Raw genomic sequence first — 125,234 nt, forward strand, 5'->3', positions numbered from 1 at the left:
ATTATATCGAACACAGGTCTACAAAATATATCTGACGCACGCGATTTCAAATTAGGGTGAATTAAACTCCTAAGCGTGTTGTACTATACTGTCTACTCCGATTGCAAGAACGGGACTATTACCTGCCGACAACGGAGCATATCCATATCGAAAGTTTGGCCATCCAGCATCGGTAATTTGTGGCCAAGGTTTTGTCGACGCTTATGTTTTGGCACCGTGTTTTATCAGGCGTTTGTTGGCCAAAACTTTACGTCTTCATGTGCCCCGACGCATAAGGGTTTGGCCCCGAAATGAATGAGTCTCATAGACCCGAACTCGCTCGTTGCACATCGCTAGTCCGTACACTAGCTCATCCCTTATCGGTCTTCGACCATGTTTTCCAGAAAAACCAGTCCGACAAATCTTATCATGAATTCTCATGATAAAGCCATATTTTCTGCGTGTATCGCTTATTGGCTGCAGTACCCAACACCGTGACCTTGGGTTTGTAAAAACTATCGCAGGATTTCTTGCAATAAATTCAACAAATATTACATACATATTAGCAGATAGCCCTGGCACTATACTCGTGCCTCGCACTAATCGAACAGTTATTACGAGAATATGATGACTGTTTAGCGAAAGAAAGCAGAAAGTCAATTTGACGTCATTTTTCAGCCTGTCACTTGCTCAGACGGGCTGATATGCTGTAAGTCTGCCACTACACAAGCTTCCAAACCAGGCTTTTGGTTACGCAATAATCATATACTGCGAAAATATTAATTCACTATGGCGTGTGAGAGATACGATTAGTGGTGGGTCGCAAGTTGAACAAGTTTTTATAATTGCGTCGCAACAACAAAAGTTACACTGCCCTTGAATTTTTTATTAGGTTTATTTGAATTATTCCAGGTCTGAAAAATTTACAATTATGATTCACGATTTTCATTCGCACTCATCCGGGATTTTCATTCGCACCGTTTGCACCACCTCCGTCATTCGCACTCATCCGGGATTTTCATTCGCACCGTTCGCAACACCTCCGTCATTCGCACTGCAATTTTTTTCATTCGCACAAGTGCGAACCGTCACACAGGTTGAAAAGCACTGCACTAAAGTATCCCAACGGTCTTCGACGGTGTTTACCAGAGAAACCAATGTCGGACAAATTATATCATGAATTCAAACTATATTCTTTATCATCACCCAAAGGTCGCACATTTTCATGATCAAGCCATACTGCAGTAAAGCCTGTGTGCGTTTCTTGCTTATTGGCTACAGTAGCAGCACAGTGACCTCGGATATGCATAAGGAAATCACGCAAAGAATTTTTTCGTTGCAAGAATTTCACGATCGCTCTATGCCTATGGTGCCGTCGCGGCCCAAAATTATACCCTGCGCGACCCATGTTTGGGTCGTGACCCATGCTTTAGGAACCCCCGTCCTATACAGCCTAAAGGACTGCTGCATTAGATATCAAAGCGAGGCCTGATATATAGATGCCTGAACCATAGTACGAACTGTAAGAATAAGCAAATCTATAATGCATAGTTAAGTCTCGACGTAACAGGGCCTCGCATGTGTTGTCAACTGATATCGCCGATGCTGGACTACATCGCCGTTTCGAGTTGTGAGATAGTAGAAACAACCTATTGGGCTTCAAAGAAAAAGTTGTTGAGCTTTGCGGAGCATCATTCATGCTCCAACAAATTAGAATTGAATTCATTACATAATAACCACATTGATGTCCTTTTCTGATGGTGATGCGATCGTCAATGTAAACCGCCACTTTTTCATTTTATGATACGGCGTCGTATTTCTTTTTAATATTCATATTCAGATGCTGTAGGCTGCATTTCACTAGATCAGAGTCCCCAATCCATTGCTCTCTGCGGATCGCATCGCGTGTGAAGATTATGTCGCGGTCCAGCTGCCCTTGAAAAGTTCGTTGTGAATATGAGCCTGTAGCGTCACGTGGTGGTATATTGGCTTTTATTTAAAGCAGAACGGGTAAATTCTCACACAATCCGGAGAGCAACCTACTAACCTACCAAGTACCAACCGCTTGCCCTAATCCAGTGGTTACCAACGGACCTTTCGGCCGATAGTTGAGTCGAAATCAACCCTAAGAGATACAGCCTGCTGGTGACTATAGTTTACTTTTCCCGCGCAATCGCCTTTTTGACTGAACATTTGAACAATAACACAAGCGCCGCGGCTTTAAAGCTCTGTAGGGAAGACATGCCCAAACGATTTCAAATGTGAACCGCATTGCACTTTGGTAGGTACCGCTCGCCACTTTAGTATCAAAAATTTATCATTAGGTGTGTTGTTGTCCAAAAGCGTGACCAGGATTTCAATTTTTATTGATTTATTCCTTTATTTATTATTGTTTTGGGGGAATGGGAGGATTTGATGAGTTGAAGGAAACTGCATAGCCATAGAACACTTTGTCAGCTCTGAAAACGATAGTCTTGGGCCTCCACCCAGACTTCCATGGGGATTTTCGTCAGTATATTAAAATTTGAGCGCGTCCGATATCGGACTTTTGAGCCGATACCGATAAAACTGAGATCTATCAACGTTACTGATAATACCGACATATTCACCGACATTAAAAAAATAGGGCATCTAGCCCAAGACGCATTTCCAAAACTCCAGAGCATGTTCCAGAGCACTCGAGTAGTTTTTGTGTTCTTGCATTAAATACTCGAGTGGTTATGGTTTTAGAATCTACACTTCTACTAGACGTAAAGTGAAATCGATGAGTACGATGACTACTTTGATCACTCCAGCCTGTAAGCTGGTATATATTCCTATTGTGTAACAGTCACAGATTTTATTAGTTCTCGACCCTACTACCGCGTGTTGCATCGTGATGAAAATTGCCGCTATATTGCGATTGGCCGATACCGATATTTATTCCAAATCTTGATATCGATAAAATTGGCAAACCAATAATAATCGGCCGGACTCTAATATTGATACATACAATTCGCAGACATACAAACACACCATTTCCGTAGCGAACCAAATACGGCATTACGCTATTGACGCAATACTTAACACGCAATGCAATTAATTTACTGTATAGTTGCCCCAAGCGCCAAGAATTTTCAAAGTTAATGAACGATTTTGGTCAATAATGTTGTTACTTGGATAATGGATATAGGCTATTGCTTATACGTGATGGTCAGATATACTGTCTGTTTGTTTGTTACTAGGGTATTCATGGTGTTTGTCGACTACTATGGTCGTTTACACCAGGCCGATATTCTTCTTATTTTCCGTAACTGTCGACTTATAGCACAGCCCTCCTCTAGACTTTTTTAAGACACCGCTGACGCGGAGGAGGTGGCGAGGAGGAGCCTCGGAATTAGGAAGTCGACCTCGCTCGGACTCGAACCCGTACCCATTGGTGTTGCAGCCGCGGATTATACCACTGCGCTATCTCGCCACGTCAGACTTACTGGTTATAGAAAGGGCGTCTCTGAAAATTTAAGGCACTCATGCCACATGACTAAGAGTATTATTTATGAAGCTCTCGCGAGTTAGCTTCGGGTGGCTGCATTGCTATCTATTTCTTTGCTGAAGCATGTTGTTATTTCGTGACATCCGGTAAAGATTGCCGCTACATGAAAGATATTGGAATCGGTTACAGTACCAGACGTAATTCTAACTAAAAGAAAAACGCCTTTGGTGAGACACGTGCAATTCTAAACTCGCATTTCTTCACCAGGTGCATTTGTGCCGAGGACATCAGATTTTAGGGGTGCCATGACTAATCGGTGCGGCCATTTTGGTGCTGTCAGAAGATATCAATATCCCAATACGTCGGTGATTTTGGGGTCAAGGTTTTATCGCTATCGATCTTTCCGGAAGTGCAATTCGTGGAGCCGCCGGTTTGTCGAAACCTTGATATGTCTTGAATTCTTGATACGTGCAGGAGTGGAAATACATGTGCCTGATGTTCTCGCACCAGCGGGCTACGCGCCTCTAGAGTGAAGGGTCCATATGGCTTCCATTGATACTAAGAATATCTCATAATTACGAATACGGTTTGCCCCAATTTCTGTAACATGCATATTTTTAAATTTTTATAGTTTTCTGGTCAAAAGTAATATTAAAAGCAAGAAATCTAGTGACACTAAATCGCGCAAACGGCGCGGAAACTTTTCAAGTTGATTAAACAGTGAAAATTTATAAAAAAAAAAAAAATTGGAATTGGGCATAGCCCTTCTGTCCCATGACTGCGCCAGTGGTATTATCTAAGCAACATGAATAAATTAAAATAATATAGGTTGTCCCTTTGCATTGCGGCTACATGCTCTACCTTTGGCATGTTTTTCTCGGTTGGGTAGCTGTGGATTATATATAAATTAAGTGACTTTGACTTGGATCGAAGAATTTGGTGTATTTTTTCATGTGACTTGAAAAACGGTAAACGCCTTCACAGCGTCCTCGTCGTGATGGATTCAGCATGACTTTTCCCCACCGAGAAGCAATATCATCGAGAGAGGTTATCGCCACACTTAGCGAATCTGAACTTGTTTTTCAAAAATCACGGGGATTTTCGTACGAAAAGGGAAATTTCAAATAGCATGAAACGTGCTTCTAGATAAAAATTAGCGAAATAGAACGCACGCTTGGAAGCAACTAGTTTGATACTGCAAAATTTCGGCATCAACGATTTAAAAGATTTGGTGAATCCAGGCTAGGTGTAGGCTACCTTCCTTTTACTATCCTTAGATAATATCACCCCCTAAAAATTTCAAAATTCAACCACGATGCTGCAATTGCATGGCGCACAAGGATTACAAATAAACCCCCGAGAAAGAACCGAGATTGAACACCGTTCAGTTCAGTCAATTTTGAACAACTCAACTTTCCAAAAATATACGTTAGATGGCGATATAAAGCTATTGACGTATCATACAACTCATACATTTGTGAGGGCGATGCCCTTCCTATGAAAAAATAAATATCACAAATGATAATCATAATAAAATTTACCGTTCAACTGTATCCACTCGCACAAAAGTATTAATGATCTTTCGCCTATCTTTGGTTTGACACTTCCCCGCTTTTGCCATTCTCTGCCCTGTATTCGTCCTTCGTCGGGTCTTTTCTGGCCTGTTTGCGAAGAACAGGGCCAAGGGAAAGAGGAGCCCGCCTCCCCAGACACTTCGTTTTACAGCCGCGATCATAACCGATGGATGGGAATTAATCGACGGCACGAACTCAGTCTCAATTAGCGATGGGAAAAATCGAATCACAGCTGATTTGGATGCGATGATCAAAATTTTGCTCGAATAGGATCACCAGTTTTCAATGTTTTATTCACAGTAGTTTACAGTGGGACAGTATAGTCAATAAAACCAAAAGTTGGATGGATTACCATTTCACTATTGCATAACGAAATAAAAAATAATAATCGTGGATCCTAACCGTCGTAAAGCGTCACAGTCAAAAATGGAATCATACGGCTAGGAAAATGATTTGAATATAGTGCCCATCCCAAGTCACAGCCACATTTGTTGTACCGCGGAGTGGTGATATCAAAGCCAATTTAGGTTGGTACCAAATTTATCTCGTCTCGCAATATTTCAGATTATTATTTCGTGGCGTCATCATTTTCGGACATCACAATGAACCATGACTTCATTACGTTTCGCATGAACCCCTTTACAGACACGTTTCGGATATGCGGTATTTACAATTAGTTATGTAATTTGACAACAACATCACTATTGTGCCAATTTCGAGTGAGCAATGAAATTGTCAGAACAAACTGAATTCGGCTATATTCGGCAATACTAGTTCGAATGAATAGTAAATACCTCTACCCAACAAAGAGCGCAGTCGCAACTCACAACTGAGTCCAACGACTCGCTAAACGTTTTACTCTAATCGTCATTGAAGTATCTGAAATGATTTGTTTCCCAGCTATGGGTAAATATTGCAGACAAAAGCAACTAATAAATTATTATCACCTTTGTGTTTAGCCTTGTGTTCATGACACAAAACGAAGCTTGTGTATATTGAGTGGTGGATATCAGAATGTCGTGAGTTATATGTCAAGCTGCGGGTGTATTCCAATCAATTCAGTAGAAGACAAGGACAGAACCTTTGTAAGTTTACGCGACGACAATATTTCCATATTGCTCAATAACAATCCTATACGGCAATGTCATGCAGTACTAGATCATCAGTTATACCTTGTACAATGTACATTGTATGCCTATAAGGAGCGTGAGAATGCCCCGCAGCAATGCATGCATTACCCATCTAAAAATCGAAATGTCGGGAAGACTAATTAATATATAGTCACATGTGTAGTGTGTACTACAGTGGTGCAACATTTTGAAAATGGCGTGATACAATTTCTTCAAAGTAAGCAATCCATGTTTGTCCTCTCTCATTGATATCATATGGTTTTTGTTACAACTTAGCAAACAAGCTGTTGCTTGCGTGAGATTTGTAGTCATTTACACCGGGATCCTGAATCAGGCGTACCGCTACAAACGAAATATCCATCCGATGACGGTGGGGGCCGCAGACCAGTGATTTACAAACTGTGGCCTTTCAGACGGCCGAGAACTACTTCAGCGTACGTGCATATGTCCTGCATATTTGTGAACTTTGTAACTTGAAATAGAAAAAAATGCAATAAATGTCCAAGTCTTTCCGTCAAGTAAGAATATCTCCAGAAAGAAACTATTCTGTTTAAACAAGGTTCATGACCCAAAAGTTGCTTAACCTTTTCAATGCATACAGATATGTGCAATAATCGAATTTTTGTGTACACCCAGTAAGAAAGCATCGATAACCGCCACCTGCGCGACGCTGCACATTGATAAACTCTATTCACTTGTCGCGTTAAAATAAATTCCGTATAGAAAGCTTGTTGAGTGCGTTGGAAAAGAATTCGTATTTTAAGCAATGCAAAGTCAGTTTGAGCTACGAACATTAAAATGTGCTATTTCTCTTATGCCCGAAAGACCTTGCGTCGGGTTCAGGGCACCATGAAAAAATGAGCTTTAGCACTACATGAAAATGCACGATTAAATATGCTGGTACATTGGACCTTTCGATTCGAATGCAATTTTTAATGATCTAAATTCTCGTTGAGAATAAATTAATTTTCAATCCGCAACACATGTGACAAAAGCAATCTATAGAAATTGCAAAAATGTGCCATTCCGAGAGCGAATACAATCGCACAATTTTTTTCCAATGACGAGAAACAACCAGCGGGACCTGTGTGGCGAGCAAAACAGTTGAGAGCGCAGCCAATTCCTGGACAACATGTGGCGAAATTTATCAAAATTGTTAAGGAATTTTAGAATGCAAATTTGAATTTAAAAAATGAGATTCGATCCCCATCACGCAATACTGTCAGCTGGAAATATTCGGGTTTATTTCAATACGAATTATTTAATAATATCCAGATACGATGGATGTGAACGGCTTATATGCTCATTATAGCATACAATCAGGTATTATTATTATTCCAGACTACACAAAAGTCAGGTATCACTGCTATAGATAATTCGGTCACGTTCAATGTACCTGACAGGCATGTGAATGAAATTGAATTCAAATACTATTTATCCCGGCGAAAGTGTCAATAAGCCTTTCTCAGTGCGGTGCAATTACATAATAGGCGTATCTCATCTTCGCTGAAACGTTCGGGTCTGTTTCACGAAGGTTGACAAATATAACGTGTGGGCGTTTCCACTATTTATACGTCTTTCCCGACCTTTCAACGTATATAATCTCACCTGTAATCGCTCGAAAATGAAATCTTTGACCGCTGCAAAGAGTACAGGTTGATGTTGCTCATTTGCAGAGGCGATCGAAGTTGTTTGGGATGTTACGTTGGTACGTATCGGTAGAAGTAAAAGTTGTGATGTTATATGTTATTGAATTACAATAAATCAGTCCAATACTTTTTTTTACGAATTTCAACCATCAATAGCCCAAATTGTCATATGAATATTTGCATTTGGTTACGGCTGCCGACGGCTAGTTCTACAATAAGGATGAAAACGTTATAAACTTCACTGCACTTCGTTGTAGACTGTGGAGAAAGCAAAATTCCCCGTGCTTATATTGTGACTGCCCTTACAAATAGAACATGATTCTTTTTATATTGGAAAATTGCCTTCGAAAACGGTTCAAACAGAAATGGACCTATCAGAAGTATGAAATCACTCTCTTAGCGCAAAGAAGCATCCTATACTTAGTAAATCAGCTTATGTACTTTGTTACCAATCATCCCCATGCGATTAGTTTAATGTAGCTTTTCTGTAAATAACTATTGCCGTACGTAGCATTACTTCATAGGGATGTAATCACATTTGTTTTGCTCTTTAGCTTATCAAATGTGACTCGAGCAAACACACCAATCTGTTTGGTTCTTGTACACACGAACATAAGACTGGGGACATTTGGTGAAAAGATGAAAAGATTCGAATAATTTTATACCACCAATTTTCCATAGGCGAAATATCTTTATGGTATTTGAAAGGCTTGTTTTGGTGGGCGTCAGCTAGGTATAACTTAGGTTGAGCAGGTTGATCCGTAGTAACATTGGCCATGTTGCACACGCCTTGTGCCAACAACTCTTACTCGCCTCGTGTGAAAGGTCATGGTTTGATAGACGCTTGTGCGTAAAAAGAACGTACGACAGCAATGTTTTATTGACTCTAGTACGTGGCATGTTTACTGCCAAAGGATAAATTGTTGCAATAGCGTAACCTCAATCTTGAGGACGGGTGTTCTTAAATAGATAAGCCGCATAGCACAACGCTCTCGAAATCTTCACATTCGGAAGAAGTTGATGTGAGATTTTTCTTGAACTTGTAGGAATAACGATTATTTTGCAGAAAAGGTCAAAACGCACGCAGGAATCAAAAAATCACGCGAATTCAAAATGACCTACCGATTACACCGGTCTAAAACAAAGTGTAAACAGAGCGTGTGAAAACATTAAAATCGGGAATTAAAACGATACGGAATAAATGATAATGTAAGGAGGAGAGGTCTCCAGAGTGTACGTGTTTTTTTTTATAGAATGTTGATTGAGAATTGACCTTGAACAATTGATGTTATATTACTGGTACAACTGCAGGACACGACGCGTTCATAAATCCGAATTACATCGACAAAATAAGCATTTAAGCGTAAAAGTACATCCACTCATCACATTGCAGTATTGGAAGTTGAAGACTATCACCAAAGCCCACCGTGACTATGGTGACTACGTGACTATTTTGTCACGCTGTGGCAGTTAGCTGATATTGTGAACGAGATGGGTAATATTACGATATACGGCTCTCACTTGCAATTTTGATATACGGATTATTGTATGCGATATTTGTCGGAACTGCTGCAAGTAAATTTCCACCGGTGATATATTTTTATATGCCATTGGCTGAAAATGCAATAAAATCGTTCGAATTCTGAATAATATTGTGTACTTGCGGGCAACTATACCAATGAAATGAAAGGTCTTTCAATAATAGCATACACATCTAGGGAAGGATGAGACCCATTGGTACAGAAACTAATAGTCAATTAGCGATTCTGAGGAATCATTGGTCTCAGAGTAAAACTTATTAGGTTATAATATCTCTTCCTTTCTGAATCTATTTGATGGTGACAAATTACTGTTTGGCGGTTCGAGACGCTATTATAATAGGAGATTATCTCGGTACGGGCGATTATTTTTACTTTTCGTTACTTTGTAATAGTTTAACAGCGTGTAATTATGAAGTAATTTCATCAGCAAATTGCCCATTGAGGTAAATTTTATAATCTGTATCGATGATTCTATCAGTCATTACATGCGCGACATATGTTTCACAGTCGCGACATCGTGTAGCGACGGACCATTACGCTTTTCGCACCTGATCTACTCACAGAAACGCTGAAGTGCCAGGAGCATGGGCTGAAGTGCGGCACGTGGGATTTGAAAGTATTTTGCTGTAAAGTCGATATTACGCTGTCTATGATCTTGAGATGGTGGCAAATCTCCTCAACTTACGCTCTTCTTAATGGAGAAGCAATTGAAAAAAGTAATAATGAAATTCGCTAACATGACGATATATATCCACTCCAAATAATGACAGTTGCTTTCAATCTGCATGAGTATATCACCACTTCTATTGTAACCAAGATATCGTTTGGTCGCAGAATATTTAGATTCAGTGTTACTGAATTAGTACCGGTTGGAATGAATTCAAATTTGCTGTCCTTCGTTTTTTGAGGCATGCATCCTGACGATTTAATCACGTAGCCAGCAATATTCAGGAAAAAAGTTTTTTTGAACAGCCCTAACATAACATGCATCTGTACAAAGTTATTGTCCTGTGGAATGACGACCCAGGTGAATCTGAGGACGATAGCTACAGAGAAAAACAAATTGATCTTGGCATTGGCATATATATATATATACACATACCAGTTAAAGATGCTGACCATTCCGTGGGCCACTTATATCCCCACTCATATACTATTCCCATGTGCTTTTTTGTTACTCAATCAATTACCACAAACCATATCAAAAAATAGGCATCGATGTATCGAAGACTATGGTCTGCCGGTATAATAACGACTTGGTAAATATGTCAAGATGGGTACCATAGGAATTATTACAATAACAGCAATTTTGGGTATGTTTAACGTCATCTGTCAATCCTGTTGATTCGGTATTTACGAAATGGCCGACGGGGACTTTTTATCCATCAAACGTTTGTTTTTCTGAGCATGAGTATATGGGACTATCTTTATCTGCAATTTCCCACTTCCCTCGTCATGTTTGGATTTGTGACACAATCAAGACGTGACTTTGTGGGGTACATGTTGACTTTTGAGCATATAGGCTCAGTCACTCACACGTTGGGCCAAAAGAAAGACCTACAAGGGACATTAGGAGCTTTCCTGCGTATATTGCCAAGCGTAAAAGTTAGAGTGGGTGTGGTGGCCATCTGACCATCAAATAACATGCTGCCAACCATAAACGGGAATCTGTTGTGTAGGCCTATTCAATTCGCGGTATGAGATTTTGAACTTTTGCCGGTGTAGCTCATTTGAATTTGAGAAGTAATCTCATCATGCCCAGCGCTCTCAAGACGTCATTTTGAATAAACAACAACGTCCAGGTTGTTGCAGGCGTCATTTTAGCATGGAATTCGAAATCGGAAAAGCGCTAACATACAATTATTACTCATTGTGTCTGCTCGACAATGTAGTTTCGAATAAATTGTCTACTTCTGCCGAGAATTAGCCGCTTTAGCAAACAGAATTTAACTTGTCCACATAAATGTCAATATTGTGCTGACGTATTGGGAGATTTCCAGAGCAATCGAGTCGATTCGACGATAATGATATTTATAATGATTTCTTGACGCGCTTGCGGCATCAATATTTTCCTACTGTTTTACACTATCCATCAGCCTAAAATATACTTCAATATTTCAGGGAGAAAGATGTCATATACAAATATTCAAGTTGGTTTACAATTATAGGACGCATATATCTTGAACGTATACATTCAAAAGATGATAAATAACTTTCCACTGTGGTATGCCCATATAGGTGACATATTTTAAACTTGCAATTGATTTGTATACTGTATACAGAAATGGGGATTGTAAGACAATAATAGAATATAATCGACACAACTTAGAAATCTATACAGACCACACGAATGTGTGGGCGTGAGTGTGTGTGTAGTAATAAATGTTGAAGATTAGGACTGTTACTTTTATTAATGGATTATATCTATACACTTTATGCTTTATATACTTGACACTGGATCGCATAAGGCAAATCATTACCCAAGGCTCTTAACAGACAGTTCATTTCTCCTATATAATTGCATTGGATCTGTTGTCGGAGTCTTATCGCCAATGTCCTAGAATAACAGGGGAAGAATAGCAAACTTTGCAGCTGCGCCGATATAGTCCCACGCATACGTTTTCAAGACGGCGACATAAGTATAGGAACGCTGCAGTTTGCCACCAGCTCCTGATTGAGCCTGAATTTTTGATTTGCAAAGTTTCGCTTTCTGGAACGGTGTATCATAAGTGTGACAGTGTGCAGCTGTGCAGTCACTGGGTCTTCACTAGGGTTGCATTTCAAACAAATGATGTTTTAAAACAATGCCCTTCAAATAAGAAAGTTTTTTCTTCATCAAAAGTCGTACAATTTTGCCATAATTTCCAAAAACATGTGGTATGCGCCCATGGACGATTTGCGTCCAATATAGTCGACGGACGTATACGACAAGGCATGGTTGGAACCCTCGAAATCGTCGTCCGTTCAACAGCCATACCGCGTAGATATCGATATGGAATGGGTGTTCTGATGATGATGACCGCCGACCTTAAAAAATGCTGCATAACGATGTGCCTCTCCTATTTCGTCAAAGGAGCCGTAATTAACCTACATCTTCAATTGTCAATGTAAAACATCATGACAACACAATTCAATATTCGTGACTTCATGGCTAAACAACAAAAAACATGTTTTAAACAATGAACATGTTTTAAACATGCTTGTTTTAAATCGATTTTTGTTTTGAATGCAACCCTATAGTCTTCACTTCAATGTTCATAGTCATACTGCGACATGCGAGCATAACTTGTGTTCATACAAGGTGTTTCTGACCGATGATTATATTCTGGAAATGCGGACAATGAATTCTTACTCTCTCATGTCTGCATCACAGATGGTATTCACTAAAAAATCAATTTAGTATGACTTATGGCCAGTGCCATCCAGTGCGAGTAGAGTATAAGTAGTTACCTATACGTCTGCACAATAAATCCGCTTATGTGACTATACGTAACCTATAACAATTAAATATATTAGAAGTTATACAATGTTTACACCAACGTTGGGCATTGTTTCACCCTGACTTGAATCGCCGAGTTGACTACATTGCTGTATGCATCTTTGTATCGGTTTCCAAAGCATTCTGTATACATAGCCTACGCGCTTTTCTCAAATCCTTTCGCAGATCCTGACACATAGAAAGTGGAGATATCATCTTTAACCGTAAATAATTGTACGAATCTTCCGCACTCTTCGCTCTTAGCACACTAAATTATTTGTAAAACTTTAGAAGATAACTCGAGCATTTGTACCATTTTCTATGTATATTGTATCGACGATTAGAAATACAATGATAGTGAGCCAATTCGAGAAAGTTTTGTGTTCTAAGTGTCCATGTCCAATGTCCATACTGTCATTTGCGATATAAGTGCAACCATTTGCCAATATGAGTTATATTGTTATAATCATTTCGTGAATTAGCGAGAATTAAGACTCCAAAATCCTTTCCCCCCTTAATAGGTCTGAGTATAGTGAATGTTAAAAATATTTCTAAACGTTTACATGTTTTTGAACGTTAGCTGTAACGGCGATAATTAATTTAGACTCTAAATCAGGGGTCACCAACCCTTTTGCAACCAAGGGCTACTTTTGGGTACTGATTGAAGCGGTGTGCTACCATTTACTCCCGCCGTTTACCCGTATCAGACACAATTTCCGCTTTGGTATTCATAGCATTGGGCAGGTATCGCATAGCGGTAAGACTTCTAAGATGTTCTTTTAAATCAAAACATCTCATTTCAACCAACTAGCCACTAAGACTTTTTAAGAAATCACGAATTACTTCGCACCGTGTTTATATAAATTATATAACAGCTCAGATTTTGAAATAAATCTCGTCACACGTTAGACTGGACAATTGAGCATTCAAAACTGTACTTTTCCGTGTCAACAAGGCACCAAAAGTTTGCTGCAGCCTTGCGGGCTTTGAGGTGGGGGTGATTTTGCAGTGGTACAATTTCAATCTCTAATTGTGCAGCATTTAGACATGACAGATTTCATTATACCTGACAGCAGCATCGATTACAGAAAGTTAGAAACATGGTACTATAAATTGCGTTGAGTGTAAGAGAGACAAGCTGTGTCAAAAGATGCAATACACATTGGACATACTGCATCTGCTAGTACGTCACCGCCATTTGCTACCGGATAGTAATGTTGTTTACTACTTTGGCATTGTGCGGTACGACGAGCTACCATAACAGAACCCCCCACCCTTTCAAGATGACCGTGGATGGCATGCCGTCATATCGCCTGCATGTGCAGTACTCCGTTGGCCTGTTATATGTCTTCGATATCTTGTTATTCTACTACATGTTGGTATATTACTAATTGTAATTGGGTATATTTGATATCATCATTTTAAGTGGTTTATATATATGTATTGTCATTTCTAAGTCACAAGTTATAGTGTGATTTAAACAACAATAGCTAAATCACTCAATTTATATATTTCTGACGAATATTGGCAAATGCTGCTATTCGATCTATTTTTAGAACAGGATCGCCCCTCGCGGGCCACTCATCTGGTCCTCGCGGGCACCAGGTTGGTGACCCCTGCTCTAAATGGTGCTTCCTCATTGTGTGGTAGGATGAGACTGGCTTCGTATAGAATATAGTTTATGGAATATTATTCGAGAGTCACACGCAGATACTCGCTTCATATTATCAAGTTCCTTCTATTTGAACTATAGTAAAACTAAAACAATGATTTAACGTGTATATTCAATCTACTAATACCCCGCGTATAAATCAAGTATAGTTAACTGACTTTGTCGTTGTTATTGGTGTGGCCTTGTAGCCCGACGGCCTTTTGCACCACGGGCAACGAGAATGCTCACTGCATACAGTTTAAAACACGAAATGAGGTCATATACAATAACATATACAGTATACACGCAACGCTAACACCGTGCAATGTAGTTATCGTAGAAAGACGTATATATGCCACGTTTCATCTTTGATGTTTACCATCTATCAAGGTTGGACGGATCGGAAGTCGCTAATTCAAGACTAGACACGATGTTTAAAGCTCCGTGCTCTAAGTCAGCTTGACACCACGCGTTTAGTGCTAAGATATCTAACATAAATCCTTGAGAAAACAATTAGTCGACAGTCGCATTAAATAATATGACGACACGACTTTTTAAATTTAGAACTACACTGCAATCCAAGAGATAGATAAATACACACATATATGTCAAATGGGATAATTTATAGGGATTAGCGTGACGGTGCTTAAACCATTTACGTACTGTATACTCTTTAATGCTACATCTCATATAAATGCCAGAAATGTAAACCTTTTCGATCGATGTGATCAGGGGTAAGTCGTGTACCGTTAAGAAATCCAGGCATACATTGATCGGCATTCAACAGTCTACGTATACGTAATCCAGCCCTTGGGCTGTGAATTACACACTATATAGTGCCGGAAGTATTTGTCGGTGGATGCGGACGTAGGGCGTGTAAAATTTAAATATTTGTAGTATACCAAAGACCAAGCCATAGCAAAATTGCATGTATTAAAATTCAAAAATCTGACGTGTATCGGGTACAAAATAAAATAATGCCAAATATGAAATTCATCCATATGCAATGCAACCCTGGATACTTATATTCACTTGGACATCGTTGGGGAAAGAGGCATTATACTTTTCAGACTTGGTGTAACTATAATAATTATACGCTGTTGGAACCAATGTATCAGACATTGAGAATGTGATTGTGTCAAACATGCGATCGTGACATCTGGTTCCATGTTACCACGTCATTTAAAAAAATCCATCACCCGTTAATTATGATCCGACCCTCCTAAGTTTTCATCCTGGCTAGGCTAGGGACGCCAATGTTCTGTAACACAGATGCATTGTAGCCTCTCGTCTTTTGTCAAATGCATGAATTCAATCAAATCAATTCAGTTTTCCTTTCGTTTTGTTTATACTGGCAATAACCTTTTAAAAATTTTGGAAACGAATGCTGTTTAGATTACAGAGAGTCCCGAACGCACCGGCAATAAGCAATAGGTAGCTATAGCAATGCGGTCGTAATATTTACATTGCACTGGTGATAACTTTACTCTGATAACTACGAAACGGGGAGTGTATCGTGGTGTAAACGCAAGACCACCTATCTTATGAGGATGGGGAATGTAAATATCGCAACAAAAACATGGAGCTCTGAATAACCTCCGTCAATCAAGTTGCAAAATTGAAATTCCACGCCAGCTATCTTTGCAAATCTCACCTGTTAGAGATGTCAATCAATTCGACACGCCTGTCTACAAGTGGCATGTTTATTCCTACACATCACATACGTATATAAGGATATTACAACATAGCGTTAACTCATGTAAGAACTATTTTGTCATCGTTTTTTGGCTATCAGATTCATTGAATTATTCTCTTTTTGTCTATATGAAGGGCAAATGCAGTAGTGATGATCATATCCGCACGTTTCACAACGTCACAAATCACGTATACTTTGTCAAAATTGATTTAATCGATTGTTGCAGATACTTTGAACGATTATGATTGATGATCAAGTTGCTCCGATGTCAAGAGTCAACTAGTTTGATATGTTTACAATCCTGATATTGATCCGGTGTCGGGTAATTAAATATGTGTACGACAACGATAATGCATATGCGCTTCACGAATTTGGCAGTGGTCTGATTGATCACAGATAAACAACGCGCTCGGGGTCCATCATGTTTGTTTGTGTCTGTGTGTGTGCAGTGCAGTTATTGTAGGCCCCGGACTATCTTGTAGGCCCCGGACTATCTGTATGTAACCACGAATTGAGTATATATTGTAATAACGAAACTGCGATGCAACATGTGAAAATTTACGTATCAGCGTATCTGTCCTTCTGATGATAACGCGTAATTACAAAAGCAGCATAACGCAGCAACAATAGTGGTTGAGGGATTATACAGTTTCGATCCAAATGCGCGCCTGACAATGCAATTCAACTTATATGGAGGGCTGCTTAATACTTATCTTTCATGGCGTACTGATGGGTTTTGTGACTGTTCAACAGTCGTAAGTGTGGTCAAATGAAGTCACGGGTTTCAAAGAAATTGATACAACCAATAAATGCATTTCCCGTGGATCGCGCTTGTTGGCTCAAGAAAATTAGCGGGTGTCTTCGTTAAAATGAAGGCTTTTTATTTTTCATATCATTCCCCTCCTCGAACCACAGTCTTTATGTTTTTTGTGATCTCATTGTTTTCATAACGTATAGTCGTATACCATCTAAATGAATTGTCATTTCTGCTCTGACCTAGAATAGTGCCATAAAATAATACCAATCTCCATGGACCTATATTTGAGATGTGCTATAAAAATCTGCATATTTCTATTATGAGTGAGTTAGAGTCCAATATGACACATCTGTAGACGAGATAGTGATGTCAAAGATGATATAAATATTTAGTAATTGTTAATTGACTATCATGTCTCGACATGTGTGTCTATTTGCTCAGCGCAGATATCGATATTCATGTGTCATTGTGACAAACTCCTTCATATGGAACTCTGGCACTCTATAGGTTCGAATCTTGAAGAATTATTTGATCAATCAAGCGATCACTATACGTCATTTGCGAGGGTATTTTGCGCTCTCCAGATGAAGAGCCATTGTCTCGACAGAGAGTGTCATGTGACTAGTTGTGTTTTGCAGCTCCGCAAATATAGTCTTAGGGATTACGTCATAGCCCTGCCATGTCGGAATTCCGCTTCTTGATGTTTGCCCGGCGCGTGTATATGTTGTATAAATGTATAGTATATATATGCACATCAGCCAACATCATCACCTGCTGAGAATTAAATTTAAAAATGTTTTTGGTATTCCTTGGAATTATTTAAATATTAAATTCTGTTCTTTGCCCTACGGGATTGCTCTCGAGAAACAAAAACTTGAAAGTGTGGTATATATCACATGAATATGACTCCATACCATATGCGAATCGTTCTAATATTGTATTTCTAATGATCCTTAGCTAACATTCGAATAGCTCCCGATATTGTGCTACGAATCAGCACTCAGCAGCTATATTCGTTTTAACATACTAACTTAAGTGACCATGTATTACTGCATCATTGACACACATCGTCGTCTCGTTTATACGATAGAGTGTAATGACTTAAACACATAGAAGCTATATTCTATTTACCCTGGTACTATATTTGTCAGACTTTGAATATCATGTCGTCATCAGGATAATCTTAGGAGGGTACAGTCAGTGGTTATGGTGCCCAGAAATCCCCAATTGTAGCATAGCATGTAACCAACATGTGCTGAGCCCGGTATATGCCATACTTTCCTATTAAACGTAGGGTTACTCTGGCATATGCGAACCGAAACTGTATTCCAGGCAATACAACTGCACATACAACTGTAGATTTCCCTTACGTCAGAATACCTAGTCAATTGCAGCTATATACACTGAATTTTGGTCCGTATTTCACGTTATTTTACCAAGTTATATTTGAGATACAACAGCACATTTTCGGCGCTAGCATTTTCGGAACGATGGGGTTTGATATTATCAGAGCTGCTCTCAAATGGGCAAAGCCATCGTTTGCACGTTTTCGCGTCAAGTTCGTCTATCCATTTAATAACTTTTGACATGGAGAATATAGGCCTCAGTGCCGTATACGCGAGTGCTTTTTCAGCCATCCACCTTTTGCACATCCCAACTCACGATTATATAACAACGAGGTTTCAGCTGTGTCCATTGTCTTGTGAAGCAGTGATTTATGCGCCAGAACAATTTATAACTCGTGCTCAACTGCTCAATGCTCATGCCCAGCTAAATACCAATGTCATGGGCGTCAAAAGAGCATTCATGATGTGAACCATCCAGTCCATCCCTGACGTCGCGTATGACACGATATTCCTCTCACGACTACCAAAGATTACCACAACTCCCAAATCATTCAAATTTCAGCAACGTCGTTCTGACGATGGAATGAGAATAAGGTGGGTCGGCGCCTTACCGCCATATTATTGTGAAATTCCAATCAATCGGGGATTGGTTCCACAGTTCTGGTCCCTATTTGGTGAAATTTCGAAACATCGACTTCAGTTGCGCTCATCATATCTGACAGTTGATAAGATAGTTATGGGTTAGCTGGAGATTGGAGGAGGGCTTTTTTCAGAATTCATAGGATTTCAACTAATTTCAACTTTAATTGTTGGCGTTGTCACTTGCGTGATTGCGTCACTGAAGTTTTCCTTGCGCACCGAGACACGACACCAACACCTCGACAGAGTGAAAGATAATCTGAGAGGGATCGTAATTTCAATAACCTATGGATGCATTGTGCGATTATGCAATCCATCGGTGCCTAGAATACTAACCGTGTGTTGAAGATTGTCCAATTGCGACCGCATAACATTCTTGAAAATGCTTGGTTATTCAAGTAATCCTCTCGCAAAATCTCCTACAATTAGAATACGAATGCATGCGAACCGAGCGCACATATTTCCTCTCTAGACGACACCGGTCGGGATACGTTTACACCGATATTTGCGTGAAGCAAATCGAAATTCCACGACCACGGATAGCTTCCGAGTGAAGCATACGAGAAACGACCCGCCGTGAGAACTCTCGCAGTCGACCTGGTGAATAACGGTTGCGTATTACGTCGACGACCTCACCTTTGCGCGTCGTCGCTAATCTAGCTCAACAATCACGAACCCGTTTCTTCGTGAGAAAATCACTTTTTTATTTTCACGAACTTCGACACAAGTTCGCTACCGGACATTTGGCAATCTTCGGTGAAATAAATAAGTTGAAAACGGACGGAAGCGTACAGTATAAAATGATCACTTTGAAATACCAAGAAAGAAGCAGCTTTGAACATAAATAAACGACAGAAAATATATAATTTAAACGAGGCAGAAAATCGCGAGCACAAACCAAGACAATAAATAGAGAATATATCATTGAACCTGGAAAAGAATGGAAGGTGTATTAACTACAGAAAGTAGAGAGCAATGTTTTGCAGGTGGTAGCGTCAAACCGTGCGTGTACCATGACGAAATAAATAGTTCTTATTACGGCGCTACATACAGTCAAATGAGTCGGCAAAGGGTGTCCAATCCCATTTCGGTCTTCATTATTCATAGGTTAGCTAAATCAAGTTGAATCATCAATAAGTACAATCGATTGGCGGATTCGTGAGTCACAATGGAAAAGGGGATGGAAAGCATGGCGAAGTGAGTAGTTTGTATTATTTCCCACACTATCTCAAACCCCCTCGAGAATGACTCCGTTAATAATAAGTTAATTGCGTTCCAGAGATGATGACATGCTCTGTCGTTGCGGTGGCCCGACGATCGATGTACACAAAAGGATACATATTCGGATCGTGGAGTCATCACTTTTACAAACAAAATATTAGCTCGGCTACTGCACGGCAACCATGTTGACGCGGGTGTCTGGATATTCGAGACACAGTTCCACGTCGGAAGAGTCTTGGAAGATGTTACAAAACGGGTGCGAGACGCATTCCAGCTCCCCGAAAAGGTAGTGGAATTCTTCGTGAACCTGGCGAAGTCGCAATCGAAGTTCTTCGCTTTTTATGTTCAAAATCTCGCTTCCGGTGAAAACAGATGTTTCTTTTTTCTGAAAAATGAGCGAAAGGTCACACATATGCCAACGGCGTCATGAATTATGATACATATCCTCCAAGGACCACGTGGAATGCGGACAGTCAATCGACCGTAACACCTTAATGGGGAAATTGAAGTACAGCCCAATGGTGATAGATAAAATCAACCTTCATTTTAATGGCTGTATTAGAAAATACACCTCAAAGATTGGAAAAAGAAAATTTACAGGTATTGTACTACTTACAGTTGGCTACTTTCTGCTTATACGCGATGCAATCATTACAGAAACAACATACACACCTTGCCGACGTAGGACACGATCATTGAAGACTTGTTGTGAATGTTCGACACGTTTACTTTGGAATGGTCGTCGCTGAAGTTGACTTGGAGCGTGCCGTTCGAGAGGTACATCACGACGTGATTGTTCGTCCTGCTCCACGTCAGCATCCTCACGGTGGATTGAAACTGCGTCGTCGAATCAGACGCGTTGGATTGGGCCTCCAGGTTCTGGTCCATATAGTTTATGAACAGCCTCAAGATGTTGACAGTACGTAAACAACCGGACGGCGGGGAACTAATGGAAAATACTTTTGCGTCTTCCGGAGTTTTCCAATCGGCTTCTAGCAACTCGACGGTGCTGTAAATCGATAAGAAACCGGTTTAGATATTTGAAACATTGAACATCTGTTTTGGTGCTGTTGATATTTACCTCCCATCTCTGAGAAGCATGATGTGTGAGCCGTCATTGAAGAGAACGCCGATATCGCCAGTCGCGAGCTGATACCCGAACCCGTATTTGTTAGAGTAATCAACCCATTTTGCAATCCACGTATTACGGACCGTCATACATCCGTTCGGGTTAGCTGGCGTGATTGCAGGCGCTGAAGAGAGAGAGAACGTTAAATAAAAGTGTTACATTCTTGAGATAAAAACTCTTGGCATAGAAAAATATACAGTTCAAGCCACGCAAGTATAACTATTTGGCAACGAGTGATATGATCTAACGCTTACAAGAAAAGCATTTTAAAACATCGTTAAAATGTATTATTACCTTGGACGGTCTCCGGAACCGTTTTCGTCTTCGGCGCGGTCGCTTTTATGCATCTTCTCGGCGAAGGGATCTTCATTTTTTGCAGTTTGCTAGCGATCAGTTTCATCGGGCTCATTTTATGATGCTTCTTCGGAATTTCCGGGGCATTTTCCAATTTTCCAGATTGGTTATTATTCTCCTCCACCCGAGTTTCTTCGGCGTGGTCGACAGTGTTCAAATGCGATTGATCGGCTTGCGTTTGAGCGACGGATGATTCAGTGTCCAGGGATGGCACGCGTTGCGCCGCGGCAGATTCGGCTTGTCGTTTGTCAACTGACGGATTGGACGCGGATGATTGTTGGCTTTCGTTGAACTTAGCAGAAGATGTGACCAAGCACGGGTCGGACAGACAGTTGCCGTGTCGCAGCTGGCAGCTTTGCGTCGCGTAAGACCCGCTAGCCGACAACTGTCCTTGCATTTTCAGTTGCGGGAGAGCGGACCTTCTGCGTAGAGGAATCACAGGCGCTGATACGATCTCTCGGTGCGGGTGTTCTCTCTCTAGCTCTTCGACTCCGGGAAATCGAGAGGCCGTCTCGTTCTGAACGAAATAGCCGCCGATTAACGATCGCCCGTTTAAATTTAGGCGCAAAGTGGCGACAGAGTATATTTTCATTGCGCGTCACTCGCGAATATCGGTAACCGCAATTAGCGCGATGATTTCGAGGAATCGTTGCAGTAAACGCCAATTTCTTGATGCTATCGGCGGTCGCTTTAAAATTATCCCGGGCAAATGCCGCACGAAGTAGCAAAATAAGATTATTTACCTTATCGAAGAAGGAGTGGTTTAAGACTTCGTTTAACGTCGGCCTTGCTTGCGGTTTGGATTGTAGCAATTGACGAATTAGATCAGATGCCTCGGCCGATACGAAAGACGGAATTTGGTAGCTGTTCTTCAAGATACATTTGTAGGTGTCCTAAAATAGAAACGACGGTTTTATGAGCACAAACTCGATTTTAACAATGCCGGCAATCGCAAATAGATTGGATGCTTACTTTCATGCTACTGCTGTCAAAAGGCGGTTTTCCGACTAGGAGAGTGAACAGTATGCAGCCAACGGCCCATAAATCAGCTTCCGGCCCGTGTCCATGTCGGTTCAATACTTCCGGAGCTATGAAGTTCGGCGTTCCGCATATTGTCCTAGCGAGATAAAAGTCAGTTAGCGATCACCGAGACCAAATCTACAAGACGAGAGATTCCTTACCTTCGCTTACCCCACGATGTCCTCGTGGCTAATCCGAAGTCGGCGATTTTGATTCGATCGTCGTCCGATAGCAGAATATTGCCTAATTTGAGGTCTCTGTGGATGAGCCCGCACCCGTGGATGTGCGTCAATCCGCTGACGATCTGCCAGATGATGTCGCTGACCTCTGCCTCGCGCAGAAATTCTTTTCGGCGAAGATACTGTGCCAAACTCTGTAACGGTAGCGATTTCATTTTAGACTCCGTAACAATCACAGGGGGCTAATCCTCACTCACCCTTTTCGAGCACAATTCCAAAACCAAGCAGATAATTTTAGAATTCTCAAACGTCCCCTCGAACTTGGCGACGTTCGGGTGGTCCGATTCGGAAGCTGCGGCGTGAAGATCTATTTCGGCATCGACCTTTTCTCGTTGAGACGGCATCGAGACCTTTGTTTTGTCGATGATTTTCAATGCGTATTTTTTTCCGGTGCTGACTTCGACGCCTTCATATACTTTGGCAAACCCGCCCTGAATAGGATACGAAACGTTTACGACGTGAAATCGTCAGGTGGAATAGGCAATAAAAAAGCGTCCGGGCAACGTCTCCAAATAAAAACCACACGTTACGTCGTTATTTACTTGGTGCGTGGTTACGTACACGCCCGTAACGTAGGCGGGACAGGAATGCCAAAAGGCAATATTTGCACAGCGCTGTGCTAACCCACAAGATCAATCAGGACAAATATCGCGCGTTCGAAATTACCGGGGCCTGTCGAATGGGTTTTTGCCGCAGGTAATGTTGCTAGCAACAACAGTTAAAGATTATAATCTCATCACGAACCATAAGCTTTCAAACATACATGCATCAGATCATCCTACGAGACTGCCATGATTTATGAGCAATGAAATGATCACATGTCGGCATCAGCTATAAAATCGAGGCTTACCTTTCCCAAAAGCTTCCCCCTTTTGTAGATTCTCTCCGTCAGTGGGTCTCGCAACACTGCGCTGTCTGGACCCGGCGTGGCCGCTGAATGTGCAGACATTGAACGTTGAGTTTTGCGGGTAGGTTTCCAGCTTCCGGATGGTTTAGGCTTCTGTTGTTCGCATTTTGGGGACGGGGAGCAACTCGTAAGTCCCATTGATTTGCGTGCAGTTATATTCTCTTTCGCATAAAGGTTATCCGCGCTCGCCCGCGAGCAGCATTTAGCTGTGGTGGTATTATTGTAGCTAGAGTTCGATAATCCTTTTTGAGAGACGTTGGATATATTCCTGCAGCATCGCTCGCTAAAGTTCGGAGGTATGACGGATCCTACTTTTCGTCTTCTAGATCCATTGCTTACGTGATCGGTGGAATCCATTTCGAATGCAGCTGTTGTACGGTGCGCTAATGTTCACAAAACACTGGCTATCATACCAGCCAAACTGATCAAATGTATCTCAATGTATGTACTCCTGAACCTGGTTTCGGCTTGGCGTTTGTCGCTTTACTAATCGGCGAGACGCTGTCTTGTCACTTATATACAACAGGGAAAAAATGACGCCGAGAGACGTACGTTGCGCACACGATGCGCAATCGATACCAAAGCGCTCTCGTTTTCGGCGCGTCATGGCGACGCATTCTTATCATCAACAGACCGGGCTAGACTCGGCAGAAATTCTCGAATCTCGAATCTCTAGAGCTTCGTTAGGTTGGTGAATGGTGATAAGCATGATAGCTGATAGCTATTAGCTACCGGTACACTGAGGAATGGTTGCAGTTGCAGTCACTAGAGAATACAACAACCGCTTTATATCGTGACTTTGTGACTACTGCACAGAATGATTGTATAATTCAAATTGCTTGATCAGTTTATTTTTTACATAACGCGAGTTCTGGACAGGGCAAGATATCGCCACTATTATTTACGCCCTCATGGTAATATCCACCGATACGTTCGAACATCAGTCTTCTCTACAAAAAACATGAACGTGAACATTACTTTGCAAAATGGTCTTCACGAGTGCATATTGCAGACCTATTCGAATTGTCTTACAAATGTTTTTGAACTTCTCTTGCCTCGTTTCAAAAGAACCTCACACAGAAACGTATTTTGACTTCTGCACTGATTCTGAAACATGGTGCAGGAATTGCTGTTCAGGTAATTGCGCATGATGAGGTTCCACGACAGTGATAACTTTCCCCGTGTGCCATTCACCCGTGCGTGAACCAATTAGCGGCAACAATCGCACAATGGTTAAACATTACAGACCATTCAGTAATTTCTGTTTCGATATTTATAAAGCTGTCCTCGTGTGTTCATACAAATAAAGGCATTCTTTGGATCTTCGCTGCGCGAGCGTGGTCATGTGCAGGGTAGGTGGTATTGCAACATCATATCCTAACTGGGTATCAAATTGTAGCAAGCGTATATCCTCTCTGCTACCATTATGATATATTAATATTTACATTGGCGAATTTCACAATACCTTACGAGGATGTTCAACGACTGTAGATTGGGAAATTTCAAATCCCAATTTGATCTGGCACACAGCCTATACAAACGGATTACTCGTTACCGTTTGACATGTGATCACCGGAACGGGATCACGCATTCGCTGAGTGGATGATTGCTATGAATGATGGCGTAATACGGGATACCTGTTACATATTACCTTACCAATTTGATATCATGACTCAAACAATTCATTGTGACGATTGGTCTTCGATATAGGTACATATATGCGGCGATCTTGGGATTGCATTTTCTCAAATATCCATATGTCAGTACATGACATGTGGAGAAAATGACACGGTTGTGAGTCGCGGGCATGTTTGAAACACGTTGCGTTACGTAACGGAATGGCGTTGACCAACAAAATTTGGACCATAAAAAAAAACAAGCTTACTTTGGTAACAAATGTTGTTGCCGTGATTGCATCGTACTGTAAAAGTGGTGTCCTTTTTCTAATCGGAATCAATGCTGAACATTATCCTTGGACTGCGGTGTATAACTTTTGTATAAACGTTAGAAGTGTGTACCATTGTGAATGTTGACAAGCGCTGTCGCAGATAATACGTTGGTCAAATGTCAGTGAGTGTACTCACCGTGTCTAGTGAACAGTCAACATTTGCAATTCATAGCGTAACAGAATAGATTAGTTTACGATACATCTTCGTGGTAGATAGTACTTCCAAGACGCAGCAATCATACCTGTTCAAATTGGTCGGTTTTTCGTGTTAAAAGCTTTTCAGATTCTTGAATTGCAGCGAAACCGTCAACCGTCAGGGTATTCTACTCACTCACTGCTCACGCGACATTGCCATTTACTGTGAAGCGTCTAAACACTTTTGAAATAGTCATCAGAACCACAAACGAGCCATCAAGAATTACCGTTCATTTCACGGAATTTACAAGGGGGCTCATTAGGTTAAATTTAGAACGAACCTATTAACGTCCTTCGAGATTACAATCTCAATTTTGCAGTGGGTTGAACCAATCCAACTGAGAAACCGCGGAATTACGAGTCGTTATTCAAGTAGACCAATCACTGTTCTGATGTACCGTGGCCGGTCATGTACCAGGCAGCTGAAAATACTTTTATTTATTGATTCTCGATAAAGTACTATACTGCGTAATATACTGCCATAGTCCCTTATAGTCTACTATACGCTGCGCTTAGTGCACATTGTTTCCGTCCCGTCACTCAAATATATGTCTCCAGCACCACCAAGGGTGCTGCCAAGCCTGCTAGAGCGAGGATCAGGACCAGCCCCGAAATTTTGTTGAATCGTGCATCGTAAATTATTCGAAGGCACAAAATATAGAATTAATTAGAAAAAATAGCGAACTGATGCGGACGAAAGAAAATAGCATGAGACAGGAAATCATATCAAGGAAAATACGCTACTAAATTACCTATATAAAACGAGTGTATGCATACATTACACTGGGGAATAGGGATGCTGCGAACTCCTAAAATGTTCTGGCTCGTGTGAACCTATATGACGTCACATCTCTATATGCTTATTTAGATTGATGGATCTTACACTTTTGGTCCCGCTTATCGTAAGTAGCAAAACTCATAGTTGAATAGTTAGGAATTTTGGTTGGATAGTAGTTGTATTAGAAATTTCTTTTGCCACTACCTGTATCAGATATATCTGCAGTAGTTATGGTTAATCAGAGCAAGCAAAGTGCAATGTCATTCATGATGGCGTGACTTCAACGAATTGCTTTATTACAGGACTTTATGACACGTTGCTAATATTAAAATATATCTTAGGCCTATTTGTGCCTGCAAGGGCCCCGCGCTACGCACTACGCACCCACTATTGTGTGTGAGCACAGATACTATTTCGCACCACTGATCCAAAATACCATTTCCTGTATCATCAGACATTGATAACTCTGTCATTGTACGTGAACGTAGGCATAACACGTTTAGCAGTGACCGACCTAGCGAACTATTTTATTATTCGCAACCAGTATGTAGCGTTATGAATCAAGCAGGATTCTCATAATCGGTATAATTCACGTCAAAATGTTACTTTTAATTTCGCGTTTTCCTTTTTTTGCTGTCATCGAGATGCAGCGAATGATAGTAAGCTGAAATCCAAGAAAGTTTCGTCATAGCTGTTAAGATTTATTGAAATATATTTTTTTAAAATTTCACAAAAAGGTTCACAGGGTCGAACCAATATTAAGTATGGTTTGCAAAGGGTAACTTTAAATTATCAAGATTCCCATACCGAACGTACGCAGGATCTCAATGCATTTTCATTCCTGTTTTACATTTGATATATCAGATTCAGAACTATCATATACAGATACATATATGTACCATGTCGGTCAAAATCATATGCTGTAGTGTCTTATACATCATAGTCGTGCTGGATTATAGCACGGTGTTGTGGATACTGCACAGTGCACACGATGGTAAAATTGCTGATCTGATAGCCTTTACTGGATAGTGAAGTAGCAGTCAAGGCGTGGTTATTACTGCAGAAATTTGTAACCGAATACATTGATGAAGTGGAGTGGCCACTTGCCAATATAGCCATATGTCAGCCACTGTGTGATTTTAGCCACGGCCAAGTGCTTCGGCCACGGCGTTTCTGCTTCATGAAAGGCGAAACAAAATTGGCGCGTCACCTGTCAAATACTGTACTTCTCATCGGGTTATTTCCGAATGCAGACGCCTTCTCGACGCGCTGTTGAGATACACGTTTAACATTTTCGCTGGAAGTGCCTTTATAGGATAACGCAATGTGAAATAATACGAAAACAATCACAAAACTTATAAACGTGACATCATACACAAGTTTTTTGGATTTTGTCAATTCCTAAAAATAGTTCCGGTAGTTATCGATAAAAGATAGATACCGCAATAGTGTTTGTATCAATAACCTCATTCTTTCGCGGTATAGTTACAAAGCCGTCGGCGACGATGGCTACCTTCGATTAGGGCTTTTAAAGTCTACGTTGGTAATCCCTTGCATGAAATATTACGTGAAGCAGTTCTATTGTACTCGATCGACGGATGTTTTTTATAGTCGGTTAAGTCTACGGTCGAGAACTTCGCTGTCTGAAGCATTATGATGGTCAATTTCCGGTGTGCTGTCGGGTCCTAAAAACAGCATTGACTCTAATTCGACCGACCATCTGTAGACAAGGCTCGAAGATAAGTAGCCTTTGTCAATGCTGACACGCAGCGCGATTCTGATTATAATATTATGCGTTTGTAGACGTAACATAAGAGTAAACGCAATCAATGTGAAGTGCAATGCGCATTTTTGTGACCGTACTTTTGTACTGTAGATTTCCTCATATAGCCGCGGGAAGTCAAACGTGATATTATGGGGTGTGACCTGGATGATGCCAATGTCCGAGTGTCATGAATTCTTATCAACGGACGTTAGCAAAGTATTCAACGGATTCTATACATCTCGACCAACAATTATTCACCCTGAGCCTTCGAAATTTCCCATCATGATACACACCTCGCGCGTCTACACCTATTTGCCCCACAACAAAAGACAGGCCAAATAAATTCGACGTGAAGACTGGGTTACTAATGTAACGGGAAGACACTGACTCACAGGAGTCATTAGCTATAATCGAATACCAAAGTGTGCCGTTACCATTTCGAGAAAAGTTAGATTCTGAAACACATTCCATTTCATGTACCAACAACGCAAAGTAGAATGCGATCTCAAGTCGTGTTGTTTTTGTAGCTCGCCACAATTAGCAAAGTGAACTCAATATGACGGATAGCGCTAAAAATCGGTTCTGTTGTACATGGTCACTTATATTACGCACAATTCATGCCCTGATACGGTATCCCGTCGTTCTACATTTTACAGCCTTCTTAGAGTGGATCATATTGACAGAAGTGGATGATGTGTCTGACACAAGAGAAATCCCTTTTGCCCTTACATATCACGTATCAGACAATCGAAAATGACACTACGTTTTCCCATCAAAATAAATATGTTTCTGACCGCCCTGGTCTATTATAAGAAATTATGACATCATCACGCAGACCTGTGATTCCCACCCTACTTTAAATTGATGATCTTTTTGCAGAAAATCGAAAGCGCGTTATCGCTACAGCGTAGACAGACACGATAGACGTGTGTACATAAAGTGTTGGAACTGACGAAACTTAGGAGAGTTAACTTCATAGAACTATTAAGATAATTCACATGGTACTTACATCACTTCTCGTTATTTTACCGAAATTCCCAGATTTACGAGGACACGTCATATTAGACATTTTTGGAATGTTAGTAGCCGACGTTGAAAACTGTACACTTTGGTCTACGCCGTGCGGAATTAAGAAACTTTGGTGACTTGTTCAATCGATAAATTATTATATTGGTCCTTCACTCAGTACTGTATGCAGAATGATGCGTACATATGTTCGTTGCGAATCATCAGACTATGTGCGCAATCCTTAATCCCGATCGTAATTTTGTTTGCAAGCGACGCTTTGCGAATACGACGAGAGATATGCAGAGCCACAATAATTCTAGACATTCACTCAAATTCCAATGGTAATGACAAATAGATCAAATTGACACCGGGATAAAAACACCGGAGTGCACTGCTATTAACTTTTGAGGTATTACTTTTTAGTTCTCACCTGAAGAGCTTTTTGGCGGTACAGGACTTTAATGCATGAAAGTATATTCATATTGAAATGAACCCAAATATTTTCGGCTGACACTCATCGGGGGTAATCGTCAGCAACTATAGTAAAGAATTTGAAAAACTCATTTCACCTCGCGAATACATATTTACGGATTCTGTCATACCACCGAAGGCCGCTCAAATTCAAAATACCGCAGGTTTGTTTGCTGCATTGTCACGTACGTAGGCGTAGGCTGGCGACAACGAAGGTTCCTGTCACAGTAAAGAGATAATAATGACGACTCTTAATTTCATTCATAATATTTATGTGTCCAGAATTTCGAGGAATCGATCACCGTCTGCGAGACACTATATTTTTAAAAAGCAGTTAGTTCGATTCGGTGTAGTGCACGCATGTTTCTGTGACTTTCCCTTCCTATTTACGAGCGTGTAAAATATTAAAGGATATCGTTAAAACAAATACACTCGGCAATGGCCAGCGGTACGCCAATACAGAATAAAAGATGCCTTGATTGCTTTAGCCTTTGCTACGCTATACGATATAGTTCTTGGAAAGCGTCGTCGTTACAGATACAAACAATAAATATAGAACGAAAGATATTTATGTCACAAATTTACGCAACCTAAATATAATCGCCAATTTAAGTTTTTCAAATTGAAAGGATGTCCTGAAATAAATGGTGAAATCTCTTCTAGACATGAAGTATTAGCGTCTGCCAAATGTCGAATAATTTCCCGAAATTGATTCGTACATATAATTGCATATACCATTCTTGCAATTTCTTTGGCAACATACAAAAATGCTGGGTTTGCATTTAAATTAAAGATACACGTCGAAACCTATGGATTTAATACCTTGATCTTATTTATTTGAAAAGTATTCACATTTAAAATGTGCATGTTGCATTTGAAGACGGTACGAAAAGTAACTCATATAATATCTCATTCGGGCAATATGTCTGCGGGAGAGTATACACTGCCAAGTTTACGATGTTGGCGTGGTCTGCCTGGTAACATTCGTCAATAATGATTATATCAAGTCCAATTGAGGACACATATACTAGCTTTAATTTGCGGATTATTGAGGGTGACAATCAGCGCGAATCTTCGACACCCGAATCCCATCGAAATTTCCTAAACATTTAAGATTGTGTAAAAAGCCGCGGCTAGCCAGCTTCCTCGCTAAGTCCGAAAAGGAATGATTATTGAAATTGTTGGAATTTACACCGACGGATACATAGCCCCTGCGAAGCGTTTATAGCCTATTTTCAGTAGCAGAAATTATTTGACGGAGACATTGCTATCTTTGTATACTGGCCGTTTCGAGATTAATTGTTCTGATCCCGGTTGTCGCGCCGTGTAATTACAGTACTAATTTCCATGAATGATACGATTTTTAGTAATTCTGTATTAGGTTGTGGAACAGAGTAACACGCAACACACAACGTGGTCGAATTTTGGTCGTATAGCGAAACGATATGATTTATCTTCAACCTGTGCGGTTTTAACATTACTTGCGGTCGATATGATGAAGGGTATGATTATAACTTGCATTTGAAGCGTTTTATTTGAAGAATTCATGTAAGTAGAGCGACAAAAAGTTTCAATCATGCAGGATTAATATACCGTAGTGTTGTTATCGGGTCATTTGAGATCAAGTGGTCTGGTCATGGTAAAGTTTTCCAGGTTGTTATTGTTATTTGTTGTTGCTGTGTTCATGGTGTTTTTTTCGACTGCTATGGACAATGGACATTTACACTAGGCCACTGTTCCTTATATGGTTTCTGATTCAGTGATTTGCCGACTTGCAACAGGTAAACGATAATTACGGATTTATTCATTTTCTTCTTATGTTAGCCTATTAACACTAATTCTATTTCCAATTTATCGATCACCACTGGCGTATCTGCCTTATTGCACGAAAACAATATATACTCGCGTAATGGACGGGGTCGTTACTATATGTGTACTGCTCCCATGTTAGGAGTTTCTTGGGCTACATAATGGTGCGTGTATGGTGTAATTCTATTGAGATATCATATTTTGGTGCACTGCCGCGTACGTCATCATTTTACCTTCTGAACTCACATTCCAGCTAGATTCGTTCATGATTACGCCATCAGTGACGTCACTCCTTCGCAAGACTTTGAATGGAAATACCCAATTCAAAACGCCGTCAATGCATGATTGGGTCACATTTAGCGTTCCATAATATCACCTATGTGCATTTGATCACTGACTGAGGTAATATGAACTGAGTTGAGAGTCTGCGACAATGGGAAACGTACACCCATACAACCTCGCATCTTTTGAGACAAACCTTAAAACGGCCCCTTGTCATGCCCTCGTGATTTTGCTGCAGGGATATCTAGATATCTATAGATATCCCTGTTTTGTTGATACTAAAGACCCATTCAGGACAGCTTTCTCATTGGTCGCTACTGACTTTGCATTATCAGTGAGATTCTGTTTTACCTCGTATAGGTTACGTGCCTATACTCTGTGAATAATGCAGCGTCACTCAACGTGAGGCATCGGTTCTTCTATTTCTAGTGATGCATACATTACGTACTCGAATATTCAGCTCAGCTTCTATATGCGTTATTGTTTTCAAGAAACATACGGTTTGATTACTACATATTAGGGATTACGGAGGTGAACATACCAGTTATTGTTGATACTCAAGTACGAGTACGAGTAGCGTTTTTCAAAACATGTCAAATCTACTTCAAGTGGAAAATGTAAGGTTCGAGAAGTACTCAAGTATAATTCGTTTGAAAAGGTTGATTGGGATGCTAGTTACTACCTAAAACAATTTCAAAGGTAGTAGTAGCAGTAGTAGTAGTTTGGCTTGATTGCTATACTGAAGTAGATGTAGAAATAGTCTTAATCTGTAGTCATTTCAGTAAATAGTGGAAACAGAGACGTAATATTAGACAAAATCCACTTGAGTACTTCGAAAAGTGCGGAGGACAACCTGAATGTTGCACGTAAGCTGTTCGATGGGTTATGAAAGTCGGCTGAGACATTTCACTTAAGTGCACAACAATTAGACCGTTCTGCGTCAGCAATGTTTTCGAAGACACAAGACGTCATTATCAGCGAAGCTCAATTTGTGAACCTTGGTAGCATCGGCAATTTGCGTTCTTGCATCGTGGAAATTTTGCAAAACACAGCAAATGAGCCTTAATGAGCGGGTGTCATGATAAACAAGAGAAGAAATGGATTCGATCGAAGCAAAACACGAGATTTCTTTCCCGAGTCGTGTAAGCAATTTGTCGAAATGATCATCGCCCAAAGCGTTACACGATTGCAGTATTATTGAGCGCATAACCGAAATGGAACCATTCGTTTGTCTATCTCTATGACATCGTATTGGCCCATGTCATGTTCGGGGAATCTTAAGGATTGTTCAAGCGAAAACAGTTAGTTATGCGAGTCGTAATAATTGGTAACGTTATTTTTCAACGACACTACGTGTATGTAAATACGATCAACTCGTTAGTCAGACGCCGTTTGCCAAGTCGGGCGAAAACCTAAGTCCTAAATAGATGGAATATCATTATGCAGTGCCTATGATAATGCACACCATCTCCTATATACGTTCGAAGACCCAACCAATGCTCACATCGCTGAAAATGTTAAGTGTTCGTCCGCATTCAATTGGCCTTCGAAACATGAGCCCAGGTTGCGTGGGCAGCAATTCAAATCTTGCTACTGAAACCAGCAATTTACGGGCGGGTGATGACGTAACTGGGTTCTATTCATCATCAAAATTATTCAAAATGATGGCGCGGCCACACGCACGGGACATATTAGGAAAAGTAAGTACGGTATATATTATCTTGGAATGCAATTCAACTTTTATGCATTCCAATGAGTAGCAGCTAACCTTAGGTCAATAAGAGGCGATGTTTTATTAATACGAAAGCTATATAAAGCTGTGGGCTTAACTTTCACGCCTTGATCATAATAAATGACGTCGAATTGCGTTGCGTGACAACAATAAAAGGCGCCAACGGTTAAGTTGTTCAATTCGACGTCGACAACGTCTCTGGAGCTTACACGAGGAGGACTTGTATGTCAGTTTGGTACATTTAAAGTGTTTCCCAGTCGAAACTACTCCGCAGATACGCGGGACTCTACCATAGCGTATCGGTTGCATATCAAGTCACTGGCTCCGTCCGTGCCCCATTTTGCTTTTACACTCACTCCAATGGATATAAACGAGTCGATTACACACAAAACCTTATGGAGATATATCCCAAGTGTGTAGTGGGTTATGTAGACGTGTAACGCAGGAAACGGGTGTGAAAGCAAAAGTTTGCACCTGAAAATGCTGATGATTTTTTTACACATTTCGGGAGGGTGGGAATTGGTAGTTTACACCATTTTCGTTCAGACAGTAGAATCTGTATGAATTAACATAAAGTGATATTAACAACTTGATTACCTTACAACTAATCTAAGTCTGCTTATGTCAATTACTTCAAAGTCAATCAAATTCCCTTGTATCGGTTGTCATTGCCGATTTCGAATATTGTCTATGACGAAATAATGAGCAAAGCTCGATCCCCTCCACTATTGGTCGACTTTCCAGACCAGGGGTGGGCAATTATTTTCCTCCGCGGGCCAAATAACAAAAATAAATACGTTGGCGGGCCGAGTGAAAAAATTTCGCTATATTCACCAGCGTATTTTAATTTTATGTCTAAATTACATTCTTATGAAATGCTGCTCAGTGTATGTGTTGATATTAGGTATTTTGAAAGTGACAGTTAATTAAAAAAATATCTATTTGCTGTCATGATTCGAAACAATGTTAAACATAATGTATTTTTGCTCTTTTAAAACCCCTATCCACGTTCTTCCATTAGGACTTTGAAGCAGTGGTTCTCAAACTTTTTTAAGCACGCCTCCCTTTATGATAGTGAACAATTTCGCGCCCCCTTATCATATATCACAAAATATTAAAAAGTGCAACCGGAATGCCAGTAATCCCAACGGATAGTTTGATAGCATGGAAGATTATGACTATTAATGATATAATTGTAAAATATATATATTCGGACAATACACAAAGCAACAACTACAAGTTGGGTGTATATCGCGCGGAGCGCGAAAATTTTTTTCAATAAACTTCGGCTTCGCGCCATCCTTCTGTTGCTTTCACGTCTCCCAGTTTGAGAACCACTGCACTGAAATGTATATGCAATAGTTCAAAGCTCATTTTCATGATCGCTGCCTTCCGAGCAGTGTGCATGTGCACTTGTGCAGCCTAAATATATTTTCGGTTGAGCGAAGCTTGCAGTTTTTCTGAACTTCGCCCTCCCTTGACCAAGTGTTTCGTGTTTTTGTCATAAAACCGACTTTAATTAAAATTCCTAATCTCGGCGACATGCTCGGCAAAAGCTAAAAGGACGGGTTTACCCCTGACTTCAGTATAGTGTATTTAATGCACTAAATTCTAAACCTAACCCTTCTTTGAATTTCAGTTTTCGGCTTTCTTTTTTGGGCGTGCCCGGTAATCCTTTATGGGTGATAAATATGATGAGCCATATAGTAATCGCAAGCACTGATTGACTTGTTTTACGAATTAGGGATTTGGAAACATATCACGTAACAAATTGAAACTCATACCGTGTATATTGCGTAATTTGACAATGGCAACTAGGAAGGTTTGAACTAAACTATATGGAAAGAGTGATTTCTTGTGTCTTTAATTGCTACTCGTACTTTTGCCACATTGCCTTCGTTGTGGATCTGGATTTCGCACGCATGTCAGGTACGTAGGCAGCGTTATCGTGGCATATTAATGAACAGGCTTCAAAGTAAACGAATTTCCTGTTCATTTGATACAGCCAGTATTAGTCATTCAAAAAGCAAGCTTTATGTTTTGAATTCCAAGCACCCTTTCGCGGGCCGCACAAAGTAGCTTCGCGGGCCGCATGTGGCCCGCGGGCCGCACTTTGCCCAGGTCTGTTCCAGACCCTCACTAAGCCCAACGGCAAAGAAATTCGATTGTAGATATTGAATGTCAAGGCAGTCCTGCGACTCGAAACCGTCTCATAGTTTCATCACGAGATACAGATACGTGTCGGTGTTTTCTCCATCATGATTGCCTTGTATTGGCCCTATTTCTCCCACGAATTGGAACATCTTCGGAAGGCTAAAACTGTTTGAATTGGCAACTATCTCATGGGATTAGATGAAGCATTGCATTTCTCTTTGGACGTTTAAGATAAAGTGGTACTGAAATATTTTAGAAGCGCTCATCGGGATACGATCTGAGTGTCCATTCCCAGTAAATTGCGAGGAAAATCCTATATATTGTTTACACCCGTTTGTGTGCCACGTGCCTGTGATCATCTCCAATCATTCGAAGGGCGTGTTGAGTGATTTCGCTTTACTCGGCTCTCATTTGCGTTAGGAGTAGAAAAATCGGTAAGCTCTGTTTTGAGATAAGTACGACTGGGTGAACACTTTCATTTCTGAGTTCGCATATAATCGTCCAGTCGATTGGCTTATTGTTACATTCGGCACAATTAAATGGATTGTTATAATCTTGGAATCGCTGGATATTTACTTCCATTGGAGGATAGGCTGAAGTTGGGATTTTTTGTTTCGGCTTATAATTGAAATGTTTTGTTTGATACCGAGCCACATTGCTCTTTCATGTCCGAATCGAGTATTCATCGTAATGATTCGAGAGACAATTTTTGACTACTGAATTATACGTACTTTTCCACGAGAATCTTATAGTTTCGATACTCCCTTTCCCTGTGGAAGCCTTAAAACTTGGATGGGTCTTACCAAAAACTAAAACATGTAGCAAAAGTCTACGCAAGGTCGTGGAAATGGCATATCGTAGAAGTCATGGTCAACCATGGCCAACTGTATCACAATAACCCGAATATATTTGTATGGTGTCATTAGTCCTTTTGCGTTAGTTGAGAGGATGCATACCGTCTCGTACTTCGAAAGTAGCCTATATACGCACCTGCCAAGGTAATTGGAACCCTCGACCAGGTACACTTTTTGAAATAACGCACAAGGTTGCATTTAAAACAAACGGAGTTTTAAAACACTTAATTTAAAACACTTTGTTTAAAACATGTTTTCAATATCGTTTTAAACAAATGCCTTTTATTTTTTTGTTCAAACGTTGTATAATCATGCCATAATTGTTTAAATACTTTCGGAAAACAAATGTTATAAGTCTACGGACGACTTGCAACTAATATCATCGACGTATACGACATGGAGTGGCTGGAACCCTCGAAATCGTCGTTCGTTCAACAGTCATAGCAAATAGATATAGATCATTGGTACGAAATGGGTGTTCTGATGATGATTAATGCGGCGGCCGACTATAAAAATCCTGCATAGCGATGCAGTCCTTGTCAAAGATATTTTTGATCTGTTTATGATAGTGTTTAGAGGCCCTTTTCGCCGAAGAAGCCATATAAGCCTTATATTTTTAATTGTCAATGTCAATTCATTTTGACGTCACAATTCAAGATTATTGACGTCATGGCTAAGAAAACAAAAAAAGGCAATAAAAAACATGTTTTAAACTAGGGCCATATTTTAGACATGTTTGTTTTAAATTGGTGTTTATATGCAACTTGCGTAATTTTCTTTCCTTCACTTTGAATACTATATTCATATTGAAATGAACCCGAATATTTTCGACTGACACTCGTCATTGTTCTTTCCAATTCTCTACTAGTTGCTGACGATTACCTCTGACGAGTTTCAGACGAAAATATTCGGGTTCATTTTAATATGAATATAATATTCAATTGTATATTGAAGTTCTGTACCTCCAATAAGCTCTTCAAATACCTTCATTTTGTACTTCCAATGGAAATAATTCACACATGTTTGGTTTACAAAATTGCTACTACTGCTTCTAATTGAGTAGAAACTTATAGCATTACTGCTATTTCCACTGAAGTACCAACTTTAACTACTTTGACCAGCATGCTAAACAAGACAAAGAAAAAGATCCACGATAGATGCGTGTATCATACACCGTAGCAATAACCAGCTGTAAGAGTCCCAGTCAAGACAATAAGGTAGTCTAGCCTACCAGCATTTAATCTGTACGCTCGATAGAATACATTGAACGCGTTTGATGTCCGCTATCGAATCGACTTGATTGCTTACCCAGAAGCGACCGCACCTCTCCTTGTGCATTTGCCACAATCAAAAAATCTCTAACCTGTTTATTTAACTTATCACGAGATTCACGCCGATAAATATAATTGGAGCCAGACAGATCATGCTACACCAAAGAAAACAACCAGCAATCACACGAAAACGCCGAAACGGTGACCGGCACACCCTTGGCGCCGTTACGTGTTTCGGATTTTCACCTCTGTAATTGTACAGCGGCTTGGGATCATGGGCCCTTAATGGATGTAGGACTGTAGGTCAATATCAGGCATGCTATTTAAAAACAATGTACTCGGCTACCAGGCTACGCCTTACGGATGTTAGCGAACAGATATACCGGTAGATATGTCAACGGGTTTGGATAGCTATACAATATTCATTATACATACATGCCGCCTGTTCCCATCGTCAATGTTTTCATAATCGCTAATAGTAACAATTTACGTCACAGACCAAACAAGATATGAGGAAGTCACTCAAAACTTACCCACAAAGCGAGAAAGGCTTGGTCGTTCAATATTACGTTATCAGCCAATCGTAATTCTAGCAATGTGATGGAATGCTCTAACACGCTGACTCACTGAAATCTAAAGTTCGCCACGTCATGGTGTGTACGAAACGTACGGAATCTCATGTAATCGAACGAATATTTCTGACGTGATGCGTAGCCCTCCTGAGGAAGAGTGAAAATGGGCATAAATGACGCTAAACAGGAAATTCGTGGTTCCAACGGAAGCGACGATCGTTTTTTAGTCAACCAACGGAAAATGTGAAAGAAAAACTTTACCCCGAGAGTTGAGCCGGAAAGTTTTTTTTAGTCAATCAACCACATTGTCGTGGTAAATTTACCATTTTTTTTGGATTTTACTCCAGTATTCTAAGTCTGAAAATTTTTAAAAAGTGTCCTGCTTTCCCGATTCGAAAGTATGGCAATCCTACTATATACAAATTGAACAAATGTACATTACAAATTGTACATTGTACAATGCACAATGCACAATTGTTCACAGATATATCTATAGATAAATCATTTATTGATAGGGAAAACCGGATACGTTATGATGAGTTACGCATCAGGGATCGAGACATGGACTTGAACAACTGGTCAGACAATACAAAAACAAAATTAATATTATCAGTAAACACCGTATAGCAAATACGTTAACAAGGAAGAGTGCTTCAGAATAGCAAAAGTAGGCGTATGTAGCAAAACACACAAGAATCATGGATTAATAAATTTGTAACGTAGCAAAAGCAATAAATAAATAAATATTTTAATTGGCAAAAGCTATATACTCTATATTTAAGATGATATATCAAATAGAAGTCGTTTACCAAAATATAAATATCTCATTATATGTATATGGTGGGGACAATCCGGGTCAGAGAGTTCAATACAATGCATTCCTATTCTAGGACCCGTTGTTATCACACGCCGTAGGAATGTACGTACAGTCGCGCACCCGTCTATCCGCAGCCATCGCCCAATTCCAATTCAGAATCGCGACATACCGACACCACGTTAGTCGAAATCATTGCTTTGAAGCCATCAGACAAAAGAGCCATATACAGGTGAAAGTTAGTATTCGATCGGTTACCACGACAAACAATACAATCCGCTTTCAAAAGTACACCCAGTACTCTATTAACATTCCTGTTGTATAAACGCAATTATACGGGCTAATTTAGTAACGAATCACGTGATAGAGGGATATTGACGAAACTACAGTGAGTGATGCCTACTCGTAGAGATATTTATATCATACGCATCATTTTTGAAGTCTGTTGAGACTATCGCTAAGTGGTAATTCAAGTTGTAAAAGCTCACAGCGTGGCTGCAGGGAGTGCGGAATGTGAAATATGCCTAAATCAAATATGGTCTTACTTATCTTTAGATCGTCCGTAATTAGCCAAAACCCCGACGGGTGTAACGGGGACACAACGGCGGGTTTAATTCGTGGATACACACCATATATGAGAACAACGAGGTGCAAAAAACGCGTTTTTACTGGATCCGGATCCGATACCATAAATTGGGATCCTGATACGATTGACACCCTGTTGTTTTCATCTCCAAATTCGCAATCAGGATCCTATATGGCTTATGCAGATACTGTATCGTCGAAGGCGTATTGATGTGATGAACCGTGTCCGTATAATCGCTTACTTATTCCGTCACGGTGGGGTAAACCAAGGGTGTGCACAACCTGCGGCCCGCGAGCCAAATGAGGCCCGCAGAGCAAGCGGCTCTCGACGAAGTCACAATTTTCAAGTGTGTGCGGTACGCGAAATGGATTTATTTTAGCTTAGTCTTGAACGTTTGAGTCAAGTTCAATTGGCAACTAAAGTAAAATATGAACAAAATAACGCTATATGCTAACTTTGCACAGGAATGTTTCGACAAAACTTATTGAATACCCAGAATGCTGTAGTGAGATTGAGTATATATCGCCATCATCGTCGGCAATGAGGTGGCGGTACTCCAGCCTACAACTATACTGACTATCTTGCGTGGCCCGCTGTTTCACGGCGGAATTTACATTTGGGCGATTGTCGAAAAGGCTGCACAGTCCTTGGTAATGCGATTCCTTCCAAAATTCCCAAATAAGATAAAAATAACCTTAGTGAACTTGACATTTCGAAACTGCCAATATATACGTCATTTGCAAGGGCGAAGGAGTTAGTGGACGAAACAAGCATTTGTGGAATGTGACAATTGATCCATCCCCTGTCCTAATGTTTCTCCCGGTGATTCCCTGCCATTCGCTGTGTATTTTCTGTGTTTGTAAATCCGCGTACAAATGTTTACCGCATTTTTCGTGGTCTGGAAACATTTTCTCCGAACCGGATTGAGCCCGCATAATCGATGCATGTATTTTAATCGTGAGTGCTCGAACAACTTTTCTAATGACAACGCGAGCGAATCTATCGGAATGTTATCTGTTCTAAAAGATATTTTGTTCGCCGCGTGGTACTGTTCAAACATCAAATCCTCGAATGTATGAATTTTGGACACGCCACCGCGCAGGGTAGCGCGTTACTTGAACATTTACGATACCTGTACCTTCTTCCTCCTTTCGTATGGAATATAATTATCAACACAATTGCGATGGGTATACTCGGAAGCACCATTGCGGCAGACTATATCATTTCATTATTTCAAAATTAACTTGACTCTCCTCTTTGGCAAGGATAAATGTGAAATTAAACCCGGTGGTATCATGCGTGTTTGGTAATTTGCATGTGCATATACAATGGATCGATCGGAATGATAACACCCCTCACAAATCAGGATAGCAATGCTGGGTCCAGGGTTCATTCCGAAAATTTGAATGTATGCTTTGGTATGTGGACAATGTACAATGTACATACGTCCACGCCGGCCACACCTGACCCTGTGATCATTCTGAAAAGCGTGGGCCGATATCGCATTTCTCTAAAAAAAATTTTTTTTGCTAGTTGTCCATCGTTCTGGAATTTCGACATTTGAGCGCGCATACGAAGTCATCAAGGTCACGGCGACGACTGTATTATTAGATGGTAGGGCCTTTGTTTGAATCCATGGCTACCAGTGGCCGTGATACAAAGTTCAAGGGTAATTTTCTGATGTCACTAGATTTGTGACGCACTTTCAGAATTGGAAAAACTTGACCCTTCGTGAAAAGTCTTGTATCGGTTTATTCAATTCATTGCGTTGACATTACGGGGAAATTTTGATCGCGCGCCGTTGTCATGCAACGCGAATGAGATAATGAGACTTAGATTTACCGCCGTTAAATGAGTTAAGTTGAGTTAATTGAATACCATGCATAATGTCAATTAAGATTTTAACTTAAATTCCTATCATTCATAGTTCCATTTCCGTTGGAATATTCAGTAAAGATAAAAGGCATGCTAGCGTATACGTGCGCCGGTTGTGCGTCACGTTTATGCCCGTATTTAAAGCCCTTCTTCAACTGAATTGCTGTTGAATCGATCCAGAAATAAGGTGTAACAAACCCCCTAGGGATGGTAATGGTGGGTATATCAAGTAATATTATCGATATTGCAAACAGTCTTTTATGGCGCGGCCAACTTTTGAATCCATGCCGATTAGCTTTCGCATCGGTAAACGGGGTGCTTACAGTCTCACCAGCGGAAATTCAATAGCTCATTTCCTGATAGTTTATCCGGTACAAATTAATCCAAATCAAAGTTTCGATCCGGTATAGGGCGTCCTGAGTGATGTTATCTTTGATGCGAGCATAGTGACATTACTCACAGACGCATATTTTCGCAACGAAACACAGAACTCTTGATGTTACGATTCATGAATCCAACATATAAAGTCATCGCCGCGTAAGATAAGACCCGCATCGCCTCGGCTATCAAATCCGCGAATGATTCATAGGTAAATAAACTTCAGTTCACAGGCGGCGTACGGTCGGAATACATATGTGAGGCTACGGTCTGCACACGCCGACAATACGCCCAGCACAGATTCGTCAGTCATAAGTCCGGGTGTATACGTACACATTTCCTAATGGTGATGTAATCAACATGCCCAAATATGGATGACACCGGAGCACGAGCATATACATTATACAGGTACTATACAGGACACGCGTTATAATTCATCAGGAATTTATGGTGTACTGTACAAGCGGTTCCATTAGCGACGCTACAGAGTTGAGCTCCAGCGATGCAATTGGAGATGGAGTTCTTTTGTTCGTGTTTTATTGTGACGGGCTCGGAAAGGAATCTCATGAATGAATGTGTGACTGTGTGTGCGTCCTCAAATTCGGGTACACCGACCGTTAGGAGTAGGAATTGTATTTCTCTTCCGGTAATAATAACAAATGTAAGTGTTTGCTGACCTCAGTCAATGGACAACACCCTCTGATACCCTATCTAACCGATTCCCCGCGTACAAGAATCGGTATTTCAAGTACCCTCACTTCAAAGAACTCAACAGACTTTGTGACATAACTGAATTCGATGATTTTGCGGCAGGTGACATTCTATCGTACGGTTACATCGCGAATAAAGAGAAATAAGTCTACTTGTTTTATCATTATTCCATATGATAAGAAATCGTGTGTTCGTGTGATTTTTAGAGTTAGAGAGGCCAGGGCGGTGACCGAGAAAACTAATTCAAACACAAACGAGCAACGGAAGAAAGGTTTATAAACCGCCAGGCGTCAGCGCATTGCATGACGTTATATACTCGTAAGACTTTTGCAATCGGGTGAATGAATAGACAGAGGAAGCAAGCATGCAACAAATCATATCACAAAACGAAGTCATCCAACCAATTAAAAAAATATAGACATCCGTGTACTGCACACTGTGCACGGGGCGCCGCAATATTTCAGACTTTCATACTTACTCCAGTGGGTATGCTGGGCCTACGCCATACATAGCTTTTATTTGTTATCGACTTGATTTTATACAAAAAGATGTATTGTGGTGCAAACCCGAGGAGTTTGTATATAGATATACCTTTGCACGAGAACCTGTAATACTTATATCCGATATCGCCTTAGAAGTTTGCTAAAGAGGTCTAAACTTGTCGATATGAGCCTATCGGGCGATATGATTGGATTGCCGTTAGCTATCCCAACTACCAGATATTCAAATCTATGAAAACAACACATTTTCCGAAGCGGGTATTTGATGGTCAACGAAAAACGATTTAAATTGGTGAAAATCATACTTCAACCATTCTTAGAACAATGGATTGTATCGGGAGGGATAACTAACGCTCAATTAAATTAGCTGTAATGATGTGTCATAATGAGTAATTAGATTGGAATGGTCATAGAACCCTCAAAATTGGAAAGCGAATGAAGATAAATCGTCACGTGTATGAACATAAACATTAAACGCACCCGTTCCAATGATGTAATGTATCAATTCGAACTTATTTCCATCATTTAATATTTGCATACATACCCCCGCCTGCTCCATTTATATTTCCCCGAATAATAATTCGCAACTTTAGCTGCCTATATTTTCCGAACGACTCAACTCAATTTATATGCTTTCTATCAATAAATGGTGATCAGAGAAAACTCGGCGCATTCTGTCGAAATCCAGCCCACGCAATTTTGCAGTCATGATAAAAAAAGGGAGATGTCTTTTTAGATCAGCTCTTCTCGACCGTGAGACGATGCTGTAGGCGTGTGGCGGTGTATTCAGTATCTAAAGAGCATGTGCTTCTCCCTGTACTAAAGAAGACGTTTTCGAATTTGAACGTTGCTAGAATACTGTGCGTTTTTGACGTTTGGTAGCACGTGCATTAGTAGACAGGTGTTATTAGCAATACCCTGTAATACAATCGATCTCTTCTTGACAAAAGAACCAGATAAAATTATAATTGGCTGGATAATGTTACCATTAGGGATGGTGTGAACGTGAGGTTCACGTTCGTGTTCTGTGTGTGAACCTCGGAAATTTAGATGTTCGCGTTCACAACAGAACCTTGGTAGGTTCTGCACTGTGAACCTTTTTGGTAAATTGTAATTTGCACTTCATTATAAGATCTTTGGTTCAAGTTTATTGCATTTCAACTGTGAGTCACTCTATGCATGGCGCTGGCAGCATAAAAAATCAACACTAAACGAGCATGCACCATGACAACCTTAAAAGTTTTACTTGCATTTTTGTTACCAAAAATTTCTTGAAATATCCAGCTTTCCGTTTGTGAATATTTAGTGACTCTCCGCCGTGAGCTTGACCCGCAATCACACAACATCACGAGCGATATACGTACTCAGCGAATGATGCTTATTCAACCAATCAATGACATTGATATCGTTTTCTGATGTAAAAAATCGAGCGGGCGTATGGGGTCAATCTCGACTTCATATCTTTACTGTATCATTAAAACCAAAGCCGTGCGATTAAGGTGCTGGCTACTGCTATATAACTTGTTGTTTATGGTATCGGTAGCGAGTATAGAAACCCGTTTTACACTCTGCTCAATATCAATGTAGCAATACTCAGATTCCGAACACATTGTCCGGTCTGGCTAAAACCATTAAGGCGTAAGCTTATATTTCCTGGTAAGTCCTCGTCGAAATTGTTGGCAAAACGACGAATGTATTGACGTTATGAGATTATTATATCCTTTGATAAAGGCGGTTGATACATTGATCGACGTTTAAAACGCCAATATGTACTTCAGCAATGCGACATTATGTGGCCTGAGTCTTCGCTAGGTATCGTGTACAATAATATAGGCTATCACTTCATTGAAAGATAGGGTTGGAATTAGCAATATGACGTCACGTTCGTGTTCACACAGAACCTTTCAAAAAGGTTCGCGTTCACACGAACCCGAACCTTTCAGAGGCTCACACCATCCCTACACTGTAAACCAAATAAGTGTAGTTTCGGGGTATCACACCCCACTTATCCACGTGAAGGGGTGGATTTGCAGTCGATACACGTTTTGGGTGTAACTTTTCGCAATTTCACCTTGAAATATCAGGTGATAATTGCCAGAATACACCCATAAACGGAAAAGGATCGCATCGGGTGTAGGGCCACACCCCACGGGGTGTATATTATCACCTGTATGGAGGAGGTGTGCTTCGTCAAAAAACACCCGACTACGTTAGACACGAGTGGTCGGGAACCTTTTTTGTCCGAAGAGCCATATTGGACCTATTTTTTCATTTCAACTCTAAAAGAGCCATACATGTCAATCAACTGTTACGTCAAAATTTAAATCCGTGGCATATGGTTGCACTTATTCGAACTCACTACATGGGATTCGTCGTGTGCGCCACATTTCCTGTAAAAACTCGTACTAATCATGCTGGTTGCCTTATTGCATTGTGTGTGCGTGCGTCGAGCTGATAAAAATATGGTCTGACGATTGATTGAATAATTGATTGATTGGCATATAAACGAGCGCTGATGTCGCACGAGCCATGTACTTCATTTTGATTCTACTTACACTGTCAATATTAATCGAATCTAACCATAGCAATTTACAGCTACGCTGTAAATTGCTATGATCTAACTGTCGGACTGATTCCGAAAATCTACAAACTGATCGAATTCTCCGTTCTCAAAGTATTCGGCGGTAATAGATGACGTTGCGTTACACGCCTATTACAGTGTTTGTGATTCGAGTTTGTAATTGTGAATGTAACGCTCACGGCAGTTCATTTCGCGCCGTAGATCATGATGATTATGTGTATTTAAAATGCGTTGTCATATGAGCGCCTTCATGTCTGCTATTCTCCTTGATCAATTCAATACAAAAATAAGTATTTGGAAAAGAGCCATTATATGATAAAAACTGGTAGATAAATTGGTACATATTATATCGCGTGACGGGCACATCGCGATTGAAACCTGAGATGTGATGAAGTCGAGTTTATTTTCAGTTATTGAGACGTTGCAGATAAATTTGCACCCGAAATTGTAAATTGCTCTACATCTACACAGTCTACAGTCATTCATATTTAATGAGATGGGTTTATTTTCTACGTGCCCAAGCCGAATGCTTATGGTACCATATCAGTACCCGCATCCTATAATAGAGTATATCGAATAGTAGGAATATTACCTGTACCTGTACCAGATATGTAGAAGGGAACATGATTATTACGTGAATGTGGAAATTGTCCCAAGAAACCATCCAATCAGGATTTCAAGTCAGCATTTGGCAATGCCTCAATATTTAGTTCAGGTCGATCGTGTCGGACATCCTATTTTATTCAAATACCGTTCGTGTGGCTGTGGGCTTATGGCTCCATTATCTGTTAAACGAACTTGCGCACGCATTTGATAAGGGAAAAAGGCTGTCTGACACCGATGTTACGTCACAATGCTAACCCGTGCGCGCATGCGCACTATCCAAGCTCTGAGCGAATAGCTATCGCGTAGATTGTTGCGTTACTTCTGTTTGGAAACTCCGCCGTCGCCATTGCTGAACGAATAAATGCGAAGATATTCTCGAGCTTTTCTGATCGGCTAGTATAGGTAAGTGGCTCGATTAGTTTTTTATTCTTGATTCATATTCTATTCAACGAAAGTACCGGTACGAGTGCTACTGGAAGCCACGGAGTAAGGTGGCCATGTTGAATGCATGTTGTATCCTGAAGATTATGTCAGTTCAATGATCATGGTGCAGTTCTTAGGGCGGAGATGATGAAGTTAGCTGATCCGGGAGTATGCTAATCATGTGATTAAAAACTGCTAATCGCGACGCATTTTGGGCGTGGTTAATGAAGTTAGCTGGTCCGGAAGAATGCTAATCGTGTGATTAAATACTGCTAAACGCGACGCATAATGTAGGAAAACGGTATGCGCGATGATTAGTCAAGATGTCCCGAGTTATCAATCAGGTGGCGTTATCTGCGAAAACGCGTTATTGGCTGTCAGTTGCAGACTTGGACAACAAGATAATTCTAGTAGTCTAATTTCACTAAATTAGAATGAAATGCCAGTAATCTAATTTTAATCTAATTTGCATTTTGAACTTTAATATAGAATTGGAGCTGGTTTATTGATAATCCAATACCTGGCGACCGCAGCCAAAAAAATGAAGAAAAAGGTCTGTGTGTCTGACTGTGTCACTGACTACCTATGCATTGTTTTTACTAACCAGAGCGTGACAACACAATGACCATCACAATTGCCTATTACGGCAGTCCAATTGTTTCAACAATGCCTGAGCTGATTAGAATTTATATTTTCGGAATCGGCAAGACAGTAGCATTCGGTTGAGGAGACCAGTTTCATTAATTTTTGTGCCAGGTTCGCCAGCTATAAGATTACCAATTTATTTTCTTAGCACTATGTAGCAGTAAATGGAAATCTGGCATCAGCCAAGCAGAATGAACCATAAGAAAGGGTCTTTGCGATTCCATGCCTACATTCAATTGTTACATTCCTCTCTGGGCATTTTCCCTACTGACTCTAGATCTAATGCATTTCAGACCGGACGCTGAAGGAATCGAAGTGGTAATGGGGTGCATAATCTGTCCTGTCATTGACTGTGAGAAGAAATATTTGAGTAAAGAAAACTTGTATGTGCACGTGAAACGTCAACACCGATTTTCCTCAACCTATCAGTGCCGAATTGGAAACTGTATGTCTCATCTTACTACATTTCAAAGTGACCGAGTACATGTAATCCGAAGCCACGGTTTGCGTACTGCCGGTACTGATGTGACTTCCAGATTCAATCACACTATGGAGTTGCCATCAACATCCCGTAAGCAAATTGACATAACAGATTCCGAAAATCTATCTGCTATGTATCCATTAGTAAGTGAAGTTGGTTCTAAACGAATCAGCAATAGCAAAATTCAGTTGATGTACATGAATTTAAGAGAAGGATATTTCTTGCCAATAGTTACATGCAATAATATTATGGAATCTTTTCTCAATACTATTGAATACTATATGTCACCACCACAAGACGATGTTATGCTGAAATCATGGCACACTATGAAAACTGAGACAGGGTATAGACAAAGAAAGATTATCTACCTACACTAAACATTCTATTTTTGTAGATAGCCAGGTTCGTCCGGCTACGATAATTTATGCAAGAAACTGGTGCAGAAATATCCAGTCTTAATGGACAAGGGTCATAGTGTCGCTGCTCATTCTGGATATGTAAGTGTTCTTCACTAAATAATGCTGCTTCGCTCAGAATGCCGATTTCCATGCTTCCATTTATATCATTTTCCATTATACAGCAATCATAGAAGTCCTTCTTGAGGGACCGCTATAAAGAGCTGCGTAGGCGTACGGATTCTCCTGGACAGCAGGATGCAATGCGCGAAAAGTATGGCCATCCGAATAACTCTAAAAGGAAGTCAACTGCAGAACATTTAGAGCCCTGTAAGCAGCCACGCGTATCCGAAGTAAGATGATGAAGCACATTCTCATTCTGCCTATGTGACTAGAAATGCAATTCTTCAGGATAGTACGATTTTGAAGGAGGACGGAGAAGATGACTTCAGCATCAATTCTCATCTGAGGATGTTAAACATCGAAGCAAAAAAAAAAATCCGTCTGCACAAATTATAGGCGACAGACTGGCGAGGACGTTTCGGCACCGAAAAAAAAATATTTTGCGCGGCGCCAACACTGGAAGCATCTTGGCAGAATGTCCAGTTCTATCTGAGTCCTGCTGGGTAAGAGATGTTTGATGAAAACTTGTTTTCCAAATAGAGAATGAAAATAAGATTTGGGCAAAGTAGTTCCAGTGAATTTCAAAGCATGCTAAATCTAGCAAGATATCTTACGCACGTTCACCTTGAATTTGAAACCTCATTTTGTGGCTCTTCAATGATTGTATCCGCTTCTGAAAACTGAGAGATGCGTCTTAACCATTACCACATACGAACAATGGCCCATTCTCCCATATTAGATGCGGTTTTTAAGAGCTGCTTGCAAAACTCCCACAATCGTAATTTCAAAATATTGCCTGCATGACCAATACATACGATTTCAAATTGCACCCTATAATACTGATCTCTGTCAGCAGTATGTATCTGATATTTTTATGATTATTGAATTTACTTTAATTTCTAGATCCTTGAAGATATGAAGCATCTTGTTGGGTGTGACATCACACAAACGCTTCAAGTTTACAAGGAAAGCGGCAAACTTGAAAAAATTAAACGCCTTGTAATATCAAAATGGACAAAGTTACCCGATGACATAAAATTGTTACTTGGTGAGTGAGAATTATCCTCCTTTCGTTTGGCTCTAGACTAAATGTAGAATTCGTTGGTTTGCAGGCAAAGATGTTGTTTCGTGGCTAATCGGGATGGTACCGTTGCTCAAAGGCACTGATCTAGTTGTACTTCAGGTAACAAAAGAAGTTAGCCTGTCTCCTAAATTTTCATTCAATAGCAAGCTAAATGATAGTCTATTTAATGAAAAGTCCAATGTAACTACCAGTATAGTTCATACGATATTAGCCCACTGCAAAATGACATTTGCAATCACTTTTCGAAATTAGGGATTGCGATGCATGGGTCACAGACAGTAGTACCAAATTACATTGGTTTCTAGTTTATAGCATGATGTATCACAGGGGCGGGCAACATACGACCCGCGGGCCGTATCCGGCTCGCGGACAGATTTCCGTCTTACATGATAATGTGGCCCGCCGCCCCAGTCTGTCGGGAATCCCCACTACTTGCTTACTACGTCAAATTTTAGTGACTGTATGTTATTATAACGTGTATGCGAGAGTGGAGCTGACGCGTAAGTTTGTCGGAGCGAGAAGACTTGCATTATCGGCATTTACGATGCACTCTACCCTAATGACGTCTGTGGTAATTATGATTTTTGTCGACTACAATGGTCATTTACACCAGGCTGATATTTCTTATGTTTGATTCCGTAACCGCTGACATGTTGCACGGCACACTTCTAGGCTTTTGTAAGGCAACGCTTATGCCAGGGGTCGCCAACTCAAAACGGGTAGCAGGCCGCTTTTTAAATTTCGTAGAGCACGCGGCCCACATGAATTCAATGTCGAAATTAATTAGGCCACACAGTTGAGCAACGACGCTATCTCGTCACCTACTCAACCCTAATGAATTGAGATCTTGGCAAATAAGGGTTACCGCTACCGGGCTTATCGAACGCCTTGAAATCTTAATTAAGGAATGCACTTGTGTTGATTGATCAGAGAGAAGCAGACATGGTGGCGCCTGTATGACAATGTTATTCTCAAATCCACATTGTCTTCGCCATTATCGGCGAGAAATGGCTTTGAAGTGACATTGCTGTCGTTGAAATACATTCATTAAATACGATTTATTCCTCGTATATGTGGATAAATGGGCGAATAATGTATCGATTCAGCAATCCGGCCCGCAAAGTACTTAATTTTCCTATATCCGGCCCGCCGACGGGAGAAGTTGCCCTCCCCTGATGTATCATATAATGCAGAGATTATTTCCTTTGGTTGGAATTGATGCTAATATACATTACTTTACAGGAAAAGGCAACTACGCCAAACCCGACGTTACTCTGCTGCAGTGGGGTGAAGGTGTCGTTTGATGGAATTGTCATCCCCTGCAGTGACTTGCTGCAGGCTGTTGCTCTATTGGTGGCCATTTATTTGGTTTTCAATATTTCATTTTCCCCGCTCAACAATTGCTTCATTCAATTTTTGTGCGGGCATGTGCTTAAATTTCCCACCATAAAGGTACCCTTGAGAGCGATTAAGCTTCTTAATGTCGCTTGATTTGAGGTGATCAAACTAGTCTCGATTAGTACTAAAGTAGAAGCAGCGACGTAGATTTTCACTGAAGTAGAAGTAGCGATTCAAAAGTTAGTATTTTAGGCCTAGTTTTGCCTGACAAACTGAAAAGTATCAAGTAGAAGTAGAGTTTGATCTCTATTCACCAGTATAGTAGTATAAGTCGCATTTTCAAATGAGTGAAAAAAATATGGGCCTAGTTTAGCTTAACAAACCGTAAACTAACAAGTAGCAGTAGTTTTTCAAGTAAGTGAAAAGTATCGACTATAAAGGTACCCTTGAGAGCGATAAAGCTTCTTAATGTAACTTGATTTGAGGTGATCAAACTAGTCTCGATTAGTACTAAAGTAGAAGCAGCCACATAGATTTTCAATGAAGTAGAAGTAGCGATTCCAAAGTTGGTATTTTAGCCCTAGTTTTGCATGACAAACTGAAAACTATCAAGTAGAAGTAGAGTTTGATCTCTATTCACCAGTATGGTAGTATAAGTTGCATTTTCAAATGAGTGAAAAAAATATAGGCCTAGTTTATCTTAACAAACCGTAACTATAACAAGTAGCAGTAGTTTTTCAAGTAAGTGAAAAGTATCAACCTAGCGGTGCTTAACAATCCAAGAAGTAGAAGCAGTCTAAATTCAAAACAATTGATGTAGCAGGCATAATCTGATTGGAGTCCTTCATTACTGCCACTTCTGTTAAGCTATATAGAGTTATTTCCGTTTATTTATTTATTGCCAAAATTCAATCGTTGCTGTAATAATATATGATTGAAAACAGCCAATTTTGTGGAATCTGTAGGGTCTAGCAAAGGTGAGATAGCTAAAAATACACCCATATAGGCGGCGATGCTAAGGGAGGTAAAGGCGTCTTGGTCACCTTAGAATGTAGGTGAGTTATGTTGAAAATCACCCCAAGGGTGGTATGGGGTGTTTTTGCTTGTACCACCTCTGGAGGTGTGGAGGTACACCTTTTTTATTTACAGTGTAGTAACCATCACAAAATTTGAAGGAAACTATTGAAATTCTGTTTCAATTCTCACAACATATTTGTGCAAACAAAGTTTTTCATCTTTGCTATTACTCATGATGATTAAATGAAAATGAATGATCGCCTATAAATGATAATGACGGAGAACTTGGACTTGCTCTTTTGGCCACTGAGCCAAACGTACAGAGATCATACTCGTTAAAACAAAGACAAATATGTTACTGAAATAATAAATCATAATATGCATTTTGTACTGCCTTATTCCTACTTGCATCTTTAGATGGGGTATATCGATGAATTAACAATCTTTACAGTGTGTCGCTCGAGACAAAAGGCGTATAAAGTATATATCCTATTTAGGCTGGTAGTGGACAGTGCAGCAAATAAATCCTTAGATAAACCGTTTGTCGAATAGAAAAGGCAATTGTATGTTTCTTCAAATATTTCCGTAAGCGGTACAGTGAAAGTCGGTTGCAATTGTATGTACGCACGACGGCGATTGGTAAAACTTATTGTCACAACGTTTCAATCTACAGCTTAATCACGGTTTTGTTAGATCAGAAAAGATATAACGAATGTAAACATGCTTGTATATTTAATCAGCCTATACTTTCGTACAGACATAATTCATGCGGGATTGCAATTACCGACGATAACGCGGCGTTGTCCATAATAAAGTATTGTTGATGCCTGATAAGATCTGAAATTGATAGCAATCACAATGTGACTGTCTGCTGTTCAACACTGACATCGCCCACGATTGTGCCATATCGACGTATATTGGCTGCATCTCTGCCCACCTACGTTAGCTCAAGTATTATTGTCAGCATTTATTTATTATTGAGAGTAAACTGGGAAGAAAGTGAACACACATTCACAAAATCCAGATAGCAACCTGCCTAGTCCCAAAGAAAATGGCAGATCGGGATCAGAACACGCTCCGGTTAGCGTCGCGGCGATGGCGTATAACCAACATCCAACAGCGCCGATCGCTTTACTAGTCCAAGGATATTGTTGCCTAGACAAAATATAAACAAAGTCGAAAAGCTTGCGACAAGTTAGCGGCTTGTAAATTGATAAAACGATGTGATTTTGCGGTTGGATTATTGCCTTTCTCACTATATTCACTCACGATTCGATGTTTCTTCCGTTTCGAATGCCTGCCGAGTAAATAGCGATCAGCATATTTTTCTTGTCGATCATGCTTACGATATTGGCCGAAAAGTTATCGCCAATGTACAAGTGCATATTTGAGCGTATTCAATAATGTTTTTCCAGTCATTTTCTAGTCCACGGCAGAAAACCGTGATTGAGAACAGGCTGTGAGTGAGACCTCATTGAGGTTTCGCAGTACAAAGATGCGCAGTGGGCATGTTGTTTATGATTAGCATTAGATATGGTACAACGAACATCCCATTTGACGCGGTAACAGCATATCTACATAAGCAGTTATACACACACATGCGGAGGAATATCAGTGTGCAAGAAATTTATAGCCCACAAGGGCCATCATGTCATTAGAAGCCATCGGGTTGTTTGTCTGTTTCTGAAAATTACCAAGGGTTTGTCACGGCATTACATGTCCACAGCCTCTCCTAAGTAATTGTGGTGATGCAGTATCAGATTCAAAAGCGACATGTCTGAGGTTATAGTCTCCAGAATCCCTACCTAAGTGTTGGAGGTTTATTTAAGCTGCTCCTCGTCGTCTCTTCCGCGCAAGTGGTGTCTTACAAAAAGCCTAGAAGTGGGCCGTGCTACAAGTCGGCAGATAAGGAATCAAAAATAAGAAATATCAGTCTGGTGTAAATGACCATAGTAGTCGATAAACACTATGAATACCACAAGCAACAACAGCTTTTGAAAGTTGTCGATGGGTTCAGCACGTAAATCATAGTAACTTTGAGAATAAGCTTCACGATGAACGGTAGAAACCTTTGACCGGTAAGGTCCACTGCTATGTTGTGATCTGTGACTAATGCATGATACGCAAGGTTCGGTTTCGGAAGGTCTACACGTGGGACCGGTTTCGACATCTGCTCCGTAGCAGCTACATAAATCATCTCTAAACCGTAATTGCTACCGATGATTAATTTGGTAAGATAGTTGTTCGAAACAAACGCATCTAATGGCATATTCGCGCAAAACAACAATCTATATATAAATTAATGTTATTTTTAGACGCCCGAAGACAAGAATTGCTTTCCGATATTGATCAACGTCTAGCCATACATAGTTGCTCGCCCAGTACAAATAACCTTATACCTTCAACATCTATAGTGCTTCATCCATTATTGTGTATAGTATGCGGTTGTATACGCATGTCTGTAGTATTATAATCAGGGCTGAGCACAATGATTCGAGTACCCATATCCGAATCTAGTGGTAATTGTAATTATTCGATTCGAATAGTGAGAGAATATTTTTTCAAGTTCTGAAGTTATACAACCCTTATCACAAGGAGATGTACTATCAACGAAAAGTATCGTTTCGACACTGTCTTCCCACTATATGCATAACTTCGATGATCGTATCACAACACCCAAAACATGTAGCACAAAGCTACGCAAAGAGCGGAAACGACATTTCTGCGAACTAGTGATCAACTTCCACAGCATAGTCAGTGGTCATAAAGTGCAATGAAATAGGTTTGGTCGAAAAAATACGAAATTATCTCTATTTTGGTGTATATTTGGCACTATTGTCTTTGTGGTCGCATGATTAAAATATACGCATTTGAACTTTCAAAATCATCTATATTGTTACGCGTAGGGTTGCATTTAAAACAATGTTTTAAACAAAGGCTTTTTAAACTTTTAAACTTGTTTCTTAAACTTGTAAAATTATGCCATCATTGTGAAAATACTTTCCGAAAAAACATGTCCTATGAGCCTACGGACAATTACCACCCGATATAGCCGACGTATATATCGATATGGGATGGTTGGAACCCTCAAAATAGTCGGTTCAACAGCTATAGAACAGATATTTCGTCAAAGGAGCTATATTTACCCTATATTTTCCATTGTCAATGTCAATCCACTATGACGTCACAATTGAATATTCGTGACGTCGTGGCTTAAATAAAATAGAAGCGTCCATTAAACAAGGGCATTGTTTTAAACATGTTTGTTTTAAATTTATTTTTGTTCGTCATAGTAAGTGATAATAATAATAATCGAATTCTATTCGGAATCGAATTACTCATGCACTTGATTTTGCCCAACCACAATCGTAATACAGCGGTGTGGGTTTACCAATTCGCGGTTGTGCCGTTCCTGTTTGTACCACGTGCGACCGAACATGACCGACAACACGCCCGTTCTGTGATTAATCTCAAAAATCGACTAACGAGTTTGGATGCTGGCAAGCGCGTGTTTACTGCTATTCACAACACACAGATACGTGCGCAGAATTCTTCACGAAAGGAGCATATTCTCGGGATGAATCTGGTATGCAATTCGTCACGGAGTCAGAAGCAAAGTGATTATCGCTTCGAGTACACATGGACGCAGATCTTTCGAATTATGACGGTGCAATTTCATTTCCTTTTCATTGTTGCAATCTGTCTGACTGAGGTCAACACATCTTCGTTCAGGGTTGGTGTATATTTACTTGTATACAGTATGGGATTTCTGCTGATTGGTGATGCATATCCTATATGTGAGTAGGATGCCCATCGCTGTTCTAAGGCTACGGTGCGGTATAGGTCGCGGGTGGAATTGCGTGCCATGAACGTGTAGGCGTGTGAAAATAATTTGCACACATGTTAAGAATTAGGAAGACATGGTTGCATGGTGGTTGCTGTGAATTTCGTGAACAGTTTTACACCAACGCGCCGCGGTCTCTGACTCCGAACAAATTGTCCAAACTATCGTGCATAATTCGAATCAAACAATGGATGGCCTTTCATGTATTTTACATTCGCACGTGAGTGTCAGTCACGTACTACATTGGACGTGCCCACTGCCCATCTGAGATCATAAAGCGCCACTCAGTGGTCACACGCGCCATGGGAATCGTTGATATGCGTCATAAATACTATCACATCGGTAGTAAAACTTACTCCTAAAGAAGTGATCAACCTCCGAACGGGAGACACAACCGTGACTGTCAATTGGGCTAATGGTGAACAATATCATCGAAAAGATTGATTTATACCTGGAAGTTGGACCCTGCCTGCATGAAGAGGAGTGCATGGAAGCAGCGGATTCATTTTATTATCGGAACACATTCTGCCAATTATCTGGATTCTCAACTCAGCGGTTCTCGGCCATAAATAGCGCGTGGTCTTATTGTGCTACTTCGCTAAAATTTGTATCCCTTGATTATTCCAACCAGGCCGAAATGCATATGAATTCCCAAAAATTACACCCATGTCGGGCATGAAGAAGGGTAGATGTTCGAATGATATATTATCATTTTTCACGGAGATAGTTGCTCCAATCGATTTCAAATCACAGATCTCATCTGTCTCTGTGGCGACACCTGAGGATAGTATGCTCATTGCTTAACGAGTATAAGGTATCGTAAATTGACCGCGGCCGTAAATTAATTGCTTAAAGGGGCACTGCACTCAAAAAATGATGTGGTCTCAAATTGAAAAGCAGAACGAAAAAAAAATTTTGGCCGCAGCCGTTTTCTTCAGAACGCCACCGTAATGGAGCTGCAATTTATTGAAATTTCCAGAGTTGCAGCAGTCGCGGCTCCGGATAATCTCTTAACCCGTTACATGGCACGATGACTTCATCGTCGCACTTGGTCGACGCGATTACGCAGAGGACGAACTTTAGATAGTTGTCAGTCGATGTTATGAATGACTCATGTCTTGCACACCAAGGCGGCGCTCAACGTACGGTGTTAGGTCAGGAGGATTTGTGTCTGGAGCTTGTCACGACTCTATAGTATTTGCCAGTTGAATGATACTGAGATGCCGTTACAGTTGTATATTGATGCAGATACAGCTGTCATTTTCAAGATGTATTATTGACTGCACAGTGCACAACCTTTGGAGTAGTGGTCTTGCGGAAGATACAGACACATGATATTTGTTAGACATATTTGCTTCAGAACATCGGCTGACAACTATCTGAAGCTCGTCCTCTGCGTGACTGCGTAATCGCGTCGAGCAAGTGCGACGATGAAGTCATCGTGCCATGTAACGGGTTAAGAGATTATCCGGAGCCGCGACTGCTGCAACTCTGGAAATTTCAATAAATTGCAGCTCCATTACGGTGGCGTTCTGAAGAAAACGGCTGCGGCCAAAATTTTTTTTTCGTTCTGCTTTTCAATTTGAGACCACATCATTTTTTGAGTGCAGTGCCCCTTTAATCAGATATGCTACCCTGTGTCGTGCATGTAATCTAACTTTTCATTATCAAACGTGTGTCGACATCGCTCTGGCGCGGAAGTGGATGTCATAAGTGATCAACGAGAATGAACCTGTCGATCTATATATAATATATATATATATATAGGCCAACTTAATTTGGACAACGCGTAACCAAACAAATCCCCAGGGCATGTTTCAGGAGTGTTTTCTTATTTGCCTCACTTCACGTGATCACACTCAATCGCGGATTAGGCCGTAACGCGATGTTATATGTTTGCCGCACGGACTTCTCGCGGTACACGGTACTGTATGTGTGCTTGCGCAGTACAAATCTGTATGGAATAATGGATGATTAATTTGGACAAAAGAAAGCTAAGTTCATTTGCGCCGAATGATAGTTCAATTTGTTGACGATATCCCGATCTTCAGTCGATATTTCTGAGCGGGAATCTACAGCCTATATCTACAACCCTTTCCAACTATATCTTATCCTTGATCATTTATCAATGATCATTTGATCATATATCTTATCCGTTATACTTGATCAGGCACACATGCTGCATTTCCACCCCTCAAATTCTATACCGTAACGATGCAAGGAACAAAGAAGCACTATTTACCACAAATTACGGGCTGTGACCATGGAGTCTTGATTTAGTTGCATATTTACTTAATATACGTCTCAACCGCAGACACGATTTTTGTTTTGCGGTCCGAGTTTTACGTCAGAACGCTTGGGTACACTTGAATCAAGACTGGGTATAAAATGCATGAATGTCATCTTGTTTGCTCACGGAGATATCTGGTTACAAAAGAAAAGACAGTCGTACGTGCTTTCAGTAATACATGGAGCCATGGACCTACAAAATAATATTGACCGTAGTGCATAGGTGATTAATATGTTTACGAGATTACTTTGGCTCGTCTGTGAATCCTAAGTAAACCATGGGCTTCCGCTACGAGCGAAAATCCCCGCCATTTAAACGTTTACTGATAACAATCCACCATATATCTATGACGAAACGCAATCGACTACGATCATGTTCGAACTCAAATTGATTGCGGCGTGGAGACAATCCGCCGAAGGGATAAACTTGAACTTCCAGACAAAGGTCATGTCTCAGATGACTGACACTTGGCCGATATTGTATATGAGATCAGTCTGTCGCGACCTTCAAGAATTCACTCCAGGCCCAAGCAGAATTGGAATTTCTCATAGACAAAATTATTCGTGTGGAGGTAGACGGCCTAATTTCCTAAACTTTCTTATATAGTGTCATATTGGAAGTGGGCAAACCCCCTTACCGTAATATCACAAAATGCAACCAGAATGCTAGCAATCCCAACGGATAGTTTGATGGCATGGAAGGTTATGACTGTTGATGAGAGAATTCTCCAATATGAAATATTCGGACTGTACAGAGAGCGAAAATCATCAATTAGAGGTAAATCGCGAGGAGCGGAAAACATTTTTTCAGTTAACCGCAGCTTCGTGACCCTTTTAGATGTTTCCATGCCCCTCAGCTTGAGAACCACTGGCCTAGGGCTTAGTCGAAGTAAAGAGGAAGCATGCACATTGCACAGTGCACACTGAATGAAAAGTAATATAAGATGGCACAAATACAAAACGACAATTGACAAAGGACATGGCATGTGACGAAAGGCGAGGTCGATATATCAGATCGTGGTCCAGTAATCTCAAGCTCTGACTACTAGTTTAGATGAAACGCCAAATCCTTCAACCCGCACACAGTATGCTTGCGCAGTACGTAATGTGCAAGGTCGGTCGCATTACGCAAGAGAATCTGTATGTACTGCAGATCTAGGCTCAGATAGTTAGCATATGTGTGAGGGTAGGCTGGAATTGACCATGACCACGCGAACTAATTATTTTTAGTAAATCAACGGATAACCTCATCGAAAGTGGGTATCTCGGGAGTCGAGCCGGAAAGATGAAATAAATTTAAATTTAAATTTTTCTCCTATATTGTAAGTCAAAAAAAATTGGAAAAGTGTCCTTATTTCACATTTCCAAAATATAGTAACCCTATCATTACAACCGACCTCGCGTAAAATAACTAGAAAACGTGGAAACAGCGGGAGACCCAATAGCCGTGTACAGTGTACAATGGTCTAGGTCAATGGCAGAATGTTCCGTGGAAAACAAACTTCAAGGCAATGCAGCTTATACGGAAAAATCACATCTAGATGTGGTACGGAAATTGCAGGAGCGCCGAGTCTTGAATTAACTGACTGCTATAAGACGGTATTCGCTTGCGATATTATTCTATATAGCTCAGTGATTCATAAATACATAAAATATGTGAGTACAGAGTTGTGAGAAAATGATATCCGCTGATGCTCCAACGTCATCGAGCATTGGTGGTTCAGTGGTAGAATTCTCGCCTGCCACGCGGGAGGCCCGGGTTCGATTCCAGGCCAATGCAATTTTTTTGTTGGTTTTATTGTGTTTCTGTGGAATTCGAAGTAGTTTTTGCATGTTATTGAGATCTAAAATTACGTAGTTCTGAGATTTACTTTTGAGCGAACGGCTTGGATATCACAGCTCTCTACCGCCAACAAACGGACACATATAGAATAGGTTCTGGGAGACACAGAACTTCAATATACAAATGAATAGTATATTCATATCCAAATGAATTCGAATATTTTCGGCTGACACTCGTCAGGCGTAAGCTTGAGCTAAAAATAATGGCACATTGAGCTCAAGCGCTCTTTTCGCCCAGATGATTCGAAATTTAACGCCTGGGACGCCGTATTTTGTGATACGATAGTCGATACACAATAAATGTTCATTCTAATTCTTCACTAGTTGCTGACCATTACCTCTGACGAGTGTCGTCAGCCGAAACTATTCGGGTTCATTTCCGGAATATACTATTCAATTACGTATAGAATACAATGTCCTCCAGCCAAGGAAATGCTTTTGCTTATACTTACAGATAGGCGATGGCAAATATAGTGCTACTGATTGAAATTAGAAATCTATAAAATCACGTAGTCAGTTGCAAAAATACGATTGTATTGCATAACGCGGATGCAGTGAGGAAAGATTGTCCAAATGGAATATTTCGATGATGACTATAGCGAATCCGAAAAGTATATGATCAAAGGTCGTTTAGAATGATATGGTGTTGGATTGTTGACTAAATTGAGAAACCATTTTCTCGTGGACATCGGCAAAAAATATGCAACGATAGAAAGGCAGTGACACCACACTAAATTCAATCTTATCAGTTAACATATAAATGATGTAAATGATTTGATAATGTCTGGTCAAGTATTCGGATCGGAGATTATAAAGAAAGCGCGTTTCCGTTCTCTGAGATCACCAAAGTGCTCTCGAAGACAGTAACATAACATATAATTCTACCCGTTACATATAGTACTGATGCATATTATTTATCGCACGTTGCGACACATTTCCTTTTGCGGGCAGACATGCGAGTAACTCTCAGACCAGAAATCTTACAAGGAAATCGGCCGCTCACCGTAACTGAGACTGTATGTCATGAACATTGAACAATGAACAGGTATGGTAATTGCGATGCAGGAGCCAAGTTTAACTGACTCGACCTGGTTCGACGTTTCAGTAAAATATCAAGATGCACAGTCAACAGTCTGTGCCCAACTCGAAGCGAACGAAGCTGCATTTTTGTCAACCATGCAAAAAAATTTCAAACAGCTTTTTCCTCGTCCACGTTTCCATTTTCTCTTTCAATCCCGAGGGTTACAGTCGGCATGTCCTTGCTTTTGTGTATTGGGGAAGACTTCGGACTTTTCGATGACGATCCGGAGTAGACGTAAACCATGTGTAGAATCGGTGCAAGAGTGCTGAGACCAAACTTTCGATGTTAGCAAGTTAGCTATCACAACTATCTCCGTTTGTCAATGTCACAGTTACACAGTATATATATAACATCTGATAACATGTTCATGGGAGTCCCGGATCCATACTGAACACAAGTTTAACATAATGTGCAACAATTGTTGAAATTCTCCCATCCCCTTACCTGAAAAGAGCCGACGATGACACAAGTATGTTCAAAGTAAGGTCACAATCGGCGACCCGCGACATGGCCCAAGCGCGATAAACTTGCAAGGGTACGCAGCATGCGAGGAAGAGCAGATACAACAACCCCGCTTCCTTCATTTCGCGCAATTGTCCCAGTTTTATCTGTATGTGGAAGTGAGACGGAACATTGAACGTGGGTGGATTGAAGTCGAATATAGTTTGAAAAAAGGTACAAATTCAACGGAACTTAAACACTATTTGCAATCAAAGGGGTAGAAAAAGCGTCATCCACAGGATCCACAAAAATAGAAGCACTTTGGGGGGAGGTCTTCAGCGTCATGAATGTCTATCCGTTTCAGAATTATTGTAAATATTAACATATTCGCGAACACTAGTGAACTCTCGAAAGCTTACGACCAAGCATATCGCTATACCCCGAATTTGAGGGCGGTTGGTTCAAAGTCAATTTTTGTTAGTAAACTAACCTTTACATTTACGTCGGCGGAGTTATCCCTACTTCCTCGAAACGCGGCTACAATGCACACGAAAATGATCAGAGTCGGAAGAAGTGTCCCAAGTATGGCAGGCACCATATGGTATATTTCCAAATTTAGCGCTCGCAGGCTGGAGTCGCCTTCCAGGACACCTGAGAGAGAATCATAAAAAGATACATATGAACAATTACCAAAAATACATATCAGTCCTCGAACTACACCTATCATCGACTTGAGTTATACTAGGAGAAAATTGTATTCTCACTTTTTATGCGAATATTCCGGCAGCGTATCAGTGATTGTTATGCATTTTCGACATCTTTGCTAACCGCCACCATGCTTTGGACCACGCCCGTTATTACTTTCTATGCTTTCTAAATTTCCATGGTACCGCCCGTGAATGGAGCATAGAATATATTGTAATTTATAATTATTGGAGTCATTCAGGTCCAAAGTTCGCACTGAGACCAAGTTCATATCTCATTATTACCGTCCGGTTAATAGAGACCGCAAATATATTAGCAACCTCCACAGTACCTGATAACGATTTATTGTCGATTAAAGTGACTGCCGCAATCGGTGCCGCTATCAGCCATAGGATGAATGGTATCACCTGTAATATGATGGAGTCTTAGCGCAGTCAGAAACTCTTTTATTGCAGTGGTTCACAAACTGGGCGGCGCGCCCCCTTGGAGGGCGTGAAAGCATCTGAAGGGGGAACCAAGCTGCAGTCAACTGGAAACAGATAAAGCACAGTGGCCTACCCCCTACGATTGCTGTGGGTGAAACTTTTATCTGAACTCAATTAGAGAGTTCTATTGCGAAATTCTAACCCTGTATAGTACCACCCAGCCCTAAATTTTACAAGTGTAAACGAAAACCATACTAGAAACCACAATGCGAAAACAATACGCATATTGTTGATACGTACGTGATAGAATGCATCAATTTATAATCAGTTGAGCCTTTGTAGCAAAATGGCCAAACTCATGAGCAATTATTTTAAGGAGCCGCAATCAAAGGCTCAATGAGCCGCAGTTTCCCCACCCCTGGTATATATAATCACTGCTTATATTTAGTATTTATTTGAAAGCTAGAGTTTCCACCACATTGTCTTCCCATTGAGTCAATTAGGATGACAAATTCAATGGGAGGCCGAGAACATTTACCTTACTGCAGCCGCTTGGTGTAGATTTCCCAGTCAGAAGATTCTTGCATCTCGTTGCCGCAAGGTGAGTCAACTGGAACGCTACGGCCACTTGCGATAAACACGTGATGAACGACAAGGCCTGTTCATGAAACAAAACCATGCTATCAAATTCCATACTACACTTCTCGTATAAAATCCAACTTCATGAGGTGACATGCATACGCATCAGCATCGATGAAGTATCGATAGAATGGTTATGTATTTATAGTGATCGACATCGCAAAATAGCCTATATGGATAACTTCAGGCGTTCGGATTCACCAAATTCGGTACAACCGAGAGGTTTGACCTTACCTACATCTATCCATCATCTATCTATCAGGGATTACAATGTGGACGAATGCGTTTAAAAACTGAGAAAGGTCAGGTTCGTCAAACATTGTTAAGTCACAGTATCTGTGATGTTGCAACAGAATATTTCTGCTGTCCGCCATGCGAACAGTACCTTTTCCCGTCATGAAACACTGGTAATCTATGTATGTATGTAAATCTTACAGAATACCCAGTGCAATTCTCAGCTTACCTTGCTAGCGGTACCATGAAACTGCCAGTCGTCATGCCATCTAGCCACGACCGTAAAAGGAATAAACAGAATCGAACCGAAGCTTGCTACGAAAAGGTGAACGAAGGAGTACCGATGTTTTGATATCCGTGACGATATGTGATAGTAGGCGCAGCCCTGTGATATATTGAGCAAATATATTCGCCAGCCTGTTCGCTTACTTTATGTGCGTATCAGTTTACCACAACATTTGTTATGCATCCTGTGCTAAACAACACAATCAGGAGAATGAAGAGGTAACCAGGACAGTCACGGCACCTTCGAGTCACGGCAACCAGTTGCTGCATCGTAGTCTCTGGTGATGCTCTGTGAAATATGATGAAACAACGTTAGTATAGAATACTACTTAAAAAGCAATACATATAAGCCTACACCTGTGGTTTACAAGATTTTTAAGGTGCGACTAAAATCTGAGTGTTATAACACTCTCACTATCAATGTTAACATTCGATAGTCTCACGACTAGTGTATTAAGGCTCGCACATCGAAGTAGTGCATTTTCCTGTTATAAAGTAATGGATAGGTAACCACCGAAACAAGTTGAACACCTCTATAACGCGGTTGAGTTGGTTTATTTCAGGGATATCTAGAAACTTCTAGCTATTCTAACTCAAGTTATTCTAACTTCTAGTTTCTAGATATCCCTGGTTTATTTATACTTTAACTTTTTGGGTGTATCTCTACCTTGTCTGTAAGCCATCTTCGGTAGTGACGATTGTGGCGCTATTTCTTCTTTCCTCGTCTTCCCGAAGCAATTTCTTGAAATCTACATCGGGAATGCCATACGGCAGCGGTCCATCAAATAAATTGATATGATCATGGTTCAACGGCATCAGTGTGATTCCAGATATATCCATATCTTATCAATTAATTTGGTAAGGTAATCTGTGACCGATTGATAAGAAGAACGTCTTTTAGATGTGGATTCCCCGCTAGTCATGCCGACGCAGTCCTCACCGTCACTATAGCCTGATAAGGTATTCGAGTAATGCACAATATATACACGTAACCTCGTGAGTATCCGACTCTATGCCTACTCATAATGAATCTTCACTATTATATGATCACAAAGGAAATACGAAAATTACAACTGACAGTAACTAACAGGGAATGAAGTAGCCTATACTCGGGCACAAGGGCGTATTTTACCTAACGGACATATTGGATCTCTATACACAAAAGCGTAGACGCATCGGGGAATGACAGAAAATATTAACAATAAAGTCATGCACATTTCTAGTGAGCAACGTTCAAATCAAATCCAAAACGCAAATTTTCGAACTCCATCTGCCCATGCCTATCATTCTCAAAGAACCCAATCATTAATCATTCTTCCTTCCTACTATAGTTATAGTGGGCGATTACTTCAATTTAATCAATGATTATTATCTAATAAGGTTCATGAGAGCTTGAGCATATTGGGTTATGAAGCAATTAGCCTACTCCACTGCGCAAAATTGAAAATTATGGACCACGCCGCAATAGTGTTTCACCAAATGTTTCTCTTTCTTCGGACAAATGTATCCATTTACATAAAATAGGCTATTTGAGATCGAGTCGACTGTCGACCGTGATTTGGTATGCAGGTGTGACTCGCATTCTATGTCAAAGGACGTACTCATTGCTCCATTGTTCATGGTCAGGGTCACATTGGGTTGTTTTTAAAATGTATATGCGATTGATCACATCCATAGTGGCATACATCGATTAAAGTCCCCTCGGAGATATGAACATTGAACACTGAACAGTGAACAGTGACTACAGGCCTGCATAATTCAGGGCATGTTGCCTATTGTCCAAACACTAATGTAGAGAATTAAGTTTGCAAATGATAGAATAAATCTATCAACGTACTGACAGAGTAATCGTCACGCGAAATTACTTACTTGCCTAGATTAGAACATTATAATCCATACCATATAATGCTATATTAACCCTGCCTCGTCTTTTAAACTTGGCTTAGCAAGCATCATTACACCCGTTCTGCCGCTACATGATCTAAAATTACCGGAATATTTTGCAATACGCCATGTCTACAATTCGTTGCATCTGATATTTCACTGTCGCTTTTCATGTCGGTCTCAATATCATAATCTCACAATGCGATACACTTTTTGGTGAATTGTTTTTCGATTACTGCCGACTGTTGGAAGGCGAAAGTAAGCTGCAAAAGGTAATCCATTGCTCCGAGACTTCCTGTATGAAGGCGTCTTGCTAACGAAGTCTGCAATGTGCATATTGGTTATATCGAGTTAGAACTCAAGTTAGATAATGGCAACTCTTATATACGCAGGGAATTATTTTTTCTTCAGATTCGAAAGTCAACCGCTCACCTCCGCTGTCAACACAGCTATCCTTTGTTTCTCTTATCCTATTTATGCACATTGCACATCCAACATAGTTCTGGTTAGGTTTATCGATAGGTGTAGCTCGCCTGAAGTCATCACTTTCAATGGAATTATATGGAATAACACTTTGCAAAAATCAACCCAAATCGTTCAATGGATGATGCATTTCCTTGAAATCCTTGTATCGCGGAATCAATGAAACAAAACGTTCCCTGAGTCATCCCAGAGAAAGGTGCTTCAAGTAGCGTTCTGAGGTGCATTTCATTGATAGACTGTATACAATTACATATAGGCTTGAATATAGCAAGATTATACAGTATACAGTATACAATATATCCCAGCCTTCTTCAGGACTTCACTTTCAAATGCCAACTTGATGAAATTTGATGGCGAGCAGTGCCAATACCGACAGGAAAAGGGGGAATTCCCCGAAACCCTAAGGAAGTTATAGTTTTCGTGAGTATCAAATGTAGCGCATGCAGTGAATCTATACTTGTAATTGTACTTTCACAACCTTTAAATTCCCTTTCGTCCTTGAACACTCTAAAAGAAGCATGAGCAACGAAACGTTTCTTTCTAATCACCCACTTCTCGGAACGCTCAGCTTTCACGACTTAAGTTAGTTTGTAGGCTACTTCGTATCTGTTAAGCTGGGACTTCGGAACAGCTACGCCACTCTAAATTCATTGAATCAGCTCTAAAGCTGTTATTGACCGTTAAAACGAATGGTTAGACCTCATAATACGAATTTAAAAAAACTACGCAGTCGGAAACTTCATATATCAGGCTATAGCAACATAGTCGTGATCATCTAACTTCGCGCCAATATGATATCTCGGTTACTTCAATTATGTTCTATATGCGCAGATTGCGCACAGAAGCACTCTTCGAATTTGTTAATTTGCCTTTCCATGTCTTGAGTCATTCCTCGCTGTAAAATGCGCCAATGCATGTATCATACCATTTTTCAGTTGCTTCGTGCTAGTGTCACGATGCTTCGCCTGTAGGCTAAGCAATAAGCATACAGCCTATTCTTTTAAAGTCTAAGGATATCAATTGTGAGATATTTGTTTCTGGTCAAAGTATTGCAGCAGCCATGCAGCGCATTAGATTATTGCGACAGCGCCCAAGACCCACCATCTAGATATTAAATGCGGTTAAGCATCAACTGCGATAGGCTCGAAATGCTAACTACTAGCATACAGATGGGTGTGCAGATGTGCCTGTGCATACTGTGCAACATCTCTGAAAAGCGGGCCAGATATGAATAACTACAATGCAACCGCGGCTGCACATGAGATTTCTTTTAGTTGCACGGCCCACATCTCATTAAAATTCGGTAACGATCGTGGCAAGGATTTCTCGATAAACTGCGATATATGACTCCATTGCTCAAGGAAAATCGCGCGAAGCACGAAAACTCTTTCCAAGTTATATAATAAGTTTCATCGAGAATTTATGTATAATTTAGTGTATTTCGGCCCATTTGAGCATATCCCAAATGTATCACAATATACTAAATTATAGAAACCAATATTCTGGGCCACGCACCAATCAAAAGTAGCACTTTTTCGCGGGTCTCAAAATTCTTCGCTGCGGTGGGCCGCACGTGTGAGTCATTTGTGAAGAAAGAGCAGTGGTCAATTAATGTTTATGTCGCATGTTGGCCGTGCTAGTGCCGGATATGGTATATTGCACATGAAACAACCAGACATAGGGTGATTACTTCGTGAATGTGATCGATTGCGATCACGATTACTTCTGAATGACGCGATTACGATTACGATTACAGCAAAATCAGGAAGTAGTCGATTACGATTACGATTACATTGAAAAAGTAATCACGATTACTCTCGATTAGATTTATTTTGCATCTTAAATGTTATATTGGAAGACAATATATTTTGCGCTGAAGGGCCTAATGAGATGACAACTTTCTCCAATAAATGATGGGACATTTATTTGTTACGTCATAAAGTAGCCATTGCCCATTTTATAGAGGACGATTCATCACACCCAACGATTTGCATTCTTGCTAGATCCACAACTGCCGCACCCCAAATTTTCTAATAGGGTGGGGAGCGAGCTAGAAGGGACTCAAAAGTATTTCGTAAACCAACACAAATTGTAGACTATTTTCGAGAGATTTCATGAACTTGAAAATTGTCTACGAGCATCGCGATTTAAATATCTCTATATAGCTTGATTTTGAAATACATACGTCTACTCCTCAAGAAAAAAGCATGCATAATTTATAGTAACAGGCATTTAGGTGCCAGTCAATACCGCACCACGACACACCAAAAGACGTATGCAGTTTCGGCCAACATGCGAATCCACGAAGTGTGCTACTAATGAGAGACATAGGCCGAAACCTGACGTATGTGTCCATTGTCAAGAGCCGCGCTGGGTGGGCGTGACTAAGAGTCGGGTCCTTCCAATTCGACCCCACAATGCAAATTTCACCAGGGCACCCACAGATCATTAAATACATGACAATTTGTGTGTGCGTCTCACGCAACTATTTCTTTTAGTCTGCTACGTTTGGGCCACTACAATATCTCTTGATTATATAACAGACCGGCGGTCACGAATTACCAACATATACCCTAAATTAATTACTACAAGATACCAGATCCAGACGATATAATTATATGAATTACGTGCCCCCAGCTCTTCAGGTAAATCTGACAGCCGTGGGCTGATAGAGGATTGAAAATGAATCGTAATATAATCCAATTACCAATATTATTGACGAAATTAAATCTTCAACTTGAAAATTTACCACCCTATGGGGGCCCAAAGCCAGCGTTTGGAGAGGGGGACGATTTGCTGTTTTGTTCCTGATTCTAGCTACAAGCCACGCTAACCTTGAATATATAAGCCGATAGCGATGGCGACAGGTCCAAATGTTGAGTAAAGAATTATGAAATAACGATTGGCGCCCATTTCAAGTAGAATCATATGAGAATAAGAGAAAGTGAACATGAAATTCTGCCTTCAACTTAATAAGATAACGTAATGCTAGCGGCCATTACGAGAAACGGCTCAGTTATGATATCTATCAGCAGCTGTTGAGTTTCAATGCGTCGTCGTGGAAACCGTAATGTTATATTTGACGAGTAGGCCTACAAATTTCAAACCTTTGTCCGGTGTACGTTCGTACTACATGGACCTACTGCCCGCCAAGCAGCAACGGTCAAACTGCGTTTAACTAAGCATAACCAAACATCACTACAAAAGTTACTTTTAACTAGGCAGAGTGGTGATTAATTATCCTGCTGCGAGGTACACTGTAAAAAATATCCTCGGTAAATCCCGACCTTAGGCTCGGATATGACTCGATTCAACCCGTTTCCTAGTTTTTTCCCCAAAACGTCGACTCGTTTTCAGTGCATTCCGAGTCACGCGAGATGTCAACCGCATGCGAGGTTGGAAATTACCGAGGATACCATTACCGAAGCTGGAACCTTACCGAGAATGGTCATTACCGAGAATAGACACAACCCAGAATGGACATTACCGAGAATACCATTACCGAGAATGGACACTACCGAGAATATACATTACCGAGAATGGTCATTACCGAGAATAAACCACCGAAAATGGACATTACCGAGAATGTACCCTACCGAGAATTACCGAGAATAATCATTACCGAGAATGGACAGCATCGAGAATGAACATTACAGAGAATGAACAATGTCAAGAATCCAACTTACTAGGACGGATGTTGCCGAGATTAATACCTGAGAATCGACACCGAACGTGACAACGCCGTGATAAATATATACATGTCCTGTACCTATGAGTAACATGCCCGCATGGCATATATTGCATTCTCGGTAATGTCCATTCTTGAGGATGGATCAACATCAAAAAGAACTGTGACATCGGGCACTCTGGGCCGAGGTGGATGCTAGAGTGAAGGATCGCTGCTGATGCGTGTCATTCAACATCCTCCTATCTGTTCGTTACATTGCATTGTGTCTTATCGCATTGTGCATTGTGCGTAACAGTCTTTGTCAAAACATTTTGTAGTGGAAAATTCCATTGTAAAATCGGGAGTTGAGATTACATCATCGCGCTTTCGGGCGATCATGATAGCTGATTATTCAGTACAGAGCAAGAATGGGCAATTATTTCCATCCGCGCTAAACGATGTCAAACATGTTACATTTTGAACTGCCTTGTAACCCGTATTCGCGTTTGTCTAATGCGTAATGCGTAGCCTAATGTGACATTGCAACAAAGAAGGTTTGGTGACTTTAATTGTCGCGGCATATTAGTATGTGATTATTTGTTCTGCGATCTCAAAATCACAATGCACGTTCAATTTTAACGCGCCTTCAATTTTAACGCGCCTAAGCCCACTAACTATGACACAGTAGATTCAGTTTTGTGGCCACCAATGCCCGCGCTTTCAATTTTATTTCACTTGGCATAATGAATGGAGTGCTGTGTAGCAAGCGCTTAATATAGCAACGAACACTCGAACAGGCACGAAGCTCCATCATTTCCGTCTCGCTTCAGCAGGCATGACAAAGTTTCCGCGACTATTTGCTATTATATATCGACCCGAGAGAGGTCTTTTGAGGTCAAGAATTTGCCGCGCGAGTAGATGCGCGTACCAAGCATTTCGCCAGGAGTTAACGAACAGAGTGCGGTTTCACGCCGACAGACGGCCATGAATTGGGTATGTTCTTAGAAATTATATGGCAATGGAAATGAAACATATGGTAGGCAGGGGATTTATGTTGTAAATGAGGCTGATGATGGATCAATATTTTGTCGTGTGGAATATATTCTATATTTCAATGAACAGTGGCACTTGTGTGGTGGCCGTTGCTGAAGTCGAGATTTGTACGACATTTACACTGCTATGCTGTGGAGGAAACCGGTTCTGTTTACGTTTTTCAGCCCGGGGAAATATTTTAGCAAAGGCCCCATGATGCATACTTTATTGGCTGCATCAACAAATATGTTTCAAGTTTGAAGCCTAAAGATAATTGAGCTCATACAGTGTTGATTGAAAAATATTGATTGACACAAGTTTTGTGCAATTTTCATTATTTTGATTATGACCATTGTATTTTACAGATACACACTACAGCTGGTTATCAAATTACCACTGTGATTGTTGTACAGTTGAATATGAAACTGCTGATTAGTTATGGTGATATTAGAAGAGTGATCACAGTTAATCACCAATCTGCGGTTCCTGATGTTGTGAGAAATGTATTTCGTAATGAAATTGGGGACAATCAATTCGAAATGGAATATTATGACAAGACATTTGATTCGTTCGTCGAACTTTATAACATGTCGGCAATTGTAGATGGACTAACGTTGCGGCTGATTTTGAGCACCAGTGGCGGTAAGTGAAATGCAGGATCAGTAGGCTCATTCACAAGAGAGATGAATATTTACCTACTCATATATTTCTTGCAATAAATTAGATTAGAATTAGATTACTGACATTTCGCTATAATTTTGTGAAATTACGCAACTATAATTATCTACCGTAGTTCTTCAAGTCTGATCTGATGTGCCTTGGCGAAATAGATTCAACCCTCATCGAGTCTATTTTTATTGGTGCAGAGGGAACCTCTCCAAAAACCAACAACTCTGTTGTTGAACGTTTGTTACCTGTATAACGGGTGAGAGGGAGAACATTAAGGATATTGATATTTAGCACAAGAGAATAGCATATTTTGAAACAACAACATTAATAATAACTGAAATCAATTTAAACATTTCAAAAACTACCTGGCATTTCTCCAAAATTTCAAATCAGATAGCATGCACCATAGTATGACCTCCGGGGCGTGTGTTGGTTGGTGACATGGTCTATAACGCACAGTGTCACGTGAATTTTTCAACGAAGGGGTTCCAAAACTTTTTATAGTCCCGATCTCAAACTTTTATTGGTAAATGTTCCGCGACCCGCCTCCGCAGATTATTAAAGAAAGTGGTCTGCACCTTCTCCCAAACCTACTCTTGGCGTATGCGAGAGTCTATTGACTATTCGCGCAGTAATAGCAAGTACGCAATTATAAACTCGTCAAAATTTGACGATGAAAAGTAACCTCTGACCATCTCTGATTAGAAATTTTTTTTTTTCTTGTAGATTCCAACCGTATACCCTCCGGAGGATGACAGTAGCATCGAAGCGCATTAAAATGAGATGAAGACTGAGTGGAAAAGAAGCCGGAACGCTGATAAAAACACAATCTTGGATAGGATGAAAAGAACCTTCAAAGATCGTCGACATAACGTTAGCAAAGGGACATCAACAAAGAGTCTGTTGTGTGCGTACCCAGTTCTGGCAGGTGCATATTGGGTAGGTATAACGTATTGGTTTCAGGCACGATTTATAAGCCCTGTGTGCATACATACGAAACGCACAAGAATGAATTACACTAAACTAGTGGTTCTCAACCTGGGGGGCGTGAAAGCTTCTGAAGGGGGGCGCGAAGAAGCGGTCAACTACAAAAATTTGCGCTTTGCGCGATTTACCTCCAATTCAGGCTTGTTTCTCTATATATAGGCCGAATTTCATATTTTTGAATTCTCTCGTCAACGGTCATAACGTTCCATGCCATCAAACAATCTGTTGGGGTTGCTAGCATCCCCGTTGGATTTTTTGATACGACGATAAGGGGGCGCGAAATTTTTCACTATCATAAAGGGGGCGTGACTGAAAAAAGGTTGAGAACCACTGCACTAAACGCTATGATATATATTTTTCATAAGTGTATAATATTCTCTATGTATTAGTAGAGCATTAATACATAGTTATGACCAGTACGTCACCGGACTTGCACGTCAATTTAAACTACTGATGAAATTGAAGGCCCCCGCAGCAAAATTATACTATACTAACCACCCATGGCATGGTAACTATGCTATGAAGTCAATATTTCCCATTGTTCAGATTTTGGAAGAAATGAAAATGATTTGTCAGAAACAAGACTGTTCCGACGATACTTACTCTGTCGACCTGACGTCAAAGATTTTTGGGAAGAGTTATAGCTCAGCATCAAGATTCATACTAGCGCTGGATAGTCCTTGGGAAATCACGAAGTTAAAGCGTAAGTAATGTTTTTATCCTTTCACAGGTTGCCCAACACAGCGACACAATGAAAAACCACAGATCAGTATGCCACACTTTGGCATGTGGTTTCACAACTCAAAAACTCACCCTAACCCCTAACATAATCCTGAAATTAACTCTTGTATATATCTTAACCCCAAACCTATTCCAAACTAGATCCTCATTCTAAACCTTACGCAGTCGTAAACCCAAATTTCTGCAGCTGACTAGATGGTCCCTAAGGAACCGTATCGCTGCAACATGTATTTTGTTTTTGAATGTAATTTTTTGCTCAATAAAAACTGTCTCTCCGTCTCTCTTCACCCACATTCTCAAGTGTCGCATGCCCAATTGTCGTACGCTCATTGCGTAGGGCTGAGCAAAATCGAGTGCGTGATGGATTCAATTCTAAGTCACTTATCAGGCTTCCAGTCGAATATTCGAGTATCACAATGGTATTTTCCAGCCGTACATATTTAATTGCACTTTGTGGCGATGCTGTGGGTTGATCATGACTTCAGAAATAGGATATTTCTAGTATTGTGGCTTATACGACCAATCGTGATTTCACGGTTTCCGCAGTGGAAAATACTATCTGAGCTATACGTCTCTCTCTTTGATAAATTTACTAGCAGTTAAAAGGAGTGTATAATTACAATACTCGAAACAATCGTTTTTCACTACTCGACTCGAATCACTACAATTTATGCTGGATTCGTATTCGAGTACTCGAATTATTGTGCCCTACGCATGTGTCAACGTACCCCTTTTACTTGATAAACCGCCAAAGTTCGAACTTTCGCTGACTACGTTATTTGTTATTTCGGGAATCATTTTCTGTCCTTTTATGCTTCATCTGAGTTGGCACTTCGTTTTCAGGTACTCAAAAACTGGACTGGATGGTTTACATCACAACCATCTTCAAAGAAAATTATGACAACTTCCTGATTGTGGACAAGGTGTGTTGATCATTGGTATTCCTCAAACTGCAGCTAAACATTTCCATCCATTCATTACATATTTTGTACATTTAAAATGGCCTCTGTCAGTATTGTTTTCACATTTGCGCACGTGCGCAGCTTAGAGGGAACATTGGTTATAATTAATTAATTAAATATAATTTACATAATGTTCCAGCCTCTGCCTACCCGCCCACATTATAAATCACTGATCCACAAACCTCACACTCATTTAAACCAGTGGTTCCCAACCTTTTTCGGCGTGAGGGCCAAATTTAGAATTTCAGAGTACGGCCGGGGCCGCACGAATACCAGGGCAATGAAAGGAACCCAAAATTGTCACCAAAATATGGAAATTGGCATTGTTCCGATCATTCGCTTGACGCCATTGGCCATTATGTTGCTGCGCTCCCGTTGTTCAGAACAATCAACCTTTGCTGGCTATTTCGGAGTAGTTTTATTGCCCTGGCGAGATTTCAATTCGTATTTTTGGAATCAGTGCGACATTTGCTTTCGATAAACACCGACATATCGAATTATTCGGACGCTTGGGTCGCGAGCTATAGGAGTAGGACTACCAATTATGCTGCTTTTTGTCGGCTAAATAAGCAGTACGCATCTCGGCGTATTCAATCGTGAGTCACTTGTTGCACATCTATCCTTAAATTAGTTATCAATACCCAAACAGCACTTCGTCAGGCCCCCCAGAACACTTAGGTCTTGGGCTCCCATAGGGTCATAAACCGACCCCCGTGCCGTTGTTCGCTTCTGCCACGAAATCAGGATCCCCGTTTAGTGAGCCAGCGCGGAGCGGGAAAATTTTCGATAATTCAAAATAAAATAGGTCAATAAGATCGGGAATTGCATATATATTGCTCTGCTCACGTAATCAGATTTACCGATAGAGCTGAGTGAGGGGTCTTGGAAACTGTAGGGCCCGTAAATAATAATTAAACATATTCGGACGGGCGGAGCCGTTGGTACGACTTCGTTACGTGATGTTATTTTTTATTTCGTGACCTCCAGTCTGCTGTATCAAAAAATATAGAATCGCCCAAACGTACTAAACTAAAAGATGCAAACTATTTCAAATTGGTAGTTCTTCACTGGCATATAATTCTTCCCTTCAATTATACCTATATGTATTTTGAATATACATAACGAAGTTTTCGGTCAGCGTAAGGGCAGTTCTTTTCGGCCATGGTTTTCTCGCTGCCGATCGTTCTGGCACACTTATTGGAGTCGCATGTTACATGGCCTAAAACTTTATATGTCTTCGTGCGGCGTGGCGCGGTAATGGCTAACGCCGATATGCCCACTTCTATAAATCTTGCGTATTTTATCTTGGTCGAAGAGTACCCAATAAGTAAGGTACTTGGAAAGTTGAAATCGCGCGCAGCGCGAAAAATCTTTGAAAAAGTTGCATAAAATTTCATAAAATACTCTATAATTTATGCTGATTCCCTAAATAATTTTGGGCCCCCTTCGAGCTCGCTCCCCCAATTCAGGGGCTTGGGGTGCGGCAGTTACGGTCCTGTCAATATCTCTAACTATACTTATATCTATAGGTACTGCCCGTTCAACTGGAAAGTTCGGGCACATTGCAATGGAACAGCAGTGACGTATTCTTAGCAGTCTACTCACAACTAGGGCTGGGCAAAATCGAGTACCTAAGTGATTCGATTCTGAATCACGTAATATGCTTCGAGTCGAGTCGAGTAATCGAGTATCACCCATAATGACGTCATAACGGAATGTAATACATTAAAGTTCAAATATGCACCGTTTATGCCACCGCAAAGAATATATTGCCTGTTATCCATCTCATAAATGATACTTTGGTATTTTTCAGACCATACCGATTTCATTCCACTTGGTGACAATGTTGTGGGATAATCATGTCTTCCGAAATGTGCTATGTCCAGTAACCTTCGTAGCTTTGTACTATATTTTTCGTTTGCTACGATACCGCCAATCAGGGTTTCAAGGCCTCAACAGTGAAAATTGGTATCGATACTATAAATCTCGTTGATGAGGTAACTTTCATTGGCGAGAAGCGTATTATCTTACTACTCGAAAAATCGTCGTTTACTACTCGACTCGAATCATTAAAATTAATACTCGATTCAGATTCGAGTACTCGAATCATTATGCCCAGCCCTACTCACAACTTGCGTGCAACCCTAATTGAAAACTCCAGACTCCAAGCCAAGCAAGAGCATTTTATAAATATAATTTTTTTTCATAGATCGATTTCTCAATATTTTGTGGGGGCCGCAAGGAGGCTAGTTGGGGGCCGCATGCGGCCCTCAGGGCTGCGGTTGGGAATCACTGATTTAAACTATTCCATGGATACTGGATATTAGCAACGTTTATATTTCGTAGGAACCGAAGAATGTCTACCCGACCATCGCATTCAATTCTGAGACGGAAAAGTGGACGATTCATTTCGATGGAGAAGTTGTGAAAGGTTTATTTGGTTTTCACCATGCTCTAGCATGCCTGATAGCTATTTATTGGGTTTTCAATGTGAAGTTTGCTCCTTCATCATCAAACTCCTTGAACTTTATCGCAACTTTTCTCGCCGAGCTTCCAAACGTCAAGCCAACTAATGCTGTTCGTAACAAGATAAACATGATATTCGATGAATAATGGTCGTATTATGATTTGTGGCGGTCCTGTTTTTGCCATCTTTGATGACTGCCAGCAGTAATAACTTGTGTTGTGACGCTTAGCATTGGTTTTTTAATTAATCGGTGCTACTCTATAGTCGTCCTTGTCGATATTAATTCGCAAAAAATTTGTAATGATCGTGGCCCAAAATTTGGTCTTTTGATTATATTTTTGGATTGCTTAACGCATTGGCAACCAATTGGCCTAAACCTTATAAGCACCATTGCTCAGTTGTTAGCACCAGCACATAGCGTGCTCATTACACAATAAAATCTTCAACTTGAACAACAAACATATGATGTTTGTTTACCTGTAATAATTACGCTTCATTATGAATTTGTGACCCTGCAGGTTTCCAATATTGTTCATTGTACTTTCATGGAACATTGCTTGATTTGCTGCATACACTGTTCTTAAACTGCAGACTGACTACTGATTTTGTGTGTTTAAGGTGAAAGGTCAATGACAATTATTTGTCAGGCTCGGTTTCTTGCAATCCTAGTCAGTCAGCACAGTTATGATTTGGGTGAGGTGAAAGGTCAATGAAAATATAGGTGAAAGGTCAATGAAAATTATCAGACTCGGTTTTTTCCAATCCGAGTCAGGGAGAACTAGGGATTTACCGACTTTTAATAAGGTCGGAAAGTAGTTTCCCGGGTCACAACTCTGGGAATTTTGTTCCTAACCTAATGTCGGGATTTACCGAGGATATTTTTTACAGTGTAGTGGCGTCTGGAATGTATTGATAACCTGATATACAGCACGGTGAGTGTTCTTACAATCATACTAATGTACATCGAATATCTATTCACTATGTGTGGATAGCTGGCTACTTCTTGCTGCTTACGCAATGACGAGCAAAGGTAATAGGCCACTTCTGACGTAGTAATGAGCAGTGGCATTTGAAAATCTGACATTTGTGCTATCACTATGAGTATAATTCTTGTTCACGAACGTTCAGTTCATGTCATAGTCCTGTACAAATAAAAAGTAATCGATCTTTAACAAACAAATCGATTAAATATGCACTCTAAATTTCATTGGCGTTTATGAGACGGAAAACAAAACGCCAAAAGTGAGTCGATTTTTACCGCCTGATTGCGTTTCGTATTGCGTGTCACGCTTTTTTGCGTTTTAGGTAACGCTGTCGTGTTGAATATTGCCACAGAGCTCGAAATGAAAACAACTAACCCTGACGTGTTCCAAAATGACGCAAAACTTGAGATGAAAACGAATTTTATTGCAAAAAGCACCAACTCATTTGAAACATGGGTGCAACGTGCAATGCCATTACAAACGTTACGCGGACATATGATGAGCAAGCGACACCTGCTCAAGTGCTCAAGTGCTGCTTGCTAGGCTGTCATTCTACAATGCATCTATGCTCGAATGTTAGGCAACATTGCCATTATTACAAACCCTACAGCCAGAGTCGGACAACTAGAAAATTTTCAACTTTTTGAGATTAGTTTCGAATTATGCATACACAGCTTTTTTCAATACTAGACAACAATTAAAATTAGAACTAGTTTTTTTCAAACAGTTGGAATTATAGCTAGTATTTCTGAATAGGACTAGAATTAAAATTATATCTACTACTGTTTTTCGAAATGTTGGATTTGAATTGGCATTATTTATAAAGACTTTTTTTCTTCAAATTAGATTATAATTATAATTACTTAATTAGTGTAAAACTTTAAAACTCAGTCAAGATCAGTACACATCAAGTCAGATTTTATTCTCCTAAGCATTAGAATGGAAAATGTCTGTCTCAGAAAGCTGGTTTCGAACTATACAGCTCTTCTCCTACAGCAATTTCAGGTAAGCCAGAAATTAGTTCAAATATAATTATAATTAGAGCTGAGAAGCATTTCCAAAATTGGATTAGAATTGAAATTGGAGCAGAGAAAGATTTCACTCCGTTTAGTATAATTTCTAGAATTATATAGTTGTCCAAGTCTGTCTATACCATTGGATAATCTGAATTCTCACAAACAGGCCTCACGGTATTTTTTTTCAAATTCGACGTACGTTGCCGATTTGAAAAAGTCGTTTTTTTCGTCTCCGATAAGTGTCTTTTGAATAAATCCGAGGATCATAAATGATTTTGGATATTTAAGGTCCCAGGCATAGTAACAAGACATCAGGTCAATGACCATGCCTGGGATTCCTTGATCTTTTGTGCAGGGTATCATCCACCAAGACCCATCCCTGATGAACTCCCGACTCATGGATGGCGATAAGTAGGTGCGATGGGTCCAGTTTTAGGCATTCAACTTTAACATCTCGTGCCTGAAACAATAAGAATGTATGAGTCATTCAATATTGCGTTTAATATTATCTGTTGTCAAAATATCAAATCATGACCACCATTACCAAACTAGATTGCTGAGAGACTGGCTAATAAGAATAGAACTTGGAGATCTGACTTATTTACACACAGTTAACACTAATTGATGGCATGCTAAGAGTAACATCAGTAACGAAATACTTTCACTTTTTCTGTATACTCAAGATGGTTCTGCCTTGGGCATTAGTCACAAAGATGCACCTTGCAATTGAAAAGGTGGGTGAAATTTACGGCATTTCCTCCATTCTACTGTTGTAGCATGGCTGACTACTTGGACCACCTCTGGACAGCCCTCTCACCCACAATACTTAGCAAGATGTCATGGCTCAAAATTTTTAACCTATAATTACCTGCTGTACTGCAATAGCGAGCAACTTTGATGTTGATTTTAAGCGCTTATCCGTCAATTCTTTTTGGAGAAATAGGAGACCTTTCACCTCTTTACTTTCATCTTCTTCCTGGAAAATATCATTTTAATAATGTTATGATTAGGTCACGTGCATATCTCCATGTATCTTAATGGATAACTTGGTTGATACAATTGTAATAAGTGGAAATATTAGCTACGGTTTTCTTGACTTGATCTAAATTAGAGGATCACAAACTTTTTAGACCAGCGATTCGCAACTGCGACTCTCAGAGCCGTATGCAGCTCACATTAACTTTACTTCTACTGCTGATAGACTTCTTCAGATATTTGTCGGCGACGAGCTCTTGCACATATTACTAGCGTCGAGATAAAAGCTAATAGCGAAGCGTAAATGGCAGTAAGTTTGATACTACTCCGCGTATATTACCTGGCAAACTTTTTCATGTGTAATTATGAAGAGCTACAATGTAATTCCATGGGTGGAAAAGAGGCAAATTATACCGATTCCATCCATATAGCTGGGTTTAAATCAGGTTAGTTTAACAGAGGGTTGTAATGACTCTAGTCCGATTCGAGTTACAATTTTCTGATGACTCGAGTCATTTTCTCAAAATACGGAAATGACCCGACTTGAGTCAATCTGTGTATCTTGACTTGGACTCGAGTCATTGCACATGACTCGAACCAGGTCACATGACTCGAGACTTAACCGGTCAAGACTTCATTGTAATTTCGAAGAATAGTAAAGTAACTACACTATTCGGGTTTTGTCTATTGGTACTGGTACTTGAAAATGTGACTAGAAAGTGCTAAAAGTGGGGAAAATTAGTATGTTATAAATGCGAACCATTCGATATCAACAAACAGGTATAAAAATTGGGTTTAACAAGACCTCAACTGGAAACTCAGCAGTCAAAACAATGACTTGGACTCATACTAGAGTCATAATACCATGACTCGGACTCGACCCTCTGCTCGATGACTTGAACTTGACTCGGTGGTGAATTGAAAATGACTCGACAGTAGGTAGGTGAATGATAATTGATCTAGTATACGGTACTGACCGTTTCTCCAGACATTGCACCGATCATTGTATCCATGGTGGAAAGCATAGTGCGGTAGCGCTGTATGATTTCTGCTGTCGAGCACGATGTCAAAAGCTCGAATTCTTCTCGGATCTGAACATTGAAAAATGGCATTACTATGTTATCATCAGTTATCACTCGGGCAAGTTTTTGCAACTTTTGCAACTTTTTTACAGCTTCCGACAGCTTCGCAGATACTCATAATCTACGTACCATGGTATTTTAAGCTGTTTGGAGAGATTTTATAGTGCAACTTTTCTCTATTTTCATAGCCAATTTTTACTGAACTTTTATCAAATATTGCGTAAAAATGTAAAGGAGTGATTTAGTAACAATGCTATAAACTATTTTTAGTGTTGTTCTACTCCCTTGGGTTTGCATAACGAAGAGCCATATGATAGGTTAGCTGCATCTCAGTGTTATCTATGACACAATGGAGAGAAGTTCAACTCCCCCTGCCAAGCACAACGTTGCCCAAATAATATGTAAATAGATTGCTTTATTTATTCTGTCGTTTAAATTTGAAATAGTTTTCCAATTTCACGAACGCCCAGGCGAGACCGCTGAAAATTACATTTCCACTGGGTCCACTTCTTCTGGTATTCCCGCATTGCATAATTTTCTTGCTGTGTGCCGGGATAAAATGTAATTTTGGGCGGTTTCGTCAGACCGCCAAATGGCGAAATAATAAATTTGACAGCTGAGCAGGAACTAGGTTTTACAACTGAGCCTTTCGAGTATCTCGTACCTTAATAATCCAACAAAAATTTTATATGCAACTTTTTACTGCAACTTTTGTCAAAATAAAATGCAACTTTCTCTCGATTTTAGTGCAACAAAAACTTGCCCTAGTTATCACGTAATCACTGAAAATGAGAGTAAATTGAGCACATTTTTTCCAAGAGTTAACATACTTACTAGTTTCACATTGAAAAGAAATGGAAATTTCCTCAGTATTTCTCGTACACTTTGTGTTGTCATTTCTGCCAATACATCGCGGCGCGAGTCATGCAATTTTCGAAACAGAACGCTGACCTTTGCCCTGTCCGGAGTATGTTTTGTATACTCTTTCATCAGACTTGCTTCGTTCCCAAACTCTGTTTGGTCAACGCCTTGAGGAAATATGACCCAAGGGTTACGAAAACAAGGAACTGATTGAGACCATGATAAATGCTACCTTCGATTGTGTATAATGGTATCTTGATCGTTTTCTTTTTCCTGTGACGAATGTTTCGTATCTTTTGTGAGAGTTTTTTCGAGAAATGTGTCTGTAATTGAGAAACTCGTTAAATGACTATAGGTCGAGAAACTTGTAATATACACTTACCCAGTGACTAGGCCCAATAAATTGCAGGCATGTATACTTTTGACAAAGCAGTCTCGAGAATTCGGAATATTCTCCTTTGGATGTCATATCACCTTGTGATAAGACATGGTATGCACACTCCTCCACAACAGCATTTATACAATGGACAACTCTTCCATGTTGCAATGCGCATGCAACATGGGCACTGAATTTGGGTAATGTCATTTTCTTGCTGGTAGTTGCGATTCCGGGTTCACTACTTTCTGGATTTGTTTGAACTTCTTCCGCCTAAAATGTGATAGTACTCAATTTATGCGAGCATTCTATGGAATATAGTTCTGCAAATGTTCGCACCGAAACGCAAGTACTTGATGTAGGCAAGACAGGCGAGTCCTCCGTACTAACTTCTCTTTCCATCTGAGTGAGTTTACTTTTCTGTAAAATATACTTCCATGTAAAGGTGAATGCAATAATTACTTTAATAATCAATAGCTTGTGATCGAGAAGTCATTGGATGTTCAAAATCACTATTTGGAGCATGAACATGAGATACTACATTGATCTCGCTGTGTTCGATAGACGTCAACCACTTCTGCAAGACAAGATTAGACGATAAATATCACTCACTTTCTACAATGGAAAACTCGTAGCTATGAATATGGAAACAATATACTCACATCTCTCAGGCTCATCAAACGACGCATGACACCCACTTTGAAATTCATTTTAATAAAATCATCATCCACCAGTAATTCAAAAGCCGAGCTACATACTTCATTTTCTGAAAGAAAATATATACTGTTTAGTCCCAAACGTATGAAATAATAATCACATCACTAGCTTTAACAGGACAAGCTTCAAAAGCACCACACCTGATCAACATTCTTGCTAATAATATACTGTGTGTCACCAATTTGGTGACTGATTTGTGGCCATGGATAGGTGAACTCAGAAAATTTGCAGAACTCAACAGCATCACTACTTTCTACGGCAAATGCATTGAATTTGGACTCGAAATGCAATACATTGAAGCGGCGGTATATGCAAAATATACTCCCCGATGTTTGTACAAACGCAATTGAATTCAGAGTAGCTGTTTTGACAAGAACCTAGACCAGTCTTTACAATACATTACACCAGAACAGCACATGACTTCAATTTTATGTCAGAACAAAATAAAAAATATAAAGATTTACATGGTGGTAGGAACCTTGAATCACAGGCTGAGAATTCTTGATGGATATATACTTGGATGCAGAACAAGAAATTACACAAATATTTTCGGCATTATCGTTACACTTCTCGTAAAATGTATACATAAGTATGCACGTTGATGCAACTTGCAAGTATCATATGATGCAACGTTACCGGTACAACACAAAATTAAAGAACAGTTGTAGGCTGTACCATCTGTATCTAAAGCGTACAATCCACCAAGAAACATTGCTGCACGTTAGCAAATAATAGTCGAGCTGTTTACATGTAAAATGGCGCACCTTATCAAAGAGAACCTACCTTAATAGCTTTCTATGATTTGCGTGATCGATATACTTAACACTTACCATTCAATAAGTCGATGTGTCTCTGCTCTATACCGTGTCCTAGCAGAAAATCGGCCAATTTTAAATCCATGGCGTCCAACTACGAATAACTCTGCAGCCCGCTTCACTCAACGGAAAATTCTGTGAACGTTCTCACTCTTCTCGCGATTGTCACACCATCGAGCGTGCGATACCACATCGTTTGTGACGTAATATTACGAGAAGAGGAAAATGAGGAATGAGCTCGATTTATCTCACCTTTATGTCACTCACGCGAAAACAGACATCGCTCTCTCGCTATGCCGGTGTTTACTTCACATTCACGCATCTCGAGAGATGGAAAAAAGTCATATTGTGTTTTAATGTAACGCTTGGAATTTAGAGTGTGGGAAGTAGGCAGTGGTAGCTTTTGGGGTGGGCGAGGTGGGCGGTCGCCCGGGCCCCCCTGGTCGAATGGCCCCCCTATTTGGATGATGCGCTTTTTTTCAAGGATAATAACGAATAAACATGGAAATCCGTGTACCAAGCAAGAATATGATTCCGCACAGATGTGTCAATCATCATCAAATCTCTGCATTTGCTAGAAAAGTCCCGTATCCGGATAATCATCATGTCTCTATGCATGCGGTAGAATTACTTAGTTTTGATGTAGTCTATCCTTGCACACATGCAATTATAGACATGGCCGAATCCAGCACCTGACCGAACCTTACCGTGGTGAAAGATAGATAATAACAAGAGATGCGAAAGGGGGGTCGGGGGTCGGAGCCCCCCAGAAGTTTCGGTTAGATGCTTATAGGGGCCTCCAGGTAAGTCTCACCCAGCCCCCCCCCCCCGTTCGTAGGGCCGATTACGATTACGATTACTAATCGTGATTACCCCATGTCTGGAAACAACTGACTGAAACAAATTTACAAGACCCTGCTTAACGCGATGGTGATCCAATACTTGTTATACTTTGTTCGTCTGATTTATGGAATCAGTCTGACTACTCCGTACTCTATAGTGATGCATCTTTCTTCCAATTTATACTGATCAAGTTTACAATTCAAAATTCAAAGCATTACTACTGCGTGCATCTAGATTTCGACGATACATGCCACACTTTTAGTCACGTGCATATATTTTCCATGAATTGTACCAGCAACCAGCCAGCCCAAGTTGTTTCTCCAGAGATAAATTGTGAGGAGTGCATTCCATTGTGCCGCGATACTACCAGACAGAATAGGTCGTTATCACTTTATATGACCAGCGTATCGTTGTGGTTCAACCTTCCATATATCTAATCAAGTTGATTTAATGTCATGTTAGTATAGCCTATCTCAGGGGTTCTCAACTTCCCTCGTATAACGGGCCGCATTTTCACACGAAAAGACGCCGCGGGCCGCAGAACTTTATCACCATGTATTTGTGAACCACTATTAAATTTAGGCTACTGTAGCCTATTTACCAGTCTTATACGGGAATTTAGTACATTTTTATGCATTCTAAAGCATTAATGGAGAGCGTTCGTAAGTTTGCAGCGTTTTGTAAGGATATCTATCGTCGAGTGGCGCAAGTAGGCTAAATCCCTTCATGGAGCGTACATTCTATTCGTTGCCATGTTTGTATGTGTACCCTTCAAACCCTTCCACCAAAGAACCGAACTCGCTGTTTCAATGCGTGAGAGAGCAAGTATAAAATTACGGTGACATTTTCGTTGCAGAGATCATTATCACTCTGAGCTCTCAGTGCCATAAGTCAGACGTTCAGGGACATTTTTGAGCAAACCAATCAACTCTTCCCCTTTCCTTCCATGACTGGAGCCTTACACCAATAGTTACAGAAGTCAGCTTTGTCAAATTGATGTTTTTCACTGGTCCCCTTCCAACGTTTTCCCCGTCAGCATTTCCTCTGGAAATATGTCCACTCTGATAAAACGCACCTGGATAATTAGCTATGCAATGTGTGTGCAGTGTGCACTATGTGCAGTCGATGGATTCGTGCAATGCTAGGCTAAAGTAGTCTATGCGTGGCAACGTGTTTCAAAACATGCGATAAAAGATCGACTGAGATAGCTGTTACTCTTCTGGTGACTGTTGAGTGTTGAATCAGACAACTGTAGCCTCGAAATTTGTCAGGTGATCTTGAACTTGCTGCTAAGTTCCGGAAACAGCGAATATTCGCACAGTACGTTAAATTTTTATTGAAGTCACACATTCTCTAGCAGACTCTTCGGTTTATCGATATCCCAAGCAATTTTGAACAATGCGTCTGTCACGTCGTCGGCAATTTTTAAAATGCCTCGAAATATGGATTGCTGGGCTTGAAACCAAGCTAGCAACGTTTTCACTAAGATCAGGCGATATGTATAACTCCAGACGAAACTATCGTGCTGTCATTTGAGGCTTTGTTACAACAACTGTTCTTCGACAAATGTGACACATCGGTCTTCCATAACGATACTGTACCAGTAGTAATTGCGTTCATATTGAAAGATGTCGCGGGCCGCAAAAGAATCGTGTGCGGGCCCTATCTTGTCGTAATTATTGAAAAGCGCTTCAGTGTATATGACTGTACTGACATTTAACAGAGAAAGTGAGACACTGATATATATAAGTATAGGAATTGTACTTGGCACAATAATCTGATCTTGAGAAAACCGGATTCGAAGATTTGGAATTCCAAATACATTAATGTATTTAAATATGATTTGTCACTAAAGCAACAATGAACGGGAATCGTCGGTCAAGCCTAAATTGTCATAGATTTTCATGCTAGTTCTTTCAAGAAAATTTGTGACTAACCTGATTTAGAAAGGCTACGGTTATATTCGAATCCTGGTTCAACATCCCGAACTTGTTTTCTTGCAAACCCCTTTTCAAATCCCATTCTCCTGAAATTTCCGGAGACCTCTCTTGGAAGTTATGAAAAAACAACGCGGCATAAAAAATATTCCACTAAGGCTTGATGCAATTACAGAGGATGTACATTTGTACTTATGGTTGTTTGATATTCATGGTGTTTCGACTGCATTGGTCATTTTACACCAGTACCAATAATGTAATCAGAATCATGCTTGTTGCTAAGATGTCGTCTCAACTTCGCCGACTCAAGATTCTCACATTGTCAACATTCTAGTGCAAGTCAGATGAAGTTCATGGCAGGTGCAATACTTATCTTTATAATGTGTTCGCTATAAATTCTCTTTTTGACGTGTAGCTATATTTTGTCTCAATGTCGGCAGTTGCGCTAATCCGTGTCGGTGTACAATTTTTCTCTACCGTTGCTCTAACATCTTCTGTAGGAATATGACGTAGTATATTTTGTCCTGGATGTTTTTGCGGCATATACACCGACTCATGTGTAGCCTACATACACACGATCTGTGCATTTGCTTATGCTTACCGCGAGTAGGCTACAGGATGTTGCCGCTGGACAGGTACAGGTATAGCCTTTTTTATAAGGATTTCTAAATCTTGCACCACCCCTCCACGCTATCCCGGAAATGCTGAGTGCCAAGCGGGAAAGCCAGAGCTTCCAGTTTTACTGATCAGGTCTTTGGTCTGACCTGGCCGGGAAATGAATCATTGAATCTACGCGACCTATAGCGATCAAGAAGCCGGACGCTCCATGGTTACGCTATCTTGTCGGTGTAGTAAACTGGCTAGCGATTCTAACTATGGTTATTCATTGATACGATTCGCTTTACTACTGGGCCTATCTGGCAATGTTTGATCAAGTAACTTCCTTCAAGTCACTGTAATTTTTTTAGACTCAGGTCACGATTCAAGTCATGCAAATATTCAAAGTGAACCGAGTCATATCAATCCATCCATTTTATACGCAACCCAATAATATTTACCGTAATTGTTTTAAATTACCCGTTTTCTTTTCCGCTATTCTATCTTTTGTAACCGGTAAATTGTAAAAAGTGTCCTCATATTTGGATCTCAAAGTATGGTAACCCTAATTTATGAACGACTACATTTATAAACCATGGGATGTGAACATTTGGAATTGGAATTGTGTATTATGACAGCAAACTTGGACTTGATGGTTTTGTGTGCCAGAAAAAATGAAATTAAAAAAAGCTATGTAGTGCTATATGGTGCTACATCGAATGACACATTGTATAATAGTAATATTACCAATGCGGTTGTCGTCCTCTGGAAGCTATTATTCTGCATGGACCTAGAACCGATTGGTAAATGTGTCCCCAGCCAAGTCATGCTTCCGAAAAATATATATATATTTGATGAATATTTTCGGTTGACAACTAGTAGAACATTACCTGAGAGAGAGAGAAAGAGAGAGAGAGAGAGAGAGAGAGAGAGAGAGAGAGCGTCTTTATTTTCATCCACCCTAAATACATATAAAAACAGACGGCAATGGTGGTGGTACAGAAAATATGCATCAACAGTATACGGTATCAGCATAGTGTCCTATATGGTGTCGACACATGCAAATCTCACGCCTCAGTGAAATTGTATCACGTCACAATTTCCATTTGGCTACAGACAATTTGACGGTCATTTTTGACCGGCTTGCCGAGCATTAAATTTGGTAAAACAGGTATCAATCGAAATCTGACTCTGCACTGATTACAAAAACATAAATTTTATTCCGCTCGTGGCCCTGGAACTCCCACAATCAGCCTCGAATTTTTCATTGTTATGGAGATTGGCATTGGGACGCATCAATGCTGAACAATGCTGTAAGGCTCGTTTTCTCTTGAGCTACTCTCTCATTTCGCCAGACAACATTGTTGCTGGCGTGAGATTTGAGGCATGAGATTGGCCTGTGTCGACACCATAGGACACTATGGTATCAGATAGTAATAATCGATACAACCGTGAAGGTCAACTGATCACACCAGCATCAAACAGGTACACTTGATTCTATACATCTATCTGATGAGTGTCAACCGAAAATCTTCGTGATATTCAATTGTATAGTGAAGTTCTGCGCCTCAGAGTCTTCGAATAACTATTCAGTATTCATCAGGCACTATCAATATATTGGCCTATCATTGATACTATTTTGCAAGCAAACTATTGAACCATGACAGATCACGGCGGGCAGTGTGATTTGTTATGAACAATGAACATGGGCATTTCTTGTTGATCTCCATTTTCAGATGCATGAGTTTTTAATCTAGGCGACGCTAGAAAATGAGGGAAAGTGAACTGCCGTCGACATCTAATATAATAATGAAGGACATCCAAATTCAGAGTAGCCTTTGGGAAGTTGTTGGACAGAAAAACTGCGCAGCATCACTTGAATGACTAAAAAAGGTTGTTGTTTTGTTAGTTGTCTGTTCAGAGCGAAATGCCCGTAATCAGATTTGTGAAACGTTTCATTGCTCGAAATCTAATCTAATGTATAAAATGCTTCCATGCTCTAATTTTATTAATAATGCCTCCCTTTTATATCGCCAAGGCCAGGTGGGTGTCTGATCTTGAAGACTACCCCAAGTCGTTTCGACACCTTCATATCTTTCATTGTATCGCAGTCGTGTAGTGTATTGAAATGATGAAATTACTAGCAATGAATTGAATTGAATCTAATTTGTCATTTCCCCCCTGAAAATGTTACAGGAGATTAGTAGTATGTGTGTAGCGAGGCAAGCCTGCTGTAGAGACATTTCTCATTCTAGTGCTTATGACAATGAACTGTGATTTGATTTGATATGAACTGAACTTCATTTCCAAATTTATATGAATACATTAATTCCAATTCTAATCAATCTATTTTGGAAAAAACTAATTTGCTATCATTTTAATTCTACTATAATTTCGAAAAGACAAAGATTTTCTAGTCCAACTCTGCAATAAGGCAATTGATATCATGATGCCGTGGGTCGAAAGTGATGATCTTTTTTTCATCATCAGCTTCCCAAATCTTGCACTCGAATCTTGCTCTGATGAGTGATAATGTGACCCGCGTTCCACAGTTGTTCTTCAGTAATAATTTAGGCTGTTCTGATTTTGTATCCAAATTTCGAACATATTTCCAAGACTCCTGAAAAGCCAGACTGGAAACAGTGATTAATTACAGTAATTGTGACGTTGCCACCAATTCCATTCTGGATGAAGAGTGGCTTTCATTACTCTGTGAGCAACTTTTCTCCTAGATCACCAAATGTCTGAGTCAACAGTACCTGTACTCTTGTACAGTACTGTTGAGCGTGGATTAACACAATTCGCTTATTCTGTAAATACAGTGACTTATAGTATGTAATGTGACAGTACTGTGCACAAAAAGCACTATGGATTTCGACTTCCTTTTTGAATTTGTGTCACAAAGCGCCACCAATAACATTCCAAGCCAGTACGAAAACGCGAAAGCACTCCGCATCATTCAAGAAACTGTTGGCGCTGATGAGCTTCGCTTTTTCAAAGAATTAGCATTTGTCAATTACAGGGATCAACTGAAAAACGACATCGTCCCGAATTTCTGTTCCCAAATAAAGAATGAAGGTGTTGACGCAGTGACAAGTACTGTGAAAGATCTTCACAAAATTGTGAAATGGTACAGAGAACGGCTCTCGTGTTGGCCTAACAGCCGCGAGGTGATCGCTGAATTCAACGAACTGTTTTTGTCCATCATTCTGTGGGAGATTGATGATAAGGTCAAGGAAATATTCGCTCAATACATTTCCAAGTCGATACAATCGTATTTGTGGTACAAAGAAACATCGTCTGATGAAGATTCTGATTTTCTACCTGAGGAAGCAAAGTTTGTGAATTTAGAGTGTGATGGAAACATCACAAAATTAAGTCGGGAAGCCTGTAGTAATTACAACAATGAACACGGAATACATGTGGCTAACCAGTATCTTCGTGATCTTGGCCTGCTGCATACGTTAGTAGAACAACCGCTGATGAGAGTATTGGGTACCGAGATGAGACGATACATCGTACGTACTTGCGGAGCGGATTATGAACAGAAATGGATGGAAGAGCGTCTCAAAGACTGGGTTGAGAGAAAAGTGATGTCCTACATTCAAGAGATATTTGGCTGCGGTTCCGAGACCGACAGCTCTACTGATGATTTGCAAAAAAGCTTTTCGTACAATTTTGAGTCATACGATGAGTGGAAGAGAAAGCTGCTATTCATTTTGTACGAGACTTACACTGAAATGAGAATTGATGAAATGTTCGCTATCATTACTGACTTCCCCGATAGCGCGCCGGCGATTGAAGACTTGAAAGATTGTCTGGAAAAGACAAATCTAAGAAGCAAGTTAATCGAGTCATTGCGGAACGATTTATCTTCCCGGGTTTTACACCGTGGAGTCAGCACCGGCGACATGATTACGATGTATATCAGCGCTGTGAAAGCTCTACGTTTACTGGATCCAAGCGGTGTTGTGATGGAAATCGTTCTTGAAGGTTACATGCAACATTTAGTCAATCGTGATGACACGGTCAGATGCATCATGGGCAATTTACTCGACAACGAAGCTGACAGCGATTTATCTGCCGAATTAGCGCAACCGCCATCGTCAACGCCGTTGTATTCGCGGGATCTCGGAGATTCTATATTTCTTGAAGAAGTCACCGATAAGTATGATGATTGGAAGCCGGATCCAAGAGAGGCGGACCCCACAAAGTCTGATAAATCCCATCGAAAATCGGACATTATTTCCTTGCTGATTAACATGTACGGCAGCGCCGAGAAATTCATATCGGAATACCAAAAACTATTGAAAAAGAGACTGCTGTCTTTATGGTGTTCCGGAATAGATGAAGATGCGGAAATCAAAAATCTCGAACTGTTGAAGCTACGCTTTGGCGAAACCGATATGGAGAAATGCGCAGTGATGCTAAAAGATGTCTCGGATTCACGGCGCATCAACGCTCATATTGCTGGAGAGATTGAAAAAATGTCACACAAAAACGATAGTTCTACGCCTGCCGACGTAAATGTTTTGATTATATCGGCAGAATATTGGCCCGAGTCGGATAAATACGACTGTGCTTTGCCTGATGAAATCGACGATGCGCTGATTAACTTTAACAAGATGTACGAAAATCACAAAGCTTCGAGGTCTTTGCACTGGATTCATAGCCTATCGAGAGTCGACATTGATATCGAATTGGCGCATCAAACGATAAGTATGAAAGTCTCTCCTCCACTGGCGTCGCTGATATCTTTGTTTGAGTTGAAGGAAACTTGGACCAAGGACGAATTGTGTTCGGAACTACGAATTTCCGAGTCCGTTTTGAAGAAAAATATCGCGTTCTGGCAACAGCGTGGTATGCTCGAAGAGATATCTCCGGGTACCTACGCGTTTGTGGAAGATGTCCAAAATGCCGGGCATTCGGTGACTGCCGATTTTGAGGATACTCCCAGTGATAACGAGGAGGAAGTCAACGAAGCGGCTAGCGCCAAGCAAAAGCAACAGGAAGCGGTGATTTGGAACTTCATCCACGGTATGCTGATCAATTTGAAGTCGTTACCGTTCGAGAGGATTCAGAGGATGCTTAAGATGTTCGCCACGCATGACCCATCTATGAAAATGGACGAGGCGAGACTAAAGGCTTTTCTAAGTGAAAAGATCCAAAAAGGTATTTTGTGCGTGGACGGGACTCAGTATTGCCTCAATAAAAGATAGGTGACGTGCTCTTCTTTTGTTGGCTGTATCCGCGCGTTATTTTGTGAGTGATCACTTGCATTCTCTCTTTTCTTGTACATGGCGAGGCGCTTTTTTTCAACAAGACCTGCCAAAACTTTATTGACAAAGCGTTGAGAGTAAGAGATTTTCAGTAATAAGATAGGTCTAGTTACCTCTCATGTGAACTTGAAGATGTTCACTTGAACTGGTTTGGTTTTCTCATACCCGAGCTGGTTGAGTTTGACATAATTGCATCAGTCTGGTTTGGTGGTCAAATTACACATTGATGCTGCAGTAGAAGTTAAAGGGGTGTTGTGTTGGGACTGCTGTAAGTACAAAAATCATTGGTGTATGCGGAAAAAGTGGAACCACTTCATTGTTAGCCACATGTGTACTTGTCAAATTTTGTTTATTCATTGTTAGATTTTGCATGGACTTATTCAAGGTGAATCATCACGACCGAGCAATTGAGGGGCGGGTAAATTGCAGTTGCACGGTTGTAACCAAGTCAGAAGGCTCCGCGTGACAAGTCGATCTCACTTTTATAGTTTTGACTCGAGTCGAGTCTTTTTCAATTCACCACCGAGTCAAGTCTGAGCCTAAGTCAGTGAGCAGAGAGAGTATGGGGCATGGTATTATGACTCGAGTCCAAGTCATTGTGTTGACTGCTCAGTTTACAGGTAAAGTATTTTTAGCGATATCGAATTGTTCGCCTTCATAATATTCAAACTTTCCTCACTTTAGCATTGTCTGGTCGCATTTTAAGTACCAGTACCAATCAACGAAATCCCAATAGTGAGGTTACTTTACTATTCTTCGAAATTACAATGAAATGTCGGTCTTGGCTGTCTGAGGCTCCAGTCATATGACTTGGTTCGAATAATGCGCAATGACTCGAGTCCAAGTCGAGTCAATACACAGATGGACAGGAGTCCAGTCGAGTCATTTGAGTATTTTGAGAAAATGACTCGAGTCATCAGAAAATCGTGACTCGATTCATTGCGACCCTGGTAAATTACAAGAACTTATTGCTGCACCGAGCAGTCAAACCATTGCTAAATAGTCACAAACACATATTTTCGATCTGCCGATGTAGCAGCTGGCTGACGCCACAAGAGCTGGCAATAATCATCGTTCGCGATGTCTCGAACAGACTGGTTTTATTAATCTGGTATGAGACACGATATGTATCGGACCTTTGCCATCGGCTACTCGCCTATAGTTTTCAAAACCGTCCACGCCACTAAGATCCAAAGCGCCATACTAGGACAGCTTGCGGTTTCAAGTCAAATGTACTTCGTACACTACACAGTTCTACAGTCTACACAAAACGATCCTTACAAGAATAGCATCCAAAAACATCCGCTACACAAAGATATTTCACAAATGTGGAATTACAATTTATTTCGCGTATAGAGTAATATAGACCCTCACGAGTTTCTGTATAGACTATGAAACAAGTGTTACGCTGAGAATAAGTACATAGGAGCGATAGCTCGTGCAGTGCAAACGAACGTTGTTAGTTCTGTTGGAATCATGTACTGTAACTTGTCCAATGTCCACATTACTAAGTAAGTTCCAATCAAAACGCAAATTTCAAGGTTTAACTATATGGTCGAACAGATGCTAAAAAGCTGCTGTTGAAATAAATAGTCATCTATATCTACGATTCAACATGAATATACATATAATCAATCTGTAACTGCTGCAAGTCGAAACACAGTGTAGATGTCAATTCAATGCATTTGCTTCAAGTCCATAACCGCGCACGCAGTTCCGCGAAGTCGCCGGGGAAGTTTACACTTGACCTTCCATTTATCTTCCTCTGGGTCGTAACACCACACTTCCGCCTTGTGCTCCACTAGTTGACTTTTGCAGCCGCCGACGAGATAGATCAGACCGTCGTGGCCTATGCACCCGAACTCCCCGTCGCTCTATGGTATTGTGGTATATTACATTGAACTGTATACGAACCACGCGTACAAGCGCAGCGTTATGCTTTAACAGGAATTAGTGTCGAGTACAGTACAGTGTATAAATCGAGTGTCTGGGAGCGGATTGTCTATTTACATTTGTACAAGTGTGTCGACATTGTGATTGAAAAGACGGTCACACTAGTTTTCCAAGAATGTACTCTCGAGATCGCGCCAATTTGTTTCGTCAATAGATATTCTGTAGACACCAATCACGAAATTGCATCTTTGACCGAAAGTAAAAATGTACCACATCTCCCTGCAAACTACGCCATCTTTGTGGAAATGGATTTTTGGCACTCGTTCATATCAAATTGACGAAGCGAATTTTCAGCACACGACCATGCACGTGCACGTATTTCAATAAATACATCTATAGAATTCGTTTTGAAATAATGAAAGTCTTCCCAAGTTCTACATAAATAGTATGCTGATGTTATTTTGAAGAAAAGTCATTTTATTGCTGTTTATCACTAGCTTGCAGTAAATATTGGCACTATAACTTATTTTGCGTGTGTCTGAAGGGAAGGGGGGGCCGTGACGGTCCAAAGGGGATCCGCAAAGACAAAAAGGTTGAGAACCACTGCACTATATACAGTACGATTCCAACCTGGAACGGTATCTTATGAGACACGCTAAACCACTGATCGCATTCGGGCGTGTAACATTCGATAGCGATGGACGACGATTTGGAAAGCCCCATCGTGTCGTCCTCCCCTCCGACCACGTATATACGATCCCGGACTGGCGTCATACTGTGCCGACTACGGGCGCACCGCATCGGAGACAGCGTGGTCCAGTGGTTGGCGCTCGGATTCAGTCTGAACGCAAAGGCCGGGGCTGGAGGAGTGGAAATCGCGATGCGTGTCGACACGTTCTTACCGCAGCATTTCAACGCTCGAATTCTTGCCAACCATACCGCCGCTCACGTAGAACATGTTCTTGAAGCTGCAGCCGGCGTGAGCGTGCCGCGGGGTCTTGAGCGACGCGCAGAACTCCCACCTAAGGTATCACGCATAGTTGCACAATAGAGCTCTTCAAAAATGACTTTTTTTCTCAAATCGTAATGGCTACTTGATAAAATTGGTTGGTTACCTAATTTAGGCCTACACACAAAATTTGGTTCAATTCCAGCCAGTAACCGCTTTGCTATAGGAGAAAAAAGTTTCTATTTATTATATAAAAATTAATAATAAAAAATTTGAAAATTTTCTGTTCACCCCATGAAAGTGTTGGGCTGTCTATAGAAACGATGTTAGCCAAATTTGGTTCAATTCCAATCAGTGGAAGTGGAGTTATTGCCGTCGAAAAATTTCGATTCGAATACAATAGTATTTACGGTGAGCACAACTATAATAAATAAGCAAATAATCGGTCACCGTAAATACTATTTTATTCAAATCCAAATTTTTCGACGGCAATAACTCCGCTTCCACTGGTTGGAATTGAACCAAATTTGGTGAGCACCGTTTCTATAGACAGCCCAGCACTTTCATGGGGTGAACAGAAAATTTTCAAATTTTTTTTTCATTTATTTTTGAATAATAAATAGAAACTTTCTTCTCCTGTAGCAAAGCGGTTACAGGCTGGAATTGAACCAAATTTTGTGTGTAGGCTTAAATTAGGTAACCTAACGATTTTATCAAGTAGCCAGTACGATTTGAGAAAAAATTTCAGCTTACTAAACTAGATAAGAATTAAAACTACTGAATTCGCATTTTAAATTTATTTCGGATTAGAAATCAAATTCAGTTATATCAAATGAGAGATCGCTCTCATATGCGTGAGAATATGTCGACACCAAGTAGGCTATGGCTCGTTTCGCTCTATACAGTACAGTAAAATCAGAAATTAGATAGGGATTAAAATGTGAGCATGGAAACTTTTCAAAAATTGCATCAGATTTAGATAACCGGCATTTCGCTCCAATCATTTTAATTGCACATCTAGAATTATTTATAGTTGTCAAAGTCTGCTATCACGTTTGGCTTCACTACTTTTGATAGAGAGTATTGCCCGGAGGTGCTCGGTAGCGGAGTACTTCTGCTTCTTCAGAGTACTCAAGTAGGCTAAGTTTTGCGTACTCGCGTTACCCTTTACTTGGGTGGTTAAGTTTGCATCACTTATTATGAGTGAAATTGTCATAACTGCACGCAATGGTCGGAGATAGTCCATGTATATCGCGGAGACCGAAAGAAACGTGGTAGCCTACCTCTTTGAGGCGGCGTTGTAACGCTCGGTTGAGTTTCTGATGATTTTCCCGCTCTTTCCTCCGAAGGCGTACAAGCTGTCACAAGAGCTCGACAAGAAAAAATACGACCTGGAAACACAGACCACCGAAAATTTCAAGGATTGAGGATAAGGATTGAAATAGGCGCACTCACTTTAATGTAGTTGTCGGTTAAAAACAAAAATTGACTTCGTGTATTGGTTTATTGAATTATTCTCGAATGTCATGACAAGATTGCAAAACCGCGAAACAGCGGCGGTATGTCCGTAAGGAGTGTAAGGGCCTATATACGAATGTATAAAGCAGACGCCAACCAAGACTAGAAGCGCACAAGTCCCAAGACGACCAGGCGGCACAACACTGATTAAATTGTCAGTAGTCATAATTATCGTCTATTTCGACGCCGCTGATACGACAGATCAATGCTTCTTAATGAAAACATCATCCACGCGGAAGATTTAACGACACGAGAAAATTGCGACTGAGACGCTGGTGCATCCAGTGGTGTAGCCGGAGAAGGACAATGAAATCGCCGATGTGATGGACAAGGCAGACCAGACCGTCTTGCCTCTCGATTGGTAAATTGTGGGTGCGAGCTGCGACCAGTTAAGACGAAAGACTTGCTTTAAAAATAGTGGGGGTGGGTGGCGAAGTTTGCTAATCAATCGATTACGATATTTGTGATCATTCTCAGTTTCTTCACTAGACTGTCTCGATAACCTTGCTGTTCTTTCTCGTCATCAACGTATTCGTCGTAGCACCTCTGTTGAAGATACGAATATGAACCCCCTTCCCTATATAGCGCTTATGTTGCGTCAATCTGATGTTTTCGACATTCTAACGTTACATTCGTTGGTTACGCCATATCGGATTTGTGACGTCACTTCAATGTCGAAAATGACATCAAAGGGTGAAGCCTGAATGAAAATTGGAAGGGGAGTGTTCTCTTCTATAAATTTACATATAGATTTCGCCCTTTGATGATTCCAACAGAGGTGGTCACTGGTAGTTAAGGGGGTACTTCTAATTTTTTGGAGTATTCAAGTAGGGTTTACTACGTTATTACGAACTAAAGTCATTATATCTTTTGACTACTTCTATTTCTACTCCACTTTACTTCATAACATTTTTTCGGCAAAACTCCATAATTTTTAGACGTTGGATTCCGTAGAAAATTTGGGATAAGCTTCCATCAGTTTTATGAGTGAAATTGTTACAATGACTGGGTGGAATATATCTTCCCTAACTAAATATACTTTGCAGAATTGCACCAATTTCTCGAGGCATTTTGCGTAAGCCCTGACGCTGCATCTTGCAATTTTGAAAGCAGCCACCTTATCGATTATGGCAACCAAAAGTATGCGATATCGCGACCAAATCTGCTGTAGGAAACCACTGACTTATGTGGTTTTCAATTATGCATTCACTGCTTTCCCTTGAAATAGTTTTACCATGTCTTGGGAATCCCAACTTCTACTTGAAAATTAAGTGGAAATTCGCAGCGATCTACTTCTATCTTCGTGATCACCGACAATGATTAGGCTACTTTGAACACCTCTGCTGATATTCGCCTGTGTTTATGATTGTAGTTCCACAGAAATATTGCCTTGACACGTATACCTGCTTTGCAGCATATCCGGCAGGGCGGCCCAAGCATTTTTCGGCAGCGGGTCGTATCGCCACACGTTCGCGATGCTGTGGGTTCCGGGTATGGTGGTGTCTTCGCCGCCCGCGACATACATGACCCCGCCTATCACCGCCACGCAGTGATGGGACAAGACGGTCGGCATGCGCGCCAGCTCTTGCCAGCAATTCAGCTTGTCGTTCAGCATCAAGACCTTGGGAAAGCGGGCGAGGTTGAAATGCGCAGATGGTCGAATTCGTTATTTTGAAATCCGGATGCTAAATTCCTTTCGCATAGTACCCGAGCCTAAGTCCGTACGTGGTGACGACACAAATTCATTCGACAATTGTAAGGAAGTTCGAAATTGTGAGAAATTCCATGTCCGAATCCACATCCCGTTTAGTAACATATCGTAAATGCAAACCCGACCAAACTACTGTGCACACACTTGTGTTTATGTCTTTCAATTCGCGTACGTTCTATAATATATAATTGCCATATTTATTTACGCCATTTTGATTCCCCGTATTCCAGCAAACCTAGACGCGGACCTAATCGATGGTCAACACCGCAAAAATCTAACACGTACCATTTGACCAGATAATTTTAATATTTACACGTAGGCGGATCACTCATAGGGCTGAGCAAAATGATTCGTGAACTGGAATTCGAATCGAGTGCTGTTCTTGCAATTATTCGCGCACAGTAGTAAGAGACGATTTTTTTCGAGTGCTGAAATTGTGCGCAGCTTTTCATTATAGGAGTCATGTTATGAAAGTGTAGATGCCCACCTCGGAATTCTTGAAAGATCGAATTGTAGAATCACAACATCCTGAACGTGGATATACTTTTATTGTACAACATGCTATGCGCGAGTTAGTGGAAATTACACTTCTGTGAAGTCGTCATTAACCCATAGCATTGTCACAAGAGCGATAAAATATACCGAATTATCTTAAATGTGTTGGAGAATTGGGAATATTTTGTTTGCGGTCGGATATTTGAGCTTTCCGCATCATCCGGACTTTTGTGACGTCACAATTCCACCGAAGTCCAATGCTGAATTCAGAATTGAATCTCAGCAGGTACTTGATTTTCCCAAGCCATACTCATATAACCATATGTCCTTCGGTCATAAACAAGATTTAGCTCTAGCTGGACGCAATAATGTTATGTATGGTGACGATAACAAACCTGCGCCGAGAGCTGATCGAACAGACGACCTCCGGTTACTAACAGCGTGGGTTGCGTCAGGCAATCTCCGGACCCGGCGACCAATCCGTACTCGGAGTCGACAGCCTCGCCGTTTTCGTTTCTCTCGCGAAGACGCTGAAGTACGCGCTTTTTGTCGCCGCTCACCACGTCTTCAATGTACGCTGATTGAGAGAGGATGGATTGAGATTATACGTGTAGTCTACATGGCGCTTTAAGTCACTCTATCCCAGGGGTCACCAACCCGGTGCCCGCGGGCACCAGGTAGCCCACGAGGACTAAATGAGTAGCCCGCGAGCCCATTCTAAAAATAGGTTGAATAACAGCAATTACCAATATTCGTCAGATTATTACCAATGAGCTTTTAAATATATAGATCGATCGATTCAGCTATTCTTGTTTAAAACACACTAACATGTAACTTACATATATAAATACTTATCTTCTATTACAATTAGTAATATATAGATATGTGATAGAATCACCATAAATTCAAGATACGGCGCATTGCCTATACAGGTGACATGACGGAATGCCCCACGGTCTTCTTGAAATGGTGGCGGTTCCGTTATGATAGCTCGACGACCAGGGTCATGCCACAGTAGTAAACAATATTACTATTCGGACTCAGATAGCCGTGAAGTACTAGCAGATTTTCAATATCTGTATACCCATTACGTATTGCATCTTTTGACACAGCTTGTTTCTGTTACAATCAACGCAGTTTAATATACCATGTTTCTCGCTTTCCGTAATCGTTGCTGCTGTCCGGTATTGTCATTTCTGGATGCTGAACCGTAGGAGATTGAAATTATAACACTGCAAAATGACCCCCACCTCACTGTGCTGCAACGTTTGGTGCATTGTTGATACGGAAAAGTACAGTGGTGTATGCGCAGCAGCTATGAAGGTTGCAAGCGTCTATGGTTCAACTTATCGTTGTGAATCAGCCTTTTCGGACATGAACTTCATCAAAAACAAACACAAAACACGCCTAATTATTGCATATCTGGAACACTCACTCAGAATTGCAGTGTCAAGTTAAATACCATGCAGAGTACAGCGCACTAGTTGATATTATACATTGCCAGGCTTCCCACTGACTGCTATAGAAACAGATAACATGATGTCCAGTCCTGCCCAGTGCTATGAATATCAAAGCGGAAATTCAGTGTGGTACGGGTAAACGGTGGGAGTAAATAGTAGCCCGCCGCTTCAATCATTACACAAAAGTAGCCCTCGGTTGCAAAAAGGTTGGTGACCCCTGCTCTATCCTATACCCGGGAGTAGGTGAGAATCAGCATGGAGAGAAGTGAATTGGACTTGGATTCATTGATTTGAATACTAAACAGGCCTAAAGATAACCGGACCATGATCTAGCATCATCCTCGCCTACCGAAAGATGAGGCGACCGGGCACATTAATTTTGATCGCTAGTCCTTTTATGTTATCGTTAATATTTTTACACCCAGTTTACGTGCCTAATATTTACATGTTTTAGCTAGGCCAATGTGTCCAAGTCGTTTCAACACCCTTCTATCTTTTCGTTGTAGGCTTCTCAATCTTGTGGCGTTCTGATCAGACGAAAATTTCGACAAATTGATTCTATGATTTTGAGATATGAATTCTGCTTTTACCTCTGCGACAAGGCGATAAAGAAATTACGGAAAACCGCTTATCGGCAACCACACGATTTCCGTATTTGTTGTATGTGGTATTCATGATGCTTTTCGACTACCGTACAATGGAAATTTACACCAGCCCGATATTATCACCCTTTGCGCTGATCGGATGGCGAGGAGGACTCAAGATAAACCTCGAACATTTAAGGTAGGAATTCTGGAGTCGGCCTTGGTCGAACCCGAACATGTGGAGTGTTGTTGTAGCTGTGGATCATACCATTACGTCATCTCGCCACTGTTCTTCCCCATACTTCGTAATAGTAAAGATGGTGGAATAACAGAATATCCAATTAAAGTCCGGTTGCGTATGAATGAGTAACGACTACTCGATATAATTGAATTTGACCACAGGCGGTCGAACACGAATTTCCATCTTGTGCAAGACAATATCACTAGAATAGTATCTCATTTCAATATGTCGAAATTCAAAACAACGAGTGTCATTATAGCCAAGAATTCAAAACTGTCGTAATCGGCAGATCATAGATATAACGAGTCTCATAATAGCTGGGAATTCAGTATAATAGCCTATTGATTGTTAAAACTGCGGGTGTCAAAGCAGAAAGTATCATAACTTCAAGTCATTTAAATTCTCAATGTCAGGATAGCAAGGCATTCAAAATAGGGAGTCAGGGTTATGTGTCAAGGTAGTTTATGTTAGGGTTAGTTTGAGGTATTTTGAAAGCTTCGCTGTATTGACACTCAAAATTTTGAACGGTAGCCGTTGACGACGAATCCGGTAGTTGGGAACTGCATACGTTAGCAATTGTTTACGAGCCAATTCGGAAATACCCGACCTCAACAAAGCTAAACATTTCGACATGTCCAGAGTTTGGCACTAACCCATCAATTTCTTGTCGCCTTTGACCAGATCATGCGTGATCACGTACCCCGACAAGGTGGCCTTTGGAATTCGCTGGTAATGTAAATGGCGCAGGAGCGACCTGGCGTTCTCCTGTCTGGCCCTGTGATTCTGCAGACGAAGGGCCCTTTTGTCGGATTGCTCGTGATAAATTCGCTAATGTCTACTCAGTTATAGAAGTAGCGATTTCAAAGCCATGTCAAACTAGTTCGAGTGGAAGTAGAATATGAAGGTCTGAATAATACTCAAGTAAGTAGTTTCGAAAATTATATTACGTCGAGACATCGCGCGTTTTATATCGAAGCTCGATACCTTGAAAATTGCCGGTTGCATGTTCAATGTTCACAGCTAGAGCGAAACGACTAATGTCAATACAAATCGGTGCGATTTACGAAGATATATTCAGTTACCGCGATACATCGGCTATTTCGCCCAGTCGAGCCGACAATGTCACTCGTTATACCGAAAGTACTTTCTACTTAACAGAATTTAAAATACAAAAAGGACGGAGTTTAGCCTAACAACTGTCAAGTAGAAGTATACTAAAACCTAACCACAACAGTATGTAGTGCAAGTAGACAAAACTTCCTTGAGTACCAGCCCAAAAGTAGAAGTATGCCTACTCTGTTACTGACCACCTCTGTCGTTTTGTGACGCTGTGAAAACAGAGGTTGTGGAAGGAGGCGCCTGTTGCCGCGGCCCTGAATCATCTTAACTAAATATCGAACTAACGTGCTTCTCCCATTTTAAAATCGCGTTGAACATCTCCACTTCCGATATGACGACGTCGTCCGATACAAAAGCGCGTCTGTTGTCGACCAATATCTACAAGAAGAAACAGTCAAAGTACCCGGATACTATAACGGTGGAAGGGGAGAAGAGGAGACTAGGGAAAATAAGTTACCAAACCTGCAATTGCCTCTCCGGTAACTGCAGGAAGGTCTTGGTGTCGAGAAATTCGTCAAACTTCTCGAAGGTGCGACGCAGCGCAAAATGGCGGATTCCGGGCAGCTCTAAATCTTCCGAAAGCTTCATTACGGGGCGGAACAAGTCCAAAACGTACCTAAAATGAATGCGATTAATCGAAACCCGAGAGTAGGATCATGCACAGGCAGCCAGTAACGAAGCATACTTTTACTTTTTCGAAGTACTCAAAGTTTGCCTATACTCGCATTACTTAATCAGGTGGTTATGTTTTTAGAGTACTTTCATTTCTACTTGGACAGTTTTTAGACAAAACTACTTACTTCTAACACTTTGTATTTCGGGATAAGTTTGCGTCACTTATATTTATGGCATCATCATAAAAACCGAGCGAAATAGTCATCACACCAACTGATGAATGTATATTCGAAGATTGCACCTAATAACGGAACTACAAATAGGTGCAATCTTGTCATTACGTTTTTTGTCCTATTCGTCAGCCGAGAAGATGCATCTAGCAACTTCGAAAAAGCTACTCATGATGATCTGCTAAAAGCATGTAGGAGCCCTCTGTCAAATCTGCTTTGTGAAACGGCTTAGTAGAGTAATTTTCATATCAATAATTTTCTACTTCGCCTTAAAGTAGTATTGATGTCTCGGAAATTGCTACTTCTACGTGTCATTGAATATGAATTTTCGGCGTTACTTCTACTTCTATCTGAGTAGCAACGCTGACTACTTTGACCACTTCTTGTATCGTGCATAAAAAAATCCGTCCCCGCAAATTTTCATCCTGACGACGCCCGCGGTTACCTATTCTGCAAGGCCCATTCGCAGTATCTGCGTAGAGTCGGTATTCGCAAATTGTGCGCGGCTTCAAATAATGCCGGTATATCTCCGACTTTGACGGTGACAGTGGCTTTGTACAAAAACTCGATGACTTGGTTCACAACGCTTTCTGATAGCGGGAAGTCTGACGCCACTGTTGTCGGGTTATTGCTAGAGAGACAGCGCGTGCTTCCGGATTCGGAGGCAGACTTGGAAATCTTAGGATCTTCTTGAGCTCTGTGCGCTGTGAAAATGGTTAAAAAAGCAATTAGGGAAGAAATAATTACAGTCTTTTGGATTTCGAAATCTACGGGTACTTCAAAGGGACATCGGAATATGATTTAGTAACTGATTATGATAACTCTATGGTAAAGTTCAATCCTAGCGACGCTGAAGAACGTGATACTGTTTGTATAGGCAGAATCGTAGGAAATAATAAGATGGTATAGGTCTATAGGATATTTTAGTAGAGGCCTTCTTTGAACTTGGTTGTGCTTAATTGGAGCAGTCGTTTGCGTACAGTACACGCTGGAATAATGAATCATTAGCATTCTTCCATTGTGGCGTCACATGAAATAATATAGATCGATGATTGCCTAACAAGCGATATTAGCCCCTGTATTAGCAGTAATATAGACAGAGGAATTCGGCACACCATGTCGTAGTATAGTCGGTAAATGGTCATTGGTCATGTGTCACTTGTGGGCTACTGACTCCTTTATACGTGGGCCTAAACGATGTGTGGACCTGGTTGATGGCGAGGAAACTAATAACCATCATTCCACAATTCTACGGAATCCTGTTGCATTGTACCGTACCGCATTCTTTCGTTTCTTACCCGGAGGGATATTCTGTAGTTTTTCTCTGCAATATTCACTAGACGAGGCAAATATAAAGCGATGAACGTCATAGGATTTTTCCTGGTTAGTGACCGGATCTAGAAACAGGAGTGAGCGCTGGAATTCCAAATGTGGCCTGATATGTCGGAAGATTTCAGTACCTTTTACCCGGAAGATCATATCACAAAACTGTCGATTACTTTGAAACTGAGAAAAAGAGTTCAGCATCGACTGTAAATGATCCCTGGAGTATGAGAATGGAACTGCTAAAAATTCGTTCTCGCCGGAGATTTGACCATCAGATGGTCTGCCCTTTCCATTTCCCGCACCTGTAATATGAGCACACCGGCGTTGCATGACAAATATCGCTGACTAGACGCGTATTTAGTAATCATTCTTCACCCATTCGTCTGCTTTGATACTCGAAAACTTCAAGACGAGATGTGGATGGACGATAAAGTTTGTTTTAGCTATTATTAGAATCCGGCTTCTTCCTTGATCGCTACATATATTCCATCATCTCTTTTGCTTCGTCTCTTCCGCGTCGCAGTTAACCATCGTTATTCGTTACCGGCGTCAATAGCTTTTGACTTCGTCATATTTGTTTACCTTGTACTCCATCTAACGGCAGGTATCAGAAATATTTATGCAATGGAGGAGTCTAGGATCGTGTAGTTAGTGACAATACGTACGCGTTTAATCTTGTTCTTGAACAATTTGACGAGTGTGTGGAAACCGAAAAATCATACCTACGGAATATCAAAATCAATCATATGCGACAACGCGTGTAAATGCAAAACGACCAACCTGAATAAACAAAGAAATGATAACCCTACTTGATGTAAAGTAACATCACTCCACCACATCCATCATTTACAGCTTTACACTACGTTGTGAATAGCTATGACTCCACTTTTGCATTATGTTGACATTGGTATTCATTGTATCGCTACACCCACGACACGTGTAAGCTATAAAATAATCTATCACAGCAAACCAGTTCTAACGATATCAGAGAAACCACACTAAGCTTAAACAAGGGCATACGTCCGCGAAAAACAAAGACCGCCAAAGCGCAAAATGCAAAACAAGAGTCTTCCTTATTTCGAAAATTGCCAATATTTTTATGATTGGTATTCCAATATTCCATGCTAATTATTCTCGCGAACACGATAAAAAGAAAAACGGTAGCCTACTTGTTTGTGTCCATAAATTTCAGCATACAAACAACATACGGCAATGATGATGGTACAGAAATATGCATGTACAGTGTGAACACCCCTAATGCACAGTATTCGAGGGGCCGGGTAACTGGAATGCCCTCTGTGAAAATAGTCCCAATAAATACTGCGATTCTTAATGCAATTCGGAAGGGACGCATGCTTCATTTTTTCCACCTACAATAGTTCCGAATTCCCTATATCACATTCACCAATAGATTTCTTTGCGACAGACTTCAAATCGAAACACGTTTTTCCATAAATGTCTGCCTCGCCAACTTTGATCGGAAGCCCGCGCGCGTCATTTATTGTTAGGTACTTTGCTGCACCTCCTTCATCAACATGTCTCTGGTATTCTCCGTACGATCGCCCGACCCTCAAAGCTATAAAGGAGGACGCATAGCGAATGTATAGGATATTTTAGATTTTTTGAAATAGGAGGACACATGGCAACCATAGCTATGGGGTTTCACTCGTCCAGCTCATCGCGAGCAGAATTCATGAGCAGCCTACGAACAAACTCGGCACCGAAGGTTAGCCAAGCATTGAGTGCCAGAGAGTCTAGTAGCATGGATAAGCAATGAGCATACAGTAACCCCTAGAATATTACCGACGGATTATTATCGCGGCCGGCCTTATCTCCTACTGTAAATTCCAAGGCTCCCTGAACGTGAAGCGAACCACTTCACATCAGTTATCTGCTTAAGCTACACATGATATTACAAGATATCCCCAGCATTCACACCAGAAGACTTTTCTGAACTCGCCCATGACCCTCAAGCGACAATCAACGTCAGTACGCGAATAGAGAGCCATTCATACAACGTCCACTTGAAGAATTACCCTACTCAAGCTAATTCATACCGACGTGCTCAGACGTTCCTCTGCGTTGGCCGTTCACAGCAGACCGCACCTGTCACTTGTCTGCATTGTATAGCTACGGACACTTCCTTCTCAAGTAAGCCTTCAAACAGTTTTCGACAGAAGTCGCTTGGACATGTTTACACTACACACATTTTCGTCTTTATTCCAAAATCATGTTAGTTGCAGCGTAAAAAGTCATGACTGGGTTATCACATTTGACATATTCCACTACATAAGATTGTCAGGCCAGAAACGATGAAACACTAAAAAAGGCAGTGGATTTGCTTTAGAAGACAACGTCAGCCACGAAACGGCCGCGCAATAAAATGAGCAGGGCTAGCACCGGAATTACAAAAAATGAACAGGAGACTGCACGTCACGCTTCAGTTATCGGTAAAACATCAACTGCAGGTAATCGATCCAAATACTCGCAACAAACATTCAACACAGGGCGAGGACAGTAGAACTATGTCTAAAAACTCAGCGCCAGCCCCGAAAACACCACTGAAATAGAACAGGTAAAAAAGACTCAAGAGAGAGTGCAATCTCTAAACAGGTAAGCAATCGAGAAGCGTCACAAGGCCAAAACGCGAGCAGCTACAGCAAAACGTTTCCGCTAATGGTTCCGCATTTTTTGACGACGGCACAGGCAAAACAGTTTCGGTAAATCAATCGCATAAATAATATTGCACTTCGAATTTAGGTGTACGTCTTTTTTCGGAATGAATTTCGGGCACAAATTTCACTGGTCACCGGTCTCGCCACTGTCAAAGAACGAGGTCGGTTGGGAATCGGGCGGAGTGTCATCCGCACAGTCCACATTTGCAGGGAAGGAAGACCTGGACGCGTATCCATAGTCCGAATCCCAAGACTGACCGTTGGACTCAACAGTGTCACTATCTTGCTGACTACGTTCGCCAAAAACACACCTTGTCAAGGGTGACGGCCGCAAGTCAACCGACGAACTCGGAAAGCTATTCGGAGGAATATCCTTCTCAGAGGAGACCGAGGATGATCGTGAAGATGAAGTCGACAAAACCCCAGACGAAGACGACGCTAAATCTGACGGGGGTGTCAAAAGACCTTTCAATACTGCGCTATCGTGAGACAGCGACGCCACGTCTAAAGGAGCCAGGGGGTTCCTGACAGGCCTGTGCTGCGAAGTCCCGGCGACCACATTCTCTCGATCGCCCCCGAATATGTTCCCCGGAAGATCACACGAAGTCTGAACCTCTCCAGAAGTCACCATGGGTTCGGATTTTCCACCGTCTGGTCGGTCCACACCTACCGGACAAGGTTTCGTTTGCAAAAGTCTAGATGAAAAACCGCCAAACGCAGATGAAGTGCCCGGGATATTTTCTGTCAGTCGGCTGGCGTAGGGCAGCCTGTGATACGACCGATCCTGGTGATGAAATGAGGGGCCCGGTTGATCGTGGCAGGGCACAATTTCCGCCAAAGGCTGTCGGGCTGTAAGGTTTTCCGCAAATGTATCAAAACTTCTCTTTCGCTCGGACTGTTGTTTGGTTGGGAAGTAATTGTGAGGGTGTATGTCTTCCTGCAATGAAATTTTAACCGGTCAGCACATATATCATTTCTGACATTAAATGCGGCACATAGTGCCCTTAGTGAATATATACCTGTTAGAGCAGGGGTTCTGAAACTAGGGTCAATGAAACCCTGGGGGTTGGTGAAAAGGAAATGTTGAAACTACAAACTATAAAGTACAATGTATTAATAAGATTAGCAGTTATTCTCAACTTATGTCCATTTGAGTGATCACCATGCACCACAACAGGCAATTATGAGCCCGTGACGACGACTGGGTGAAACTTTTATAGGCATCAAATAGATCAGATGGCACCAAGGCCGTGGTTAGGCAAAAGTAATGCCATTTTTCATGATGCAGTTAGGATACTCAGAATCTTTAGCTGTCCTTAATTTTTGAGATAATTTTTGAGATTTTTGACTAGTTCAAAATAGGGGTCCACGAAACGAAACAAATTTAGTGGTCCGTGCTCAAATAAGTTCAGTGGGATAGACCATGTGGCATGTTGGTTAGGGTTAGAGCCTGGACCTGACTATAACAACAATCGATCTTGGTGGATATAGAAACATAGCGGATTAGCGGTTAGGGTCGTCAAGTCAGAAGCTGAAGTGCCACACGCTTGTGCTACATGTGCTCATGCTAAAGTGTTTCGTATTCCATTGTCGCGAGCGCAATATTGGAAAGCGGCAGTTAAAACAGTTCGAAGAGAATGGGCTAAAACTCAGTTTTGCAACCATGCAACCAACTTCTCCAGGTTCCAAAGTGTCCAAAATTGTCGACTCACCCGAAAATACATATGTTGCAACGCTTCCGCCGCGGTGATCCTTTCGTCAGGACGGAACGTCAGAAGTTTCTACGTCGCAGATGAAAATCGTTTGCCACAACTAATCAACACTAACCGTATTAAGAAAATTACCAAAAGAAATTCCACCGCAACGCCGTCGATTTCCGGTATGACTTGTTGCGGCGGGGCAGGCGGCCTGTGTCTGAATGAGGACAACGGCAGAGACACGTCCGGCGGCCATTCGGTTTCTGAAGGAAGTCCCACAAAACTAAAAACAGTTAGACAACATGGCTGTTTAGCACAATATCAGAAAGTGCCTATATACAAGTTCATCGACTCACTCAAAAATTCTATTCAACTGATGAATATCACCGTTTCCAGTGAAAAGAGGCCTGAAAAAGTGTTGTCGATAGTGTTAAAATACAACCATGGTCATTTTCACCTACAGGATTGCCATACATTTGTGATTTTTAAATTTTTTGCATAGCAGATTCCGAGTCAAACTCTCGGAAGCCGCAGCCGCATACCATGGTACTTCCCTTGAGATAATTGACTTCAAGTCACTTCGCAACTACAATTCATTCACGTACGGTATCGCTGAAGGTCATAGAATCACATTATTTTCGCACAACCAATTGTGGCATTAAACAGCAAAATGATATAACTACCAAAATCTCCAGATTAAACTCGACTTGGTTTTCAAAGTCGTTCGCTTTAGCCTAATCACTGGGGCGATTAAGGCAAAATTGTAGCGTTAGGTCAAAAAATTGTCAAGATTGTTTACAATCAAAATATTTTTGCATCCTGTATTTCGTTTGTATCGTAGATGTTTGCACTGTCGGTGAACTTATCATATGACATTTACATCTTGTAGCCTACTTTATAGGCCTACCGTTGTCGACGGCCCATTGTGAATGGTCAAATGAAACAAATAGGTTGAAGCAAAATCGTAACTGAAGCAAGAATGCGTGGGGCATTGGTTCTTAGATAATGAAGCGCATGATGAAAAATTGTAATGTAGACACCATTGTCAGAATAAAGCGACACGGTGTGTCACTGGCATTGTCTGCGCAACTTCAGTGTTGCCAGCCACCAGTTGCTGCTGTTGAAAGTTCTGTCTCCATTCTTGCCAAGCTACTTTCTGCCCGAGAATGTAGGAAAGTATCTTTCGTTGTACCACAAAAACTTCAATTATTTCTACCATAATGCGTGACGTAACTGCTGGAATTCTTCATAGGTACCGGTACGGATTTCGTTAAATTTCATGTAAAAATTGGTCAGTTTAGGTCTAAAAGTTTTTCAGGATAAACTACTTCGTACAGACCAACCAAAAATGAACATAAGTACCGGTAGTACAATTTTAACAGTAAGTGCAAAAACGCCCAATTTGCATACACAAGGGCATAACTTTGTCAAAATTTAGTTTCAAACGCCAAAATCACTTTTAGGTCAAAATGTTTTAGGGCAAAAAAAATCGCGCTACTTATCACTATTAGTTTCATTATTTTTTAAAACCAAGCATGTTCCGAAACATTTGCTTCGCAAAGTCAACTTGCAACTTACCTTCGCAAGTACAATTCCGCAAAGATACACCCAACACTCCACAGGTCCACAGGAGTGGAGTAGCTGTCCTGAAGCAACACCTCAGGCGCGCGGTACCATAACGTTACGACCTGTCGGAGACGAAGAACGGCAAATGAAAACAAGGAAAAACGAGAAGACACTCAACCCGGACGGTGTCTGTGAAAAACTGCATGCCGTCGACATTGCCTTCATCGTCCCATTCATAAAATAACCTATTATTCTGCCGTGGCATTAGTCACTTCCTCCCAACGCATCGGCTGCGGAAACAGGGCTGCATTGTCAATAACCAATCAAGGAAATTATCGCTATGAAATTAGATCCGATGTCGATACCTCTTCCGTTGTAGGCGAGACACGTAGCGCAGTTTTAAAGTCGGCTCCAGGTCAGTTTACATCGTGCAGCGATTACAGCAGGGAAAAGTTAACCTAGTCATACTTGGAATGTAATTTCATGTTTTCATAACGTGGGCGCCAACAGTATTTGGTAGATTCCACCACCAATGTTTGCAACCTACCGATACCAAGGATTACTCATCGTGCCTTCGAATGAATTTCTTGGAATGGAATGCCGTACTAGGCAATTATGTGCTTATCCATCATGACATTTATGTTCACGAGTGGGAACCCGTAAAAACGTTGTTCTGCTACATATCCAAGGCATCAGATGCAAAATGGTATCTAGAGATGTCATTAACGGAAAAATTCAAGTACCCCACAGATAGCGCAGTCTAGGCCTATTGAACAATAATTGTGAAGAAAATACATTACACTTTGCAGCAATGCGATGGTCGGGTTTACAGAAAATTTGAAAAGAAATTTTTCACTATGAACTGGTACCATATGTGTATAAATGACCGCTTCGTTTGTACAATGCTATTATCTGATATCAACAATCAACTTTGCAGGCCAATCAAGTCAATCGAGTTCATATTATGAGATAGTGTCTGGTAAAACTGCAAAAAGAATTGTTTAAATGAGACAAAGAGACAGAAAGAATAAGTCGAGGTGAGAGAGGAACAGATTTATGTTGGCAATAACAATTCGAGAAGCTGAGAGACTGAGCAAGATTAACCCAGGACACAAGCAAACCGGTAAATCCTAATGCAGATGGAACTGGAGTTATCATTAGTGACACATAACGCTGATTGACAAGCCGCCTTGCCCAAGCTGACTTGAAATGATCTGCGTTAATTGGGTCGCAAATAAATAAAGAATATAGACTTGCCACTGCAGTTAACGCCATGTCAAAGCTGTATATCCTCGCCAGGCCGAAATCGGCGAGCTTCACTTTTCCGTCCTTTGTAACGAGAATGTTCTGAGGCTTCAGGTCTCTATGAATGACACGGTTCGAATGGAGGAAGTCAACGCCTTTAAGCAGCTGCTGCATGATGTCCTAGGAATGCATTGACAGGTACGTTGTAACATGACACGGCGCCAAAATTTCGCAGAACCATGGAAATTTAAATGTTGCCGATGCATTTCTGCGAAGGGCCACGCGAAGGACTTACCCTGATGACGTCAGGATCGAGCCCTGCGTGTGGAGCTTTTTTAAGATAATTATCGAGATCCTGCTCCACGTACTCGAAAACTAACGTTAGCTTCGTTTCCCGGGACGTTCGTCCTCCGATACAAATGTCCAGCAACCTAAAACGAACGTACAGTCTTGATGTTTGTGAACGGTTCCCCCCCCCCAACAGATCCACTTCACATATAAGACATGTCAAAGCTGTTTGATGAGAACAATAAGTAAACACATCACACACTCACAGCAAACGATCTGTTGACTTTTCCCAGAAGCAACAGGCAGTAATATTCAAATTATTATACACACTCAAATTATTGTACACACACAAAGATATCAACTCGGATGACACACAAATTCCATTCTGTTTGCTTTGTCGCTGTGAGTGAGTATCTAAATTGTTCATGAATATAACATTCGCAACAATTTAAAACATGCAGTATTTAGATATGCAGATGCACTTGTTACTTTTAATTCAGTGTACATGTCTCTGATTTAAATGTTCTATGCCAAGCTGAAAGGCTGCAAGTCATTTCGAATCCTTCCTATCTTTTCATTCTATCACTATTTTATGGTGTTTTGAATTGATGAAATAATTAATTGATTAAAACTGTACAACAGAGTCACTGCATTGAAGAAAACAAAGGCACATAGGCACATAGAGGGAAAATAGCTGTTCGACATTTCAGCTTCATATTATTAACACTAGAACGATCAAGTGGCTTTTTTGACGCATTTTCATTTTTGAAGAGCTGGCATTCAGTCAAATCTTACGCTGTTCGGCTGAAACTTCTTGACTTTTATTTATTTTTATGTAGGCCACCTTACCCATGATTTTCATCACTCATCTAGTACAAATAAAAAAGTTATACACAGAACTACCTAGAACTACCGAGTGGCTTTTTTGACGCATTACACTTTTTCTACCTTCAGGCATCGCAGTTTCATATTCTTGAAAGTGGTTATGTATCTGATAAACGCAGAAATACCGTTTGTAACAACAGAACTTTGTTAATATCGACTCGGTCTAACTGTGTTAGCAACAACATCCCTTGTAATAGAAGGCCCTGGATCTTCCTCGTTCCAAGTCACCAAAGCTCTGTAGTATTATATTTCTGAAGCTCAGCGTGTTACAGGACATGAAATTTGACATGTACCATTACACCAAGCCGACATTTGTATTGTCCATACTAATATACTAGGGTTGTACAAGGGCAAAGGGCCTTTGCTCCGGTCTACGAGATGGATCTTCCGGGGGGAGAGTGAGCTGAATCTAGTGAATTGAATGCATATGAGGACTACTGAGGGCATGGGTGCATTATGTTTAGTCAGGCCCTCTCGAAGAACAGATTTATGGAAGACATGAGCTTTCCATTGACATAAGGAGTAAAAAAGGTGTGGATTCGATAAAGATAATATGTTTTTCGTTCATTACATGGTCGAAATGCCAGCAAATAATTGGGGTAAAATGTCAGATGGTGGACGCTGCTGCTACCAAGTATCTGTACAAGGGCGTCTCATATTTAGGCAAGGATAGGACACCTCTTCCATAATCTATACATTTGCCAAGCATAGTAATGTGAAGAGTCTGATGTAATCCATCTCGAAACAATGTTACGTGAATGTGGCTGTATACGCTTGGAGAAGCAAACGAAGTCCCAGTTGACACTATTGTCAAAAGTTGCTTGAGGCTACCCAGGACCAGAAGGAACACAGGCAGCTTCATGTAGTCACACTTTACAAAGTTATCATCTTGTTGATAAGCGTAACGGCGAGATGCCAGTGTAGAGATCGAAGTTGTACACATATATATTGAGTTCACTGCAACATGAGGTAACTGTTTCCTTCAGAAACAACGCAAACGAGAAACCAGTGACGGTTAAATGTTATAACGAAATAAAACCAGGGGGATATTATTGGTCAGGTTGCAAGGCAGTATTCTATGAGGGTACCAACAAGTCGACGATGGTCCGTGCATGTTTTCTTAGAATGTGAATGATCGTCTACTTGCCAAAATGCCGATACTCTAAAAATATGCAAATCGAGGATTAGTTGCAAAATTGAATTATGCAAATCTTATCTGATAAGCTTTATGATATGTCAGCAATAACCAACAATGATGATGTGGCTAAAGCGGATCTGGAACTACTCTAAATTTTTAAAGAACGCGTGCTCAAATACCAAATGCGCACCAGAGCAACACTTATATGTTACACCAAAAAACGGTGATTTGTTTTATAAGTGTTGACCTAAGGTGTATGTAAAATATTGCAAGTAGCTATGAGCGCAATAAACAATGGTTTCTGATGCCGTTTATTGAGATTTGTTCTGATTTTTAGCTCCGGTAAATGCATTTAATCGAAGAAGATTCAACATGCGTCAAAAAAGCCACATGGTAATTCTAGGTAGTTCGAAGTTCCGGTAGTTCTAGTGTTAAATCCCTTCCGTGCTGTAATAGCTACATGACATTTGAAAGATTCGGGAGCAATGTTCATCATCATCATCACATCGCAACATACTTTAATATTCTTGATTTAGATTCAAATAATTTAAATTTTTTCACCATGACACACGCTAGCGACCAAAGCCATGTGACATCATAGTCCATCAATGAATTGACGGCCGACAATATCCTATTCTCGCAGACAAATTGAGTGCATTAAAGACAAAAACTGGATGCCGGAAATGAAACACATCCTATCAAACAATGACATTGAGAGTATCATAAATATGAAGGATTTTCAAAAACTCAGATACCTAGACATCATAACACAAATGAAGCCTTAGCACGGAGGCTCCATTCAATATCAGTGTTCTTTGAACAAGCATTCCTACATTACGCAACACTCAAAATAGCAAGAATTTCCTCGTTTAAAGATATCACAGTTCGAGTCGCCGCAACATTTTTAGTCAAATGAAGAGAATAGTGAGAAAGCAACATGCTTATTGTGAGAAACTAACTCCAAAAATTTATATGCATAAGTGATAGGTAGACAATTGTAAAACAATTTGTGGGATGTCTTACTCGACACAACTCACTGACACTGTGCTTATAAGTTACATAAAACCAGTGCTCAGCAGTTCCATTGATCCCTTTAAGCAATGTTAAAACGACCACCGAGAACAACTTGCAATACGTAATTGGATAGTACACTCAACATTCGAAGTAGCGCGCTTTCAATAGCAGCTTTATGTATGATCGTGTACTGCCACCTCTTGTGCTTGCTATTCATTGAATTTGAGAGGCAGTTATTGCCGTGTCAATTACCACAGTACTGCATCCCAACGTGAAAATGAAAGGGCTTTACGAAACTACTCAAGGACCGACAAAAGAGTGATGGATCAAGAAGCTACTAAGTTTGGAATTCTTTGGTACCAGCAAAAAAAAAGCCTTGGGCGAAATTATGGATGTTAAATCAGGAGGGAATCCGCACAGCAAAATGCAAATTGAACTTTAAAACATTTTCACAATTCCTTTTCAAACTACAGACCACGTCACAACATAACCAAATTGAATTTTCAAAGTCTCCGCGTCTCAAAATTGGCAAACAATAGTTGCTCTCACAACTAGACACAATATACTGCATATGGAATGCAATATAATTCAGTATTTCACTTCTGAAAAGCATATCATGACAATTTTCAACAACCAACTACAGATCTGTTACAGAACTTTAACATCAAAATAGTTCCATTTCATTGTTGTCAGGCTAGCTGACGAAGCTGACTACTTCAGGGCAAACAGGGTCATCGGCCAAGAGGATGATATGGTTGAATTCAATACCTTCGATGAGAACGGGCACTTCACATATTTCACAGTTCACTATACAGAACCGCAGTGTGATTCGGCTATACCCCAACCATGGGTTTCCGTCTAGTCAAGTTGATAGGTGAAGCAAGCATTCGCACAGCCAGCATCAAATGCCTCTTAAAAACTGCCCAAGGGCAGAGGGGGGATTTACATCGACTCTGAACAAAGACGCTGTGGGATAGACGACACGAATATTAATTAGAGTGGTAATCAAAAGGAAAATACTAAAGTAACAAGTCCGCCAGCTAACTGCAGTCAAAACAAATCAAAACACAGGCATGCAAAGGACTAAATGCCTCATCTATGGACTTGAAAAATAATATCTTCACCCTTAGTTAGGCTGCTATAATAGGCATCATGTGCAGAAGGGTGACTTATGCATAAATTACAATCTTCATTAAAGGCTTTTGCAGCAGAGTTGGAACCAAGTAATTTTATATCAAATTCTTATTTGCAAAAATTTAGCATTCCCTGTACAGTACACACATATAAACCATGTATCTTTTTTTTATTGAATAAAAATCATGCAATGGGAACAAGATAAATAATATTGGATTACCTGACAATATGAGGATGCTCATATGAATCCAACTGCTTCAGCAGAGATATTTCTCGAACAGTGCTAAGGGGCATGCCTTCTTCAGTATTTTGCACTCGCAAGCACTTTAAAGCAACCAGTCTGGTAGGTAGGAAATGCAAAATATAATATGAATGCTGCAACCCCAGTTTGCAAGGGCGACTCCAAATAATAACAGATACAGGACATTGAATTTGCATATTAAAACGAGCAGAAGATTTAGACAAAACAATTACTTTACATATTTGGTACGTCTAATTAAAAAAAAAGATGAGGCAATCATAACTAGGCCTTCTAAGTATTTAGTTATTGCTTCTGTGGATATGTGGAATACCATGTGCCGGTAGCCATTTCATGGTAAAAGCAAATAATTCACGAAGTCACATCTGTAAACTGAAGCAGGGAAATTGGCAGTGACTATAGCCTTGCAATTGCAAATAATTAGTACTTTAAATTAATGACGATTAATGTGGTGTCTATACATTGAGTGGATTTTCTTACCCAGCAAAATTGGTTCGACTATGTACGGTAATTGCAATGTAATTGAAAAGTTATGTAACAGTATAATAACAGTTACAGCTTAAAAACAGAAGTTCTTCATCGAACAAATGTGATCCAAATATGTATTTGAAGAGCTTCTTGGAGGTACGGAACTTCAGTTTACAATTTAATAGTATATTCATATTGAAATGAAACCTGAATATTTTCAGCTGACACTCGTCAGGGGTAATCGTCAGCAACTAGTAGAGAATATTCAGTGTCAGCCGAAAATATTCGGGTTTCGTTTCAATATGAATATACTATTCAATTATATATATTTATGGAAATTATAAATACTCAACAAGCCAGACGCATCGCAAAAAGAATTTGGGTTGCAGCCAATCGGCAAAACACCGAGTCAAATTTAAATACAGATAAATTCAAGCAATCCAACTATCTTCAAGTGGCAAATTAAACATATGAACGATTCAATATTGCACACTTGTCAAGACGTACAATAAAACAACTAAATTTTCCACATACTTTCGATCGTTTTCCAAATCCCTTGCACGGTACACAACCCCGTAAGCTCCGACACCAATTTCTGCGACCATTTCGTAGTTGGAAAGACTCCAATCATCCGAGTTCCCTTCCTGTTGAGGGGCCGACATCTGGCGTCTGTGTGAACCAACAGCCCCATTGCTGCCAGGCTGTGTTGCAGTTGCCATTTCCTTAGATAAAAATGAATGTGGAAAACGTTGATACGGTATGCTTTATAGTTGTTCGGTGATTCAATTTATGGAATGATTGAATATTTATGTTTCCACTCGTATTTTGAGGTGAACTACTAACGAACATATGAATCATACATTAGCTTGATATTTCAAACTTTGTGATTAAATGCGCTGTGCTGTACACCACAGCGTTGTCGGGCAAAAGGTGCCAATGCACCCTTAAAATTTTTAATTAATCATGATAGATTCACTATATCACAAGTTATAGTATGTTACATTACATAGAAACCCCCCCCCCCCCGCAATTTTCATCCAGGCTGACCCAGTGATAATTCAATACCTTTAATTGGAGCACCTGCATGGCAATCTGTTAGTCAAAGTGGACGTGACGTGGCCAATCGGATTATGATTAGGTCACTTTCAAATGATACATCAGGTTAATACAAAAGTTCAAACATATAGTGGAGTCAAATCTGACGATTTGACGAACAGGGGCATAAATATATTGGGCATGCCCTGTGCGAGGACTTGAAATGATGACTTAATTGTTTCAATACAAGCATGCCCAAGTTATGTTCCTACATTGCAATAACAATCAGCAGGCTACAGGAAAATTCACGAAATACGTCATTTCAATATGACTTGAACAAACCTGAAGGTGGACCACCGTCCGTAGCAAGCTCTTGTATTATTAGTTGTCACAATGCAACTACATAATGGTATCATATAATATTATAGAACATCGCGTATCTGGATTCAAACAATTATTCATTCAGATGCCTATACCATATTCGATAATTTTCCTTCCGAGATAGATTGTATGTCATTGCTGAAGCCGGCGAACGATAAACTAAACAACCCCAATCGAAATAAAATGGTGCTGGGGAGATCACAAGCGCAGATGTCTAGCTGTTCACGCTGCAAACGACTTGTTAGCAAGCATAGTGCACACGAGGCGAAATTAACCTCCTGAATACGTTAGCCGCGACAACGGCACAACATACATTCAGCTTGTGTATAACAAACAATCCGAATCACAGAGAAACGGACAGCCTAAACACGCTTCTTATATTAAATATATTCCTCAGTCGCAGACATAGCGACACACGTGGTTGCCACAACTCATACACTCCTGCGCACTTTGCGATGCAGCCGTATTCGCTTGTGATTAGCTTGCCTCACAATAAGTTTATCTTAATCACCATCATGCTACTCATTACATTTGCATGATGTGATTCAACATGCTCTCGGTGATATTGATCAACATCGTTCCACGCACGCTTCCGGGGGCTCAAAGGAAGCCACGCTAGGAGAGAAAGCGTAGCTTTCAGTCGTAAAGTAATCGTACGCGCACTCGCGCACGCCTACGTATAACGCACTTCTTTGCGCGCTTCGAATTCCTTTCACATTCCAGATGTCTTTCCCAACGTGAGTGGTACGTGAAATTTTAGCGCACTTGGTCGGTTGACCACATTTCACGATAGCCCGGTTTTACGCCGCTGTTTGGTAGCATTCGAATGTGACATTCTATAGTAGAATGCTACATAATGACAGGACGGTTGGCTACTGAGAGTGTGACAATTGATAACAAACGATTTGAACTTGGCAATCTTGTATGACTTTAATATCATAAAAATGGAGCAGGCTATATGTATCCAATTTTGTAGAGTTGATTGCTAAATTATGGTCCATTTTGTGTATTTCTGATTTAGCGTGGACGCTTCATCTCGACACGATACCGTCTACATCAGGGGTGGGCAAACTACGGCCCGCGGGCCGCATGCGGCCCGCAACACCGATTTGTGCGGCCCGCAAGAGTTAAAAGTAACTTATTAAAAATATTGATAAAATATGTACTAAAAATCGAATTAATGAAGGGACTTGATTAAAATTTTTCTTAGTATATTTCACCATTGTGGTTCTCAAACTGGGTAGGGGGCGTGAAAACATCTGAAGGGGCGAGAAGCTGAGCTGAACTGAATTTTTTTCTCGCGCACCACGTGATTTACATCCAATTCATTATTATTGCTCTGTATTTAGTCTGAATTTCATATTTAAATATTTCTCATCCACAGTCGTAACCTTCCGTACCATCAAACTATCCGTTAGGTTTTCTAGCATCCTGGTTGCGTTTTGTGGTATGACGATGAGGGGCCGCGAAATCTTTCACCATCATATGGGGGGGAGGAGTGTCTTAAAAAGTTTAAAAACCACTGTTCTAAGGTAAAGACTTCCTGCATTATTTTTTATTCCTGGCGCGACAGTCCGATCTCAAGGCCCACGCAATTTGAAAGGTTTCAACGGCTAAACATCACAGAAATCCTAAACGAGATTGACATAGGCTAATTCGTTTCACTAGTGTGATTTCAGATTGGCCACTCCAGTTTTAATTATTTCAGTGGCGTGCTTATCAAAAACGATTCGCGCGTGTCTGATGTAGATTCGTTCTCTGTATGCTTAGAACTGGGGTATTTATATTTTATCCATACTTACAGTAAAAGCTTATTTGAAGCTAACATGGTTATGATGCTGTCAGCATTGCGTGTCCTGGAACTGAACCAAAAGTGGAATTAGTAAATCTATGAACAGATCGCTGCTCTCAGACTTAAATCTCAATCCGGTTCTAATAATCGGGACAACCGACTTTCATCTCTATAGTTTTGACAAATTGGTTATTGTGGTCGACCAGCCTATGACATCTCGCCACTATGTTTCTGACGCGTGTACGATATCATCAAAGCAATGTTTGGAATATTTTAAATAAGCACATATATTATCTCCATGCCCTCACTATATAATCAAATACCAATATTGCATTTTGGTTTATAATCCCAATTTTATATAGTGCGGCCCGCGAAGGAATTCAGATGTTGAATGCGGCCCGCGAGCTCGAAAGTTTGCCCACCCCTGGTCTACATCATATATTTCTACTTAAGGTTAAGTCCGGGGTCACAAGTCGTTCTCACTCACTGAGCTATATATACACTCCTCCCACTCCTTTAATAATCAACAAAAAATAATCGCCAGATTATAGTATACTTTCATCTGAACAAGACACAAACAATGAACAATGCGGTAAGACACAATGCGACGTAATGAACAGATTGGAGGATGCCGAACGACCAGATGCGGTGGCAGTTGCGGTCTCTTAAACTGGCATCCACCTCATCCTAGTACCCGATGTCACAGTCGCAGTTCCTTTTTCGATGTTAGTCTCTATTCCGCGGCTCTTTCTTGCTCTTTCCATTCTTGGTGAGTTCGCTCTTTTATCGGGTCTTGTTTGGGGGGGGGGGCTTTTTGTCGCCATAAGAACAGCGACGTGGGGAAGAGGAATAACCTCGGACGCGGAATCGATCCCGGGCCGCCTGGGAGGTAGACGCTTATCATCACCACTACGCTATCTCCCCATCTAGGCCTACTTTCCATCTAGGCTACTCTCCATCTACTCATTCCTATTTATCGAAATATTGTAGTTCGGTTCATATAGATATTAGTCTAATCACAAGATTGCGATACAGCGAAAGCTAGGTAGGGCTCGTAACCATAGGCGTAGCCAGAGGCGAAAGGGGCCATGCCTCAGCCCGACCAATTTTCCGTAGATTAACATAAAATAGAGTGTTTTTGAGCTGATGAAATCAACTCGAAATTTTTCTTCGTGCTTAGAGAGAGAGAGTCTTTTATTTTCATCCAGCCAAAATACATAACACACGGCAGTGATGGTGGTACAGAAAATATGCATGCACAACACAGTATTCGGTATTAGATAAGCATGATCGATAAGACCGTGAAGGTCATGGTTTAGTGTCATTTATTATTCTATTATGGGTAGGACCTGCTGAAAAATGGAAAAATTAAATATATAGAAGATAATCATAATCAAGGCAAAATGTATTTTAGTCCCTATCATTGGCATGCAGTCAGGGGAGGCGAGGCAGTGCTTCACCTGACGTCAGGATGAGTAAAAGAAAATTGTAAAGACATTCAAGGATTATACTACTTTTTTCTATTAATGTTCATGTTTTGTTTTTTGTTTAGCCATGACGTCACAATGTAATGACCTTTACAATTGAAAATATAGGCTTCCAACCCCTGTCATAAACGGACAAAAATATCAATAACCAGCAGGAGTACATCGTTATGCAGCATTTTGCATTTTCATCAATATCCATTCCGTACCAATGATTTATCTACATGCTATAATCGACGACGATTTTGAGGGTTCCAACCATTCCATGTTGTATATAGTTTGACTATATCGGTTGCAAATCGTCTGTAGGATCATATAACTATAGGGAAGGTTTTTGTTGCACTAAAATCTCGAGAAAGTTGCATTTACTTTTAACGAAAGTTGCAGTAAGAAGTTGCATTTATAATTTTTTGTTGAATTATTATGGTATGAGATATTCGAAATATTCCGTTGTATAACCTAGTTCCTGAAGAGCTGTCACATTTGTTACTTTGCCATTTAACGCATGGTCTGGCGAAACCGGCAAAAACTACATTTTTTCCAGGCACATAGCATGAAAATTACGCAATACGGGGATAATTTCCCCAAAAAGGCCAAACAGCATATAGCGATAACCCTTACCACTAAAACAAGTCAAGTAACACACCCCAATCTCCCTAGGTCTGCACACTGGAAACAAGGCATTACAGAAAAACTAACTCTCGGCGACTTTAACTAAATCAATAGCCTGAAGAAGGAGATCCAGTGAAAATGTAATTTTCGGAGGACTCGCCTGGGGGCTTATGAAATGGAAAATTATTTCAAATTTAAACGACAGAATTAATAAAGCGATCTATTTACATATTGTCCGGGCACGGTCGTGCTTGGCAAGGGTAGTTGAACCATTGTGTCATAGATAATAGTGAGATGCAGCTAACCCATCAAACAGCTCTTTGTTTTGCAAATCAAAGAGAATAGAAGCATACTAGAAATAGTTTATAGTCTGTTTTAAATCACTCTTTTGCATTTTTACGCATTATTTGATACAAGTTGCAGTAAAAATTGGCATGAAAAATAGAGAAAAGTTGCAAAAAGTTGCACTATAAAATCCCTCCAAATAGCTTGAAACATCATAATGCATAGATTCTGAGTAGACCTATCTAGGAAGCTGTAAAAAAATTGCAAAAGTTGCAAAAACTTGCCCTAATCATAATAAGTTTTTTTGAAAATATTTACAATTATGCCATATACGCCATATACATAATACACCATCTGTTTAGGTCTAACCCTGCATGTAATGCATGCGTTTGCATGAGTGTATAGGATAGTAATAATTTAGCCTATGTATAAGAGTGGTTTATTACAGAGGTGGTCAGTAACGAAGTACTTCTACTTTTTCGAAGTACATGAGTAGTTTTCCTCTACTTCTGGTACTTACCCAAGTAGATCTTATTTTCGCTACTTCTACTTCCACTTCGTAATATTTTGTGATCTACTTACTTACTTTTCGCTATTTTCAGTTTGTCAAGTAGAAGTAGTTTAATCCTCCAATCAGGAAGATAGCCTGAGGAATTTCGGGGTTGTTTTCACGGAGTATCAACATTTGATTTTCATAAAAGTTGAGTAAAGCCCAGAATTTTCCTCGCGCTTCGCGCACAGTGGATATGGAGTGACCAGTATGATTTCACGAAATTATCGGTGAATATAATTTAGGTAGCGGGTTGCGTGGTTCCGTTCACATCGCATTGTCGCCCATATGATGAGCCATATATGATGTGATGAAATATTTCATAACTTTTGAAACTTATGTTTCGCAATCTAGCATTTATTTATCATATCGTAATCCAGCAGCCCATGACGTGTCCTAATCCGGAAAAGTGGACTCGGACTTTTTTTTAGTTTTGGACCTGTTTTAGCATACCACCTTTGAAACTTTCTGGACTAAATACATGAAATACATTTTCAGCGTTTAGAAGCAGTATTTATATTTCACTTTCAATTCCCAGTGTCATATACTTTGAGTTCTAATAATTATCAGTTCTTTTGTCTGGATAACATACATGTTGCAGTAAAAAAGCAAGTGTAGTATAATGCCTTTAATTTCCGAAAATAAAGCTGCACAATATGGCATTTTTACGATGCATCACCATATTTTACTACTCGATGCGCGTTTACTAATCGCGCAAAGTGTTTACACCGGATCCTATACATTTTCTCCGTATTGCTCTTCGACTAAACGACGGGCCATAAAATATGGGGGAAGGCGCCATACCATGATATTTTCTAAAACGTGCTGTTCGAGTAAAGAGAGGATTAGTATCGCATCTCCATATCAATACAATCATTTTCATTTCATGATGCGAACGAATGCTTATGCTGTCGAAAATTGGATACCTCGTGGTATGCATCAATATGAATCAAGCTCTGCACCGTTAGCATAGCTCAATTTGCAGCTTTTGACAGTTCATGCGAACGAATCGCGATCGTTTTCACAACTACTTACTTACTTGAGTAGATTTAAAGTCAGTCAATTCTACTTCTACTTCAAGTAGTTTTAGGTTGCTGACGGAAGAAGTACTTCTACTCGTACTTAAGTAGATATTTTCGTCGCTACTTCTACTTCTACTTGAGTAGCTTTCTTGAATACTTTGACCACCTCTGTATGAAATTGACCGTAGGAGAATGATGAGCCATTGCGTTGATCACTCAATGGCGTCTAGGACAGAGGTTCTCAACCTTTTTGGCTGCGCGGAGCCCCTTTGGACCGTCGCGGACCCGGCGGACCCCTCAAGTTTTAGCTCTATTATCGTGTAACCATCATCTGTCCTGTGCAAATATTACCTCTATGCTAGTGATAAACAGAATCGCAATGACCTTTCTTGAAATTAACACCATACTATTTATGTAGAAATTGCAAAGACGTTTATTATTTCATATTGAAGTTATTCTGGAATAGAGGTTATGTATATTACAGGAGAAAATGGATTTTTTGTAAGCGAATTTATTTCGAAACCCCAACAAAACATCTTTAAGCAGCAATATGTTTGTATCTGTAGGCTATTAGCAATTTGACGATAAAAATGAGTTTAGCCTACACAGTAGACAATTTCATCTCAGACTGCCATTCTGTTTATGTGAGTCTTTGAATTTGAGCAATTATGAAGCGAAACTGCTTCGCGATTTCTCGAATTAAAAAAATAGAAGTTAGGTTATCGCACATTTTTCAAATTTGGAGGTTTCGCGTACCCCTTGGAATTGCTTCGCGGACCCCCGGTTGAGAACAACTGGTCTAAGACCATCGTTTTTATATATTAATTTTATTTATTAAATGGGATTATTAAACTCGTCAAATATTAGCTAGTGAACAAAACATCATCCTTGGATTGCATAGGATTGTTAACATTCCGGCTAATTCAACCGCACCACAATGAAAAATGTAATTTTCGTGCAAGATGTTCCTGGAATGTAGCGAATCCGAATCACTAATGACCACGAGATGCTGCTATGGAGTCAGTAAATTTCAAGATGGCCAAGAACGGAGTATAGATAACTAAGGTAAATCGGTATACCCTTTTAAACGGAGTCGCGAGCAGTCACAACATACACTACAAAGTTCAGTTGTGGTCCTCGACCTTCTTGATCTCGTGGCACCCATTGAAAGTGGAAAATCGTTCGCGGCACTCTAGCAGATTCTGATGGTAGCGATTAAAAAGGTCA

The 125,234-nt window shown here is 40.5% G+C and overlaps 8 protein-coding genes, 1 long non-coding RNA gene and 1 other non-coding gene across 17 annotated transcripts; 4 read left to right on the forward strand and 6 right to left on the reverse strand.

Annotated features, from left to right (window-relative positions):
* Positions 1 to 19,591: 19,591 nt before the first annotated feature.
* LOC145458832 (serine/threonine-protein kinase PLK3-like) lies at positions 19,592 to 24,286 on the reverse strand. Its single transcript, XM_080337327.1, has 9 exons — positions 23,726 to 24,286; positions 23,073 to 23,306; positions 22,798 to 23,009; positions 22,589 to 22,733; positions 22,360 to 22,509; positions 21,557 to 22,133; positions 21,215 to 21,386; positions 20,806 to 21,142; positions 19,592 to 20,518 (listed from the first exon to the last, which is right to left on the reverse strand). Exons 1-9 carry the CDS (start codon positions 24,137 to 24,139, stop codon positions 20,300 to 20,302), a joined length of 2,460 nt encoding a protein of 819 aa, XP_080193453.1. The 5' UTR covers positions 24,140 to 24,286; the 3' UTR covers positions 19,592 to 20,299.
* Positions 24,287 to 46,383: 22,097 nt separating this feature from the next.
* Positions 46,384 to 52,103, forward strand: LOC145459069 (uncharacterized). Of its 4 annotated transcripts, none has more exons than XR_013921266.1 (7): positions 46,384 to 47,312; positions 47,390 to 48,718; positions 48,802 to 48,969; positions 49,028 to 49,242; positions 49,643 to 49,787; positions 49,852 to 49,922; positions 51,066 to 52,103. XR_013921266.1 is itself a non-coding variant. In XM_080337662.1 (7 exons), exons 5-7 carry the CDS (start codon positions 49,655 to 49,657, stop codon positions 51,312 to 51,314), a joined length of 453 nt encoding a protein of 150 aa, XP_080193788.1. In that variant the 5' UTR covers positions 46,388 to 47,074; positions 48,616 to 48,718; positions 48,802 to 48,969; positions 49,028 to 49,242; positions 49,643 to 49,654; the 3' UTR covers positions 51,315 to 52,103. The 4 variants fall into 4 exon arrangements, 2 of the variants coding, with proteins under 2 accessions (XP_080193788.1, XP_080193787.1); XR_013921267.1 differs by having other exon boundaries at positions 46,384 to 47,074; positions 48,034 to 48,718; XM_080337662.1 differs by having other exon boundaries at positions 46,388 to 47,074; positions 48,616 to 48,718.
* A 7,917-nt stretch (positions 52,104 to 60,020) lies between these two features.
* On the forward strand, positions 60,021 to 60,091 carry Trnag-gcc (transfer RNA glycine (anticodon GCC)). Its single transcript has one exon. It is a non-coding gene; the product is annotated as a tRNA-Gly (tRNA).
* A 575-nt stretch (positions 60,092 to 60,666) lies between these two features.
* On the reverse strand, positions 60,667 to 65,051 carry LOC145459460 (uncharacterized). The gene is made up of 8 exons (XM_080338094.1): positions 64,631 to 65,051; positions 64,129 to 64,252; positions 63,908 to 64,063; positions 63,344 to 63,463; positions 62,712 to 62,787; positions 62,166 to 62,326; positions 61,679 to 61,842; positions 60,667 to 61,499 (listed from the first exon to the last, which is right to left on the reverse strand). Exons 1-8 carry the CDS (start codon positions 64,801 to 64,803, stop codon positions 61,343 to 61,345), a joined length of 1,131 nt encoding a protein of 376 aa, XP_080194220.1. The 5' UTR covers positions 64,804 to 65,051; the 3' UTR covers positions 60,667 to 61,342.
* Positions 65,052 to 69,596: 4,545 nt separating this feature from the next.
* Positions 69,597 to 77,445, forward strand: LOC145459461 (uncharacterized). 4 transcript variants are annotated; one of them, XM_080338096.1, is made up of 6 exons: positions 69,597 to 70,990; positions 71,395 to 71,671; positions 72,425 to 72,637; positions 73,232 to 73,388; positions 74,270 to 74,349; positions 76,735 to 77,445. In XM_080338096.1, exons 3-6 carry the CDS (start codon positions 72,482 to 72,484, stop codon positions 76,999 to 77,001), a joined length of 660 nt encoding a protein of 219 aa, XP_080194222.1. In that variant the 5' UTR covers positions 69,597 to 70,990; positions 71,395 to 71,671; positions 72,425 to 72,481; the 3' UTR covers positions 77,002 to 77,445. The 4 variants fall into 4 exon arrangements, with proteins under 4 accessions (XP_080194222.1, XP_080194223.1, XP_080194224.1 ...); XM_080338097.1 differs by having other exon boundaries at positions 71,484 to 71,671; XM_080338098.1 differs by having other exon boundaries at positions 71,495 to 71,671.
* Positions 73,232 to 76,388, reverse strand: LOC145459464 (uncharacterized). Its single transcript, XR_013921426.1, has 2 exons — positions 75,655 to 76,388; positions 73,232 to 73,607 (listed from the first exon to the last, which is right to left on the reverse strand). It is a non-coding gene; the product is annotated as an uncharacterized LOC145459464 (long non-coding RNA).
* Positions 77,446 to 78,241: 796 nt separating the features above from the next.
* Positions 78,242 to 83,952, reverse strand: LOC145459459 (uncharacterized). Its single transcript, XM_080338093.1, has 9 exons — positions 83,696 to 83,952; positions 82,811 to 82,914; positions 82,488 to 82,568; positions 82,155 to 82,421; positions 82,005 to 82,095; positions 81,746 to 81,939; positions 80,807 to 80,920; positions 79,723 to 79,830; positions 78,242 to 79,314 (listed from the first exon to the last, which is right to left on the reverse strand). The coding sequence occupies exons 1-9, from the start codon at positions 83,763 to 83,765 to the stop codon at positions 79,171 to 79,173; spliced, it is 1,173 nt and encodes a 390-aa protein (XP_080194219.1). The 5' UTR covers positions 83,766 to 83,952; the 3' UTR covers positions 78,242 to 79,170.
* Positions 83,953 to 89,718: 5,766 nt separating this feature from the next.
* Positions 89,719 to 92,396, forward strand: LOC145459495 (anaphase-promoting complex subunit 2-like). The gene has a single exon (XM_080338152.1). The coding sequence runs from the start codon at positions 89,925 to 89,927 to the stop codon at positions 92,274 to 92,276; it is 2,352 nt and encodes a 783-aa protein (XP_080194278.1). The 5' UTR covers positions 89,719 to 89,924; the 3' UTR covers positions 92,277 to 92,396.
* A 1,243-nt stretch (positions 92,397 to 93,639) lies between these two features.
* On the reverse strand, positions 93,640 to 105,667 carry LOC145459496 (kelch-like protein 9). Of its 2 annotated transcripts, XM_080338153.1 has the most exons (15): positions 105,258 to 105,667; positions 105,143 to 105,199; positions 104,853 to 105,071; positions 104,612 to 104,779; positions 104,450 to 104,548; positions 103,597 to 103,855; positions 102,769 to 102,922; positions 102,592 to 102,684; positions 101,841 to 101,970; positions 99,298 to 99,479; positions 98,100 to 98,317; positions 96,462 to 96,569; positions 95,132 to 95,251; positions 94,860 to 95,070; positions 93,640 to 94,210 (listed from the first exon to the last, which is right to left on the reverse strand). In XM_080338153.1, exons 3-15 carry the CDS (start codon positions 104,854 to 104,856, stop codon positions 94,013 to 94,015), a joined length of 1,944 nt encoding a protein of 647 aa, XP_080194279.1. In that variant the 5' UTR covers positions 104,857 to 105,071; positions 105,143 to 105,199; positions 105,258 to 105,667; the 3' UTR covers positions 93,640 to 94,012. The 2 variants fall into 2 exon arrangements, with proteins under 2 accessions (XP_080194279.1, XP_080194280.1); XM_080338154.1 differs by having other exon boundaries at positions 104,853 to 105,667.
* Positions 105,668 to 106,670: 1,003 nt separating this feature from the next.
* On the reverse strand, positions 106,671 to 118,608 carry LOC145459497 (uncharacterized). Its single transcript, XM_080338156.1, has 10 exons — positions 118,224 to 118,608; positions 117,381 to 117,568; positions 116,340 to 116,459; positions 111,956 to 112,091; positions 111,673 to 111,840; positions 110,428 to 110,537; positions 109,206 to 109,256; positions 108,997 to 109,132; positions 108,865 to 108,933; positions 106,671 to 108,089 (listed from the first exon to the last, which is right to left on the reverse strand). Exons 2-10 carry the CDS (start codon positions 117,563 to 117,565, stop codon positions 107,277 to 107,279), a joined length of 1,788 nt encoding a protein of 595 aa, XP_080194282.1. The 5' UTR covers positions 117,566 to 117,568; positions 118,224 to 118,608; the 3' UTR covers positions 106,671 to 107,276.
* Positions 118,609 to 125,234: the final 6,626 nt, after the last annotated feature.

The sequence above is a fragment of the Botryllus schlosseri genome, chromosome 16 (genome assembly GCF_051294905.1).
Source record: "Botryllus schlosseri isolate E-star chromosome 16, Bs_hap1, whole genome shotgun sequence".
Lineage (NCBI taxonomy): Eukaryota > Metazoa > Chordata > Ascidiacea > Stolidobranchia > Styelidae > Botryllus > Botryllus schlosseri.

Bases quoted from the DNA above. Each gene is read 5' to 3' on its own strand.
- LOC145459495 (XM_080338152.1), top strand. From the start codon at position 89,925: ATGGATTTCGACTTCCTTTTTGAATTTGTGTCACAAAGCGCCACCAAT.
- LOC145459459 (XM_080338093.1), bottom strand. From the start codon at position 83,765: ATGGATTTAAAATTGGCCGATTTTCTGCTAGGACACGGTATAGAGCAG. The intron at 82,569-82,810 runs GTGAGTATATTG...TATATTTTACAG, and splicing joins GTTTGATGAGCCTGAGAGAT to AAAAGTAAACTCACTCAGAT. The intron at 82,422-82,487 runs GTGCGAACATTT...ATCACATTTTAG, and splicing joins CATCAAGTACTTGCGTTTCG to GCGGAAGAAGTTCAAACAAA.
- LOC145459069 (XM_080337661.1), top strand. From the start codon at position 49,655: ATGAAGCATCTTGTTGGGTGTGACATCACACAAACGCTTCAAGTTTAC. The intron at 49,788-49,851 runs GTGAGTGAGAAT...GTTGGTTTGCAG, and splicing joins TGACATAAAATTGTTACTTG to GCAAAGATGTTGTTTCGTGG. The intron at 49,923-51,065 runs GTAACAAAAGAA...ATTACTTTACAG, and splicing joins CTGATCTAGTTGTACTTCAG to GAAAAGGCAACTACGCCAAA.
- LOC145459461 (XM_080338096.1), top strand. From the start codon at position 72,482: ATGAAGACTGAGTGGAAAAGAAGCCGGAACGCTGATAAAAACACAATC. The intron at 73,389-74,269 runs GTAAGTAATGTT...CTTCGTTTTCAG, and splicing joins GGAAATCACGAAGTTAAAGC to GTACTCAAAAACTGGACTGG. The intron at 74,350-76,734 runs GTGTGTTGATCA...TATATTTCGTAG, and splicing joins ACTTCCTGATTGTGGACAAG to GAACCGAAGAATGTCTACCC.
- LOC145459497 (XM_080338156.1), bottom strand. From the start codon at position 117,565: ATGGCAACTGCAACACAGCCTGGCAGCAATGGGGCTGTTGGTTCACAC. The intron at 111,841-111,955 runs GTAAGTCCTTCG...ATGCATTCCTAG, and splicing joins TCGATCCTGACGTCATCAGG to GACATCATGCAGCAGCTGCT. The intron at 109,257-110,427 runs GTAAGTTGCAAG...ACACTTTTTCAG, and splicing joins GCGGAATTGTACTTGCGAAG to GCCTCTTTTCACTGGAAACG.
- LOC145459496 (XM_080338153.1), bottom strand. The intron at 99,480-101,840 runs GTTAGTGCCAAA...TCTCTCAATCAG, and splicing joins AGGCGACAAGAAATTGATGG to CGTACATTGAAGACGTGGTG. The intron at 95,071-95,131 runs GTAAGAACGTGT...CTTTGCGTTCAG, and splicing joins TCGAGCGTTGAAATGCTGCG to ACTGAATCCGAGCGCCAACC.
- LOC145458832 (XM_080337327.1), bottom strand. From the start codon at position 24,139: ATGGATTCCACCGATCACGTAAGCAATGGATCTAGAAGACGAAAAGTA. The intron at 23,010-23,072 runs GTGAGTGAGGAT...CTACCGTTACAG, and splicing joins TGGAATTGTGCTCGAAAAGG to AGTTTGGCACAGTATCTTCG. The intron at 22,134-22,359 runs GTAAATAATCTT...TATTTCGTTCAG, and splicing joins ACCACTCCTTCTTCGATAAG to AACGAGACGGCCTCTCGATT.
- LOC145459460 (XM_080338094.1), bottom strand. From the start codon at position 64,803: ATGGATATATCTGGAATCACACTGATGCCGTTGAACCATGATCATATC. The intron at 64,253-64,630 runs GTAGAGATACAC...CATATTTCACAG, and splicing joins GAAGATGGCTTACAGACAAG to AGCATCACCAGAGACTACGA. The intron at 63,464-63,907 runs GTAAGCTGAGAA...TTTCATGAACAG, and splicing joins TTCATGGTACCGCTAGCAAG to GCCTTGTCGTTCATCACGTG.